The 144,179-nt window shown below is 36.9% G+C and overlaps 1 protein-coding gene and 1 pseudogene across 5 annotated transcripts in view; both read left to right on the top strand.

The window, feature by feature from the left end:
* Positions 1 to 21,580, top strand: part of LOC306854777 (histone deacetylase 11-like) — a 25,705-nt pseudogene extending 4,125 nt beyond the window's left edge. The window contains exons 2-10 of the transcript in view: positions 39 to 189; positions 587 to 638; positions 2,118 to 2,144; positions 2,497 to 2,613; positions 7,677 to 7,715; positions 9,897 to 9,959; positions 17,341 to 17,437; positions 19,828 to 20,001; positions 21,344 to 21,580. The product of the transcript in view is annotated as a histone deacetylase 11-like (transcript). The remainder of the gene's footprint in view (positions 1 to 38; positions 190 to 586; positions 639 to 2,117; positions 2,145 to 2,496; positions 2,614 to 7,676; positions 7,716 to 9,896; positions 9,960 to 17,340; positions 17,438 to 19,827; positions 20,002 to 21,343) is intronic.
* Positions 21,581 to 39,456: 17,876 nt separating this feature from the next.
* Positions 39,457 to 106,212, top strand: LOC306855365 (fibulin-2-like). 4 transcript variants are annotated; one of them, XM_079394021.1, is made up of 18 exons: positions 39,457 to 39,580; positions 54,268 to 56,188; positions 71,282 to 71,384; positions 72,626 to 72,752; positions 73,326 to 73,515; positions 79,319 to 79,525; positions 81,187 to 81,297; positions 84,937 to 85,038; positions 88,304 to 88,444; positions 91,204 to 91,338; positions 93,813 to 93,950; positions 94,123 to 94,266; positions 95,992 to 96,120; positions 96,616 to 96,741; positions 97,581 to 97,697; positions 98,016 to 98,144; positions 99,756 to 99,879; positions 104,759 to 106,212. In XM_079394021.1, the coding sequence occupies exons 2-18, from the start codon at positions 54,370 to 54,372 to the stop codon at positions 105,114 to 105,116; spliced, it is 4,200 nt and encodes a 1,399-aa protein (XP_079250147.1). In that variant the 5' UTR covers positions 39,457 to 39,580; positions 54,268 to 54,369; the 3' UTR covers positions 105,117 to 106,212. The 4 variants fall into 4 exon arrangements, with proteins under 4 accessions (XP_079250147.1, XP_079250146.1, XP_079250149.1 ...); XM_079394020.1 differs by lacking the exon at positions 39,457 to 39,580 and adding an exon at positions 51,979 to 52,139; XM_079394023.1 differs by lacking the exons at positions 39,457 to 39,580; positions 88,304 to 88,444 and adding an exon at positions 51,979 to 52,139 and having other exon boundaries at positions 104,759 to 106,107.
* The last annotated feature ends 37,967 nt before the right edge of the window (positions 106,213 to 144,179 follow it).

The following is a 144,179-nucleotide window of genomic DNA, read 5'->3' as shown; positions in this document are numbered from 1 at the left end:
ATTTACATACATTATTTGCATTACATATTCATCCACAGTTCTCACCAAACTGAACTTTACGCAGAGGCCCCTTCCTACGACATGCCTGCCTATTGTCTATTCCCCAGAGTACAACATTCGCTTCTTAAAAGGTGTGCAGCACAACTCCAGGTGGAGTTTGCCAGGCAGGCACTCTGACCAGTGTGTAAGGTGATCTATAAAATATACAAAAGAATTGGGGAATCAAAGAGCTGCAAGTCAGCTGCAAGTGGAGGGTGGTAGGGAAGTATAGGTGGAGGGATGTAGGGAAGTATAGAGAGAGGAGCAATCAGTGAGGCAGAGATAATCAGGCAAGCTGAACTCCCCTCGGGAACAGAAGCAAGAGGATGTTGGCTTCTCAGCTGCTGCTGCAAGGTCAGGGGCAAAGTGTAACTCTGGCAGCTCTTCAGATAAACTAGTCAGCAGCACAAGCTCTTTTTCCTCATTAGTTCACTTAACAGTTGAAAATGTGCTGAGCTTCCACAGCTCACCATGTATTTTTATTCGACTGTCAGATATTCGTGTTCACATTCGTTGTTGCTTTCATATGATACATTGATTTGGCCAGCGAGGCGGATCTTCTTGTGGTTCACACCGCACGTTACCTGAACAGACTCAAGGTAGAGATGCAGTGTCTGCTGTACCCATGCCCTGTGTTATCACTTCTTTTCCTGGCACCCATAACTCCATATACTGATGGCAAAAGATTACTATAAGCAATACAAATATCCAATTATAAAAGCAACATGATTTTCTAATTGGTTTGTCCTTTGCCTCAAACCGGCTTGCAATAAATTGCAAATGTACTTATTGTGACCTTCTATGAGATCAGTGCCAAAAGAAGAATCAATTTAATCTATTATAGCCCCATTATGACTGTGTGGACATTCCCTACTTTATCAAAAAGACATCTAGACTTCTAATTTCATCTCACCAGTAATGAGCCAGTGATGCACAGAGGAAGTGTACAATAGCAAATTGCACTGGATTACTCAGAGCAGGCCTTTATTTCAGTCCAAATCAATGAGTTCGCAGTGAAAAGATTCCAGTCTGCCAAGAGGCTCTAAAGCACACAAGTCAGCTGCCCCATCATGCAGTCTGCACAGTGAGGAAAATTTAAAGGAGCAGTTCACACATAAATGAAAATTCTGTAATTATTTACTCATTCTTGTGGTGTTCCAGAACTTTGAGCTTTTTAAAATATTAACTCTTCAGTTATAGACTTCCGATGAAAGAGAATCAAAAAGTTGTTCTATTGAATGATTGATTAAAGGCATTGGCTCACTGAGTCATTTGTTCATGAATCGAACTACACTAGTTATGGTGTATGTTTGTAAATCACTAAAAAGGACAGACTCATTTGTTTGTGAATCAGATTATGATGGTTGTGTTGTTTGTTTTATTCACTAAAAAGAACCTCTTTAAAAGAGTCATTTGTTCCTGAATTGAGCTGTATTTTGTTGCTCAATAAAAAGAACCAACTCAGAAGAGTCATGGGGTCGTGAATCGGACTACACAGTTGTGCTGTGTTCACTAAATTCACTAAAAAGAAGAGTCATTTGTTCTTGCTGTTTTACAGCATATGGCCCTTTTTATCTTATCAAATTCAATTGTGTTTGCCTTGGTATGTGGATTCAGTACAGACACGTTGCTGCTGAAAAGCGATATGGGAATGCTGCCATAGAATCGAACTTGCTTTAACGAAGATCACAATTAATCAGAAAATCAATATTTTTACCCATATTTAGCTAGAATGGATGGCGTAAAGCATTGTGGCATTTTAACACATTCGTTGTGTAAGAGAACTGTGAAGATTCTTCAGAGTTTCTCATTTTGTGTTCATGGAAATGCACGTAGAATCACATGAGGGTGAGTAAATAAATGACTGTTTTAATTTGGGGGTGAACTTATTCCTTTAAATTAGGCGTTCGATTTCCTGAATCTATATTTGGTGATGCATGTGTTGCTTCAGTTGTCACCTGTACTGTAGCTGAGTCCTACTGCTCTTTGCTCACTTATGAAGGCTTATCGTTCAGCTACTTGGTCACACTTTAAATTGGCTCTGTGTATGTATTTTCTCTTCCCCTTAATGCATGCAGAACGCTATCTTGGAGGGCTGCAGAGAGGTATCTGAGTTCTACTGTGACCGAATCTTTTGTACTTGCTTCACACTTTTTCACTCTGTAATATGTATTAGTACAGTCTATTTATCCTGCTTTAACATTTCGCCACCAGTTTGCATTTCCACTAAATTACCCCCTGCATCAACTATTTTTCACTCCCAGAGCAAGATTGGAAACCTGATGCATTGTACAATCCACCATCATCCCCCTAGAGCTTTCTGTTTTGATTTCTTTACAGCAACCAATTTTATTTTCACAATATCCAATATCCGAAATAATGTCACAATATTTGTTCATTATAATTTAGAAGGCATAGTAATAGTAATTTATGTGCATGTGATTTCTTCCCACTCAGTGGTCGCTGGTGGTTGTCACCATCACAGAAATCCCACCTGTCCTGTTCCTGCCCAACTTCCTGGTACAGCGCAAAGTTCTAAAACCTTTGCGAACACAAACAGAAGGAACCATTATGGTAGGTTCTGAATATCCATTTTACCCAGAAATGTATATGTGGAGATTAGAACATGCACAATACAGTGAATTTATGAATTCATACTGAACTTTTTTGCACGTCTGGGTGGTCAAAGGCAAGTGCGTAAGACATCGTCAATACAGTTCCTGTAGACTTTTGTGGCAAATTTTTATTAGCCTTTGATCTTTAGTGAATTCGGGCATATGTCTGAAAAAGGTCTTTGGGAAAAAAAACTGCAGCTTTATAATAAAGACTTTCTCAGCTGTGAGACCTTTTCTATTTTAATAGAAAACATAGTTCCCATTTGGACTATTATGATCAGCAAAAGCATACAATTCACTTGCAAGAATCAAAAAGAAATAAAAATCAAAAAGGATTTTAAAGTTTTATAGCTGCCCAAGTAATTTCCTTTTATTGTCCAGCAGACCTATTTGTATCATATTAAGACTTTGTATTAATGCGATACAAATAGGGTTCTGATAGATTACACATCTTTACATATCAAATAGAAAGTCAAAAGAAATTCCTTCAGTTTATCCATCTCATGTGTTTCTGTAGGTCTTAAGATTCTACAAGCTCTAACGGGGTTTTATTCCTAATGCTCTGTTTATGCTGCAAGCAAATACAGAGAAATTTTAAAAGAAATGGTGTACACGTTGCTTTAGGATTTTTTCAGTAGGTTTTGTACAACACCAGGTGTTATACTACTCGGAGAATGTAATACAGTGAGTCATCATCTTACTCAGGCTCCAGCTCCATGGAGTATTGTTCAAAGTTTTGCTAGGAAGCAGGAACATTTGATGACAGAAAGTTGTTTGTGAGGGCCTAGTTTGGGCCGCTCATTGGCATAAGTTGAAATAACCTGGGGAGGAACAGCCGGTAGGAAAGGCTCTGAACATCTGTGATAGAGACGCTCGGAGGAGTTTCTCACAGGTAACAGCCTCTTGAAGCAGACACATTACTTGCTGTTTTTCTGCTTGGGAGTTAAGCAGAGAAACAAAAAATAAAGGCTGAGAGTGCTACTTCAATTCCTAATGAGTTTTCAGTTTTTTATTTCTCAAAGGAGGTTTCTGTTTTTGGATCTTAATAACCTGCTTGGATGTTTGCGCACTTCAGCCCATGACAGTTTTCTCTGTAGGAAATGTAGCTTTCTGATGGTTAAATTGTTGTATTTAAATATTTTATTTGCTTAAACTTAAGCAATTAGCACACAATGAGAACACAACTGAGAATTGCTATACTACTTTCAAGACCATTTGGTATTTCTACCAAGAAGAGTGTATCACAGTATTTATCTATAATAATAGTAGTAATTGAGATTTACATTTTCTTGGGAAAATCTGAGAGGTGCTTGCTTGTGGAAAATCGCTTTTGCGATGCTAATGTAATGGCAGGGTGAGTCTTTTTGAAACTTCAGAATAAGTAAACCAATTCCTTTAAAAATGATTCACTGATTCGAACAGAATCTAAAATTGTTGAAGCAATAGATACTGTGTAAATGCATCACATATTTAATGGCATGTTTTGCGCTTGGGCATTATGTGGACTATATTACCACCTAAATAATTTTTTACTTGTCAAAAAAACAACAATTTTGCTTTAAAAAAGCAAACATAGACAGTGTAGCGCTTACAAGGATTTAAAAGCAGAAATATGAAGCTTATAATTTTATATAAGCAAATAACATGATTTTTTTTTTGTTAAAACTTGACTAAAGTTGTACAATTAAATGCGATTTATTTTTTCATAATAAATCATGTTCACACCCATATTGTTTATGCCTCGTGGCTAAAGCAGTGTTTTAATGTTTACAGATTGGCCTCATTCACCTTTATTGTAAGTGCCTCACTGTGACAGTAACCCAGATTTTTTGCTTTTTAAAGAGAAGGGTGGACAAGTCGAAATTAATTTTTATGGTAATCAACATTATTCCAAAAAGGCTGTTGATTGAGCTGAACCCAGGAAATTCCTTTAAGGCATGTTGGTGTCAATCTTCTAGCAGCAGTACCATCTTGAGGACGTCCTTCCCTACTTTCTATCCTCCCTGTTATTCCAGTGATGTAAAAGACTTCAGTAAATTACTTTGCGCTATGCCAGGTGTTCTCCACAGTGCATCTGCGCTCTGACAGACTGCACTGCGCAGCAGACGAACTCGCAATGAGTGTGCTCCACACGTCCCTCTCAGCCCGAGAACATAATTATACCTCCCATTGAGCCCTTCTCACGGCCTGCTAATTGACTGCCATTTCAGTCAGCAGTCGATGGAGCTGTAGTTCTGGTTCGGGGAACATGGGAGTATGTGCGGGCCGTCCCCGTCTTAAGTAGTGAGCAAGAAAGTTCAAGGTTAGACAACATCCGCTGTGTAATTGTGGGCGTTTGGGAGGAATTGTCATAATGGGCAGACTCGTATCATTAATCTCTGTTCTGTTGTTGTGGATTTGTTTATTATCAGAGTCTTAATATGATGATTAAGAATGAGATCAGATGTGCACACTTGTCTTTGCTTTAATAGCACTACTTCAGTTACAGATAGGGCGGTCGTGCTTGAGTTTAGAGATGCCGAACGTGGCGGTGGATGTTTTTATAAATTGATGCTTTTCACACAGAGCGGTCGTGATGTCATTTGGGTAGTTCGACTAGAAAGGGCACTGATATGAGCCCTGTTTAGACTCTGAAGAGGATACATTTAAAAATAAGCATGGCCCAGAGCCACTGTGAATGAGCGAATTCTAATCGTGTCCCAGGAAACTGAGTCATCATTGTCGCAATGTTTCATAGATCTGTGTTTACTATATACTTATACTCTGCTTAGGGGTGTAGGGAGTGAAATTAAACACAGGTGGGGATTTGTCAAAATGTGCAAGTGACTTGTGATAGTCTTTGCATCAGTTGGAAAGTGTTGGTATAAATAAATCAATAATATTTGGCAATGTATTTCATCATATTGAAGCAAAAGTCTAAACAACAGGGATACATTATAGCTGGCACTTTAAAAAAAAAAATGCATTTATAACGGCTGCTGAAAATTAGTTTTTGCCATTACAGGAATAATGGACATTTTAAAATGGTGTGGATTTAAATCTAAAACAGTTTTTAAATTGTAATAATATTACACAATATTGCTGTATTTAGTGTGTTTTGCATCCTTGGTGCACTTTTTTCCATTTCTGTGTGCATTTATATATATCAGGCTGAACTGAATGTGAACTACTGTGGAAAAAAAACATATTTTGTTGAGGCCTTTATAGACTTTTTCCATGTTATCTTTTCTGTTTCATTGAAGAGCACTGAATGATTTGAATAAAATATTAATCATGAGTAAATTTATATGCACTCTGGTCCTTGAATTGATTGAAATGATTGCAGACTCAAACTTTTTGATGCAGTTTTACTGATGGATCCTCTATCAGTAGAAACCCTGAGGAGAGGGAGAGCAGGAGAAAGTTAAAAAGGAAAGATAGAACTGAGTTGAGCTGAGCTGTGCCTCCTAGGAGCAGCTCAGGGCTCTAGGCTCACTGATAACCTTCTCCTTATGCAAAGCCATGCACTGGCTGCAGCCAAGGGATTGAGCTCAAGAGCACTGTGTGTGTGTGTGTGTGTGTTTGTACATGTGTGGAGCTTTCCTCTCAGTTTAGCACTCTACTTCATGAGTGACTGAAAGTAGCTTTAAATGCACTCTGAGGAGAGTGTCCTGAGTGTACTGGCTATATCAATTCTAGATACAGTTAAACTGGTCTAAAATTATCATTAGTTGATAGCTCAGATTGTGTAATAATACAAATTCATAAGAGATAAGCAACACAAATCAGAAACAATAGTGTATAGTTTCTACTTTATATTGATTTTTTTGTTTTTTTGTAAAAGGCCTTTAATAGATGTTTGTAAAAAAATAAAAAAATAAAAATCTCACCAGGATGTTGATAATAAGAAATGTTTCTTGAACATCAAATCCGAGTATTAAAATGATTTATGTAGGATCATGTGTAATGGCTGCTAACATTTAGCTTTGCCATCACAGTAATAAATTACATTTTAAAACATTAAAATAGAAAATGGTTATTTTAAAATTTTAACAATATTTCACCAAGTTACTGTTTTTACTTGATTTTTATTAAATAAATGCATCCTTGGTAAACATAAGATGCTTCTTTTCTAAACATTAAACACCTTAATGACCTCAATGATAGTGTGTGTGCATATATATATATATATGAATAAAAAAGCAAAAAAGGAATAAAAAAGCAAAAAATACACTATTTATAAAAAATGTCCCTCAACATAACCTTATTTAAGGCTATACCACTGAATGGTACTGCAGAGCTTCCAAAGACTCAAGGAGGCAATTCGATTACTTTTGACAAGAAGAAATGATAAAAGAAAACACGACCTGGTCTCATTTTAAAAGACGAGTAAAAATCTGATTATTATTTCAACAAAGTAGCGTCAAGTTTTCTTTTTATTGCAAAACTCATTGGAATGCGCCACTCTTGGAAGATGGTCTTATCTGTGATAGACAAATGGATAACCCTTGCTGTGATAGAAATGCTATTTTAAAGACATTTCCTGTTATTCGTCTGCCATTAAATGTGTTCGATAGATTGGATTTCCCTTATGTTCATAATAACAGAAATGCTAAACTAAGATAGGAGACAGATAAGTGAATAAAGGAACGAATATATGAGGAAAGTATTAACAACTAAAATAAATGACTAAACTGAGTGTATTTAAATATTAGAAATGCACAGGCTCTGTAAAAAGCTGCACAAAACCCCCCCTAAACCGTTAAGAGACGATATATGCACAGAACTTCTGTGTGAAGTTAAAAGGATTTATAATCAGAGATGAAAGAAGTTCTTATAATGTTGTATCCTCCCTCAGCTTTAGCGCCAAGTTACTCTGCTTTTGATTTATCCGGCATATGAACAAATTTCTGTTTTTCTGTTCATTTATTGATGACTCGTTAGGGGAAAAATGCCAGCTGGAAAATGAAACCATGAAAGTAAAGTGTTCTCTCTCTCTGTCTCTCTCTTTCTCTCGTTTTTTTAATTTATTTTTTTACCTAGGCTGGAAAGCTGGCAATGGATCGAGGATGGGCAATAAATGTGGGTGAGTTCTCTCTCTAATGTTCCCAATCATTACTCGAAAAACAGTTGCCAAGTGAATAAGTGCATTTTACTGTGGCTTTTGGATTTTGCTGTGCTCCCCGCATATTTGATTCCATCTCAGACAAACTATTGATCATTTAAAGTAGTGATTCTCAACCATCCTAATATTACTTGCACAACCAATTCCCTCTAATTTTGTCTCCGTTCAACTGACATTGAGTGGCATTGAGTAAAGAATATGTAATAATTACATGAAATAATATTTTTATTATTATTATTTATAATATATTTTTAAAATAGTCATGTACCACTGGTGCGATGGCCCTTGACTCTTTAATATTAAGATGTAACAGGTATCTTGGTAACTTCATTCAAAATTCCCCAAAGATGGCTATGTATCAATGCATTCACTATTCTATTCTCCTCCTCGTTTCTGAAGAAACCGGGAGAAAAAGCGTGGCTCCTGCTAGCTCAGCCATTTCCTTCTTGCCCCTGAGCAACAGAGCCGCTCTTTGCCTCTGCATTGCTAAACATTAATAGACAACCGACGTCTATTCATTCAAATGCGCGCGTTGTTCTCTGGAGGGTGGTGCACAGTAATTGAAAGGTGTGAATCAGCAAGCGGGGTCGTGTGAATAAGCAATAAATGCTAATCAGCAACCGGCCCACTCCTGTAGAGGAGTTTCCGGAGTGCAAAGTCATTTAATGAGGCTAAATGTGGCAGGTCATGGGAGGACAGATTGGATCTGTTGCCTGAATGTATAAATACGATCCTAATTAAAAACTAGTCTTTCAATCACCCACATTTTGAGGGAACATTCAGATGGAAATCTTCTGGTGGCACTGGAAAACAGGCATCATTTTTATGCACTGAACTGTTTTTAAGGCTCTTTTCTGCTTTATGCAGGAGGAGGCTTCCACCACTGCTCCAGTGACAAAGGAGGAGGTTTATACATTAGAGATTGCAAAATGCACCCCTATAAGCCATTTATTAGTCATCTAAAACAGTTGTAAATAATATGAATGAATTATGAATAACATGGCAGTTAAACAGTTTAAATCTTTGACCAGTTGCTGACTGAAATTATGATGACCAATGTCAACATCTAATATTGCTGAGTGAATAGCTATTTTACTCAACTCTTTTTATCCAAATTCACTTAAAAATATATTTTTATTAATAAATATGAAAAATAATGCCATATATTTAATTGAATATATCTTGATTTTGAAAATAGTCTTTAAATGCATATGTATTAGTGTACTTTTTGAATTTCATGAGGAACTTAATCAAGTGATGTCAATCATCTCCAACTGATCAAATATGTGACACTGGACCACAAAACCGTCATAAGGGTCAATCTTTTGAAATTGAGATTTATACATCATCTGAAAGCAGGATAAATAAGCTTTCCATTGATGCATGGTTGTTAGGATATGACAATATTTGGCTGTGATACAACTATTGAAAATCTGGAATCTGAGGGTGCAAAAAAATCTAAATATTGAGAAAATCGCCTTTAAAGTTGTCCAAATGAAGTTCTTAGGAATCCGTATTACTAATCAAAAATTAAGTTTTGATATATTTATGGTAGGATATTTACAAAATATCTTCAGGGAACATGATCTTTACTTAATATCCTAAGGATTTTTGGCATAAAAGAAAAATCGATAATTTTGACCCATACAATGTATTGTTCGCTATTGCTACAAATATACCCGTGCTACTTCTGACTGGTTTTGTGGTCCAGGGTCACATATGGTGTTGTTTTACTACTGTAACTTTGCCACTCTTATTCATCTGCTCTTGTTATTGGCTAACATTTTACTTTGGAAACAAACATTTTTGGGTTTTGGATTTGCTTATGGTATTGTTAAGAAATAATATCATTTTATTCTATTTAAGAAATAAACAGACTAAAGATACGAGGATTACTTACATGTCATTAAACCTTTTACAATCCAGCCTCTGAGTTTCATTAAACCATCCTGCACAGACTCATCTTGTTCGGTATCTCTGTACCATCTTTTTACTGAAACTCATCCATTGATTTCTTTTTTTCGACATTCATTCCACTCTCAGATTGTTGCTATGTCGTGAGATCCACAAACCTCTCTGCAATTTGTTCCTCTGTCAGGCACATCCTAACTGCCTCCCTTGTGTGTTTCCCTCCGCAGTTTCTCTTTGAGAGGGTGGAAGGAGTTGCCAGGGCCACCATCATCGATCTAGATGCCCATCAGGTGAGCAGTCCTTTTCCAACTCCACTCTGTCAGTCAATGGAATTGACGCCGTGGACGAGATAATACCCCCTTTTTGGAGGCAAAATCAATAACTCTGCACTCTGATTACTTTTATGCAAAAGCTTTGACTCTTTTGCAGCTGAAACAGGCCCGGAGTGGCCATCGGGAGAACCGGGAGAATTCCCGGTGGGCCGCTCTACCCCACTCGTAAATTGGGCCGGCAGACTCGCCTGCTTTATTTATTTTTTTATTTTATTTTTTACATACACAGAATAACGTATATCTGTTTAAATTACTGTGTGACTGATAACTAAGCTAATTTGAATTTAACATTAAAATGTGTGACGTTTTCTCTTCCTCTACACAAGCGCGTGTCCCAGGTCGTTGCCATGGAGACAAACCGAAACCATTAATGCTGTGTTGTGAGTTAGCGAGAGTGCGCTAATCGCGGGAAGAATAAAATGGATAGTAAAAAAAGATGCCTGGAGGCGCTGAAAAAGCCAGGTAAAAAAAGAGAAAGGCATTGGAGGATGACGCGGCCAAATGTGCCAAACTGACAAATATTTTGTCAAGAAGACAAACCAGCACATGTGAACTGGCGACTCGAGGTACAGTGACTAGCGACATTTACAGTTATGAATTTGCCAAACGCTTTTATCCAAAGTGACTTACATTGAAGGATTTTTTTTTTATTCAGTTTAGTTTTTTTTCTTTTGATTATCTGTTTCAATTAAATGTAAGCTTCTCAATACTGAAATTTGTTAAGAACAGGCTAAGAAGCTCAATGTCTCAAGAGAAATTAGAGTCATTCATGCTAATGGGCACAGAAAAGGAAATCCTCATGTCTATAGACACTGAGACAGTAATAAACAAAGTTGCAGAAACCAGTGCATTGCTTAGGCGGTTGTTGATGCTGTAAGGCTTTGCCATTTTCAGTTCTGAGTGTAAACCAAAACTTGTGAAGAATGGTAGAAGGCTATACCAAGGTAGAATATTTCTTATTGCACTATATTTTTGTTTGAATGCAAACCATTTTTTCATAATGTAACAGTTGGACTCTTTGTTGCAGAAAACTCAGTATGTGATTTGTTATTGATATTTATGGCGATATTTACATTATTCATATTTTTTTGTTGAAACATGTCAAAAATAAATATAACAGGATAGTAAGAACAGATCTGTCACTTCATTTATCCAGATTCCACCACGGGGGGAGGGGGTTGGATGGGCATAGGTGGTGGGCTGGTCTTGAGCATTACACTCCCGGGCTGAAAATGGATCCCACTCCGGCCCTGAGCTGAAACGTGCTTTCTTCTGTTGTCATGACTCCGTTAGTGTTGGCTGTTGAGTGTGTCATTTGGATGATTGCCATGGCAATCACTACTCAATGATAGCAATGCTACTTTTTTGGGCGGTCAAGTGTGTTTTGATATTGTACATGCTCTTATAATGTGTAATGAGGTAATGGCTTATTTTATAGTTTAGTTTACAAGAAACTGGCTTATCCCTCCAAATGTTTTACATAACCATATTGTTATACAATTTTTTTTTATTTTATTTATATATTTCTTTTTGACCCTTAAAATTAAATACACTTAAAATTGTTTGTGTGTGTGTGGGGGGGGGGGTACTTTTTGCTATGTTTTTAAGACATCTATGCAGACATCCTAACATCTTCATTCATGGCTTCTGTGGCCAAATATGTTTCAATACTGTTTAGATTTATTAATAAATGGTAATTTATTTACCATGTATTTTAATTTGAAATATTTATATTTAAATCTTACTTTAACTATCTACGTGTTTTGTACTCCAAATAGATGTTGTTGATGTACTTCCATTCAAACGTTTGGGCTTATAAATATTTCACATAATTGTGATTTTTTTTTTCTTTCTTTCTATTCATAAAAGAATCCTAAAAAATAAATCTCAGTCTTATTTCTTTAGCACAAAATCAGCATATTAGAAGACTGCTTCAGACAGCTTTGCATCACATGAATAAATTACATTTTTAAATATATTAAAATAATAAAGAGTTTCATTTGTAATAATATTTCACAGAGTTTTTTGCATGATATGACCCCTTTAGAGACCTGATATGATTATTGTAAGAAGCCATTCTGTTGGTCTTAGCAGCAGTAGAATCTGTCATATCCAATGCAGTGCTGAGAAGGTAAATTATCCCACTCATTAATAAAATGACTCCTCTTTAATCATTCCCACTAAATTACAGGTTTTATGATCCTTAACCAAGAGTGTAGACTTCACATGGATATCAGCCATATGTCAGTCATTGTTTTATAATTATCTTGATATTTGCTTGGTCACAAGTGTGTTTATAGGCTGACTTACAAACTAATTAACACCAAAGCAGCTAAGCACTTGTGAGAATGCATGTTCATTGTGATCTAGCTTCTCTCTGTGAACATTGGGACAGTGAAGGTGAGCAGAAAATATTTGGTTTGATGTCATGCTCACCCGAGCAAGAGGAGAGCTGGATGAAGTGAAAGAGACAAGGAAGTGCTTGATGAAATAACAGAATGAAAAAGAGAGCTGTCTCACAACCAAGGACTCTGAGGTAGAGAGCTGAATTAAGAAGTAGAGCTCTAAATGGGCAATCAGCTACAAAGAGTTTCAGATGACAGCTGTCACACTCATCACTTCTGAGACATCCGTAATTCTTTATGTTGTCAGGTTTTCAGTGAGTTAATATTGTTGCTTTATAGTTTTTCAAGATAATTTGAATCAAGAAAGCAAAATGTCACCTTGTGAAAGATCTTTGCTGGAAAAATTTAATGAACTGAAATTTCTCCATCAATTTTCATATAAGATATGTTATGGTGAACCATGGCTGTTTCATTTTATTTTACCTCATTATTTTTTTTTAATTAAAATGTCAAAACATGATCTTCTAGTAAAATGACTTCTCTCTGGTACGGTGTCCAGTAATCCTGTCCCTTTCTATTTAGTCCGCTTGAACCCTGTCCCTTTCTCACAATCGAGAAATATTCATATTCAACCGCAATTGAGTAATTTTTTTAAATTATAATGATAATTAAACTTATATCTGCTATAAATCAGATACTATTTGGATGTTGTAAGACTGTCACCCTCTTGCCGATAAGCAAAAGTTTGTTAGTTGCAGATCTGTCAATTAATAATTCACAATGTGTTTTTTATTTATTTATATTTTATATATATAATATATATATATATATATATATATATATATATATATACACACTGAAAAAAATTATAAACGCAACACTTTTGTTTTTGCCCCCATTTTTCAGGCATATCAAGATGCTGATTAGACAGCATGATTATTGCACAGGTGTGCCTTAGGCTGGCCACAATAAAAGGCCACTCTAAAATGTGCAGTTTTACTGTATTGGGGGGGTCCGGCGGGTTCCGAAAACCAGGCAGTATCTAGTGTGACCACCATTTTCCTCACGCAGTGCAACACATCTCCTTCGCATAGAGTTGATCAGGTTGTCCACTCTTCTTCAATGGCTGTGCGAAGTTGCTGGATATTGGCAGGAACTGGAACACGCTGTCATATACGCCGATCCAGAGCATCCCAAACATGCTCAATGGGTGACATATCCGGTGAGTATGTTGGCCATGCAAGAACTAGGATGTTTTCAGCTTCCAGGAATTGTGTACAGATCCTTGCAACATGGGGCCGTGCATTATCATGCTACAACATGAGGTGATGGTCGTGGATGAATGGCACAACAATGGGCCTCAGGATCTCGTCACGGTATCTCTGTGCATTCAAAATGCCATCAATAAAATGAACCTGTGTTCGTTGTCCATAACATACGCCTGCCCATACCATAACCCCACCGCCACCATGGGCCGTAATGCACATTAGCTCTATTGTTTATAATACATTAGGTATTTTAGGTTTTGTTCAATAAAACCATATGATTTCTTGCTTTTGATACTATATTTGAAATAATTATTATTGCATCAATACTATAATATATGTATTTTAAGTCATTTTAAAAGCTATTGTTCACTTACATCTATTTTTATTACCACAAAAAATGTATTACAATTATAGGGCCCTATGAAATCCATTTTATTTCCAAATTCAGTTTTTTCCATTTGAATTTTTCTGTAATAAAATAATAATTAATTGAGTTTTACAGTTTTATCTTTACCAAATTCTGTTTTCTATTATTTTCGGGATTCCATTTTAATGGTTCCATTAAATTTGAATAATCAAAAACATCTCCAATTAATTGATTTTATATTTTTAAAAAAGTATGTTTTTTTTATTTTTATGAAATACTGCACATTTACATTTTTCACCTAAATAAATTCTGGTAATATTTCTGGTAAATACTCCTTTTAAAAAGTGTTTTTTGATTATAATTGTATTATTAGTAGACTAGAACACGTGGCTATGTTGTCATTCTTACACTATAATACTGAACTTTGACTATGAGATGGACACTTGCTTCTTGCACTCTATGTTGCACTTTACTTTTGCTTTAAAGTATTTCATAGAAATTTGGATTCCATTTGGTTTAATGAATATTCTTAAGTAAAATTGTTGATTTTTTTTGTGGGAAATTAACAGATTAGATTAATCGATTAATCGATAAATTAGTTGATAGATTAATCGAAATAAAAATAGTCGTTAGTGGCAGCCTTAAAAGTATCAATTTCTTTAAAAAAACAAAAACTTAATGACCCCAAACTTTTAAACAATAGTCTTTATATCAGCCAGCCATTTCAGTCGAATACTATTCTTAACACATCATATCCTTCCTTTAATTATTGTAAATCAGCATGTTTCCCTTAAATTTGCAGTTTATTGCACTTTCCATCCTAATGAGTCGCCTCCTCTGATAATTACCTCAGCCTATTAATTAAGTTCTCATGGACCCAGGAGTTGTTGTTCCTGATAATTTTGGTGCTACAGTAGCACATAAAACTGGCATACGCATTTTTAAGGGTGGCTTGATTGTAATTATAGTCTTTTGCTCATCGACTAAGCTAACAAGATCAGATCAATACCATTGCCGGGTGAATAATTCATGGAGGGCCACAAGCAGAACAAAGGTGGGAATCTTGGCATATAAAAGTGCCTGAAAGCGCTGTCTCAGCTGGGTTTAACGGCTGTGAAAATATCGAGAGGGTAGACGTTGGCGTTAAAGCTCCAATTAAAGGCTTAAAGTTATGACATGCAATGGTCTCTGTTGGCGACAACACTTGCATATATGAATTCATAAGTGTTTGCTAAGGACCAGTATTATCTGCACAATGAGATAACATATTAAGAATCAAAGTACTAAAAGTAGTTGTTAGCACCCGTGGAATGTTACATACCCAACAATGACATACCCAACCATTTTGAGTGTTATAAGCTGTTTGTGTAGTAAAGTTGCAAAGGCTAAAGTCTCAAACCCAAAGAGAAATTCTTTATAAAAGTTAAGACTCGTCCATGCCTTCCTAAAATGCCTCATTTAAACACGCTCCCACATATCTACGTCGCTGTGTGGGAAGATTTGCATAACACCTCCCAAATGTTTCTGCAAAGAAAGAAGGCAAAACTTTTATTCTCGCTGTAGTATTGTTGCCACAGCCGCCATGTCCTGGAGACGCTGTGTGTTTCCAAATATAGCAAGGGGCGTAACATTTCTGTCACACGCTCAGGTATTTGGCCAATCACAATGCACTGGACAGCTGGCCAATCAAACTACCTATAGCAAACTAAAGAGGGTGAATCTACATGAAAACAATGAAATGGTCCATCTGACATTTCCAGCATGTCTTTATGTAAAAACAAGCCGTTGGGCGTTCCAGTTCTGAGGTGTTGGCTGACCTGATCTCTGATGCAGAAATACTGTACCTTCCGTCCTCTGGTCTTATAATAGCATTGACGCATTAGATGCAGTAATATTACCATTCTGTAACAGTTCACCTCTGCTAGAGACCATTAGTGCAACTTAAGGGCTGTTGCATGTTCAGTAATCACTCCTGTATATATTATTAATGTAAGCTGCCTGTTAGATTTCAGAGGACCAAACTCAAAATTGCTACATGGATATCTTTTTGCCAGCAGCAAGGTTTTGCTGCTTGAGTGCACAGATGGTGCAGACAGGAGAATGTGAATGTGTCCTTAACGCGTGGTTCATAGTCTCATAATTGGCTAATGGTTGCTGTGAGCAGAGAGACAGGGCTGTTTTGGAATAAGAGACTGGAGTCGTACACATGAGTTGTGGGCCTTGCAGCAGTTTTAAATTAAAAGTGACAATAGCCAGACGCTGTACGTGACAGATGAGGAGGATGGAATGAATAGAGATGGAAATGTTGTGTCTTCAGAACACAGAGCTCAACACTTAACAGAGAAGAGCTACGGAAAAGCTCATCTTCGCATCTCTTGCTGTCTGTCATGCTCTATTTCAGAAACAAAAGCAGTTGCACTCACATTGGACACATGTAATACACTGTATTACAGTAACTATTGTTGACAAGCTGTTTCGAGATTTTTGTGAGCTGAGTGAGTGAACAGTTTTGTAAAATACATGAAAAACAAGTTCTGAAATCTTTACCCAAAATGTCCTGCCGTCTGTCTCCATGGGATACACTGCAAAAAGATTTATTTTATGTTTGTTGTTTTCCTACAAAATTCCCCAAAAATCCCCCAAAAAGATGATTTACTTATCTTATACTTTTATTATATACAAAATCAAGTTTATTCATTTTACCTGAAGGGCTTTCTAATGAAATTTGTCTATTAGTGCCATATTATAATAATAATAATAATAATTATTATTATTATTATCATTATTATTATTATTAAGGGTGGAATGGACACTGGTTTTGGTCATTTTGATAATGTGTTGAAGGAAGATTATCATATTATTAACAAATTAATAATACAATTATTTTGTAATCATTCTTTAAATTTTTACACATTTTTACTTTCAAAGAAACACACTTCTTTAATGGTTTATTATTTGTTTTGAGGATTTTTTTTATTTTTTTTATGGAAAACAAGACTGCTTTTTTGCAGCATTTAAGATGGGATTTCACCCACCGAGCTCTGCAGATTTCCACAGATTTGAACCCTTATGATTCTTTGCAAGCTGACTTATTGAATATTCTAATTTAATATAGTAATTTCAGCTCATTGTAACACATTTGGCTGTGTTAAAATCCATTATGTAGAGTTGAGCAGATTTTCTCCTCAAATCACCAATAATATTGGTGTTAACCACTAGACCATATATTTATTATATATATTTAATGCACTGTAGTTTCTGAAACCAGCCGCAACATTAATCTTAGTTGTAGTTATTAGTCCAAAAAGCAGGAATCCACATAATTTGAATTTACATTTGCTCTTTGATGCATATTGCAGGGAAATGGTCACGAGCGGGATTTCCTGGAAGACAGACATGTTTACATAATGGATGTCTATAATCGCCACATCTATCCAGGAGATGGATATGCAAAGAGTGAGTTAATGTGCATTTGAGTGTGTAAATGGGGATTTGAAGTGATCCTGATTATGTAAAGATATCCTGTCCCACAGTGATATGAGAAGCCGAAGCGCTTTGGATCATGGTTATCTGACTAATTTAGCCTGGACTTGCTCTTTATTTGCATATCTATACAAATTCACACCTACACACACTCACAAATAATGGCATACTTAGGTGAAGGCAGATGAAAGGAAATGAAAGAATGCATGTCACCCTTCTTATGGTTAGAGCTTTTGCTCTCCTACAGGGGGCAGTGTCCTGCAACCCTTATGCTACTGTACTTGTACTGTATGCTTGTATCTTATTTTCATCATACGCATTTCTAGTGTTACTTTAACACCCTTCTTTATGTAAAATATAAAGAATAGTTTGCATGCAAACTAAAAGGGATGTCAAAATGTATGTGACCCTGGACCACAAAGCCAGTCTTCTTAAGTCGCTGGGGTATATTTGTAGCAATAGCCAAAAATACATTGTATGGGTCAAAATTATCAAAAAAATGTTTATGCCAAAATTCATTAGGATGTTAAGTAAAGATCATGTTCCATGAATATATTTAGTAAATTTCTAACCGTAAATATATCAACTTCATTTTTGATTAGTAATATGCATTGCTAAGAACTTCATTTGGACAACTTTAAAGGCGATTTTCTCAATATTTTGCACCCTCAGATTCCAGATTTTCAGATAGTTGTATCTTGGCCAAATATTGTCCGATCCTAGCAAACCATACATCAATGGAAAGCTGATTTATTCATGTATAAGTCTCAATTTTGAAAAATTGACACTTAAGACTGGTTTTGTGGTCCAGGGTCACATATCTGTTTTTCTCTTACATCTTCGTGTACTGCATTCTTAAACATTGCTTCAGATACAAATATTTTCACACATCTACATGCCAGCGTCTCTTACAGTAATCTGTTAAAAAAAAAGAAGAAAAAAAAATCTAATCAGTTTCCAGCCTCCAGTTTATTTTATTATTATTATTATTTTTACCTTTTAAAAAAATATATATTTATTAATTTGTATTCAAATTTGAATTGGCCGTTGATGTCATTGTCGTTTGCATACTGAATGGTGATTGGTCTTCTTTTTCTGCTTTGCATGCACTGATATTTCCTTCAGGAAATGTTTTGATTGATATGTTCGATATCAAAGAAACATCCCACAGTGGTTTGAAGGAATGACTGACAACACGCTTTAACTGGCACCGATTTGGTCACATTATAATCTTCGTCAATTAACGCATCCGTTATCTGCACCTCGCTCTGTCAAACATTTGAGTAGGAGTGACAGAAATATTGCTGTTCTGTTCAGCTTCAATGCACACTGTGCGACAACTTGTCAAACCTGAGATGATTTCATTAATGCGTTCACATACTGTAACCAGCTAAGCATAAGGTTTAATAAACATATAATATTCTGACTTAAACTTCCCCTCGCTCTATTGAAGGCACATTCTGGCTTCTCATGATAAGTTTTGCATGGCCTTACTTTCCTTAAAATTTTCATTCGTTTTTTTTTTTCTAAACCATTTTTCCCTCTGTGACTTCTCAGTAGGTTCAAAAGAAAACGTACCACCGTTTTCTGACTCTGTGTATTTGTAGTACTCTCATCCTCCTGGAAAGGCACAAGAGACTAATTAGGTCTTAAAAGCCTCAGAGAAAGCAAGGTATTGTGCTCTATTTGCCTTTAAAAAGGTAAAAACTAATGCAAGATGTTCTTTCGTTTATTTAAGCCTGGTTTAAAATAAATAGTTACTACTTTTCAGTTACATCCACAGCTAATTTGGTGAAAAAAAAAGAAAGCCAGAAAAATCTTTAGTGGCTTTCCCCCCCCCAGATTTTAGAAGGATGTATCTTTTTTTTTTTATTTACTTAAAAAAATCTGTAATTTACTTACCCTCATACCTGTATATTTTAAATAGTTTGTGGGTATTTCTTAATTTCTTTACTTTCTTAAAAGTAAATATTTATTGCTGACTGTCATGGCTGCTCTTTTACATACAGTTAAAGTGAATGGTGACCAATTATATCAAGCAGTTTTAATTGACTAATGACTTACATTTTAAAAAGCTATTATGATATTAGTATATAGCACAAAAGACATTTGGCCTACCCTGGTCCCCATAGAGCAGAGAGCAGAAAGTCATACAGGACAATAAAAAAGTCATATGACTTTTGGAACAGGATGTGCAGTTTTGGGTGAACTAACCCTTTTAATAGGTTATTTTAATTGGGTTCCTTGTCCAGTATTTGAGTGCAACTGCTCTGAAATGCTGTTATCGATTCTGTTTGCTGACATTTTAACTCCCTTTGTCTTCGTCTGCAGTTAAGGTGATGAAAGCCTAATTTGGTCTTCAGGGGCAATTAAACGAAAAGTGGAGCTGGAATGGGTCACAGAAGACATGGAGTATCTACAGAAAGTGGAGCTCCATTCAGGCACTGAATGAAATACAGCCTGACATCATCATATACAATGCAGGCATGGACATTCTTGATGGAGACCCTCTTGGAGGGCTAGCTATATCCCCACAGGTACAGCTGTCACTCATTCTTTCTTTCAGTCCACCATATCAGATCTGAGATGCACTGCTTCAGCTCGGCAGGTTTTTTTTTAAGCCTGGTCAATAAACTTCTGTATCAATTATTCAGGATGAATGGGCAGTAGTGCTGAAAAACGTCTTCATTTTGAAGATTTGGAGGGAGGTTAGAAGGAAGACTTTTTATTAAAATCATATATCACAGTGTATTATTGGTGACAGTGTTTGATATGCCTGCACATGAGGTTACCCTATGCCATTGTGACCTATTATGCCTAATAAATTAAATTGGCTAGTTTATGCAAGATTATGTACTTTTTGTATTTCACTTGCGCATTATTGAATTTTCATCATTAAATGTTCATGTAAAATTTTATACTCTGCAACAAGCATTTTATTAATCATAGTATCTTAAAAATGGGTCACACTTTATTTTAAAGTCCAGTTCTCGCTATTAACAAAGCATTAAAGGGATAGTTCACCCAAAAATTTTAATTCTGTCATTAATTACTCACTCTCATGTTGTTCCAAACCCATAAGACCTCCGTTCATCTTCGGAACACAAATTAAAATATTTTTGATGAAATCTGAGAGACAGCAAGGGTGCTTACACGATCAAGGTCCAGAAACGTAGCAAGGAGATTGGTAAAATATTCCATGTGACATCAGGGGTTCAACTGTAATTTTACGAAGCTACGAGAATACTTTTTGTGAGCAAAATGAAAAGAAATAAAAAAGACTTTAACATGATAGGCATGCTAATAAGCAACTAGTTAAGTGAGAATTGGTCCCTAAAAATTAAATAATCTATGAAACAATATATATTTACTTCAGAAAAAAGTGCATTACACTTTAAGATTGTTTTTAGACAAGTTTTTCGCTAACACTTTATTTTAGGGTCTCTTAACTAGTTGCTTATTAGCATGCATATTAATAGAATATTACTCATTTATTACTAGTAATTAAGCACATATTAATGCCTTATTACATGACCTTATTCTACATCACTAATCCAACCCAATACCTAAACTTAACAACTACCTAACTAACTATTAATAAGCAGCAAATTAGGAATTTGTTGAGGGAAAAGTCATAGTGAATAAGTGTTCCCCATTCTAAAGTGTTAGCATTTTTTCTCACCCCATTGACTTTTTTTCTTGTTTTAAGCAAAAACCTTTTTTATGCTCAAGTTGGAAAATAAGCCAGTAAACCTTAATTTACTTAACTCTGAAGAAAGAGACCAAACTAATTTCAGATTGATATTTTGCTAAAATTACTCATTACATATGAAGCCATGTTTAACCCGGAGTATTCAAATATTCTCACCTCTCTTTCAGGGTATCATACAGAGAGATGAGATCATCTTCAGGGCAGTGCGGCGACGAGGAATCCCCATCCTTATGGTGACGTCAGGGGGCTACCAGAAGAAAACCGCCCGCATCATTGCTGACTCCATCCTGAATCTCCACGGACAGGGTTTGATTGGTGAAGAGGCTTTAGAGGGTGCGGGACCCTCACATGTATCGCTCATGATGAGAAGATCTGTGTCATCAGTGCCATTTAAACTCTCCTGATCTTGGACCTTGTCAAGTGTGCCAAACACACTGTTCATTTACGTAATGCAAACATTTAGAACTAATATATAATGTTCTGGTCAGGGATCTAATGGTTTGGTGGTTTGGACCGAGATTGACTCAGGATAGTTTTCATAGTTCATTGATTTGAACTATTTAACTCGGATGTTGCATTTTTTGTGATAGTTTTGGAGTGAAATTTTGAAATTGGGAAATATTTTTAATTTTTCCGTCATTTCTTAAGGGTATTTTATGCAATGCTTGTTTGCACATTCAATTTTCAAAGGAATAGTTTACCCAAAAATAAATTCTGTCAGCATTTGATCACACTCATTCCAAATCCATTCAGTTTTATTATATGGGAAAGAACATTTTTCATTTCGTGTTGCGCAAAAGAAAGACAAGGGTTTGGAATGACAGAATTTTCATTGTTGGGTAAACCTTTTTAATTGGTGCCCACAAGTTGGGCATAGGAAGAGAACTGATTTCTTCTCAATTTCAAATTTAAACGACAAATCTAAGGGATACTGTACATTAATACATTCCTCTAGAGATCCCAGTTTGAGATCCACACAAGAAAAACAGACCATATGCCAAGAGTTGATTTTATTGAGCAATTTGAGTCAGCTGCAACACTAGATTTATTCAAAATTAAATTATGGCATTATGAATCAATTTTGGATGCATTACAGATTCCTTATTGTCGACCTGCTCTGCTATCACGCCTTAAATAATTTTTTTGACATTAAATGGAAGTTGCTCTTAAGATGTGCTTTTGTGACCAGTTGGTTTTAGCAGCATGCAGGAATTCTCATTTGTGTGGACCACTGTTAGGCTGAGTGCTTTCTGTCATATTACGCCTGGCAGGCTTTTGAAATGTCTTCAGGCTGAGGCCGGGGCTCTCTCTATTAGGAAATGAAACTCTTCATTGGAGAATCTGAGAGACACTGCAGTCGGTTACCAGTGACAGTTCTAAAGCTGTGATCTTGTCTGCCTCAATTTAACAAAATGGTTCCTGTCATCTAGAGAATAAATAGGAAATTATGACACTGTTTTCTTTTCTTGTTCAGATTCTAAATTCTAGTTTAAAATCTAGATTCTCAGTTTTTGATTTTGTTTTGTGATTTTATTTTTAGACATCAAGTGTAGAACAGTCTACTATTTTTACTCAAGGAGTTCATTACTCCACACAGATTTACCACTGAATTTGTCACTATTGCCATTATAAGCTTTGAGTTTATTTAAAGATATGATTCACCCTAAATGAAATTCTATAATTTATTCACCCGATTTCTTTTTCTGGTGGAACACAAGTGTTTAGGACATGATGGGAAGAAATATGAGATGGGAGGAAAAAATTACATATCAATGCTTTTGTGATCACTCACAAGACATGTATGATACTATGTGGAAATAATATGAAGTGGGAGGAAAAAACTATACTGTATTTCAGTACTAATGCAAGTAAATGTAAAGTTTCTTGGAGCAATGTTTTGCAAGTAAGTGCAAAGTTTTTCAAGGTGTCCAAAAGAAATGTAAAGTTACTGGACCTCCAGACCTTTCTGCACTAAATTGCTCTAAGAACACAGAATAAAGTAAAAACATTGCTCTATTCCTTTGTGCATCCCAACCACCCCTACATAGTAAAATTGCATGAGCCAATGGTGTGATTTTGGGACAAATCTATATTTCTGTGTGGCTCATGGCAGATAAGAACTGCATCCAAAATCGCATGCTCTCTAAATACTTGGTAACAATAAAAAAAACACAAAAAAAAAACTATGTTCTAGATGGTAAAAATGTGTGTAGTGTGAATGTAATCTGGACATCATCGGGCACTATTGGCATACTGTTTTATGAATACTGTGAATTCGGACACATTACTTTGTTTGCCTACTATACAGTTGGGAAGTTTGCGATTTCGGATGCAGCCGAAATATCTAGAAGGGCTAATGGTACAGAAACTACACACATCATGTTTAACTGTGAATTAACATGTAATTTTTAAAACCTAAATAGTACTGAAATTATTTATTTTGTCATTTATTTACAGTGATACCTCCCATTCCACTTATCATGGTATGAAACTTGTCAAATTATAAAAAGTAAAGAGAGAAGGGCAATAAATTAGTGAGGTGTTTACTCTTTTGGGAATGGCAAAATTTGAGCATTATTAATGTTTTTTAGGTCTTGGGTTGAGGTTATGAGTCTCATATTGCACTCGGTGCTGGAGGGATCTTGGTAATGGACACTAATGAGTGTAATAGGGCTCTTTTCGTTCCTTTCCTTTCTTTTTCTCTTTAATGAAAAGCGTCAAAAGGATGCGTATATGGAGGTCACTTGAAAGACGTGAACCCTTTAGCTCTAGCTAGCAGTTTAATGGATCCGTACATGAAAAGGACCACCGTGGTCCTGCTTGAACAAATGACTTTCTGATGAGTATTTCATGTGCATTGATATAAATGGGATTTCAAACTTGCCTACTTCATTGGTAACATTTTGTTTTGGTTGATAACCTTGTGTACACCTTGAACACTAAATGTCTTATGCACTTATTGTGGTGTGTGCCACTTTATGAAATGTGTGTGTTTAATTTATTCCTTTGTCTTGAATTATTTTTTATATAAAATTACTTCAAATTCAATTAGTAACTAATTAATCATATCTTGTCTATTAAAACCTGTTTTTATGCATCAAAATACTTCATTACTTGGGTAATATACATTTATACAAATCTATAGAGATGGTGCTTTGTTAACATCTAACAAATGTGCCAAATGTCTTCATGTTGGATTTGTCGTGTTGTTTTGTACCTGGCACTTTTTATTTAATGCCATTTCCATGTAAGAACTGGGAAAATAAATCAAGTCTAACAATGCAATTACCAAAGACCTCATGTTTATTGTAAACTATATCTGTTAACACTTCATATGATTTATATGACTTTGTTCAATCAGCATGACATCTTCACCTGCTGGTTTATTGTTCGAAAGCCTCGCCACAACTGGAGAAGATTAATGCTCAAAGCAAGTGCTGAGCGGCGGGACAAATGTGCTGTATGATTCACCATCTCTGCTTTCAGTCTCTTTTGTTAGTGTGTTTGTTTTGTAATGCAAAAGCAGATATCATTTATTTATACTGATGTTTCAGCATGTGTGTTCCCAGGGAATCAAACCCATGACCTTGGCGTTGCGAGTTGAGCTAAATGCTCATGACGTGGATATGCTTTCAACCATTTATTGTACTTGATACAACTTTTTCCAATCTAAAAGCCAAAAACTACACCCACTTCTGTGAGCTTTCCGGTATGCCAACCGTGTGTATGTCCCTCCCATACTCCACCCTCCAATGATATCATGAGTTATTTCAGGAGGTGTCTATGACTCAGCGATCAAACGTCCAGAGCCCACTGACGTCATGTGAGCTGTCTGTCTGAGAGCTACAAAAGCAGCTCAGATGTCTTTATTCAGACTCCCCATCACCACTGTTTTACAGGCTCTCATTAACCGCTGCTATGCCCTGTTTACATAGTCTGAGGTAATGAGTATGGGTCCCTTGCTCCTTACTCTTCAGCCTGATTAAGGTCTTTCTCGGTCGTTCTTTGAAGGAGAGATGCTAGAGTGGTCTTGACTCATTTAGGCATGCCTATGGGGAAGCTATGTATCCTTGAGATTACTTTTAAGTAGCATTGAACGAAAATGCAATGTTGTTGGATACTGAATATTTCATACTGAGTGCCTGGCGGGACTGTGCATTCGCATGTGTCTGCCTGCATTTATTGATTTATTTAAATACATTTCATTTATAAACAAAGTTTACAGTTTCACCGTTCAGTCACTCATGGCTTGAACTTGATTATATGTTGTTGAATTGATTTCAGCCTTGGAAACAATCTACAATCTCCGTTGAAGTCTCAGGGGGCTGTTTAGCTCCATGTGAAGTGGTTTAACCTTGTAAATGTACTCTCAGGAAGAATTTTCTGAAATTACTTTAAGCAGGAAGAGATGTTTGATCTCAAGAATGAGGACATTATCAAATTCCATGTGTTTGTAAATAAAGGATCTGTTCACCCAACAATGACCATTTTACCTTAATTGAGATATTTGGTGGAATGTCCAAATTGTTATTTCTCATACAATGGAAGCAGATGGTGTTTTTCACTGCCATGCCCCAGTAAGGACAAAAAATAAGATACTTAGTATCTAGAGATACTTTTACAAGTCTTTTGAAGCCATACAATAGCCTACTTGTTAAACTGATGTAGTCTTTAAACACATTTCACCAGGTTCAATGTCATTGACTGATTCTCTGTTGCGTGACCAGTCGCAAAGTGGCATGGTTGAAAAACGCAACTGCAAATGAAATTTGATAGCTACCACAGAGGGAAAAATTATTATTGAACCTAAGCGACTTAAATATTGGGCTGTTCCTCACATCTGTCATATTCAAAAGACTTGAAATTGTTATGGTACGTTTGTAGTGCTTTTTGTCAGTTTTAGAGTTTGGCATTGTAAATCACAATCCCCTTTCTTTGTATGGAAAACTCAGATCTTTTTTTTTTTTTTTTTTTCCCACACAAAGTAAAGGAAATGATAGTGGGATGGAATGACCCCTTGTGAAAAAGAAATGTGCTTAATTGCAGTAAAAGTGTACTTAGTGTGTACTTCAGTTATAAAAAGTATACTTTTTAAAAAGTACACTTGCAGATAAAATAATATAATTTAAATTAAAGGCTACTTAAAGAGAGTACACTTTAATGACAATAGGTCTTAACATACTTAAGTGCACTTTTTAAAAATGCACTTTATAATGTCTAATAAAGTATTACTTAAACATACATTTTACATAATTATGATTTTATTGTGTTTTAAATAAGTACACATTTAGATATGTTTATCAATATACTAAAGCATGTAAAATTATTTATTTTAATTTCAACTTAAGTGTGTTCTTCAAAATTACATTTGTTAATGTATTTTAAGTGTATTTAGTCTATAATATATACTATGTGCATTAATGCACTTGGAATTAATTTTTTTCTAAACTTAAATATACTTTCTTATACAGTATACTCCAATAAAACTTATTGTTGAAATTTTCATCACCAGCTCTTGTGCTATGAACTCTATGAAGTTTAATTTTCGACATAACATTTGATACAGTGTCATTTATGAGAGTACTGTATTTGTATGTAATAGTACGGTTACATCTGTGTACAGAATACTTTCAATTTCATTGTTATTCTCACTTAAACACACATTTAATTGCATTAATTGCAAGCAAAAGTTTAACAGATCTAAACAAAATTAATTTGTATTCAAATACCTTTCATTTTAGACTAGGCTACACTGCACTGTAAAAAATGACTGATTTTAGTTAGGTGAATGAGTCATGAATGAGTCTAACAATAGTCTTTGGTCTAACTACACAATGATTTTTTTTTTTTAAATGTTATCTATTTTTAAAGCCCAGTGTCAGTGAAGATGGTGTGATCAGGAAATCTGGTGTTTGTGGGAAATCTGAAGGAACATCTCCCAGCATTCTACTGCGATGTTGCCCTGATGATTGAGATAATTCGCCTCTTAGGTGATCCAGATGTGGTCAAAAGTTAACATACACCTTGTAGAATAAACTGCTTCATCTGAGCAGAAATTGCAATTGTTTAATTATTCTACCCCTCTACCCTCTTACTGATTAAATTATTAACATTTTGCAGATTGTATATTGTATATTGTATGCAAAGTGTATATAAACTTTGGACTCCAACGGTGTCTATTGCTTTCACTCAACTGAACGATTTATAATGACTGGATATGTTTTATAACAATTGTTGTTCTTTCTTTGCTCAAGGAATTTGGAACATTTCCGTTCACAGAGACTGTGGAGAGATGGTGTGCGGCTTCATGACAAGTTTACTGCTGATGGAGAGCTTCTGGGACACTGACAAACAGCAATTCCCAGCAAGTTCATTTGGAGTTCTTTTTTATTAATTAATTAATTTAATCAAACTTGCATTCACTAATGCTGGAGTAAGATTTTAAAAGAAACCTTTCAGTTCGGTTTAATGTTGGTGCTAGTAAAGGTTTGAGAATTTATGGCCTGGTTTCACAGACAGGACTTAGACTAAGCCAAGATTAGGCCATAGACATTTAAGTCATTTTCATTAACATGCCTTAGAAAAAAAAACATTACTGGTGTGCATCTTGAGACAAAACAAAGGAACTGATATTTTTAAAGATCAGTCAGTGCAAGTTTCTTTCAGCTGAAACGGCTCAGAATTACATTTTAGTCTGGGGCTGGTCTTAAGCCTTGTCTGTGAAACCGAGGCTACCATAACACAGTTTAGTAATGTTTTACAATAAGGTTGTACATGGAATGATAATTTTCTTTTAATTTTTTGTATTAAATGTGTGAGTTTGTGTGTTAGTAATCCTATACATTATGGAGACCAAATGACTCCACAAGGATAGTAATATCAGTAAATATTGACCTTGTGGACATTTTTAGGTCCCCAATGAGGAAACAGGCTTATACATCACACAGAATGATGTTTTCTATGATGGCGAGATTAGGTACTTTTGTAAGTATGTAAGTGATTTTGCATTCTAATAAGTGAGTTAAAGTGTTGCAACCGTGTATAGTGTTGGGTTTTTCTTGTGCATCAGCAAAAAGCTTTTTTTTTTTGTATTTTTTATAAATACTATACTAAATTACATCTTCATTTGCAGAGATATGAGTACATTGAAATGACATTTAAGTATAATTTATTAGTTAACATTAATTGCTTGTCAGTACATTAATTATGAGTGTCTTTGAAACACACACGCAATATACTATAAATGTATTATTTTTGAGTAAAAATATACTAATTTTCCCCTCAATGCTGAATCCACTTTTTAAGGTCATAACAATAAATACATAAATTTAATGACAGACAGAGACAGATTATTTACAATTCAAACAGTGTTTATTTAAACCTCAAATGGTTTTAGCATTGCAAAACATAAAATGCACCAACCATGTTTTTTAAATAAAAAAGAACGCTGAAAGAAACAAACATAAAAAAAAAAACATTTCAAACATGTGAAATAAATACAATAAAACAAAACAAAAACTATTTAAAATTATACATGTCCAAAAAATATTGTAATTCTATAAAGAATTGCTCTTTGTTACATTTGCGCCTGATGGCCGTTTAAGTGGTTTAAAAAAATCACTCAAAAGTTCTACTTATTGCATTTAATATCACTTTAAAATGTGATACATTTGAAGTTAATTACAAATACAATGTATTTAAATGTCGAAAATAAAATATTTAATTTGCACGTGTGTTCTTTTAAAGTATATTGTTTCTGCAATAAGTACACTTTATAAAAGTATACTTAAGTACACTTCTTTTTCACAAGGGACATCAGGGTGAGTCAATAAACAAAATATTAATTTTTTTGGGGTGAACTATTCTTTTAGTATTAGAAATCCACCCCTCTGTGGTTCAGAATCTTACTCTCTGGTTCACGATATCAAAGGCAAACATTGTAGTGACATGTTAACTCGGCCAAAAGTGCACAGCCCACTCTCCAGAGAAACTTAGGTGGGAGATCTTCACTCTTTGCCAATTTATCACCTGACCACCATCCATTTCCCACATAGAACGAGATGACACCGTTAAGGAAGGCCACTCTTTTTTCCATGTTACTCTCTGCAGGCTGGATCAGCTCATCCTCTGGTATAATGGCTAACAACCCATTGAGCTGTGCATATCGTAAAAGCAATTCAATATAGATGGAAATGAGATTAGACTGTGTTATTAGATCGCAGTTTTCCAGTTCGGCTAAGGCAGCGGGTGCTCTGTTACTATTCAAGGCTGCAGATTTGTCTGAGGGGAGCAGGTGCATAAGTTATTGTGTGCATTCAATCTCTTGTTTGAGGTAAACACATTCGTAGGGAAATATTTTTGAGACTAAATAAATTTTCAATTGCATTCTGAAATTCGCCTATTCATTAAAATGCTGTCAGTCATTTCTTGAGCTTTTTGCCCATGCTAAATTTAGTGTGGAGGACAAAGATTGCCACTTCAAAATAAAGAAATCAATTAGCCATGTATTTTAATATATTTTAAAATAGAATTTATTTCTGCAAAGGCAAAGCTGAGTTTTAAGCAGCGTTACCTCAATCTTCAGTGTCACATGATCCTTCAGAAATCATTCTAACATGCTGATTAACAGTTGTGCTGCTTTATATTTTTGTGGAAACCATGATGCATTTTTCAGGATTCTTTGATGAATGGAGGTTGAAAATAACAACATTTATTTGAAATAGAAATCTTTTTTAACATTATAAATGTCTTTACTGTCACTTGATCAATTTAATGCAAGGGTGGGGAACGTTGATCCTGGAGAGCCACTCTCCTGCAGACTTTAACTCCAACCCTGAAAAAACCTGGAAAATAATACCTAACTGCATCCTGAAGACCTTGATAAGCTGCTTCAGGTGTGTTTGATTAGGGTTGGAGCGAAACTCTGCAGGGACACCGACCCTCCAGGATCAACGTTCCCCACCCCTGATTTAATGCATCCTTGCTGAATACAAGTATTAATTTCCTAAAAAAAATCTTACTGACTGGAAACATTTGCACAGTAGTGTACTGTATACTGTGCCTATAAAGCATTTCAAAATGACTAAATATATAGATGCTTTTATAGTTATTTTTTGCTGAGCAAAATTCAATATTCAATAAATGTTCAGCAAATTTGACCAAATATTTAATAGTCTACAAATATTGGCAAATATTCAATTAATTCAATCATTTTTAACTAATTCAAATTTGAAGTTTCAAAAATATATATTTATGGGAAATTTGAGTGTTTTTTTTCTTTTAAATTTACATTTTTCAGTTAATAAATTGGGAATTGATTCCATAATCTACAACCCCTTCATCATTTAAAAAATTTATTTATTTGTGTTTATATTTATTTGTCTTGTTTGTTATAGTTAAATATATTGTAATCAAATACTGCAGTGACAGAAGTCTGTTTAGATTATATTTAGCCTTCTCTCCTGTGAACTGACATCTGTGTTTATAGGGTCTGATCCTGGGTTGGTCGTTGCAGATTGATGTCAAAGTGACTGGAACAGCTGGGCCTTCTAACTGGGCTTGACGCCAGATCTCACACATCAGCTTTCATAAGACAGTCCATCACACTTGATAAGTGGCACCTGGATGAGACCTGGAGTGCAGAGATTCAGTCTGTGAGAGCTATTATTAAAATCCTGTCAGGGAGACTTTCCTGTTGGCCAACAATGTGACGGTACCTTGTTTTCTCCTAAATGTCCACAAGTTTTTCTTGTTCTAGCGTCACCACACCCGCAGGATGCATCATAGTTTTTTGCCAATGCTACTGACATAACTCTGGTTCTTTGATAGTACATCATTTGGACTTGTTTGACGTGAAATGGAAACAGAGAAAGATCTAGTAAACCAGGATCCTGAATGCCTTTAAATGACTAATGGACGTAACCTTCCAAGTGCTGATTTGTTTTGAAGGTGTTGTAATTCTGACATCAGATCTGTTGTTGATATAAAGGTTGCTTCAGGGCCAGCTGAAATATCCTGCTTGCATTTGTACAGTGTAGTTTGTTTTGAGGAAGCTACTTCGAAACTAGCCTATCTAGCTACAACCTAAATAATTCACACACAGTAGAGCTACTCTTTTAAGAAAGCAGTTAGACAAAAATATCCATAGTTATCTGATCTGTCAAATAATTCATAATTTCCACATCCCAACTTGTAAATAAAAACTTCCCAGGCAGACTTGACCGCACCAAAGTGAACTACTATATTTTTGTGACCTCTTTTAGCGATGAACCTTTTCCAGCAAAGTCCCAACTCACAGATTCTACACATTGTGCTGCACAAAATCTAAAAAAGATGTGCAAGTTCTATCAAAGTGTTCCTGTCGCTCTCTCGGCTGGAAGAGCTCTCAACAGCTGCTCATTTTAGACTGTAATCAAATGCCTTTTAGTTAACATTTTCCCCCTCTCCTTACAATGTCTCATTGAAAGGCGAGTGAAGTACATTGAATGCTGGAGATTTCAAGTATGCTGCATAAATGATATTATCGTAGCATTTTCTGATGCAAGCATCCTCAATCTATGCACTCTTTTTTAATAAAGTGGTCATTATAAAGCACAAGAGAAATGTGATTCTAAAATGTGCAATCAAAAAAGATGTACATGATGTACCGACTTGAGGGTTAGCCAATCAAAAAAGATGTACATATACATGTTGGTGTCTTAAAGATACAGTACCCTTTTAGACACCTACTGTAAATGTAAAAAAGACTTTTGGAGTAGGAAATAATAGGTAACGACTCGATAATGACTGTTTTAAATCTTTAAATTTTATTTGGTGCCCATTACAGTCCAAAACATTCATGAAGCCAACTTATCTATGGACTAGTTATTAATGGCTAGGCATATTTTGATGTTTTCAAAAGAGTTTTGTACACATGGCTTATTAGAAACCAGTATAACACCAGTTTGGCCAGGCTGGGAGACCAAAAAACAAAACAAAAAAACACCCTAGGCTGGTTTGAACTAGTTACTCAGCAGGATATATTTGAATATTATGTCTCTTTTACCACTGTGCCTTATATATACAGTGTAAATGAATTTAAAGGAGGGTTACAAAAGAAGCGGATCAGAGAGATCCTCTTGAAAGGAAACCCTGGTCCATGTTTCTCAACACCACCACAGTGCTTTCCAGCAGTGACCATTTCCATTAGCGAGACAATGATGGTGAGATCTTGCTCTGATTCTGTCTTCATTCTGTCTCTTTCTCTCTCTTGAACTCTCTATGTATCCACTTAGCTCTCAAAACGTGTGGAGAAGAGAACTTAGGAAGGAGAAAAGCAGGATCAAATCATCATGTGACACATATACACTCTTTTTTTTTAAGCTTTAAGTCCCCGGCCTGCTCAGGATTGTAACGTGTTTTGCATTCATGAGGCAGAACCAGCTACTGGAAAATGCCAAGGACTCCTGATCCTTCAAAGCAAAAACTTTTTATAAAGTGAAGCACCAGAAATAATTGACCTTTTGTGTGAGTATGTAGATATACTCATAAACTACAGGTAGTTATTAAAAAATAGTCCACCTGTCCATGGAGGTCTACAGTTAGCATTCATCTCATCAGCAGTCGCTCTTCTGGCACAGGTTTGAAATCTGCCATCTTTGCTCAGAATGGAATGATGCAGCTGTATTTTTCTTTTTAGTTGTGAATGACAGTGTACAGTATCAGTTTACTTGTTTTGCCTGTTTTGTTATTGTAGATAGTTGTCTCCAGATGGACATGCATTATTCATCAGGACTGCAATATGAACAGCGGACCAGCAGGAGGCGAGTGTGTATGTGGACTGCAGTCCCACGCAGCACATGCTTCTGTGAGCAGTTACTCCATAAGAGCAGATTCAAGATCAGTTTATCTCCTTAGGCTAGTAATGCACTTGGTGGAGGACAGAGCCGAGAGATTTTTTTTTTGAGATCAGAAATCAGTTGTGTCATAGGCATGAGAGTGTTTATATGATGATGAACCGGTAATAGAGATGTGATGGAATTTCTGCAACACCATTTGTCTACTACTAAATCGACAGCGTAATCATTATAGTGCAATTTTTGAATGATTCCTATGAGCCGGTTCTTTTGTGAATCAAACTGAAACAAGTGCAACAAGTGTAGTCCGATTACATGGTGAAAGACTCAAATGACTCTGAGTAAGGATTTAGCAAATCAGAAACATACAGTGCAACCAAGTTCAATGCCGAAGGAATGACTCCTATGAACCTATGAAATTATGAAAATTAACCGTGGTTTTATTGTAGCAAAAATGTTTTAACCATGGTTTTCTGGCGTATTGATTACCATGTATATAACCACAGTTTTACTACAAATACCCTGGTAAAACTATGGTTAGTGTAGCAAAACGATGGTTAATTTGTGGTTACCATGGTTTAACTATAGTAACCATAGTTTTTGGTTTAATTTGTTGCAAAACCATGGTTAATTTTCTAGGATAATTCACCCAAACAAAAATTCTATCATTAATTACTTACCTTCATGCCGCTCCAAACCCGTAAGACCTTTGTTCTTCTTCAGAACACAGATTACGATATTTTTGATGAAATTCAAGAGCTTTTTGAACCTGCATAGACAGCAACGCAACTGACACGTTCAAGGCCCAGAAAGGTAGTAAGGACATCATTAAAATAGTCCACGTGACATCAGTGGCTCAACCTGAATTTTATGAAGCTACAAGGATACTTTTTGTGCACAAAAATAACTTTATTTAACAACTTCTTCTTTCCGTGTCAGCCGACACTCATTCACAAAAAATTAAGGTTGACACACTGACGTCACATGGACTATTTTAACGATGTCCTTACGACCTTTCTGGGTCTTGATCGTGATGGTTGTGGTGGTATCTATACAGGGTCAGAAAGCTCTCGGATTTCATCAAAAATACCTTAATTTGTGTTCTGAAGATGAACAAACGTCTTACAGGTTTGAAACGAAATGAAGATGCGTAAATAATGACAGAATTTTAATTTTTGGATGAACTATCTCTTTAAACTTAAGTGCAACAAGCGTTGTCTGATATCACAAAGATGACTCAGTTCTTTTTTTAGTGAATCAAAAGATACAAGCACTGATCTAATGATAGATTATTATAATACATTATTATGTATCAGTGACAACAAGTGTAGTCTGATTACACAGTGAATGATTCTAATGAGTCGGCTCTTTTTAGTGGATTAAAAACATTCAGCGCAAACTGTATTGTCAATGAATTTCTCTTAGGAGTTGATTCTTTTTAGTGAATCAAATATACATTACAAACAGTGATGCAAACACACAGTTTACAACTGGTTGTTTGTTTGAGTACTGATTGAATGATCACTGCTATTGTTACTTGTCTGTATGCTTAAATTGTCTTTGCCTGAATATTGATATTATGGATTAGTGATACACTGGTTATTTTGTTTGACTGTTGGATTATGTATGTGTTTGAGTGAGCTGGTATTGCTCTGTTGGCACTATAGTATAATTTTTAAACAGATGTAGATTTTTTAGGATTTGTATTTTGAAGTATGCATTTATTATGTTTAATTGTTTTAGATTTTAGGGTGACAATTTTACCATTAGTCCAGGGACTGCAGATGCAAAGTAGCCTTCTAGCTAAGTCTGGCACATTGTACATTTATGTATTATTGATGTGTCAAATAAACCTGAAAAAAAAAAACAAAAAAAAACAAACTAAACATAAAACTAATAAGGCAGTGTAATTACTGACTGGTTGTATGTGTTTACAAATTGCATTCATTTTTTAGATTTTTCAAACATTTATTTCCCTGAAGTACTTAAGCATTAATAGAATCTTAAAGAACCAGGATCATTAATTTCTTTACTGTTCCCACGCGGTTCCATTTCTGTTATTATACTGTCTACAGAACAGTATGTAGGCTATGAAGCAGCTCTCTAGGTTTTTAGAGCGTTATTATGTTGTTTGAATGATGAACTCACTCAAGGAAAACAACAATAAGGCTCTCTGTGTTCTGGACTGCAATCCAAGTTATGACAGCAGTTGTTGCAATTGCTCATGTATCGTTGCAGCCAATTTTTGCTTGCATCAGAAAGGGTTGTTCAGCTGTCAAATCACAGTGCATTGTTCTATTATCTCAACTCATACTAGGAAACAGTCACTGTTTCTAACCTCTCAATGTTTTTTTCCTGTATGGGGTCCGTTCACCGCATCCCTGAGGAGTACTACGGTAACATTGCCTCACAACTTATTCCTGTGTATTTCAGCGTGTCATTTCGCATCTGGAGCTCAAATGACTGTGTTCTGCTTTGCAGCTGCAAAAAAGGCGTTGGCTGTGGGATATTAGAGCGTGATTTCGCTGCAGAATTCCACAGAGAAATATCCAAACGTTCCATGATCTCTGATTGTGATGGTTGGCTCAGTTCGAGAGAGCCGCCTTTCTTTTTTGACAGACAAACATGCTCCACCATACAGTAACTATGAAAGGTGCCATTTGTAGTAAAGACATTCAGACAGTTTGAGCACATCTAAGTCTGACTGTACATTGTTTTTGTTGCAGTCTGCCCCATTGGGTGGAGACGGCTTCCAGCTTCCCTTTTTGTAGCTGAAAATATGATCCTTCCAAAATGAAGGCATGACTGCGATGGAAAAAGCAACAGAGACTGCGACGCTGCAGGCTCACAGACTCACAGACATTCAGACACAGCTTTCATCATTAAAGACCCATCAGAGCCCGTGAACGGCCCTTACCTCTGGATAAAACCCAAATAATAATCAATCACAAGGCTGACTGGCCAAGACGCACAAACACAAAGCCCCTGCTTTCCCACAGAGAGCGAAGAACTCATACCTTGAAGGTATACAGCATGAAATCTCTATGGAAATGATGAGTTTGTTTTATTGTTCTCTGGCCCATTTTTTTATGTCAGAAAGATATTTTAATTATATTCACCCTGTCTACCTTTCATCGATGTTTTAGGCCTTTGTAGTGCAACTGTTATGCGCAGCAACTGATTTTAATGAAAAGTTAATGAAAAGGTGAGAGAATGTGAGACTATTTGTGTGACCAGATGGATTATATTAAACTGTGAGGTGAGGGAGATTGAGGCTGGGGGTCTGGATGAAAGAAGCAGAGGTCAGTTACCCAATTCATTACGATTTCCACCTGTTAGCTACCACTGAAAAAAACATCTAGAACACAAAAAACAAATCTCAAGCTCTGTGAGGTACGCATATTGAGGTAGGCCTTAAATAGGGCTGGAGTGTCACAAACAGAGTCGGGAACAACAGGTGAGAGTCTCTTGTTGCAGGATCGAAGGAGAGCGGAAACCAGGAACAAAGGGATTTTTCGAAGGAGTGTCGCGGGAGGATCGTAGGAGGTCTGCAAGGTAAGTATACACAGGTAAGTGCACACTGGGTCTGGTGTCAGTTCGGGGTAGTGAACGGTAGACCGGACAATGAGGCTGTGTTCGAAATGCCATACTATCATACTACTCTTACTATTTCTGCAGCATGCAGTATGAAATGCACAGAATGCAAATATTCTGTATGCATGAAATTCCCGGATGGCCTACTATATTTGCCAGAATCTTCTAAATATAACTCAAGTACACTGAAATCAGTACAGAACCTGTGTTCCGAATGGCATACTATAATACAACTCCTACTATACTGCAGTATGCTGTGTGAATACTGTGAATAGTATGTGAATTACCTGCTACATTTGCTGAAATTTGATGCATGGATCTGAAGACACTGCATGGGATACGGTTTCCCAGAACGCAACGCGCTCCATGTGACCTTTCATCTTCAAACGCGTGAGTGAACTGGAGGTGGGGAATAGTAATTATAAATGTTACACTTGTATAAGTGCACATATACATATACATGTAAACTACAAACTTTCACTGTACATCTAAAAACAATATAATTTGTAGGACATTAATTGTACTTGAATCTCTACGGCACTTTTCCGATCAAATCAAATGACGTCACCTTTATCTCTATAGCACTTTATACATTGTTTCAAAGATATTACATAATAATATTAATATTGCAGTAATATAATATATAAATAAAATGTATAAATAAACTTAATTAAGCAAACAGAATTAAATTCCACTATCAAGCAGCTCTAAAAAGAAAGTGTATTTACTCTAAAGACAAATATACCAATTTGTTATCAGAGGCTATTTACATGAACTCCGCTCACCAATGCGAGTTCGATTCTGCCTTTTGTCAAACTCCTTTTCCCATCATATACCAGCTCAGAAAGGCATTTATTTTCAATAAAAAAAAATAAGTAAATAATTGAAAAGTGGAGATTAAACGCCTCAATAATAATACAGTGTGCTTAGCTCTAGGTAGATTTTCTTTATAGTCCCAATAAAGTGGCGTTCATCTAATAAAATGTATGATAATTTACACTCAATATGTTATTGCATACTGTTTTATAATGTACAACAGTACTGAAGTATAAATATCTGCCACCTAACTACTATTTACACGCCTGTTGCTAAAGAAAATGCTGCTATTTTATTTATCAAAAATATCATTGTTCATTTAAAGACAGCTCATTCAGTTCAGTCCAATAGCCTATGTAAAGTTCTTCAATTAGGAAATAAGTTCAATTGGGCAATATAGCATTGTTTGCTAATATGAAGCCTTTGTAAAAAGAATAGTTAGCACATTTGTTTGTAAGGTAACAACCTTGACAGCTGTGTTGAATTAATGTTTGTGTTTGTAAAATGCTATATTTTACGAACGCAGTTACATATCGTTACGAAACTTGGTATGGGTCATCAGCATGATGCCCTGAAAGAGCCTGAGAAGTTTCGAGGCAGCGCCACCTACTGGTAAAATCAAATATTCACATGCTTATAACTTTGAGTGGGGTTGTATCAAATTTGCCAGATTTTGGCTTATGGTTTGTGCTACGTTGCATTGTAGCGCTTAAAAAACATTTGCCAATATCTTAGAAACCGTTACTCTGATCGACACGAAACCACCGTAGGAAGCTCGGAAACTTAGCATCCCAGCAGAAGATTTCAGCCGAAATGCCAAAATTTTTATAGTAAGTGGCACAAAAACAAAGTCAACAGTCAGTAATTTTTCGTCTACTTACACACAAATATGTCTATAAGTCCAAAACAAAATGAGATATTTTCACCAAATTTGACACACATATGTATGGGCACACTCTAAGGACACGTAAAAAATTTTGCCACCTTGTGGTCAAAAGTTACAATGAAATGTCAAATAAATGCTAATAGCTTTCTGTGAATTTTGTCTATTGTAAAGAGACCGGTATTAATAGATTCCTTGGGTCATGCTAAAAACAGTGATGCCAATGTTACCGTAGTCAGCCAAACTTCCTCCCTGCCTCATTTTGCCGCTGATATGCTTGGCCCCGTCATTGCTGCTTGCAGCTATATTTCTTCTTATTATCAGTGTGCTGCATGTTTAATATTTTTGTGAATTCTTTGATGAACACAAAGTTTCTTTAAAACAAATCTTTTGTGATATTATAAATGTCTGTACTTGAATAAAAGTATTAATTTCTTTAAAAATAAAATCTTACTGACCTCAAACTTTGAATGGTCCTCACGCAAAAGTATTCCTTTCCCCTGAGATGCTTTGCATTCGCTTGCAAAAGCATTGATATATGTTTAGTTTCCCCTCCAACTGCATTTATTTCCATCACAAAAGTTTTGCGAATGAATGCAAAGTTTCTTGGGAAAACGCAATACTTTTGTCAGCATACACAAAAAAGCATTGAAATATAATTTTTCCTCCCATCAAATTTTTTCTATCATCATGTCCCTTCAGGGGTCTGTATAGTTTTGAGATATTTTGCAACAGAGAACCTTAAGGTGAATACTTTGTAATCCCTTTTGTTATCAAAAAGTTCTGACAACTTAATCACCACAAGCCCTAGATTTCAGGATCACAGTTTTTCAGTGGTTTTTCAGTGTTCATAAGATCTAATTGCTGCAGTGACTTATATTTCAGTTCTGGTGTTAATGTGACAGCGGCATTGTCACTAGCATACCATAATTTACAATGTTGTCCTTGTGGACTACAAAAGATACATCACATGACTTCCTGACTAACTGCAGCACACATTTATTTGGTTACTGATAATGTGCAGTTCATTATAGAAGGAGGAACAAATATCCTATATTAGTGTAACACGCATGTATATCCTTTGCCCCGATAATGGCAGGATATAAAAGCGAGCCAAATACATCCAGATGTTGATCACGGCAACATTTGCTCTGGGAGGAATCGGGGCTTCACCGGATTGTCTGAGTCGATTTGTCTTTCTGCTGCTCTTCCAGTCTGTGGAGGAATTCCTGGCAAGACAAGACAGAAATCAAAACCTGCCGCTCATTGAATTGGAGGTATGTAAGGAATTATAAATGGACTAAACAGGGCTTGTGTACATTGCAACAGTGTATAATATGTTTTGTGCTTATGAATAGCAACTATCAAGTTTGTGTGGAAATTTAGTCAAATGAATAATAATAATAAATAAAAACTATAATTTTAATAAACTGTTCTTGACTGAAATGCCGTCTTAAAGGAATACTTCAGCCAAAAATGAAAATTTACTGAAAAAGTATTCACCCTATGGCCATCTAAGATGCAGATGAGTTTTTTTTTATTCTTTAGAACAGATTTGGAGAAATTTAGCCTTACATCACTTGCTCACCAATGGATGCTCTGCAGTGAATGGATGCTGTCCAAATAGCAGATAAAAACATTCAGATTCATTAAGATTAATTCATTAAGACATGAATTCACTAAGATTTCCACCTGTTAGCTGCCACTAAAAACATCTAGAACACAAAAAAGCCAAATCTCAAGCTCTGTGAGGGATTGAGGTTGGTAAAAAAACATCACAATAGTCCACATTTTTGGGTGAACTATTCATTTAAATGTTCTGTTCTGTTCCACAGAAGAAAGTTATAGTCTTGTATGAAAGTTATTAAAAAGTGTAGCATAGAATTTTTTTTATTAGAAGTTATAATATTTATTAATTGTTGAATGGATTGCTGTGGACTGTAGTAAGCTTTTGTTCATTGATGTAAAAATATATTTATTTTCTAAAGCCATATTTTATAATATACATTCAATGCATTATGTTTATTTTTATAATGCAATTAACTTGATTAATTAAACAGCATATCATCTAATTAATTAGATAAAAGATGCACACACATAAAACTCCATGTCCTTGTGCTTCCTTGCGTAAAAATGTGCAAATATGTATACAACATAAAAAATATGTTTTTCATTGTCTCTCTGATTGATGACCTCGCTCAACCTGTTAAAGTATATACACCGGAAATTATAACAAGAAAAATATCAAGCTTCAAATTTACATTTCTTTCTCATAAAACCTACTGGTAGGAGAAATATATTGCATTGTTGTAGTGTAATCAAAATGAAAAATATGTTTACCTGCAACCCTTAAATTATAACTTGTTTTGTGCACACACAGTTGTGAGATCATGTAAAGCTGTTTTTATTAACTGAAAATACAGAGGAAGATAATCCCTCCAGACACACAGCTCCCACTCGCACAATATCTGGCAAAAGCAGGCGCAGCGAACAGATAGTCCTCCCATCTAATGAAGGCAAGAGAGAAAAACAGACACCTTCAGTGTCCAGATGGGAGTCCGACATATTTTTCAAGACATTCATAATAGTTAATAGTTAAACACTGAAAATGTCTCCACAACAGTTTGATTACCTTTCACAGATGCTGGATATTTCGGGGGGGGGGGGGGGGGGGGGGTTTAATGAGATCATATCAAATTGCCCTTCATTGCCTTTGAATAAAAGACTATTCCAGGCCATGGGTTGTTTAAAGGGAATTTAATGTGAGCGTTTAGAGAAGTGCTTGAGCTAAATGTAAAATCCATCTTCTGGACGAGGTTGAAATGAGATCAAGTATAATAAAGGGTTTTCCACAGATTTGATTGTCTAATGATGACTGGCCTTCTGCCCTGGACTCACTCAAGCAAGTGAGTCATGTTAGGGGTCAAATCTGCCCTCTAACTGTACAAAACATCTGTTAAATTTTACAGCAAAAACTGTCTGATGCGGTTGCTTGAATTTCACATTCAGAATTAGCGTTCATAAAGTATTTACTGTATCAACTTTAACTATTTGTTTTTGTTTTGAAGAAGACAGAATACAGGTTTGGAAGGACATGAGGCTTAGTAAAAGAAAGAAATGTGGGTGGACTATCATTTTAGTGAAGGAAAAATCCTCATAAATTAAAAATGACGCACATCCTATATGTGATATGTTCTATATTTAAACTCTAGTTTGTCTGCTCACGTCAAATGGAACATTTTTATGTGGAAATTTTGGCCCAAAGACAACATCTCAGTATCACATTAATGGAGTTGACCATTAGCCTCCTAGTGGCAGGCCTGATAACAGTATTAAGGTCAGAAAGTACCAGGGCTTGGGGCACAAATGCCACAAAAATGCCCCAGATGTTTCAGATGTGGTTGTAAAAAGTGCCTCATGTTTTGATAAATTTCTCGCCATGGGTTAAGCAACCATAATGACAGTTTGAATGAACTGATTCAACTGAAGTATTTGATATGCACCACTGTTCAAAAGTTTGGGGTCAGAAAGATTTTTTATTTTAAAAGAAATTAATACTTTTATTCCACAAGATTATTAATCAAACATAAAGACATTTATAATGTTACTTTTGAACTTTCTATTTATCAGAAAATCCTGCATAAAAGTATCAGTTTCCACAAAAATATTAAGCAGCACAATTGTTTTCACCTTGATAATAATAAGTGTTTCTTGAGCATCAAGTCAGCATATTAGAATGATTTCTGAAGGATCATGTGACACAGACAAGAATGGTGAAAAGGCTGCTGAAAATTCAACTTTGCCATAGGAGGAATAAATGACTTTTTTAAAAAACATATTAAAAGAGAAAAGTAAAAAAAAAAAAAAAACTTTTTTTCTAACAAACCTTCGAAAGGTAGTGTATATAGATGATGTGTCACAAAGTAAAAAAAAGATACCCTTAAAAATCAATTCCAGCACCCTAATCTGCAAACTGGTTGACATCATTGCCACAAATAAACCCTAATAAAGTTTTGGAGTCAGATTTGGTAAACCTTTGATAGTACACTGTCTTTGCACACAATGAAATGATTCATGTCTACAACTCTGAGCTTTCTGAAGCTCATCCAACTCCTTGATTTCATTTCCATTCTTTTCTCTGAAGCAAGATATATTGAAATAAACAAGAAGCCTTAATGGTTTGCCATCTAAAATGATTCAAAAACTGCCCTAGCACAGAGGAGTGTCAACATTAGGAGGGGGAGAATGAAAGAGGCAGGCAGAGCAACAGCCTCAAGCTATGTTTGCTCCCTCTGCCGCCCATATGGCCAGAGATCTGCTTGTTCCTTTCTTAGCAAACATAACTTCCCTTCTGTGTTTTAGATGAATACTTATCCTAAGCTTTTCCTGAGGCCGTTTATGGCTTTATAAGTGATTTCAAGCACAAATACCTTTTTTAACTACTAGTTTCAGTGTGTTGCCACATTTAAAGGTCTTTCTGAACCATACCTTCTAAGCTATACCTCTCACAGCAGATTTTGGGAAATGGAAGGAACTTTTTGCACATGGATCTTTTCACTCACAGTTTAGACTGAAAGTATCCATGCGTGAGATATAGAGCAGCTGGAAAGAGAATTACCTCGTGCAGAGTGAGTGGCCTATAGATGAAGCATCACAGCAGATAATGCATCGCTGTAAGAGATGAAAGCAGCTGTTGTCAAAGAGAGAAGAGTGAGAAAAGGTAATCATATAGGTGCTTTATAAGGTTTCATAATTCAACTATTAAAAAAAAACTGGAATCTGAACCTGAAATCTGGAAGCAAACATGTAACTACTTATCTTTTATTTTACAAATAGAATAGAATTCAGTAAAATGCATGTTGATCATTAGCTCTGAAGTTCAGACACATCACACTGGATTTTTTTTTTTTTTTTAACTCTGACAAAGTCAGGGAGGCATATTCTTTTTGTATTTTGAATGAATTTTAAAGTTAAAACTCAAGCAGCTGGGGTTTGCCAGCCAGTGGGTAGTGATGGTAGGTTATCCTGATAATGAATCAGCTTTTTTCAATTTTTTATAATAGGTATAAGTGATTTTGTAGCAAGCCGCAATGACAAAGTTTTCCCAAGAAATCTCAGTGTACAGAGTCAGCTGGATCACAGATCTGCATTAGAAAGTCAGTGGGATGTTGGCTGTCACCAGCTAACTGACAAAAAAATCGCATGGTCCTCTTTGACACCTCACGCATGCTAGAAGCTTCCTTTTGGGAGAACTGGATGTCACTGGTTTCTATCAGTTATTTGCTAAAAGGCTTGTTCTCTTAAAGGGCACCTATTATGCAAAATTCACTTTTACATGTTGTTTGGACATAAATGTGTGCACAACCACCCTATAATGATAAAAAAAATCCACCTGCTCTTTTTAAAAAAATCACCATAAACCATAAGCAGTGTATCAGAACACACCGTTTGAAGAGTCTGCACCGCACACAGTCCAACATGTTTATCTCCACGCTAGAGCATTTAAAAGCAGCATTCAAATAAGAAACATCTTCTTATTAGAGATAAATTATTCAAGAGCAGTGAGTGATTTTCAGTTTTTATATTATTGTTTGGGTCATATTATCAGGATAGACAGCAGTATAGATAGCATTACTGTGCTGTCACTTAATACACCGATCTAATATGCAATTTCTTTTCCAGCTGTTTACCTTCACAGACATAACCAACTGTTTTTGTAACTTATGTGTGTTTTTAACATAAACCTCTGTCTGTGTATTTGACCATTTAAGCACAATCAGACATGAAAGAGAACTTAGTTTAGAACTCACATGCCTCGTGACAGCCGCTTTCTCTGTGCGTGTTTGTAAGTCGCTTTGGATAAAAGCGTCTGCTAAATGAATAAATGTAAATCTGTTTCGGATTTGTGCGCTCAGAAAACCGTATATCAGAAATTTAAACTAATATGGTTAAAAATGCATGATTTCAGCGCGATAGAGATGATAATCAAAAGCAAACAAATGATTTTTAGCAGAGTATCTGAGGTAAGAGCTGTAAAGGCTCAGCCCTATTCTGAAAAAAGGGGCAGGGAGCAGCAGCTCATTTGCATTTAAAGAGACATCCATGAAAACAGCATGTTTCTGCTTCCACTCAAAATGGGCATTTTCAAAATGATATAATAAATAATGGGGTATTTTAAGCTGAAACTTAAAAGACACATTCTGGGGACACCTTAGACCTATATTGCATCTTGTAAAAAGGGTCATAATAGGTGCCCTTAAAAGCTGTGTTTTTTTCAATTAACGTTTCTCCTACTCCTTTAATACACAAGGGTTTTATTCATGTCATGATCCTAAATCACAGCACTAATAAACAATATAACATCAGATTTAGCAGTAGCTAATAAGCTGGCACTACAGTTTTTAGACTACAAGTCTAACACACCTAATAACATGCAATATTACAGCAAAATGTATGCAACCACCTATGAATACGCCCCTAAAACCACTTTTATAACTTTTATGACACTGCATTGATTCATGGACAACAGACATTCCAAAATGTCATCTGACATCATTGTCTACCTCTTCTGAAGCACAAGAGATGCTGATTTCAAGTCTTGCACGATTTATACATGCTATCTGCATCTCACACTGCATTCCGACACACATATATCCAAAACAAAACAATTCGCATGCTGAGAGCCCACAGGTAGAACATGAATATTTCATGAAATCAGGAGTTGATTAAGTAGGGGCCACAACATTCCTACTCAGCGAACCATCCCTCACAAGCACAAGAGGAATCTCTCCACAGGCATTAGTCAAAACTCAAGACTTGACATTTGCTTCAGGCCTTCAGCTTGATGATCCTTCTGTGGCTTGCTAGTGTTAAAAACTGCACTTATTTTAATCATGAGTCTTAAACCACCTCTGACTGTCATTGCGACATAATGAAAGAACACGTTTCATAGATACTCACATTACAGAAGCTGCAGTGATAAGGTGATTTTATCAGGTAGAAATTAATGAGCTGTCATCTTAGCCTAAATGCAACAAACATCAAGATTTGTTAAATTGTATCCGAATCTGATCGTATACCTTAGATCAATGTAGCTGCTTTTTGTCACTTAATTATTCAACCTCGTTTGTCTTGTGAGCTGGAAAAAAAAATAACACACCCATGTGCTAATGTTAAAAACAAAGGTAAAGTAGTTTCTTTGTCAGATAAAATAAGAAACTCTTGCTTGTTGCAGAATTTCGCCTCAAACCGGCTGGAGGCAACAGTGTTTACGTTTTATATTTTGAACACATTCCTGTCACTCGAGGTCAATGTTAGCGGGAACGTTCTTATGAAGACATCAAGACCCTGAAACATTTTGTGCACTCAAGTGTTGTCACTGCTGTTACATCAGAAGCTTTTTGAAACATCTCTGACCCTCAGCTTGTAATGCCATTAACAAATATTAGAACATGTAGTTTCATGATGTTCCAGTGGTGAGTTGGACATGCTAGATAACTAATCTTACCCTACATAATTATACACAGATGAGTTTCTTGACTCTTACATGAAATAAACATGAAATCAAAGTTAGGGTCAAATTAGAATCTTAATACATGGGTCGAATTATGCATAATTCATCATTTTGAGTTATTTCAAAGTTTGTAACGACTTTGGCTGTCTCTCATTTCAAAATCTGCGTCCTCCAGAGGTCACATTTATTGGTCATACAGTGTATGTCATCAAGGATGCCTCATTTCAGAAAAGTAATTATTATAAAATTGACTGCTATTCCCCAAATTACTGTAATTTAATTCTTAGTTTGAAATGTAATGGATACTTTTCTGAATTGAGGCAGCCTCAATGGCATATGTGGCTGATAAATGTGACCTTCATGGCACAGCCTTTGAAAAGAGACACAGCTTTTTTCTGCGTAAATGTTTGGCTGATAGTAATTGCTCAAGGTTTGGCCCATTAGCCCCGGTGGGTAGATGCTGTAACTACACCATCTGGGATCAAAAAAACAATTTCAATTGACAACCAAAATTAGCAGTGTTTTCAGATCTGTCACTTCTGAACAATTTAATGCATATTAATAAAAGTATTCATTTAACAAAACGAGATCCTGCGGACCCTAAAAGTTTGAATGCTCCCCATCTCGCTTAGTGTATAGAACAATCAGATTTTTGTCCCGTGCTTTCTGTGTTTCTGAAAGACATCCAAGGCTTATTAGCTCATTTGTTCAAATCATCATAATTGGCAAATAGGAGTGAGAAGATCAGATGTCTGGCTGGAGTCCACTCGACCCCATGAACATACTGTACACTCAACTCTGCAAACCAGTGTAGGCAAGACAGGCGAGTGTTCTACATTTTTCCTTTTTTCTTTAGGTCTCTTTCTCCCTCTTTCATCATGTTTTGTCAAGCTGTGCTGCCCACCCAGGTCTCCCCCACCACTGTGTTGACAGATGCCTGGCTGGAACAAGAAACTGGCTTCAAACATCCTCAGAAGTAGGATAATAATTTACTGCTTATTAGTCATGTGCTGCTTATGAAGTTATTCAATTCTGTGGTATTGTGTTCGAATCACTCAGCACTCCGATTCAGAAAAACATTCTGTGTTTTCTGGGGGTGGGGGGGGGCAATACTTCTACAGACTTTATTAAGCTTAATGTCAGTTTCAAAGTTGTGCATATCTGTTAACATTAGTCAACAATTTCATTAAGTTAAATGTAAATGACATACACCTGGATTGCAGTGCTATTGAATTTGTTTAATATTTCACGAAATGGGAACTTTCCACACTTGCTAATGTGTGGTTTCACAGGATGTCACTAGAGCCTACGGAATATCTTCCAAAGTTATAATCGGCAAAGCATGTGCATTAACAGAGTGGGGAAAAAAGTTATGGTTATCTGAGAGGTTCCTGTCAATGTGTGTGCTTCAAACACAGGATATGTTTTTATGTTATTTTTACCCTTCCCCCCTGCTGTTGCAATACATTCGGTTCCTTTTGTCAGGATCATGGTTACCTGTCACATTGCTAAGGGAAGCACTCCAAAAAAACAGTGCTCTATACAGATGGAGTGTGGCGCTGATGAAGATTCCAGAACCTCCTGCTACACCCACTTCCTTTCTCTCTCCCTTTCCATTTCTCTCTGGGCGTTCTTGGTTTTTCCAATAATTTACAAGCCCTTTAACAGCACTGCATCACCAAGATAACCCACTTATCGCTAGGCCACACCAACATGCTCATCACTGCACTGGGTGGTCCCCCTGTATTATGGGACCTTTGGGTGACACCTTGTTTTTCCTGCAGGTTTTCATTGGAAAGAGATAAAGGGGTCAAAAAGAGATCAGATTTTCAAGGGAGGCAACAGAAAACAGAACATTTATCATACATGTACAATATTTCATCTCTCTGCATTGAGTACAGGGATTATGTACAAAGAATTCATCAAGGTCACCTTTAACCACTGGTTATATCCTTTATAATGTGCATATTATATTAGAAATGCAGAGAAGATCTGCATGAAAAAATCTGTGATTTCACTGAGATATAGAGAATTTAATGATTTGTTTAGGTTTATGCAGCTTGAATACGGTACATATTTTCGTAAAGCAAAAGGGGGACCTTGCAAATACACTCTGTATGTTTATTTTCAATTAAAGCTTTCACTAATTTTATGCTAATAATGTAATTTCCAGTGGAAGCATTTGTGTAAATTACTGTAGAAAAATGCAAAATATATATATTTTTTTGTATTCCACAACTTGTAAATGCAGATTAATAATGATAATAGCAAAATTTGCTTAATTTCTATGCAGACATCTCTGAAAAATGACAACTTTAATTTTAGTCTGTGCGTCAAATGCTGATCCAGTAACTGCTTCGATGGATCTTTTTGACCTGCGGTCCGCGGCTCGTACAGTATAAGTCGACTTAATAGTGTATATTATTCGTGAATCAAACTAGTCACGCTGTACCTTTTTTGATTCTCTATAAATAAACTCAGATTCATTAGTTTGAGAGTCAGATTACATTAGTTACAGTGTATATTTTTGATTACTAAATAACCGGCTCATTTGTTCTTGATTCGGACTACATTATGTTTTTTTTTTCATGTTCCGTCTGTGAGGACAACTCAAAAGCAAGACATAGCTTATCATTATATTTAGGTACAGGGATTTTTTATATCACATTAAATATAGACGGCAAACTTTCACCAAATTCAGCAGCGTGGGAACACCACTGTTAAAAAGCATGTGGGAAATGGATAACCCATGTCTTTATGGACTAGGTTTCACAATCAATAAATTGAGGGTAACTTTGAAAGTTATACCAATACATGTTTTTCTTAACACAGTAAATCAGACCCGTCATAGCAGAGACCTCAACCTTATTTTAACTTTTATTATAAACATACAGAAATTAATTTCTATCACAGTGGCTGCAAAATTGATTTGAAAACACTATTTTATTCATTCTCTTCTCTTCCAGAGTTTTATGATCTGTAGAATATTGCACAAGTGGATTAATCCAGTCTCAGCAGGAGAAGTTTACAGCAGCTCTAATAGCAGTCCCAGATGCTCTCCACCATGCTGAACAATTGGCTTTTATGCGCATAATACACACGGGAATGACCCATCATATTTTCAGCAGTTTGCATTGCTGAAAGGTATTTTATTTTTAAAATCAGCCTAAAAGTCAAGGAGACAGCATGATTCAGATACATCTCTTCTAAACCAACTTCTAATGAAAGTGCCATGTGCCTCAGATTTACAGAATCTCTTCATTTTCCAGGGGAGTGAGTGTGTATGTATTGTATTTATATAAATCCGTTTCAACACCCATCCACCCCAACCCCCCGGGCTCCAGGTCATGCTATCGCTTCTTGTTGACTTTTTGAAACTGTGTCTGATAAATCTCTTCTTGAGATCAAACAGGGAATCCACAAATCTCACTAGTATGCCTGTAAGCACGGCTGTCAGAGTAATACAGTCAGTTCCCACAAGCACCTTGTTGATTGTTGCCCAAGTCAGTATCACCGTAACTGTCTCTATAGGCCTTCTTTGACCATTTTCTAAACCGATTCTGAGTTCAGTTTTATTCGCCAACAAAACAAACTTGCACAATTTCTTGGTAAATGTCATTGCACTGAATGCCCTGAATTAACTGGCACACATAGGCTTTGTAGATGTTCATTACAGCTTTGCATTTCAGCACATTTGCTTCAAGAATTAATCTTGCGTTAATGCGCATTTAACGGTGGACCTTTTTTGCTCCAGTTGAGCAAATCAAAACAGAGCATCTAAATGCATTTGAAAGTGTGCTGATTTCACTCTCTCATCTGCCTGCTCGAGGAGTGTAGACCTGGAAAGAGAAGTATCAATTACAAGGATCAGAGTAAAACTCATTTATCTTTGCAGCAGACAGCCTGCACGGCTCTCCTAAAGCCTGGTCATTAGAGGGGCCTCATTGGAGCCCTGGGTCAGAATCCTGATCAGGTCAATGCCTGAGCAACATCATTTAGATCTATTCAAAGACAAAATTCCACCGCTAAAATTCCTACCAAGTGACATATTTATGATACCCTGCAGATAAAAGACATGGCTGTTTGAGTAAAATGTTGAAGGAAGTGCTTTGCTTGGCCTCGATGGTGGAAATAATGATTTAAAAAAGTGTTTCCCAGACTTCCTATGCCTTTTTTTTTTAAATTGCATAAATTGCAATAACTTACATAAAAACCGATTCCTTTGTTTATTCTTTAAAAAAAGGAGCTGGAAAAAATGTGATATTTATCATGATTAGTTACTTAAATTTATTAACATGCCTAATATTTTTTGTGGCAATTTCTGTTTTATAGTTTTAATGAAACTGAAAAACAAAAAATGAACACTAGATGACCCCATGTTAGAAATCACAATTATTTCAGTTTATCAATTTTTTTTTGTTGTTGTTGTTTAGCTTTTTTGCATGTAAATCCATAACTTTGAAATGACATTTATGCAGGTAAATATATCAGTTGTTTTGATACCAGACTTTTCCATATAGAAAAGTAATACTCACTTTGTGTTAAATGATCTCATTGAAATGATTTCTGGATGTCTTGAAATAGTCAGGACATTAAGTTTGTATACAGTTTCCATGGTGTCAAATGTTTCACTGCATTGTGTACTGGCCTGTAAACACTTGAAATTGGAAATATGGAGTCATATGTGCCATATTTGCTTGGAACAGTTTCTTCTTTCTTCCTGAATTTCATGGCAAAGCTGAGAATTAAATTAGAATTTTGTTGGATTTCTAAGAGGACTTTATCGAGACTCTAAACACACATTGGATCACAAAGTTCTCCTGAGGAATTTTGAATCAATATGAATAATTTCACATTATTCCTTTGATGATGTCATGTAGTCTGATTGTTTTGGACGGTTCTCATATGAGTTAAACACAATAATACTTCTGAAGCCAGTTGAGTGACTAATGGGCGTATGCTGTATAGAATATATCATCGGAGGTTGTGTTGTTGGCTTCTTCATAACTGTTTCAGGTGGCCAATAACAGTCTTCACTTCCATTGGTTGTTTTCACAGTGCATCACTGCTCATCTGCATAAGATCTCCTTAAGTATGTTACATTACTGTCACTCATATCATTGGAAATCCCAATTCTCGTTGATAATGAATGACTTCAGATCGATTTGTTGCTGCAACTTGCTGACAGCGTGAATACTCATAAAAAGCTGTGCTGCTCACCGCTGATCAAACACACTGAACAGAGAAGTACTGTAGGACGCGCATGGTGAGGGAATAATGCATGGTGACATGCACATGTGTGTTTTAAACGTAAATGAATCAAATTATCAGTAAAGGCCGATAAACTTGAGTGCCAATGTAGGCGTAAGGTCTTAGTTTGAATTAAACTAACCGCTGCTCTTAAGTAGTACATTGTAAGGTCCCTTAAAACAGCATCTTGGACAGAAGACAGGCTTGTCATGGTGTTGATTTCCAAAAGCCCAAAGCAGGCTTGGCTTTGAAGTGAAAACTTGAGTGCAAAAGCAACAATTTAACAAGGCAAACAAAACCAACTCCTATGTATGTAGTGAGGAACTTTCCTGAGTTTGGTTTGTTTGCGGTGTAAAGAATTTCACACAAGTGTTTGAGAAACTCAACTGAGCTTTACAGACATGAGCTGAATGTCTTTTATCTAAAATGATCAAGAGCTACAGTCTGTATTAAATAATAATTGTGGCTGCTACTATTTACTTGTTAATACAATAAAACAAAGTCTTATATTAAAAAGAATGAAATGACAAGGGGTATTTTAATTGATTTATTATGCAATGAATTTGTTTGTGTTTACATCATAATCATCATCATTTATATTTTTGTATTTATTTGTTTATTGCATTTCGGGAGTCCATCATGTAAAGCACATTTTCTTTCCTGTGCATTCACGACTACATTAGTTTATTGTGCAATTATTTCAATAAAATTACGGAAGCAATGCAAAATGTATTTTTGCTGTAGGAACATTAATTCTAAATATATATTAACATAGCCTAATTAACATTAAATGAATGCATTTTCATGTTTTCAGTAAATAACGTGTTTTTTTTTTTTTTTTTATAATAGGCTACTATCAATAGATTAATCGTTAATGGTCGTATGGTTGAGGTTGAATGAATGGGCTGCTTCAGAAATTAGGTAGGCTACCGAACGTATGGAGGTCTCCAACTTTGTCCCTCCCTTTTACAATTCTCAGCGCTCTCTAAGCTGCACAGTGTAGGCTTGATAAGGCAGTTAGTTGGCTGCAACTTCTAACCTATGGACGCACGGAAGAACATGACTACAGCGAGGTAAAACCTCAGTTTTTAACGCTTTTTATTTAGTAACATCAGCAAAAGAGCTGCTCACGTGTATTATAAGACATATGCTCTGCAAAACAAGTTTAATGTTGCAGTGGCAGATTTGTAAAGTTAGACGACCGACAACATTGACTGCACATTGTTTTTTATGTTTATTAAGCTGGTTTTACCTTTGTGCAAAAAAGTTGAACTAAAATAGAGGTGGTGCTACTTTTGGTAGGCTACTTGAGCGCGCGCTTGAGGTGTCTTCCATTAGTTATTCTCTGACAGCACTTACCATAGTTTACCATGATAACCGCGGATTTCGCCAACATGTCCTTTATTTTGTTATTGCTACTACTGTAAAACAACAATAATTTATTCAGAATTGTAATTTATTTTCTTTTGATTAATGTTGTGAAGTTACCACTTTTTCACCGGGTTTTGGCGGAAACTGTGGTTATAGGCTACTTTTTATAAAGAGGCATCTGCTGTGTTTGTGAGGCACATGGCATCTTCTTTGTAGTTAGTTTTTAGTTAATTTGCCTCTTAACATTTTATATGCTTAAAATACACAAACGCAATAATAATAATAATAATAATAAGTTTTGGTCTCATTTCTATAGACTGATAATAGTTCAACCTAAACATAAAAATTATTTCATTATTTACTCACCCTCATGTCATTCCAAACCGGACTGTGTTTCTTCTGTATAGAAATAAAAATATACAAATTTTGAAGACTAAAAGATTCACCATAACAATTTAACTAGAGTGTGTCTAATGCACTATTTTTTGAGGTCATGTGGTGCTTGTATTAGAAACAGAGCCTAAATTAATGTTGTCGTTCAATAATGTTTCCAAACAGTAAGCTGTTTACCACAACACTGCACTGTCATAGAGTTGAACTTGAGAACAGATCAATCTGATTCATGAACAAATCATTTTTTTTTTTTTTTTAATTGGATTTATTTAGAACAATCAGACTCTTATTACTCATTTATGAATCAGATATTGCTACTTTAATGAAAGAGATGAAGAGCTAGGTGAGATACCAAATTTTGTAGTGCATAACAACTATACTGTATCATGCAGACCAATTTTACTGTACTGTAGCTTTATGGTGAATTATCTTTTTAGAAGCTTGACATCTCTAGTCATCATTCATTAACATCCTTTAGATTTAACATTTTGTGTCCCGCAGAACAAAAAACATCAAACAGGTTTTAAAACAACTCTCTCTTTAACTCTTCATATAGGTCATAGAATCAGCCAGACCTATTTTTATAAATCAAAGGTAGACTAGATCTTGCAAATGACATGTTGGCATGTAGTAGAGACAAATACTTTGCCCAGACTTATATTAAGGTTAATGGTGTTTTTTTGGAAACAATTAAAGCAGTTCCTTTCATCTGCCATGAAATCTAAACGTTCAGGGCCTCGGGACTCCAATGGTTTTTCCAAAGTAAACAGAACGTGTTTCTCAGCTGCTGAATGGAAAGCAATTCAATTCAAATGGCTTACAATGCTAGAAACAAGTCTTGTACTGCTGTAGTCTTCTGTAGTCATCGCTACTACAGAAAAACACAGCTTTGCGAAATTATTTTAAATCCACTCTGTTTAACCCACAAAACACCTCATCAACTACAAAAATGGCTTTGTGTCTGCACTGAATGCCTCAATTTGAGTCCTTTCAGTTGGCTTTGCTATTTGCAAATGAGAGTTCAGTATGACTTCCTTCATTACAGACATGCACTAACTGAGGCAAATCACAGTTGTCCCATAAATGTCAAACAAATCAGAAAAAGCAATCAAAAATAATAGAGAAATTGTATGGTGTGGTAAGGCTTTTAAGACCCATCAAATGGAATATTACAAATTGAATGTCGCTGAATACACTGTTCGTGTGGCGGTCACCTAATGGTAATGAGCTTGAATGCTGGTGCTTCATGATTAAGGGGAAACTTGCTCATGAGATCAGGCTTGGACAACCCTGTGATTTTAAAATGTGGGATGGTCTTAGAAGGGTGAGCTCAACTGTGAAGCCAGATGTTGGCTTTTACTCACTGACTTTGGGCTGGCTGGAAGAACTCCACAGGAAATTTTCAGAGTGCTCTCTAACTTGCATCTCTCTCTCTAGGTTTCACTGACTGCTTGCAGTTCACAAGAGGAGAGCTGACTGTTTGGGATCTGGAGAGGTTGGACTGTACTGGAGACATTTATCAGCAGGTACCAAGTCAAAATGGCCCGTGGCCTCTTGAACTTTGTGTTTTTGCTAAGTATAACCGGCTGCCTTTGTCAAAGGGATTGCACTGGCGTGAATTGCCCTGAATTGCGCAATTGCATCGAAGAGGTTTTGGACACGGGAGCATGTTGTGCTACCTGCATGCAAACAGGCTGCAAGTGTGAGGGTTACCAGTATTACGACTGCGTCAGTGCTGGCTTCAAAACCGGCAAGGTTCCAGAAGGTGAGTCGTACTTTGTGGACTTTGGAAGTACTGAATGCTCCTGTCCTCAAGGAGGTGGACGGATCAGCTGCCATTTTATACCATGCCCTGAGCTTCCGGCCAACTGCATAGCATTGTCAGAACCGTCGGACGGGTGCATTCAATGCGAGCGAGTTGGATGCGTTAATGAGGGGCAGAAGTATGAAGCCGGACACTCATTCCAAATGGACCCTTGCCAAGTATGCCACTGCCCAAATGAAGGTGGAGACCTAATGTGTTATCCGGTTCCAAACTGCGACCCAAATCACACTTCAAAACCCATGCTAACCACAACAGCTGATGACAGCACATCAGCGAGACGATACAGAGACCCGATACAACACATTTTTAACCCTCAAGGCTCCAGAGGTCCCTTTAACAAACATTTTTCCTTACCCAGCGATAGCAATCGTCCTTTTAAGCTACGGATGAGAAACGTAGATGAGAAGGAAGAAGACTATGATTATTCACCCACTGATTCCTTAGCTCCTTCTCTGCATGAATTTGCTGCTCCCACAGAGTCATCCATCATCTCTGTATCTCGTTCAGATAATTTTACCCCCCACCAGGGTGTGCACAGGGGAGCCAAGCAAGAGCTGAGGGAGATGTTTGGTATTCGTAAGTCCACAACAGACAGGCCGCAGTTTCCTTTCCATAAGGACATTACTGACGGGATGAGAATCGGCATTCGTAACGACAAACCAAAAAACGAGCTATTCAGCCCTCTGAAATATAAAACAGACCGGGAACAATTCATTCTTCCTGTGGAAACTACAAACAGAGCGGGATTCGTCACTCATAAAGATACCTCAGAGATCCAGAGCTTTAGTCTTTATAAAGACGACTCCAATCAAGAGGCCTTAACAGATGATGAACAGCTTGAATTTCCTTCGGAAACTACTGATGGGGATACATATACCTTACAGGAATACACCACGTATAGTGAAATGGTTACTGACTCTCCGATGGCTGTTGAGCAAACTGCATCTCTGCTTCGGGAGACCACAACTTCATCACAGACCGTTTTGGACAGTGTATCCGAGAGTCAAATTCATTCAATTCACTTTAACCCTGATACTTTGGAAACAGATGGCTCCAAACAAGAAGAAACCATATCAAGAGGGTCTAGTAAGGAGAAAGCAGCTGTTTGGAATGAAACTACTAGCTCTGATGCCATTCAGAATGAACATATCCTAAGCAGTCCAAGTCCTGTTAAGCAAAGTGTGACCATCCCTACCAAAACTTTAACAGAACATGGAAAATCAGAAGCAGAACTTGAAGAGAAACACAAAAGGCTCTCAGTGGACCACAGAGAACCCTCTGTAGACCACAAACAATATCTTGTAGAACACATAAAACCCCTTGAGCGCCAAGAACCTGAAGCAGAACATGTGCAGACCCTAGAAGAACACAACACAGAGCTTGAGGGGAAACATCAGTGGCAGTTGTTCTCTCCAGTTGAGTTCAGTCCAACCAGCCCACCTTCAAACAAACAGTCCCACAGTGTGTTTAACTTCAGAGAGGAGGAGGAAGAGGCAGACAACACCCTCAGAACTCATTCAAGGTTGGAGGAGGGTGAGTTAACAAGCAATGCATGTCATGTATTCAGTATTTCAAGTGTTGAACTGTTATGCTGAAGCGTTTTAGTGCATAATTAATGCTAATGTGATTTATAGTTGATATTCACCTGGTACCATAAACTCTTATTTTGAGTGCTTGGCAACGTGCCATTGACAATCACAGCTGTGTAAAGATGACTGTAATACATTGCCTGGGAACACACCGGGCCTTGCACCCTGCGGTGTGACAAGACAAAACAAACAGGCCCCTCTTGAGATGTCTACGGTGGCTTGTTTTCACAGATCACATGGCAGGGTACCAATTAAAGCATTTCTGGTATCGCCCAGCGCTTAGGAAAGCTGTTTGCTGTCATGTTTGATTTCAACATGTAAATGGTAAGGACTCTTGCTAGTCCCTGGAATTGTGAGCTGGAGCATAAATATTCAACTCAGGGGGGCCGTCTGGATCGTGAAGCCAAACACCGCACCCGCTGGGAACATCCTCCTGGCTCAATCATCATATTCACTCAAACACCACCTAACACCCTTGTGTCGTTTAGCACGCTCAAAGCTTCAATTAGCAGAAAACATTGCTAGCTATAAACACACCATTGACTGGAAAATGGCTTGTGACTTTGAACCAAAAGGTGTTTATAGGTATTGTCTGCATAATTCGTCTTGACTTGTACTGGAACAGAAATATTTAATTGGGCATTTGAATGAGGAACCAAGGTAACTCAATATGCTCCCAGTGCCTTCTAAATATCGCGTGACAAAATCACTGGCTTCAGATTTTTGTATAGGTCCAGATGGTGGTGAGGCCAGACTATAATAGTGAACATTTTTTGCTGTTATAATAATATATTGGACTATGACAGTAAATCCAATACAGTGGGTGAAAATGACAAGAACATGCCAAGGTCATATTTCATTGCAAAATTACAAGGAAGAAATAATTTAGTCTTTATATTTTTACATACTATAATATATATTACATATAAATGATTTAAATTGTAAAGTATTTAAAAATTGTTATCATAGTGGTATTTCTTTTAGTACCTTTACTGCAAGACAGTAAAAAAAATCATTGTATTATAATAATGAGAATGTGAAGAGAATCTCTATTGAAATAAACTCAACTGTAAACAATCTGGAAGCATTACAGTAATGAGAATTTGGAATATGAGTATGTTTATTTGTCATGAAAATAATGTCACAATGCAAACATTCTTGATAATAGGCTTTATTTTCTTTTGGTACAGTAATTTATTTGATATGATTTTGGAGTGAAATATGACTTGGACATGTTTTAATCACATTCACCCGTGTAGGATTATATTCCAGAAGTTTTATGAAATTATGCATTTTTCTGTTTCTTGTTTTTCTAGAACTGTTTTTTGCATAACATTGATAGATGTAACCTTTTGAATAGCATCAAATTACTCCTCGTTTCTTATTGTTTGTTACTGTTTGGCTGCCAAGATCAGACCGATTTGTCTAGCTTTCATTGTTTAGGCACGGTCACAGCTTGTCTCTGTAAGATTAGTGAACTGCTATTTTTGTTGTGACCAAGACAAGAAGCTCTAAAGTAATGCTTGTAAAGCTTCCCCTCTCAGTCAAATGGATTCCCTGATAATAGTAAAGAGTTAAATCTTAGACTGGAAGGGTCAGTCCAGATCTCTGTGACAAGTCTGCTTCAACCAAAAGGCAACATTGCTCAATTAGTTAGATAAGGAGAGGAATTAGTTATCTTGCAGGATGCCAGTTGGCCATTGCTCAAAATAAACAGCTCTCACCGGATAGAAACACTTGGAGCTATCAACAGTTTGCCTTTCTGCAATGCATGAGTATGATAATCAGGGAAAGTGGAGGCATACTGTACTGATAATATGTTTGGCAGGAAAGCGGTTTATCGTTTTGTGCATACCAGCATTACCAACATGTGCACTGAATTTAAAGTCAGAGGTTCAGAGGCAGCAGCCTAGACTGTTTGTGTTGCATGATGCATCTCACCCTCCAATCATGAATCTATGCAGTGGAGATAAGCATCACCCAATGGGAAACTGTTTATTAGGAACCATGTTTTTGTGACTAAAAAGATGGGAAAAACTGCTTTAGCCCCGTTAAGCCATGGCAAAATCCAAAGCATGAATATATAGAAGTTTTTAAAGTTAAAACATAGGACAGGGGAGTTAAACGTGCATTTAAGGGCTTATGGACTGTCTGCCGTGAAGTTTTATTGATCAATTTCTCCTTGAACCAAGGCAGTTATTAAAGGAGAGTATTTGATGTAATTCCAGCTGGAATATGTGAACCATTTTTATTTTGGAAGTCGGAGCATCTGTGTTCTCTCACTCTAAGATTGAGCTCCACTATAAGCATAATATGCTAATCACACGAATGCACCATTTTAAACAGACTATAAGCATGATCAGAATGGTCGAAAATGGAATTTGTGGAGGAAATCAAGAATATGAATCAAAATCAAACTACAAGACCAAACACTGGTCTCCTATTTGGTTGGGATGAAAAGATGCTAGTGCTAATATGTGTGAATGTGCACACATGTTGTCTTGCTATACCAAAGAGCCTTAGCACTTTGTTGCTATCCTCTTTTACATCTGAATGTTTACTGCCAGCAGTAATGCAGTGATTTGTGATCCTGTCTTCTCCTCATTCAAATGCATCTAGGCTCGGTTCACATTTAAGAATTAAAGAGACTCAGAGCCATACAGAGATAATGATAAAGACGGGGCCCTGGATATTTATTTTTCCCCTCAAGGCTGACACTTACTGAGTCTACATTTAAGTTTGTACTCAGATTTGTTACACACCCTCATAAGGAAACATAACTTTAGTGGCTTTCATCCTGTACCACCAAAACATCATGCTTGTACTGCATTAAAATATCACTATGGTAGAGTATTCAATGTGTTTCCATTACTTTAACCAAGGTTTAACTTCAATTTCAATAAGATGTCAACAGGAATAATAACTAAATTAACCACAATCTTTTTTTTTTTTTTTTTAATTACTGTTCATATACATATATCTTCCATTTACATATTTATAATGCTCTGAGAATGTCATTACATAACATTTTGGTGGTGCAGGACAGAAGTCACATTTCTAGCTTCAAAATCCCATCTTTGAGACTCACTTCTAACTCAGTTTATATCTGAAAAGATATATTGCTGAATCCATACTTATTTCATCATTTGAAGTGTTTAATAAAATCAAAATTTACAAATATAATGTACATAGACAAACTACTAAAGTTGTGTGATGCATCAAATGCTCATATGGCAACACAATGCAACTCGTCACCAATAATGTATTACTTGAATATTAAAATTCCTGTTATTCCCTCTTAACAAATCAGCCATGTTTAAACTAGAAAGATGGATACTTCCTTTTAATAATGTTGGCTGCTTTTCCCAAGAGCTGATGCCAGAAAGATTGTGAATGGCCTCTGTGTTTTAGCCAGAGTCCCAAACATATGGAATCAAACCAACAGATCATTGTGGCTAATGAATGCTTTCTGCATCCTTGAAAATATGAGTTTGAGCTTAGATAAATGGCAGCGATCCTCATGCATAGTGGATTTTATGGTGTTGAAATGCACATTAATTTGAATCTTGCCTGTCAGCCTCAAAGCCTGTATTCTGCCCAATGTAAATTGCTGATGATTGGCTCTTACACTCGTCCATGAATAAGATATCTACTGAGTTCTTTCTGTCCATAATGCATGCAGATCCAGATTCAGAATATGACGTCTTTATATTTTAGAGATAATAGTTTTGTGTTTTGCAGCCAAAGGTTTCTGAATACAAGAAGACACTCAAAGTAAAATAAGCAAGATACGCTTCATTATTATGTATTTTGTTTATCATATTTTTTATTCTTTGGTCAATGTTTTCCATCTTTTTATAACATTTTATTATTTTCCCCTGAAGTATGCTTATAATGTCAGCCAAGGTTATGGTTTCCATATATGGCTTCTACAAAAATTTTAAGCAGCAATAATTTTTTTTCTTGTGCACTAAATTAGCATATTAGTACAATTTCTGAAGGATCATGTTACACTGAAGATGATGATGAAAGAACTGTAATAATATAACACAATATTACTGTAATTTTACTGCAGGTTGCTGAATACAGAGTAACCATTCATATTTAAATGATATGTTAATATGGGGGTGGTCGTATGCTAATATGGTGACATCATACGTGCGACACCTTGTGAATGACTCATGTTTGCAGCCTAGTTTCCATGGAAAAAAACCATAGAAATTCACGTTTTTATTATGCTTATTGCTCAACTACTGCTGAATAATGTAGATGAGGTAAATAATATGTCCACAGACACGAATGATCAATCATCTGACATCAAGGACACACACAAGGCCATATAGTGTTGTCTGATGGAGGAGAGCTTGGAGATTAAATGTCCAACAGAGACTCCAACAGCATAATCTGAAACATCAGAATAGCCCAGAATCACACAAAAGAAATCACTGTGAGAGTCAGTGGATGTCAATCACATTTCTCCTTTGTGATAAATATTACAACAGTGTCAGAGTCTATTGTGGAGTATGTTTTTCTCTCCAGTGTTTTTGGCCTGTATATGAAAGATTGAGCTGAATGTGAGCTTGCTTCTTGGTGTTTTTTTGTTCATATTGGACAGGAGTGGGACCAGATTGTCTTGTTTGCTACAGCTGAAAGAGCTGAAAAATACAATTAAATCAAGGGTGTGTCACGTCCCCTGACAAAGTCTGTGTTCTTGACACAGTGTATCTAGACCATAAGAAAGAGTTGGATTGGCACGTGCTTTATGATTTTGAATTTTCACATCCTATATTGTATGGATTTGTTTTGTGCATTCACACATTACAAAGTCATTTACTGGTCTTTCAGAAAAATATACTGTTTAAAACATCAAAAACAGAGAAATATAAAAACATCATGACATGCAAAGCTCCTGCCAATAGTTGTTAAAGTCAGTCATGATCCATTGCTACTTGTATTGCTAGTCAAGGTCAGGTGGTATCAGTGGGAGGAACATCACTTTTTTTATTTTATACAGTACTGTTCAAACATTTTGGGTTGGTAAGATTTTTCAGTGTTTTTGAAAGAAGTTGTTTATGCGTAAAGCAGCATTAATCTAATCAAAAATACAATTTAAAATAGCTTTCCTAAGTTAAAATGTAATGTATTCCTGTGATGGCAAAGCTGAATTTTCAGCAGCAATTACTTCTGTCTTCAATGTTACATGATCCTTCAGAAATTCTATAACCCGAGTTGTAGAATTCTCTACCATCAGAGATGCTGGCTTTTGAACTGAACGCTGATGACACGCTGGAGGGTCTCCCTCCTCTTTAGCCCAGAGGACACGGCGTCCGTGATTTCCAACAAGAATGCCAAATTTGGACTCGTCTGACCATAGAACACTTTTCCAATTTGAAAAAGTCCATTTTAAATGAGCCTTGGCCCACAATACACGACGGTGCTTCTGGACCATGTTCACATATGGCTTCCTTTTTGCAAGATAGAGATTTAGTTGGCATCTGCAGATGGCACGGCAGATTGTGTTTACCAACAGTGGTTTCTGGAAATATTCCTGGGCCCATTTAGTAATGCCAATGACAGAATCATGGCGATGAGTGATGCAGTGTCGTCTGAGGGCCCGAAGACCACGGGCATCCAACAAAGGTCTTCGGCCTTGTCCCATACGCACAGAGATTTCTACAGTTTCTCTGAATCTTTTGATGATGTTATGCACTGTAGATGATGAGATTTGCAAAGCCTTTGCAATGTGACATTGAGGAACGTTGTTTTTAAAGTATTCCACAATCTTTTTACACACACTGGAGACACACACTTTTTATCACAGATTGGAGAGCCTCTGCCCATCTTTACTTCTGAGAGACTCTGCCTCTCTAAATTTGAAATGAGCTCATTTAGTGGATAAAAGTGTAACATTTCTCTGTTTAAACATTTGTTACGTTCTCTATTTTCTATTGTGAATACAATATTGGCTCATGTGATTTGAAAGTCTTTTAGTTTACATTTTATTCAAATGAAAAAAAAACATCCCAACATTTCTGGAATTCGGTTTGTAACATGCTGATTTGGTACTTAAAAACATTTCTTATTATTATCAACTTTGAAAACAGCTGTGCTGCTTAATAGTTTTGTGGAGACATTTTTGTCAGGGTTTTTGAAAAAATTCAAAAGAACAGTATTTATTTGAAATACAAATCTTTTGTAACATTATAAATGTCTTTAATGTCACTTTTGATCAATTTCATGAATCCTTGCTGTTTTTGGGTGGTATATCTGCTAAAAGTTCATTTAGTCAAGTACACAACTGCATAGCCTCAAAGTGAACAGAAATAAAATAACTAAAAGCCATAGAACTCCACTTTAAGCCAATGAAAAACTTTCTGGCAAGCAGCAATCAGCCTATGACATTACAGCACAGAGATTTTATCATACCAGAAAATTACAGGCTGCAGTCTTTGTAATTGGCATGAATTTTCTATATCAGTATGGTATGAAATGAAGAAAAACCAAAAGTTCAGGGCCTTTTGAGTTGGGAGAAATATGAGATGCTCTATTAAACCCTGTCCTTATGCCTAGCGTGACAGGATGATTTGAAGTCACCGTGAGAATACATCATTTCACAGAACGGTTGAAAAGGTCCAGTTATTGCTTCTAGAAGCCAGGCGACTGGGTGCTGCTCTCAGCAGAAGTGATTTCTCAAATCCCATGGGCCCACAATGCCTCAGAAAACACTGCAATTACCAAAAATCGTCCATAAATTCACAACCCGTTCTTTCCTAACAGAAGGTCTCCATCCCGTATTTTTTTTTCAAGTGCACTCTTTTGTACCAGCACAAGAAAACTGACCAATCATGTGTTTCTGTTCAAGTAGCACTTGCTATAGGAAATATGAGTAGGTTTGTGTGTTTGGGTTTTTGCCAGTGTGTCTTAAAGGGATAGTTCACCCAAAAATGAAAATTCTGTCATTTACTCACTCTCAAATAGTTCCAAACCTGTATGAATTTCTTTGTTCTGCCGAACACAAAGCAAGATATTTTGAAGAAAGTTTGTAACCAGGCTGTTTTGGGGCACCATTGACTTCCATAGTAGGAAAAAAAAATACTATGGAAGTCAATGGTGCCCCAGAACTGCTCTGTTTCCCACATTCTTCAGAATATCTTCCTTTGTGTTTAGCAGAACAAAGACATTCATACAGGTTTGGAACTACTTGAGGGTGAGTAAATGATGACATGATTTCATTTTTGTGTAAACTATCCCTTTAATGTTTTACTGTCCTTGAGAAATTGCCCTTTATTCTCTCTGCACCTTTGGTTCTTTTGGTTCCCCCTGAAATATGTGAGTAATTCTCTATTCTGAGCTGACAGACAGAGTAGAAAAGCTGCCATGACTCTTTCTGAAAGAAAAATATTCAAGAAAGCCTCTGAAGCAGGGCATTTAAAATACAAACCCCATATGAGATTTTTTGGGGGGAGTGAATAATGCCACATTTTCTGATGCCAATTTCACGCACATTCACACCAAAGTTTGACTTGTTGGTCAGTTCTGCCTTTGCTTTATTTAAGTTTTTTGTAGTTTATCTGGGAATACAGTTGGACAAGCAGGCATGCTTGGGGCTTTCCTCCTTTTTTGTTTCTTTATTCTGCATTATGTTTTCCATTTCACCTTATTATGCCCGTTCTGCATATTGCTTGCAAAACTCAGGCTCTCATGGATACTTGCAACCATTTTGAGTTTGATGTTAGTAAGTGAAAGGTCTGTTTTGGAAAATCACTTATCAGCTGCATGCCATGAGAAATCAACATAGGGAGTTGATTGTATTTTGAACAGCAATTAAGATAGGGATCTCTTGCAACAATGTGGAACAATGGCGCTCTTAGCAAGGATTTATCTTCTACAATCAATAACCTAACAAAGGGTTTGTTTGTCATGCGTATAAGAGGTCAGACAAAAGTGGCTGACATTATAGTCTCAACTTCTGAAAATAATGATGGAATATAATCGTGTTAGAAGTAGCTCACTCAAGCCTCTCATTATAAAAAAACTAAGAGTCTGGCTAACCTTGGTCTTTAGATCTCCTCTGCAGTTGTGGCTCAATGAGAAACAAAATGGTGTAATTTATAATGTGTGTCGCTAGTTCTTTACAAGTAGCAGGTCAGCCCAATAAAAACAGATCACTCTCTCCTGTTGAACACAATAGAAGATATTCTGAAGAATACTGGTAACCATACAGTTGCTGGTAGCCATTGACTTCTACAGCATTTTCATCCATACCAGCAACTTGGTTACCAACATTCTTCAAAATATATCTTTTGTGTTTGGCGGAAGAAAGAACCTCATATTGCTATGTCTTTCCAGAAATGTCTACAAACTATGGTAGCGCATATTTTTGGAGGAGGATTCATAGTTCTGAAATTATTTAGGCTGTTGATTTGTCCAGATCCAATCATTTTACTGGATGTTGCATTTATGGCAGGTGCAGCACTGCGCCACACAGTAATAGTTCCCAGGAAATTAAAAGATTATTGGTTAAAGATTCAGATTATGACAGTAATGTAATTCCATCTGCTGAGTCATTGTGCTGGTGTTGATGACTTTGTCTGCTTTTATTATAGAACTGATTTTGTGTGTTTGGTATTAGTATATGCTTACTTTTATATTATTTATATTTTAAGTATTATCTATTATATGTGTTATTTTATTATATGTAACAATGGGCATATTTTGTTGTAAAATTATACATATGCTTTTTATATTATATATTAAATATTGTTTATATTTTAAATATGTTTTGACTTTGCCTATTGATAATATGTCTATTGACTTTGACCAGTAAGACTTTGACCACCTACTGTATCACCGACAACACTAGCCATTCTGTTTAAGGGTTTTATATCTCAAATTTTGTCCATTCTTTAAATCATTCAGTTTATTACTGCGTAGTATGCAGAAACCATTTGTGTGACATTAGCAGTGATATCGCTTAAGGGAAAGTCGTGGCCTAATGGTTAGAGAGTTGGAGTCGTGATCCAAAGGTTGCGAGTTCGAGTCTCGGGCCGGCAGGGATTGTAGGTGGGGGGAGTGAATGTCCAGCGCTCTCTCCACCCTCAATACCACGACTGAGGTGCCCTTGAGCAAGGCACCGAACCCCCAACTGCTCCCTGGGCGCCGCAGCATAAATGGCTGCCCACTGCTCCGGGTGTGTGTTCACGGTGTGTGTGTGTTCACTGCTGTGTGTGTGCACGTTGGATGGGTTAAATGCAGAGCACGAATTCCGAGTATGGGTCACCATACTTGGCTGAATGTCACTTCACTTCACTTCACTTCACTTAGCAGAATAGGAAATTACTTGACCTGGAATTCAAGTGCTGGAATGCAGGACTCCAGATTAATTCCTTTTTGTGCTCTTTTATATTAGCAGAAATGCACAATTCTCTGACACATGCCAGCTACGCCTCAGCCTATTTCCTGGATGTTCCTTTGTACACAAAATCGTGTTGACGTGTTCCTGAGAGTGATAGATTACCCAACGCGAACAACTCGATGGAGTGCAGAGAACCGGATGGGGATACAGGTCACTGCAAGAGATTAGACTTGTTAAACAAAGAGACTTTATGTAGAATTTAACCAACAAAGCCCGGGAGTTCTTTGTCCCGGGAAATGCATTATGCATCTGAAGGCTTTTAGTGCAACTATCAAAGGATGTCTTGAGTATTGTGTCATTTACAGAAGAATGACGGGAGGAGATGCTGAATTTAATAAAGCTGGTTGTTGTTATATACATAAGTTTACACATTTTAAAAGAGTTAACATAAGCAAAGAGCTTTCTAATGACTCAAATAATGAGGCCTACTCAAATTCTTTTGAATGCAAAAAAAAATATTTTATTATTTATATACATAAATGTGGTGTTTTTTTCTTTTCTATTTGTTTTTTCTATGATTTTTTTAATCAAATAATTTATTAATTTTTGCTTAAAGGGGAACTTAGAAAGAGGATATTGCTTTTCATAGGCAAGAGTAACAAAAATAATAAGGAATTCATATGCGGCTCAGAGTTATAAGATAAAGTATGAAGCACCATTTGCCATTACAAGTGCGCCAATTATTATAATGACAGAATAGAAAGGGATGTCCAGAAGATATCATGGTATTGATTTTGCATTATGTCGATGTCTAATTTCCATGGCAAGCCACTGTTATTTTTTCTCAAACCTATTTGTGCAGTGCTTTTCCATTAGTTGATTTAGAAAAACAAAAAAATGGAGACCACTCAACAGGGGTAATGTGAGAATAAGTCTACTAATTTAGAAGAAATCAATTTTCATTCATAAGCGGAGAGCAGCTTGGCATGCTCGCTTAAAATTGAAACGCTTCAGGCACTTGTTCAAAGCGCTTAGTTCATAGATATTGTTTATTAAACAAAAAAAACAGCTATGAGTATGCTGCACATTTAGTAGTACATGGAAAAATTTACGTTTGGGGCCCTGTGCTGAAATGCAGCCAGAAATAAAGCCAGTGTTCAATGCCCCTCTAGTGCTTAATGTCAAAGTGATGTACTTTGCAAGCTAGTGGCCCTGCATTAGTGTTTGGGAGTGTATTTGTCACTGTTAAAACTGTCTGAGATGTCACAACCAAGCAGAGTGCTCAGATTTTAAATCGTGTCCCCTGTGAAGTGGCATTTGTCATTAGCCTCAGAGTATGCAGTGAGGTTTTGAATCATTTTGAATAGTCGTCATGTTTAATGTTAGGAAGTCCTGGAGATTTTATATGCGTCTCCTATACTATGTTGGTTTGTTTATTCTATATATTGGAAAATATACTTATTTTACCATATTTAAATTCATTCCACAGAGCTCCACCGCAAGTGTCTGGGTCTTGTTAGAAGTGTATAGTTCCTCAGTGTTGTGTTTGAAGTCCAAACAACAGGAAAAATGTCAGTTTTCTTAAAACACCGGCTTGCTGATGATGTACAGTCTTTGTTTGTATATGGAATACATCATAATGATGCATGCACAATGTTGATGTTTCTTCATATTTTGTCTTTTCTAACTAACATAGAGGTTCTCAAACAGGAAAGGAAAGATTTGATTGGTGCCATTTGATGAAACAGTTTGAAACAAAACAGAATAAATATTTTGGTTGTTTAACATCTGTTTTTCTGTGGGAATGAACAATGGATCTCTCCTTGTCTGCTTTGGGAGTAAATAACCAAAGTCAAGAGCTCTTCAACGTAGTGTCCCAGAAAGATCTGACAATTTCCACTAAGAGGTCAAAATGTGACTCTATGACTAGTCAAAGAGGCATACGGTTAACTGAAGTTCAACTTATGACCTCAAGTTCGTCATCACAGATATGTCATTGAATGCCAGTGGGCCATGAACGCTTTTGAGAAGATTAAAAATGAGATCATTAGGGTGACTGAATCTGCATTTTGTGGCTGATTATGGCATTTGTGAAACCCAAAAGAGCTGTTCAGCCTTGACGTCAATTTGTAGGTCGACCTAAGCTAATTTGCCATGAGTACTTTTGGGAATCACTAATGGATTTTTTTTTTTAGAATGGTGGTTTTGAATTTATGACTAACAAGGTTTGTGGTTGACGTGTCTTGAAGAGCTGCTGTTGAACAAATGTGAACAAAACATTAAAGGCATTTTAAATGTTAACCAGATTTTCTTTTACTTAAATAAATAAAACATATTATCTACAATTTTTTTTTCTAATTAAATGCTGGTTATTTATTTATATGTACATAAAAAAAAAATATATATATTTTAAAATAATAAATTCAAAGCTTGATTTACAAACTGAACTGCTGTATTTCAAAAATGTTGATTAATCAATGATATTTTAAGGAATACTGAAATTATGAAACTTTTCTGGCAATTTACTAAACTGCCAACCTACTGTTCACTGATTCGATCCAAGGCTTTCACAAATCTGCCTTGTTTTGATCCTGCAGATGTTCTGTGACCATCTCCGAAAGAAAAAGCTAAATCTGTCGAGCTCAGAGAGGACCTGTTTTGAAGAGCGCTTTGTATTGTAACCATCTGCTTTACAGATGACCTAATGATGATCTAACAGAGCAATGGCAACTGCTCTCATTTTAGCGCTCACCCCTTCAAGTGAACATTTATCACCATGTGTTATCTGTGGGATGCGTTACAGGCAAGCTTCAAGATCAATACCAAGAATCAGCAACCTCTTAGGCTTTTGAAAACATACTTGAAGAAAATCCTTCAGATGGATGTTTTAATGAAGTCAAAGTCTAAACATTAACTTTGTTTAACTCACTGCACAAGGCCTTCATGCGAAATAAGTCTGGGCTTAATGAGAGACACGTGTTACATTTTCTGAGCCTTTATTGAAAAGCGCATTTACAGATTTCACCATTCATTTGGAGCTGCATATTCCACTGTTAAGAATCATCATTTAAAGGGATAGTCAACCCATAATTAAAAAGTTTGTCATCATTTACTCACCCTCATATCTTTCCAAAACTTAATGACTTTCTTTCTTCTGAACACAAAATAAGATAGTTTAAATACAAAAAAATACAATGGATGTCAATGGGAGCCGAAACTGTTTAGCTTGTGGGTGAGTAAATGATGACCGAGTTTTCATTTTTGTGTTTACTATCCCTTTAAGCCCACCCGCTTTTATGGTGTCAAGGTGCCCATTGCCAAGAAGGAACATAACAATGCCCTTGTACAAATAAACAAACCCCAATACAACACACTCACGTTTTATGGCTGTGAAAGTTAAACAGGAAAGAAGAATTTTTTTTAGCTGATTGCTGTGAGACTTGAGTTGTTTTGTCAGTTTTTGTTTTCTTTAATGCTCTGTGGGCTTATTTCAAGTCACTCTTTGACTCTGGAGAACCTACAGTTTCCTCTGCTGTATTTAATATATACAGCAGGTATGAGGAAGATTCCTGTGCCACACAATTTTTTATTCACACAGAAAGTGAAAATGCCACAAGACTTACTGCACTCACAATGCAAAGAAAACTAAGAACATATGGTGCTTCTCCATTCTTTTTATGGTTTTGCTTGTGGAACTTGAGGGATTTGTCATAGTATGGGGGGGGGGGGGGGCACAATGCAGCAAAAATGTATTCTGTTGGGCTTTGGGAACTGAGTTAGATTTTACATAGTGACCTTTTTGTTGATGATTACTTGTCTGATTTAATCAGAACAATCAGTTTTTCAGATGTTTTATCTATGCCAGAATTTCTACTGCTCCATGCAAATCAAATGTGCTGTAGTTGACTATTTTAAAATGGCAAAGCAGAGCTGACAGAATTATGTGGTTGTTGGCACGTGCGAACATTAGCCAAAATATTTTAAAAACAAACCGACAAGGGGTGTGAAGAACTGTGAATGACAAGCGTTTCAGTTGTTCAAGCTTTTTTTCGGTGACTTCTGCAGACACAGATTTGCATTTGATGTGCATTTGACTGAATTCGTATGTTTTAGTTGTACATGAAAGCCAATCAGACCTTCCACTCTGTTTACTTCTATGTCTGTCCACTGATTAACTATAAATAGCTTAGGGGCCCTATTGTTTCCAAGACATTTAGTACAGATGGAAGTTTATCACAAAGTTCAAAAAGTCACCTGGAACAGCAGCTTGTGACCCGTCAAGCATTCCAGGAATCCCAGAGAGCTCTGGGCCTCATGTCACCGCTCAAGCGATTTTACAATCAGATCTTCTCCAAGTAAATTCATAGATTATGAATGTGTCTGTTATAGAGGAGATAGGGGCTAGTTGTCGCAATTTTCTCTTCACTGAATATTTCTCAGGGTGTATTTGTTTAAATTAAAACTTGGTAAAAAGTCAGTTTCTATATAAACACATAACTTAAAGCAGGAGGGTCGAGACACCAAAATGGGGGACATGTCCGTTTTAATTGGGTTGTAGACAGCAGGGGAAAATTAACATAAAAGTATTCATTATTAATAATTATTTATAATAAAACAGAATAATTATATATAGATATATTTTTATAATCTTATAATATATAATAACATGTATGTTCTGTAACTATTTGAGAGCCTTTTTTTTTGTCAACAAAAAGATATTCAACAACATTTTCACTGTTTTTACCCAGGATAAATATACCGTTTATTTAAATATACTATATATTTCACTGAACACAGCATGCCCCACTATATGCATTACAATTAAATATATAATTATGACACACAAAGCAATTCATGAAATAGCAATGATAAGCTTTACAAAATAAAGTCCTTGTGTCAACTTTTATTTCTTTTGCAGGTGATGGTTCACTCATGTAGTGAATAACTCCATGGGAATCCATTGTTTCTATTCACACCAAACATTTGCCCTGAATATTAGCGTTTGCTGGGGCCTTAAGACTCACACCTGAGCAAGCTTTTTTATTATCCTCTTATGGTCTGATAGGAAATAACCCGTGTCAGACTTGTACTTAAGGTTATCAAGCCCCGTCTACATTTATATACTCTCTGCACTCATAGAAGTAATGAGATTTAATCATATAAAATTCATTTAGCCGATTCACAGTATGTCTGACAAGAAAAGTATTTTTGAGTACATTTATATGGTTTTCATCCATCACCCTAGCGAGCTGATTTTATACACGTAATTTAATTCAGACCTTCATTCACAAAGAGGGATGAATAATTCAAAATGTCAAGTGTTGAAATGAGTCATTACTAAATTCTTGTTTCTTTGTATCACAATTTATTGAAAAGATCAGGCGGATATGCTCCTCGAACTCACTTTCAATAGCTGGCTTATTGAAATTGGTGCTTTTTAAAGTCAAATATTTGAAGGCTGAGTTAATGACGCCTATGATGATATGACGCCTATGATGATGCACATACCATGACTGTGTCCCATCAGCTTCGAGTCGGTCTCTGTTTTCCTTTATACAAAGGCTCTATCATTGCTGAATTTGTCTACCCTTTTCTTGTCAGAACATTCTATTCATTTGGCTGGTTTATGTAATATAAAAGTGATGTGTGAGATGTGTGTCCTCTTGGTGCTTTGACCTCCAGGACTGGTGGAGAGCTGTTGTGTGGACGGGCAGAAATGGGCAGAGGAGAACCAGCACTGTAACCATATGCCTGTCAAAACAGAAGACCTCAACTCTGTGTGTGGGTAAGTTGGCTGACCATTTCTATGCCTTGGTTATGCTCTTCCGTACACCACAGAATCAATTTTATTTGCCGTTATATGTCCTCTGACCAGTAAAGTATATGTTAGTGACCCAAAAACCACTGACCACAAAAATTAAAGGGATAATTCACTCAAAAATGAAAATACTGTCATCATTTACTCACCCTCCACTTGTTCCAAGCCTGTATATGCGGTTCGTTCCTTTGTTGAGCACAAAAGAAAATATTTTGAAGAATGTTGGTAACCAAACAGTTGCTGGTGACCGCTGATGTCCATAGTGGGTTTTTTTTTCACATTATGTGAGTGAATGGCTACAGTAAACTCTTTGGTTACCAACATTCTTCAAAATATCTTCTTTTGTGCTCAACAGAAGAAAGAAACTCATGTAGTTTTGGAACATCTTGCAGGTGAGTAAATGATAAAAGAATTAGCAATTTGGGTGAACTATCCCTTTAATAAAGTTATAGGATACAGGACCAGTTGTGTGTGGCTCATGAGCTTCTTTAAGTAGTCAGTCAAACAATAAGCAGGGCGACTGAGAATAGTCCATATTAATCTTCTCTGCATGCAAATGTATGAAGACTACTGCTGATTGAATTCTAAATTCTCAGTATTTTCTAAATCTGTGGTATCTTTAAACCAGGGGTATTAAAACCTTTGGTGACATGGACACCTAAATATGTGTGTGTATGAGCAAGCCCCCATCTTAAAATATAAAAGGCTGATATTTACTTTTTAAACACCCAGTTTTTTACTATAAAAAATAAATTAGTTGTGTATAATATAATATAATATATACACTACTGTAAAAAATTGGGGTTGGTAAGATTTTGAAATGGTGAGCATAACAAAATTATTTCAAAAACTAAGGCAGAAAATACAGTAATATCAAAAATAAAATCAGGAATATTGTGAAATATAATTACAACTGTTCTTTTAGCCATCACTCTTCAGTGTCACATGATTCTTCAGAAATCATTCTATTATGATGATTTGGTGCTTTCTTAATTAAAAAACAAACAAACTCTGAACTGTAATTTTGTTTATGCTATTTTTATTAAAAACTTTACACCTTTCCCTAGCACTCTTTTTTGCTGCCCCCTGGGGTCCTCTGCTCTAAATAACATTAAATATATCTGATGGGTCAGCCTTGGTTTGACATCCTTAGTTTTAGAATCAGGTATTAAATTCTGTTAAAATGTCTTTTGTCTGCTTTGTTCAAGTGTTGTCCAGAAGCAGTGCTGTTCAGGTGCTCTGAGAGACAGCAGGTGTCAGGCTGGCATGAATGCAGCAAGGGCCGGACATGCCTGTGAGGGAAACAGCCCATTCTGTGGAGAAGATTCCCTAACGGTAAGATCTTAAATAGTGACATCAAACAGACTGCAAAATAATGACTGTTTTTAACAGTCCACAGAGACCACAAAAAATGACAGAAAAATTCTAATGATGCATAATCTCTGTGGGATTCATCTGGTTTAGAAACAGACATTATTTTGGCAATTTAAAATTATTTACTGAATACTATATCTGGTCATGTGAATGGCTGAATATTACATGTCCAGGCAAAAATCTAAACATTTTTGTGTCTAAACAAGCAAGACATTTTGTCTTTATATTTTATATTTCTACTTTTACCTCCCACAGTGAAATTCCATTAACCCTTATAATTACTTACTAACTATTAAGTAGCAATTTAGGAGTTTATTGAGGCAAAAGTTATAGTTAATGGTTTGTTAATGGCGAAAATAGCACCTTAAAATAAAGTGACAAAAAAAAAATTCTGATTGGCATGACATCACATGACATCAATTTTCACTTTTAGTGTGGAAAGCACTTGTTGCTAAGCAAATGACTTTTTGCTCAGCAGTCACATCATGACTGGTTAGGACAATTTTCAATTCTCTTTTATGCTGTTTCATGTAGGATTGCTGTAACTGCTGTGCGCTGGGACTGCGTCTGCGAAGGGAAGGTAAAGGTTGTGAAGTGCATCAGCACCTGAGCTACCCTTGCGGACACGTCTTCCTCACCTGCTGCGAGGAGGAAGAGGAGGGTCTTGCTCCGCCTACGATCAAGAAAAAACAGAGGCCTCAACTGACCATTCTTCCTAAGAGAGGTGAAATACTTGTCTTTTTCTTACAGCTGAATGCATGGTTTTCAATGTGTAACCTGTAGTTTATGGCTGATTTCCAGTGGTTGGAGTCTGGGGTGAGTGAGAGGTCATATATTTTATTTTGACAAATCGATCTAGACGGGCTGGCATGCCAAGAAAGCGTTGTGATGGAGATTTCATATGTGATATGAAACCACACGAGAACCTGGAATGTCTCGGTTTTGAGCTGCCTTTTTCAACACAATGTCCCAGTTATCTCTTCATCCCAGTGACTTTTGAGTCTATGTCTTCATATTAACATCAGAGCCTCAGTTGTGATTGTGCTTGTTTGTTTTTGAAGCCTGAATCATATTTGGAAGCGTCTGAAGTCTGGCTGTGTCTTGGCATTCAGTTTCACATTCAGGTTCGTCACACTGCTGGCCGAGAGGTTGACATTGATGGATCAGAGGAAAGAAAGATGCCCAGAGCTGATCGGTCAGGTGTCAGGTTACCATTCAGTATAACGCTCAAAGATGCTGGCAAGCTGGGCTGAATCAGAAGCAGATGGCAAAGCAGGCTGTTGCCTCTTTCCCCGTGCCAGCAAACTTTCCTTCTGTCTCAAATGTTTCAGCTGACTACTTTCTCTAATTTTGGCAGGATTTGCGTGGAAACATTGTTCTCTTTTTGGATTTCTATTCATCCTGTGAATTGTGCTATATGTTTACACTAGGAAAAGACCTGATATTAGCTTTAGGAATAGACTGTGTACTTTTTAAATTTCATTTATTAAAATGAGGTAATGAAACGCAATTCGTTTGTCTTAACCTGATCTCATTGCATGAAATCAATTTAAATTTGGAAAATGGCTGTTCACGTGATCCTTTTGTATTGGGAATACGTTAATAAAATTCAGATCCAGACCCACACAAACAAAGAACTGAGTCAAGCTTTTATTTGTTTATTTGTTCGTTCGTTCATTCTAACATTACCTGCCTGTATAGTTTATTTAACTTGGTACTCTAAATTAAAATATATTTTTTATTTTTAAAATATATATTTTTTTCTTAACTTGTTAAACGGCCTCTAATATAAAATATATAAAATATATAAAGAGATATCCCAAAGCCATGTTTAATGAAAAAGGCAAAAATAAAAAAATCATTAAAATGTATAATGTAAGTTGTAATGCTTGCAATACTTTTTTGATTTTTTAAATCTAAAATTACCTCCTTGTGTCAACACTGATAGCCTTGTTGGCAGTACACTGTTGCACTAGTTTGAGTCTTGGCATGTGGACCTCTCTCTTCTACTTTACTTTCTTCTTTTTTTTGTTTTAAGTCAAAACATCTTTATGAAAATAAATCTTTAAAATTACCTGCCTGTGTAGTTATAAATATTTTATATTACTTATATTTAAAATATGTATTTTTTAATTATTAATTAATGTGTTATTATTAACTTATGGCCTCTAATATAAAAATATAAAATTCATATAAAATATATATATTAAAAATATATATACAGTGCCCTCCAAAAGTATTGGAACAGTAAAGACAAAATTGCTCTGTTGGCTGTGGAGTTAAGACATATACAAATATGATTAAAAGATGAATATGAGACAAAACTACAGAATGTCACATTTTATTATTGGGTGATTCAACACATAGATGTTTTACCAGCTAGTTCAGCACTTTTAGAGTTTCATCCCTCTATCTGATGTGAGCGTAAGTATTGGAACAGTTGCCTCGCAGGTCTTTCTAAGTGATCAGCTGTGTCCTGTTGCATTAATTCTTCAGATATTAAAAGCAGGGAATGTGTCGTATCAGTTATATCCATTACTTCTGCATTCTGAATCTTGCATTCGATGATGACACACACAAACCAGGATGAAGACGAGGGAGCTGACTTTGAGAGAAAAGCAAGCAATTTGGATGCTAAAAGAAAAGAGGAAGTCAGTTAGAGCTCTAGCAAAAACAAAGGGCATGGAGAAATCAAGAGTTTGGAAACCACCAGCGACACCAGCAACCAACAACGACCTGATTGGCTGAGAAAACAACAGTAGTTGATGACCGACAAACCATAAAAGCTGTAAAAATGAATCTTAAAAGACGTGTCTGTAAAATCACCAACAACTTCCAGAAAGCTGGGGTGATGCTCTGACAATCTACTGTCCTCAGGAGACTTTTACACAGAATTACAGATGCTACACAGCAAGATGCAAACCTCTGACCAGCACCAAAAATAGAAAGGCAAGATTAGAGTTTGCAAAAAAGCACAAAGGTTATGGAACTGTGTTTATGGACCGATGAGACAAAGATGGACCTTTATCTAAGTGATGGGAAAGCAAAAATGTGGAGAAAAAAAGGGAACTGCAATGATCCCAAGCATATAGTCTCATCTGTAAAGCATGGTGGAGGTGGTGTCGTGGCATGGGCATGCATGGCTGTCTCTGAAACAGGCCCTCTCAACTTTACTGATGACTTAATGTACGATGACAGTAGCAGAATGAATTTGGAAGGGTACAAAACCATCTTTCCTACCAATATTCAAGAAAATGCCACCAGATTCATTGGGAAGTGCTTCATATTGCATCAGGACAATGACCCAAAACACCCTGCCAGTTCAGTCAAGGAATTTATAAGGGCAAAGAAATGGAAAGTCTTAGATTGCCCAAGTCAATCTCCAGATTTAAATCCGATTGAACATGAATTTCACCAGCTGGAGAGGAGAGTAAAGGCAGAAACTCACCAAAACAAGCAACAATTGGAATTGGCTGCATTAAAGGCTGGGGAAAGCATTTCAAAGGATGAGACCAAGAGTCTGGTGATGTTTATGGGTCACAAACTCACTGCTGTGATTGTGTGCAAGGGATCTGCAACTAAATAATAGCTTTTAATCTTTTATATCCACCTTATGGTCAACTGTCCCAATACTTATGCTCACATCAATGAGTGTAGATGAACTCTAAAAGTGCTGTTCTTTTCAGTTGGCAAAACATATGTGTTGAAACGGCTAATAATAAATGTGATTCTGTAGTTTTGTCTCATATTCATCTTTGAATCATATTTGCAAATGTCTTGACTCCACAGCCAACAGAGCAATTTTACTGTTTTTCTTTACTGTTCCAATACTTATGGAGGGCACTGTATATAACCCCAAGCCATGCTTAGTAAAAAGCCAAGAATTTAAAATTAAACGCATAATAATGTTTAATACAATTAAATTGTAATATTTTTAATACTGTTTTGAAACTTTATCAGAGAAACATAAGCAGTGCTGGAAAAATTCTCTGGAAATTTCCCTCGGTTTAATTAAGTGCGTTAAACCTGTTTGTGGCTTACAGCTGAATAAAGTTTTCCAACACTGTCCTGGCTTTTATTCTATCACCCTGAGAGCCATAGTGCCATATCAGTGTAATGGCAGACGCTCATTGCTCAACTAGCACTCCCGCAGTTATCAGCAAAGCCCCAGTCAATAGACCCATGTCACTATTCCTTTGAATGAGACATAAAACCCAGACTTTACCTCTTGCTTTGTCTCAAGTGGCACATTCCTTTGGCCCAGTGCCTTGCTTCCTCTAAGGAGCCTCCCTGATGTCCTGAGGCAAGGTGAGATTAGCTGTGGCCGAGTCAGTACACTAGGGCTGACTTATTTCCTTTTCGTGGTGCACACACAGATGATAGAACGCTAAAATAGGTCCAATTAAATTACCTCCATAGAGGGACCCGCAGAGATGCCTTTTCTTTCTCTTTTTAAGGAGACTATTGCTAACTATGTAAGCCCTCTTGGTTGCATCAAAGGTTTAGGCGATACAAAAACGGTTGAGAGGTAATTATTTCCATGAGGGTTGCTTTCTCAGGCCCCCTGCCACCTCACACCCGTAACGTGATTAATTATAACGGAAATGTTTAATCTCTTTCTCCCTTCATTGCATTTACGTTCAGTTAATGACTGTGAGAAATATTTACTTTACACCAGCATGTTGTGTAAGGTGAAGCCGAGCCTGTTTATTATGTTTAGCTGCAGACGTTAATTGCCAAGTCAGTCGAACGCCTTGCCAAATTGCTGTGCGATGTTGGAAAGCCTGTTCATTAACTCTGTCCGTTGTTATGTAGAATTCAGTGAATGTGGATTTGGGATTGATAGGAGGTGATTGGCAGATGGAGGACATAGAGGGTGTGGTAGGAACAGCTGGCGGCAGTGAAATGACAGATGCTGACTGGCGTATTGCTTTAATATGTATTTTGTTTATGTACAAGTAGTCCTTCATTGCCATGTCATTCTGGTTGACATCTGGTTTATCCTTCACCAGAGACACTAGTGGAATCACATTATGTGTTATTAAATGACGAATGTATTATTTAAAAAAGTTCAGTTGAAAAACAGTATCGATTAATCAGCATAGCAGAAAGTCTCATCTCGATGCATATATCATTGATAAAAATAATGCATGAGGTGATGCTTTTTTATGTTGAAATCTATTGAACACAAAACTATTCTAAGATTACTTACTGAGAATAGTATTACAAACAGTTTACACAGAAATTAATTCTTCGTAATGTTTTTGTTTCATGAATAAGACCCAATGTCTTGAATACATCTTTTGTATTTTATGGGGCATTAAGTAAAAATATAGGAGTCATGATCCTTGGATTGTATTGGAGGAAAAAATGCAAAAATGCTTGATTTAAAAAATATATTATAAATAATGTAAATAAAAAATGAAGAGTTTGGCTGTAAAATATTACTGATATTTAAAGAAACTTTCCTGCAAATCACTTTCCCAAAAGTACCCCCCCCCCCCAAAAAAAAAACACTAAATATCACAGAGAGGACCCCTGTAGATGCTAATGAGTGTCATGCCATTTCAGATGGTATAAATGATAACTATTCAGGGCTTTTTGAAGGGAAAACAATCATAGCAGCTGTTGTTGTAGTGTCTTTCCAGACAGAAGTGCTCAAAAATAACTGCTTCAAAGGGCCCTTCAAATCAAACGCTTTTTGTGAGTCAAAGCCTGTAAGTCTCTCAAAATAACAGTCAATTTATGCTTTTTATGATATGAGAAGGTTAGTTCAGGTTCACATCAAATGGTAGCACTCCAATGAAAAATGTAAAAATACTTTTTTACTTTAAAATGTTAGGTTAAGAATTAATTATTGAGGTGTGTACATGTATTTTTGTTAGTTTATTAAATAAAACCTAAACCATTATTAAATACACATGAAACCATGTAAAATTAACATTGCATTTCTAATTTTTTTTAAATCACGCTTTTAAAAAATGTTTTTCATTAAATCCTCATTTTAAAATTAAGCCAGTAGTAGAGATCTTCTTATTTATTTGTGTTGGCTAATATAAATATTTAATTAATTTACTTCCATTTTTTTCAGACAAAGTTTAAAGGATTAGTTGTAATTTGCTGAATTTGTTCTCATCCTCAGGCAATCCAAGAAGAAGATGAGTTTGTTTCTTCATCAAAACAGATTTGGAGAAAGTTAGCATCACATCACTTGCTCACCAGTGAATCCTCTGCGGTGAATGGGTGCCATCAGAATGAGAGTTCAAAAAGCTGATAAAAACATCACAGTAATCCACATGTAATCCAAAAACAGCTTTTCACTTCACAAGACGTTAAGTCCTGGACTGAATGTGTGTCGATTGCTTGTGGATTACTGTGATGTTTCTATCAGTAGCTTGAACTCTCATTCTGACGGCACCCATTCACTGCAGAGGATTCACTGGTAAGCAAGTAATGTAAATAGATTCACATGCAAGAGATATACAACCATATCAGCCTTTAAACCTACTATCTCTCCTCTTCCTCAGTATCAGACAGTCAGTTTCCGAAGCAAGCGTTGTCTGTTGGGGATGTGGATCCTGCAACTAATTCACTGGACGATTTGGAGCATGATGACAGGTGCCAGAGATTCGCACCGCTCTGCCATCACACCTGCATCAACACTCGTGACTCCTACCTGTGCGCCTGCCACCCTGGATACACACTCCTGCTGGACGGCCACACCTGTGAGCCAGGTAAGATTAGCTCAGTATACAACAAAAACCCATGTATTTGTTTCTTACTGTATATAGATACAGTTTTGTATGTGTTAACCATTTTTAAATTAAGCAGGTGTAGTTCAATGAAATATCTTATTTGGATATCCATAAAAGTTGTCGAGAACCTGCAGGGTTTATGTTATTCATAGATTTTCACAGCAGAGATCTGCTTCTGTATACAACATAGCAAATGCAAGCCTCATCTTTATGCACTCAAAACACACTATCAGTCCTGCATTAAATAGGGGAATTAATCTTAATACCTGCTCAACATCCTGTCTGCACTGTATGTGTGTGTGTGTGTGTTACTTAGATCTGATCTGGATTCAAAATGACCTCAGATAACTCTTTGTGTGCTGTGAGTGCCTTTAGATGCGTGCCTGTACATACAGCAATCGAGTGAAGATTTTTATGATGAGTCAGTGAATTAGACGTCCTGATATATTATTTTTCAAACCTTTGAACTCTAAGGAACCACATGAATAATATCCATTCATTAAATACTGTAACATACATGATTGTACATAAAGCTGAAATGAAGTAAAACTGCCATCATACATTATCCAAAAGTGAAAATATTTACTCACACCTCATGTTATCAGTATTACAACAGTATTATATACTATTATAGTCCTTCTTAATGTTTAGATTTATTTTTTATTTTTATAGTTTCATTTTAATTTTAAAAGTTTAGTAATTGTGGTATGCACTTTTGTCATTTGTTAGTTTTTTGATATTTTTATTTAGATTTTATTTTTAATTTCAATTGTACTTTTAGCCATTTTAGTACTTTAAAATTATAGTTTTGTTTAGTGTATTTTATTTTATTTTATTTTAGTTAGTTGCCAAGTCAGCATTTCTAACTTTATTAAAGTTTTAAATTTTCATCAAATATTTTATATTTTATATTTCAGCTTTATTTAAATGAACAAAAATGAGTTTTAGTAACAATAACAACAATGCATGTTATTTTAAACCTCTATGAGATTCATTTTAAACACAAAACAAGAATATCCTGCAGTCTTTTTAATATTATAAAACCAAGGAGAACTGGGGGTGTAAAATGTTGAAAAAGTATCATAAAAGTATCCTAAAATATCTTTATATTCCAAGCCCATATGTAAATAATGACAAGAGTTCATTTTTGGATGAACTATCCCTAGATAGTAGTGATAGGGTGATAGAGCAGTCTACCATTGTTTTGCCCGATTCACTGCAGTTTGTAATTATTTGTCTCGTTTCCCTGGTTATACGGCCAACCCCTAACAACGCCAAGGCATGATAGGATTGTCATCAAGTGTCAATATTGTTTTAGTGTCTCTGGTGACATGGAAGTGTTGATAGAGATAGTGTTGTGCTGCTCCAATGTGATCTCATGTCAGGAATGAACTAATGATACAACCACAAGTAACTTCTCTCCAGCAACCTTCAGCTGACTTTAGGAATGAATTCTGATGACAAGATATATGTTGGCAAACGTCACAAATCAAAGCACTTTCCATAATTTCTCATCTGGTCATGATTAAATGTTGGAGAGAAACTCTCCATCATATGCAGTTTCTCTACCAAAAATACCATTTGACAGGATACAGAATGAAAAAGAATGACTCACTGCTTTCTCTCACTTTTTTTCACAGAGAGCAAGGAGGAAGACAACAGAGTTAGTGAGGAAGACAGGCTGATAACTGTACCTCCAGCAAGACAAGAAACTACTACTCAAACCCTGGTCTTAAGTAACCCATGTGCTGGTATGTGGTATACAATTTATCAGTGCATTATCCACTCTCTTCAGGAAATAAAAAAAGACTTTTAGGCCCTGTTTATGCCTGGTATTTGGCTGATCACTAGTGGACGATGCTAAATACAGTTGTGAATGGGGTATAAAACACACACACACACACACATACACACACACTCACTGGCCACTTTATTAGATACACCTTGCTAGTACCGGGTTGGACCCCCTTTTGCCTTCAGAACTGCTTTAATTCTTCGTGGCATAGATTCAACAAGGTGTTGGAAACATTCCTCAGAGATTTTGGTCCATATTGACATGATAGCATCACGCAGTTGCTGCAGATTTGTCGGCTGCACATCCATGATGCGAATCTCCCGTTCCACCACATCCCAAAGGTGCTGTATTGGATTGAGATCTGGTGACTGTGGAGGCCATTTGAGTAAAGTGAACTCATTGTCATGTTCAAGAAACCAGTCTGAGATGATCTGAGCTTTGTGACATGGTGCATTATACTGCTGGAAGTAGCCATCAGAAGATGGGTACACTGTAGTCATAAAGGGATGGACATGGTCAGCAACAATCCTCAGGTTGGCTGTGGCGTTTAAACGATGCTCAGTTGGTACTAAGGGGCCCAAAGTGTGCCAAGAAAATATCCCCCACACCATTACACCACTACCACCAGCTTGAACTGTTGAGACAAGGCAGGATGGATCCATGCTTTCATGTTCTTTACACCAAATTCTGACCCTACCATCTGAATGTCGCAGCAGAAATTGAGACTCGTCAGACCAGGCAACGTTTTCCAATCTTCTATTGTCCAATTTTGGTGAGTCTGTGCGAATTGTAGCCTCCGTTTCCTGTTCTAAGCTGACTGGAGCGGCACCCGGTGTGGTCTTCTGCTGCTGTAGCCCATCTGCTTCAGGGTTCGACGTGTTGTGCGTTCAGAGATGGTATTCTGCATACCTTGGTTGTAACGAGTGGTTATTTGAGTTACTGTTGCCTTTCTATCATCTCTAACCAGTTTGCCCATTCTCCTCTGACCTCTGACATCAACAAGGCATTTTCGTCCACACAACTGCCGCTCACTGGATATTTATCTTTTTCGAACCATTCTCTGTAAACCCTGGAGATAGTTGTGCGTGAAACTCCCAGTAGATAAGCAGTTTTTTAAATACTCAGACCAGCCCGTCTGGCACCAACAACCATTCCACGTTCAAAGTCACTTAAATCCCCTTTCTTCCCCATTCTGATGCTCGGTTTGAACTTCAGCAAGTCATCTTCACCACATATAGATGCCTAAATGCATTGAGGTGCTGCCATGTGATTGGCTGAATAGCAATTTGTGTTACCAAGCAATTGAACAGGTGTACCTAATAAAGTGGCCGGTGAATGATATATATATATGTTCATCAAGGTTGCATTTAACACCATTTATAACACCATCCCCTGCTGATTTTGTACGTTTGCCCGCTGACAAAGAAATGATCAGTCTATAATTATAATGGTTGGTTTATTTGAACAGTGAGAGACAGAATAACAACAAAAAAAAATCCAGAAAAATGCTTTTCAAAAAAGTTATATATTAATTTGCATTTTAATGAGTGAAATAAGTATTTGACCCCTTCGCAAAACATGGAAATCACAGAGGTCCGACGATTCTTGTAGTTGGCCACCAGGTTTGCACACATCTCACTCCTTTTTACAGATCCTCTCCAAGTCATTAAGGTTTCGAGGCTGACGTTTGGCCACTCGAACCTTCAGCTCCTTCCACACATTTTCTATAAGATTAAGGTCTGGAGACTAGCTAGACAACTCCAGGACCTTAATGTGCTTCTTCTTGAGCCACTCCTTTGTGGCCTTGGCCATGTGTTTTGGGTCATTGTCCAATGCCCTGGCCCTGACGGTACATGGCCCCATCCATCGTCCTTTTAATGCAGTGCAGTTGTCCTGTCCCCTTAGCAGAAAAACACCCCAAAGCATAATGTTTTCACCTCCATGTTTGACGGTGGGGATGGTGTTCTTGGGGTCATAGGCAACATTCCTCCTCCTCCAAACACGGCGAGTTGAGTTGATGCCAAAGAGCTCGATGGTCTCATCTGACCACAACACTTTCACCAGTTCTCTGAATCATTCAGATGTTGGGAGCCAGAAATCTTGCTGATTGATAGGGGATCAAATACTTATTTCAGTCATTAAAATGCTAATCAATTTACAACGTTTTGAAATGCGTTTTTCTGGATTTTTTGTTATTCTGTCTCTCACTGTTCAAATAAACCTACCAATAAAATGATATTTTTTCATTTTCATTGTTTTTTACCATAAAGTATTGATGTAACACAGTATAACAATATGTATAAAAATACAGATTTATTTTTCTTAGCTTCATTCATGATGGAAAAAAATTATGCAAATGTTTTGTGGTTGGCAGAACTCAGAATCCTCTATTTGAAATGAAGCGGTTTTTGATCAGCAGCCAGTCTATTAGTCACGTCTTGGCATAATAGGCTGTTTTGATGTGCGCATAACATTATTCTTTCAATTTTCATGAGACTGACACAATATTTTAATGATCTGTAAAATTCTGGCACCATGACAGAGAACTAAATTCCAGATCATGAACTGTAGCCTCACAGGTACTGTATGGTTGATCTGATGTTCTGCACTACATATGTTATCTTAATTGAAACATGCTTAACAGAGGAGAAAAAAAATCTTCACTGACTGACTCCTTTCCTCCTCATTCAGCAGGCCATACAGAAGATATAGCGCTTTACAAGATAAGTCCGTACGCCACAAGGTTTAATGTATATCTGGTTTGGGATTGATGGTAGACATTTGATGACTTAAGCATTTACTGGAAGTCTGTGTCTTGTCTGGGCCACTGTCGTGTTTCTGGAGTATTAATCAGTGCGATGATCTGAATGTATCTGGGTGACTCATTAAGTCATGCTGGTTACAGTTTAATTTTTAACTAAATCTGTTAGGGCCATACAGAAGGAACACACTCAGCCTGATATCTGGGCTCTTGCTTCTATAATTAAAACTAAAACTAAAACCATAAAAAGATTCACTGCATGAAAAAAATAATGTAAACTGAAATAAAAAGTATTTCAGCTAGTTGCCAAAGCATCATTGCTCATTTTCTTTTAGTTTAACTTGATATACTAAAACAACTAAAACTGAAATAAAATATTAGGAACTATATAGAAATATTGAGGAAAAAATAAGAAAAATGAGAGAAACACAACAAAATGACTAAAATTTAAAGAACAAAATATAAAACTAAAAATACTAACTATAATCATATATATTTATTATTTTATGTTTTTTATAATCATATATATTTATTTATTATTTTGTGTTTTTTTTTCATGACAATTGACCAGTCTCTCACACATCCTGGAAAAGTCAGAAAAATTAACTAAATCGCATTGCCACCCATTTCTTTTCAGATTTGAGGTATCAGTCATTTCTGTAGCACAAATTATGCAACTTTTAATAATTAGGCTTAGGGGGTTGTTGGAAAAAAAACGTATAATTTTAAGTTTGAACAATAATAATAGTGATCCTTGATGTAGTACGTATCATGTAATGTATAAAAAAAAGAAGTGTGACTGATGCATTAACTGAATTTTGCTACGGTCTGCAGGTAATGGGCCTTGCTTTCAGCAGTGTTCTGTGGTTAGAGGATTGGCCCAATGTTCCTGTTTCCCAGGATTCTCTCTGATGGCTGACGGACACACTTGTGAAGGTAAAGTGCTCTAAATTGGTCCAAAACTACACATACACAACCTCTTCTCAATGCAGCTGTCAGAAAACACTGTTAACAATGTCATACCACACTAACCAATCCCTTATTGGACTGAATCACTCATGTATAGCAGTTATACCCAAAGGATTATGACAAGAGATTTTTCATGACCCGAACATCACAGTCTAACCTGAGGATCTGCTTCCTTCAGCTTCACTGATCCACGACCAATTACTCTCCTTCAGCCCTGTCTACAATAATAAACAGTGACCTCAGCCCTGGGTTCGACAGCTCTGCTCTCTCACAATACGTCTTTCTGTCTGACACTTTTACCACATGTTTATTTACAGTACTGATAGTGTTGCAGACGATATATTTCAAGGTCTTTCTATTCCATATCCTAAACTTGTCATGGAGGGTGCTAATAAAATTGCCGTGTACAGCTGTTGCTATAAACCGGATCAGAAACCCAATATTTTGTTGGTGGAAAATGATTTATTTAATTTACAGTATATAGTACACATATACATATATATATATATATATATATATATATATATACATTAGTTAATGTATTGTATGTACATGTGTATGTATAATGAACAAAGAACAATGCATTTATTAAACTATTTGTTAATGTTAGTTAATGAAAATACAGTTGTTCATTGTTTATTCATGTTAGTTCACAGTGCGTTAACTAATGTTAAACACAACTTGTGATTTTAATAATGCATTAGTAAATGCTGAAATTAACATTAACTAAGATTAATAAATGCTGTAGAAGTATTGTTCATCCTTAGTTCATGTAATGTTGTTAACTAATGTTACCGTGTTTTCTTTACCAAGAAAGTGGCAAGATGAAAACCACTATTTTCTGTTTCAAACTTTCTCATAGCATCTTTAGGTTATAATAACATTAAAAATTCAAATCCAGATTTATTATAAAAACTGATATTTTTTCCCCCAAAATGCAATATATCCACGACACGTTTTTTTTTCTTCAAAGTGCAATAAATCCATTGAATTAATATTAAAGTTATTTTTCATATTGAAACTGTTGAAAATACACAACAAAGTAAGTTGATCCACATATGACAGCCTCTGAACTTGGTCAATACTAATCTTATATACAGGCACTGGACTAAAAATGCATTCAATCAGTCATCGCTCCCAAAATGAATTCAACAGGTCATCTTGTTAATGCTAGAAATTAATTACAACAATAAAAGAAAATTTCATCATGAACAACATCACATTAGACCACAGAAATTCCAAAATGACATTTCCCTTACATTCAACTTCCAAAAGTGCATCATCTTTGCCATGTTACATTTGTTTAGTTGACTAGTGCTATATTATGCTGTATTAACAAAAACATTAATGGCATTAATAAAAACACTTACACTGACAAGCTACGCAACTTGTCTATGCAACACAATTCATAATCGAATGAGATTCATCTGCGATTATGAACGCGATATTGCGTTGCTTGTCAGTGATCTGCGGCTCTGTGTATTAAATGTGTATAAAATCTGAAAGCACGTGATTGAGATTTTCTACTGATCACACAACCGGCTTTACTGACGAGATGCGCATGACAATCACATGCGATTTATCGTGCATCCCTAATGATTTTTGTTTGTTTGATGATCACAAAGTAGATGAGGAAAACTAGGGTGTATTCAAAGCGCCGCCATTACTGTATACAAAGCGTGGAATGGTGCGCTGTGATTGGTTGAGCGGACGTATCGCATTCTGCAGAGAAGGGAGACTGGCGTTTGTCGCAGTTTGGAAAGATGGCAGAATAACACCGCGGATATCGCATTTTGCGTAAAAAAAAAAAAAAAAAAAAAGGAGTTTATCACGCATCGGAACCAAACTCTTCATATGGTACAGTAAAAAACTGTTAATGTAACATGTAATTAATTAATTAAATATAATAAAATACATAATTAAATGCAATTTAGAAACATTCACTAAAAATAAGTCGTAATCAAAAACATTTTTATTCTCTTTTCCAGTTTATCAAAGAAATGTTTCTTGTTTTAATGGTTTAGATTAAAAAATTTTTTTTACAATTTTTTTACTGTAAAATGTGAAATATAGTGTTTATGATAAAAGATAAATAAATTAAGTACTTTTTATGGATTAATTACATTTTCTATTAATTTTCTATGACCCCCCTCCCCCCCGACTTTTATATTGTGCCATTATAAATTCCAGTGAGGATATCAAAATGTGACATGGGTTAATACCGTTAAATGGGCTGTCAGTTGTGACCAATATTAGCTGTATATCATGCAGTCTGGCATAAAATACTGTTTATGTTGCACTGTCTGCTTGGCCTTTACCCAAGATCTCACTAGGATCATATTCCACAATCTGACAAGCAGCAGTCTTAAAGGACAGAAAAACAATTTGCACAGTGTACAAGCTTTTAACTTCTACAGCATATGTAGAAGTAACAACTAACCATTTTCAGCTAATATTGAATTACAACAATTAAAACTGTTTATTGGACTAAAACGTGAAGTGCCTAAAGGCACAACATGAATGTCAAATTTTACTTTATGTTCACCTTGATTCGGGAGACATTAACTGTAAATCAGGGCAATTTTTGCACGCGAGAACAGTTTAAGGGATGATATAATCGAAATGGCTTCAGCTGAGAGGGCAGTTTTCACTGCTGAATTATCTCTGTATTTCAAGAGTTTATTTCTCTCTCTCTCTTTCCGTGTCTCTCCGTCAAAGCGTTCCCATATGCTGAATGCGGGTGGGCAGAGACCTTGATTTCATTTTGGCAGTAACAAAATCAAGCTTGACTGGCTTAACTGGAGCCAAAGACTTAAGTCACACTCTACAGGAAACTGGATGGATTTTTTAATTAAATGTATTAGTGTTAACTTTCATTCAATTTTTGTTCGACATTTACACTTCCAAATGCACGCTCAAATTATGAGACTGCCTATATCCTCCCCGGAGTTTCTCTAGCATCTGTTTCTCTTCATAAGCCATATTCACATGGTAAACATTAAGCGTTATAGAATCATAAAGCCAGACATGCATGCGATTTCGCCACAAAGAAAACCAACTTCTAACAACAATAAAATGGTTGATTAATTGAGAGCAAACCTCACTATTAGAAACAAAACCTGATCTGATCTCACACCTTATAAATTGCTAGTACAATTTTATGATGGTGGAGGTGGCGTTTATGTATTACGTGTGTGTTCTTTCTTCAACTAAACTCTTATGTGTATCATAGATGTGAATGAGTGCACGAGCGGCAGACACAATTGCTCTCGGGACGAGGTGTGTGTGAACCAGGAGGGCTCCTACCAGTGTGTGCGGCTGAATGAGATGTGCGATGAGGGCTTTATTTACAACCAGAATAGAGATTGTGTGGGTAAGAGGTTTCAACTGGCACAGTGGGACTGTTTCAGCTCACTGTTGGGGCATGTTTGTCCAGCGCTTGCCCAGATAAACACTTACTAACACACAAGGAGGAAATACAGAAGTTCATCGGCATGCTCTTACAACTAGCTCACATACATATGGTTGCATTATGGGTATTATATTTGCTCAGATTTCTCGCCAGAAGCTGTGGGGCCTCGCTGAATTTGTGTTGCCTTCCTCCAGACATAACCAAAACAAAGCAGGCATTAGTGGTTAGAATACACAAATATCTCAATCTATTACAAAACAGTTGGATTCTTGAGGTGGTTAATGGGCGTCTTGGATCAGCCCCTAAATCAAATAGGGAGCAGCTAGACAGAGAAGTGTGGGTGACAGTTTTTTAATGGTGTTGTTAGGTTCAAAATGATTGATAATAATACTAATGAGCATGCATGTTAAACATAAGCTCTTAAAGGAACAGTGCTCCAAAAATTAAAGTGCTGTCACTATTTAGTCATTGTTTACTGATAAATCCTTCCTGCCTTTTATTTGTTTGTTTATTTCTATATTAATATTAGTGTTATAATTTAATATATAATCTATTGATTAATACTTGAATGCATTTGAATTAATTAATTAATATTTTATGTATAATATAATTATTGATATATTACTTCTCAGTACTCCCATAATAAAATATGCAAATGTCTGTACATATCCATAATGTTATTTTAGTATTATTTATATCCTATTGTAATATTTATTAGCATTAGCTTTATCAGCAACATTAGTATTTATTATAATTAAATAATTTTTAAATAATTATAATTTAATTTTACAAACTTTTGTTTTCCTTTTAGGTTTTTAATTACTTCTATTTAGCTTTTATTTTTGCTTAGACTTAATCTTATTTATTTCAGTTAATTAGAAAAGGCAACATTTTGGACTCATAAATAAAGACACGAATTTAGACAAACGTTGAGCTTGCAACAATCTTGGGCGGTCATCATCACCCTCTCATCTTAACCCCTATCAATCATGCCAGCACCACTGATGTAGAAATAATGTTGACCGACCATAATCCTGATAGCTTGTTCTGCAGTCACATCCCTTTGCAATAGCACTAACCTACTCTCCTTTGCCTCCAGTCTACAAAAATGCATTATTCGTCCCATACATATCCTCTAATGCATTTCAGAGCACCGCATTTTGAAGGCAATTCACCATATTGTTATGATAAAGCAAATTTTTTGAATAAGTGCCACTGCTCGTGTATGTTGATGAGGCAGCTTGTTGACACTTCTGTGCTGGATCTGCAACAGAGTGCAAGAGGGCGTCAGAGATGCTTTCTGTGTGACTTTTGGGGCTAAATATCATGCACATGAAATCAGGAACCTTTAAAAAGACTCACAAGTGATCTCACTTGCCTGGCTAACTAAAGTGTGGACCTTTAAAGTGATTGTCAACTCAAAAATGAAAATTGTCATCATTTACTTCTATTCATGTCATTCCAAACCTGTATGACCTTTTTTCCTGTATAACATAAAATAGATTAAAAAAAAGATATATATCAAAATATCATCTTTAAGTTAAGGGTGAGTAAACGATGAGATCATTTTTAATTTACTGAACTATGAACTATGTCCTCTTGTCATGTAAACTGTAATAAATGGTTGTAATTTTACTGAAAAAAATGCTACAGTAAAAACCTGTTGACTCCAAAAACTGTAAAAACACTATATGATTAAAAATTATGAATGGTTGAATACTGCATTGTAATGTTACTGTAACTTAAAAAAATAAAATGTATAAATTACTACATAATTTACAGTTTAGACATGTAATAATGAACAAGAACATACATTTACAGAAAATCATTTATTTGTAAAAAATATGTGCAACCCAATAAATACATTCCCAGAAATCATTATGTAAATATATTTGATCAAAACATTTTTATCGTTTTATTTTTATTTCTGGCAATGCAGCTGCCATTTACTGTAAATTGAACTGTGACTCTATAAAAATGCCCAGAATAAGAGGAAATACTGTAAATGCAAAATTAAATAAAGGACTTTAAGTAGTCCCAATTGGCCTCGGAAACCTGTTTTGAAAATTGTAGCTGCATTTAAACTTCACAGTGACTATTATGTCCAAATTTGGGTGTCCAAAAAATGTTCAAAATTCTAATTCAGTGTTCTCTCTATGGTGTTACCAGCTGTTGTGTGGAACAGATAAGGTAGCATGTGCTCTTTTTTTCTCTTCTGTCCTAATGTGGCCAGGAGAAAGCACAAACATTTCCAGCCAGTCCCCTGAAATTATTTACTCTGGCAATAACATGACAGATTGAATCCTTTTCTTGGCCTACAAATCAGCCATTGTCTAAGCTTCAAGTAATTATTTTCTCCTCTCTCTGGGCCACGCTCGCATTCCAATCTTATTTAGACTTTTTTTCAACTTAGTCCAGAGTTATTGCCTTTAATAAATCTGGCCAACCGAAGATCTTGACAGTTTGCCACAGAGCCAGAACTAAAGAATGTGAAGCAAAATGCCTTGTGTGTGCCACAACTAATGGAAACACACAACGGGCTCTTCCGGTCTCTGTTTTTTTCACAATGCTGTCTCACCTGCTTGCTTCTCCATCAGCTTTAGCTTCTTCATTCCAGGTTTTTGTGGATGTACTGTAACTCTCCATTTGTGTCCATGGCTCTGTGTGAGGATGTTACACTTTGGAGCTCAGGAAAATAATGTTGTGCTTTTGCTTTGCAGATGTGAACGAGTGTGTGACGAACACGCACACCTGCCAGGCCAACGAGCGCTGCGTGAACATGGTAGGAGGGTTTATGTGTGAGAAGCAGATCTTATGTTCGAGCGGTTACCAGCTGAGGAATGGAGTGTGTGAAGGTAGGTACAATATCAACAAATGCTCACATGTACACACACACGCAACATCATAACCTAAAACATTACCTAAAATGTTCCTAATTTGATTTAATGACTCTTTTACTATTTTAAGGAATAGATAATAGATTAAAAAGTGTTCCTTTAATTTTTTGAGCAGTGTATGTTCAGCAATATAATATATGTTATATGTGCAATATTGTGACTTTGGGGTGGGACTGTCGCCTATGACAAACAGAGAAGTGGACAGGAAAGCTGTTTGAAAACAGACATTATTTGTATGTTCAGTTAGTGGTGTAAAAATGACACACTTAAGCTTTAATTTCACTAAAAGTCCACAGAGCATTGTTTTATTAATTAAAATGTGCAGAGAGTTACATCTTTGTGAACTGTTTTTTACATGAGATCAAATCAGCCGAAACATGGCAGCGGTCCAACTCTCCCCCAGCTATCGGAGCTATCCGGTGATGCATATGGACAAAATCAATAACAAATGGTCTTCCATCTTTGTCAGGGTCCTCTAGCCCACACTACTTCAGAGATCTCAGACCAGTGTCTTCATCATCTAAACACACCACAGTTACCGCTGTAGAGAAGAACCAGAAACCATGCGTCAATCTGTGCAGTAAAATGCTAATTTTGCAGGCCTTCGCAGTTCGAAAGAGGCCACAGCTGACTGCCTCAGGTTCTCGCGAGCGAGCATCTAAAACATCCCGCACTCTGTTTTTACACAAAGCAGATGCCTAGACACATCTAACCATTGCCTTTGAACAGGGAAAACTTTGCAAGAGTCTCTGATTCTTGTCAGGACTTGGCCTGGTGCATGCTAATAAATGTGGAGGGATTATATTATAATCATAAAAAGTGACAGAATGGGAATAGTGGATTTTAACTAATTGCAGACTTTGGAGTGTTGAAAATTCATGCTCTGTTGCTATAGTGCAGATGTAGGATTTGAAAAGGCCACCCTAAACCTGAGATTAAGGGCCCACTGATAGCCATAAGGGGGTTTCGTGTTGCTTAGGTAATGGTGCTAAGAAATCATATTTTACCTGAGTTCTGAATATTTAGTATAATGCAAGGAAAAATGGTGTGCCGTACAATATCAAGAAACATTTTTGTAGACTTGTCCTTGGGCTGTATGCTAAAGCAACATACAACATGAGCAGTGCAGTCTAAACAAAAAAAAAACAATGAGCTGGTTTAGTGTAGTCTGATTCACGAACAAATGACTCATTCAAATCACTTGTTTTTAGTGAATCAGAAAAATCAGATTTCTGGACGAATCACTCTTATGTGCTTGCTTCTTTTAGTAAATCAAAAATAAACAGTGTGACCAGTACAGTCGATTCATGTACAAACGACTCATGTAAGCCAGTTTTTTAAAGTAAATCAAGAACATACAGCATGGTCAGTGCATGATCAAATGACTCATTATGAGCTGATTCATTTTTGAGAATCAAAAATCATCCATAACCATGGTAATCTAACTCCCGAATGAATCACTCTTATGAACTGGTTCTTTTTAGTGAATCAAAAACATACAGCATGACCAGTGCAATTTGATTTATGAACATTTGACTCCTTATGAGCTGACTCTTTTTTGTGAATCAAAACATTCAGCACGACCATGCTCTGATTCCCGAACAAATCACTCTTATGAGCTGGTTCTTCATAGTGAATCAAAAACATACAGTGTGACTAGTGCAGTCCGATTCAAACAAATGAATCATTATAAGCCGCTTCTTTATAGTGAATCAAAAACACACAGCATGACCAGTGCAATGTGATTCATGAACAAATGAGTCTTATAAGCCGATTCTTTTTTATGAATCATGATGAATGTATCAGACAATGTTAATTCCCGAATGAATCACTCTTATGATTCTTATGGTTATTTTAATGGATATGAGTTCAAAAAGACAAGATACCAGTTTGAAACCTTCTTTGAATTTATTCCATCATTTGACTCATTTATTGAACTGCAGGTTATTATTGCTTTCATTCATGTCTATATCAAAATGAAGAAAGTTTTATGTCAGTACCATTTAACAAGTTGCAAAATACAAAATCATTTAATTTTTACTTTAAATAGCATGCAATTGTGGATGACTGATCCTGTGAGATCATCTGCCTTGAAGCGTGAGCATGCTTTCCCGGCCTGTTTATTGAGCCACAGTGCCACCTACTGTGAAGTTCTAACTTGTAATTGAGTACTGTTGTGATCTCTGTCCAAACCCATCTCCTCGATCAGATTAGCTTTGTCTATTCATTATGCTGCTACGCTTGCCAAATTTGGTGAGATTTACAGATTTTCCTGAAGGTTTTAAGAGAGGAAACTTCATTTGTTTGGACCTTGTAACAGCATCAGTCTCAAATGCTAAACAAATCTATCAGAGCAGGAACCCGACTGGGTGGTGTCTTGCTGTACGGTCCACTGGCCTGTTTTGACATCTGGTGCACTATTTCTCTTCTAGACATCGATGAGTGTGTTATGCGAACCCATAACTGTGGGATGGGCTTCCAGTGCCAGAATACTGATGGCTCGTTCACGTGTAACTTGAAGCAACGCTGCCTCACAGGCTTCACTCAGGACTCACACGGCAACTGCATTGGTAAGACAGGGAAGGGCCAGCTTCAGAGTCACTCAGTGCCCCCTAGTGGACAGATGCATGAAGAATGCCAAATCAGCAAAGACACTTTTATGAACATTTTTACAAGAAAGTTGCTTTTTTTTTATTTCCTTCCATTTTTACGACTTTCATGCTGTCTCTCACTTTATTTTAGACATTGATGAATGCAGCAGTGTGAGTGAACCATGTACGACCGGCTTTAACTGCATTAATACTGTGGGCTCTTACACCTGTCAGCGCAAGATTATCATGTGCAGTCAGGGTTACCATTCTAGTGCTGATGGAGCAAGATGTGTTGGTGAGGATGCACATAAATATACACAACTATACCTTAAACCTACAACTTCCTAAACTTAACCCTTTCAGACATCTTTTTATTTTTTAATTAACCATTATGATATAAATTCAAATGTTTGGCGTCAGTAAGATTTTTTTAAAGAAACTAATACCGTTACTTTGCAAGAATTCATGAAAGACTTTTTAATATTACAACGGTTTTTTTTTGTGGTTTTTTTCAAACAAATGCTGTTATTTTGAACATTCTATTCATTAAAGAATCCTGAATCCATGTATCACAGTTTCCACAAAAATATAAGCAGCACAACTGTTTTCAACATTGATAATAAGACATGTTTATTGAGCACCAAATTAGCATATTAGAATTATTTCTGAAGGATCATGTGACACTGAAGACTGAAGTAATGATGCTGAAAATTCAGCTTTGCCATCGCAGAAATGACACTTTAAAGGTGGGGTAAGCAATTTCTGGAAGCCAATGTTGATATTTGAAATCGCCAAAACAAACACGCCCCTACCCCAAAAGGGTCTCGCCCCTATTTTGATAGCTCCGCCCCACACATACGTAGCCTACTCAACCCAGGCAATGATTAGTTCTGTGAAACAATGTTACAACGGGTCTACTACTGACGTGAGCGGCGTGACAAAATACTATAGAAGTCATTATAATCAGTGATGCTGTCTACACTGGATGCTGTGCTGCGTGACAAATCTCTGACAGAGAACTGCTGCCGCGTTCTATTTATGACATGCTGACACAAATTTCAAATTATTTTCAATGGTCGCTTTATCGCATCCAGTTTAGGCAGACTTTAGCTGTTGCGGCGGGCCGCGTCCGGTGTAGACTGTGTTACTCACCTATTGGGAAGAAACAAAGCAACCTTGGCGCTGTTCTCTCCAGCGCTGGAAAGCCGATCCGATATTTACACGGGTCCTACTTCTTGCCTTATCGTTCCGCAGACAATTTCCACTTTAGTTTTTTATCCGCCATCTTTATCTTTCTGGCACTCGGCTCTCTGTTCACTGAACGCTCTCTCCTCCACATCATGAGTAGACACGCCCCTTACTGCTGATTGGCAACAAGTTTGTTTTGGTACTTGGCCCCGACTTGTTTTTGAAAAATTACATACCCCACCTTTAAAATGTATTAAAGAGACAAATTGGATTTTTTTATTTTAATAATTGATTTAAATAAAACTAATTGTAATAATATTTTACATTATTGCTGTTTTTACTGTATCTTTGAATAAAATAAATGGTGACCATTAGAGACTTCTTTCAAAAACATTCAAAAATCTTATTGACCCCAAACGTTTGAATAGTAGTGTACAGTATTATATAAAATATTATTTCTAGATATATTATATAACGTCTGTTATACATGTTACGTATAGAACTTTATATTATACTATTTTGCTGTATTTGAATGGTTCCCACAAGCTTTTTACCTAACATTTCTTCTGAAATTTGACAAAAGACAGTTCTACTTGTTTAAACAAAATACCTTGGAAATACTGTGGTAATACTATGGTAAATGATGATAATACCATGCTCAAAAAATACCAAGCTACTATGATACATGTCCAGTAAACTGTTTGAACCATGTGCAACCAATTATGAATTGTGAAAACCACATTAGTAGCATGTTACGGTTTGTTACCATTTCTGTTAGCATATGCTAACAGAGTCTGAAAGAACTATTAAGACTGTTGAATATGTACTACAGATGTAGATGAATGTCAGATGGGCACCCACCGCTGTGGAGAGGGCCAAATCTGTCACAACCTGCCCGGCAGCTACCGCTGTGACTGCCAAACCGGCTACCAGTACGACACCATTCGCCAGCTCTGTGTGGGTGTGTATCAACAGACACACAACAAACACACAGCCAAAACACACATCTTTATTCAGAATAGACCTTAAAAAAAAAATGACCTTACAAAATACTATGCAATACAGGAGGACGTTTTTCACCATTAGCATTAGCATCTGTGACACAGGAAAACTGACTTCTGACCTCAAACACGTTCAAGTTTCAGACATTTTTTTGAAGTATCTTAAACCACAGTAGCAAAATAAAGCACTTGAAGGGTTTAAAAAGTTTGGATACCGTGACTGAATTACCTAAAGGATGTCGTCTTCTCTGTGGTTAGCCAGACTAACAGCATGCATATAGATGAAGCTGACAGCAGCTCATGCTCAATAGAGCGTGCAGATAATCCTAATCTCTTATCTCTTCTGCTCCTATAGCAGAGTGAAAGAAGAAAGCAAGACAGGGGAAAAGAGAAGCTCCCCAGACTACAGTATGTTTGTAAACTAATGCAGTTCTCTGCATCTTTTCTGCTGGCAGATGTAAATGAGTGTTGGCGGTACCCGGGCCGCCTGTGCGCCCAAACCTGTGATAACACGCCGGGCTCCTACCAGTGCTCCTGTACCACTGGCTTTTCCCTGGCCTTTGATGGCAAGAACTGTGAAGGTACATCCATTTGCACTAGCAGAATTGAACACATATCAGTTCTGCCTGCGAAGAATGTGTTGTGCTCTGACAGTATGAATGTTCCTTCTTTCCAATTAAAGTGAGACACGAATAGAGTGAAAAACAAAAATAGACGAGTGAGCTGTCAGCTGAAGGGTTTTCTAGGGGACTGAAGTGCAGTTTATTTTCTAGTTTCATCATGGCCAGATCCATTCATTTATTCAGAGTTTATTTCAAGGACTTGGTGGCTGGCATAGCCCGAGGAACTTTTCATGAGGTGACTTTTAGTTTGGTTTCAGAGGGACAACAGTATGTGCCATTTTGCAGAATTAGTAGTTTAATATGATAATTTAATAATAAAAACAAATTCTCATGAACATGACAACCAAATTGAAAAATGAAAACCAAATTGAATATGAAAACCTGATTTTCATGTTCTCCAGCATGATCTTAAAATGATCCAATAAGCGTCTTGTGCTTCAGTGGAGGAAGAACATCTGACCATTAGTTTACATACGTAGTGTGTCAAAGTAATTTGATTAATGACCTAGAAATAGTGCAGAGTTATAAATATTTCCTTTTTATAATTTTTTTTTTATTAATTTAATCTAATATTAATATTTAATTGAATTATTTTTTTCTGTACATCTGCCTCACTACTTTTCTCAGATTTTAAATAGATTTTGAATCCCAGATTTTCAGTGTGGTTTCAGACTTTTAGACCCCACTGTATATTTGCACTGATATGACACACCGCCAATGTGCACAACACTGTAATGATTTATGCAAATATGTACAAACAAACAGTTTAAACCTGATGTTTACTGTTTCTCTCATAGATGTTAATGAATGTGACAACAATCCCTGCAGTCAGGAGTGTGCAAACATTTATGGCTCTTACCAGTGTTATTGCCGAATGGGCTACTACCTGAAAGAGGACGGGCACACGTGTGAAGGTGAAGTGTTCTCAATGTCCTCAAGATGGGAAATGGATTAAAATTAGTTTCCATCATTCCATTCGTAGTCATTAAGGATTAAAACACAAGGACACATTTACATTATACAGTATGTTGATTAAAGAGATAATGGTGATCCTCTGATGGGGATATGTGATCGATAATGTCTTGAATATTTTAATAAGGATGGATTTTTTTTTCAGCACAGTGTGGCAGTTAGTGTGTTGTTGCCACATTTTCTTAAACATGTATCTTTCTGGTTAATGGACAAATCCATCTCTCAGTGATAAAGATGAAATGCTCTTATTTGTTCTCTAGATATCGACGAGTGCTCACAAAGCATTGGAAACCTCTGTGCATTCCAGTGTGTGAATGTCCCAGGTAGCTACAAATGTGCCTGTCCTCCACATGGTTACTCTATGTCACCTAATGGACGCACCTGTCAAGGTAACGCAAAAGTGATGTATTACTTTTCATATTACATATAAATCTTTCCTTAATCTTCTGTATAAATAAAAGCGCATAGCATGAGACTAAATGTTTAGGATTTAGTTCTGGATAGTCCTCCCCAAAATGAAAATTCTGTCATCATTTACTTGCCCTCATATGGTTTCAAACAGATATGGTTTTCAAAAGATACTCTAAAGAAACAGTTTTGGTTCCATTGACTTCCATTGTATTTTTTATGTAATGATGTTGTTATTTTGTGTTTTGTTGTTATATGTTGTCTTATGTTACAGTATATTATCTTATTGTTTGGTTTTATGTTATTATTATTGTCATTTTACATTCTTAGCAGTGACCTAAGTATGTAAACAGGTATTTTATAGCAGTGTTGCAGGCAGTAGGAAAAATACAATACAAAATGTTAATTAACCATACAATCATGCATAGTTATTATACTATAATTGCTGGGGACAAAGGAAATGTATCTGAGGCGAGGGTCTCTATGCTAGCAATAAGACAAGACCAGACTTGGAAGTGCTAAAAATGAAGAAATGAGGAGCTAAACAAATTCCAACCACAGAAACGAGACCTGAAGAGACAAACTAAAGCTCCACATTAAACAAAGACTCAAGCACAGGATGAACATGACTATAATATAATATAATATAATTAGAGCTGGGGTAGTAACTGATTACATATAATCTGGATTATGTAATCAGATTTTTATTTGAATTATCACTCAGTAGGTTATTTTACCATGCATTACATTGGAAGGCATTTGTCTTTCAAACACAGAATTCATAAATTCACAAATTTTGTCTTGTAATTTGGAATCAGTAAGAGATGACAATTTGTAAGTAATCTACCCAGATCTGAATATAATATAATATAATATAATATAATATTTTCCCCATTATTAACTGTGGTTAATATTCTATCCAACACCTCTCTAAAGCCAAATGCTACAAACTCAATTCGGAGCCTTAATTTCTCTAATTGGCACATTGTGTTGCAAGGAGCTAACCTCAGGTTCAACACAGTGTTGCTCAGTGTCCTCCATCACTTTCTTGAAAGATCATGAAATTGACGAAACTCCCTCAGGCTCTCAAGATAGGAAAGTCGATGAGAGATGAAGAAGAGCCTGTACTTGCTCCCGGAGGTTAGCGCTAGCCTGCACCAAATGAATTGGTCTGTGGATTGGAGCCGGCGAGCTGTAACGAGGACTTTGCTTTTGTAAAATGATATGCATGATTAATTACTTCTGGAGGGGCCAAAATTGACTCCTACCAGAATGAAGCCTGGCAGTTAGTCACCGCAGACATCAGTCGCCCCTGTCAACCCTGCTAGCATTGACTGGGACTGGGTAAAATTTAACATGCGCTGCCATTTAGATATTTATATATGTAATAAAGCCTCACAAAAGTCTAATAGTTTACTTGTGATTCACTATTGAATTTCCATTTACTCTTTTATGTAAGAAGTGAGAACTAAAAAGAGTACTTAGGGAAGGAATAATGAAATTAAAGTTTTAAGCAGTTTCAGACATCTCAGTTTTGGATCGAATGGTTGTATAACTCTCCATTTAGCTATTGTCTTCACTTTTGTTCTCAGATATTGACGAATGTGCCATTGGATCGCACAATTGCTCTGCTTCCCAGACCTGCTTCAACATCCAAGGAGGCTTTCGTTGCTTGTCATTTGCATGTCCAGACAACTACAGGAGAGTATCGGACACGTAAGTGTGGCCTGCTGATTTTCTTCCCAATCATTTATCACGGAGAACACATGTGGGCTCCAACAGTGAACCTGCTAACGTTGCTAGACCCTGTCCAACCTTACCACACTAATCAGAAGTTTCATAACACTTAAAGGGAAAGTTCACCCCCAAAAAATGAAAATTATTTGATCATTTAAGACCTTTTCAATCCAAGAACAACTAGATGAGTAAAGTAAAAAAAAAAAGCATGTTGCTAGCATGCCTCTAGCATGATCAGCATGTTAACATGTTTTTTAGCATGATTAACATGTTAGCATGTTTTTAACATGATTAGCATGTGCTAATATGTTTTAGCATGATTCGCATGTTATTAACGGGTTACTAGCATGTTTTAGCATGATTAACATGTTATTAGCATATTTCTAGCATCTTGCTAGCATGTTTTTAGCATGATTAGTATGTTTTCAATTAATTATGTCCCTCCATTGAAAGTCCAGGTAACCAAAACACAAAACTGTCAAAAAGATCATAAATGCGACATAAAATCAATCCATATTAATCGAATCATGGTTTAATTCCAGTCTTGTAAAGAAAAATGATAGCTTTATGAACAGATATAATTTAGGCTTTTATGCACATATACATAGAGAATATCACTTATGGTCAGTGTTGGGCTAGTTACTCAAAGAATGCAATATATTACTTATTACTAGTTACTCCTTTCAAAAGTAATATTGTTACTTTACTTATTACTCTCTGGCAACAGTAATTAGTTACACTACTAGTTAAATTACTTTCTTCACACCCCACAGAACTGTGTATCTTCCACATAAAATTCTTCTAGAATGTTACTAAAAACATATTTCTGCCTCATCATTTGACCAAAATCCACATTGTATGGCAGTCAGAAGTTATTACAAACACTCAATAGTGATTGATAGTGATATTCAAGCAGAAGTGTTGTATTCATCTCATAGATTGTCATGTGTAGCTTGAAGCTAATTGTAATTTCTCCGTTACCCATATATGATTATACACTCACTGGCCACTTTATTAGGTACACCTTGCTAGTACCGGGTTGGACCCCCTTTTGCCTTCAGAACTGCCTTAATTCTTTGTGGCATAGATTCAACAAGGTGTTGGAAACATTCCTCAGAGATTTTGGTCCATATTGACATGATAGCATCACGCAGTTGCTGCAGATTTGTCGGCTGCACATCCATGATGCAAATCTCCCGTTCCACCACATCCCAAAGGTGCTCTATTGGATTGAGATCTGGTGACTGTCGAGGCCATTTGAGTAAAGTGAACTCATTGTCATGTTCAAGAAACCTGTCTGAGATGATTTGAGCTTTGTGACATGGTGCATTATACTGCTGGAAGTAGCCATCAGAAGATGGGTACACTGTAGTCGTAAAGGGATGGACATGATCAGCAACAATACTCAGGTGGGCTGTGGCGTTTAAACAATGCTCAGTTGGTACTAAGGGGCCCAAAGTGTGCCAAGAAAATATCCCCCACACCATTACACCACCACCACCAGCCTGAACTGTTGAGACAAGACAGGATGGATCCATGCTTTCATGTTCTTTACACCAAATTCTGACCCTACCATCTGAATGTCGCAAGAGAAATCGAGACTCATCAGACCAGGCAACATTTTCCAATCTTCTATTGTCCAATTTTGGTGCGCTTGTGCGAATTGTAGCCTCCTGTTCTTAGCTGACAGGAGGAGCACCCGGTGTGGTCTTCTGCTGCTGTAGCCCATCTGCTTCAGGGTTCGACGTGTTGTGCGTTCAGAGATGGTATTCTGCATACCTTGGTTGTAACGAGTGGTTATTTGAGTTACTGTTGCCTTTCTATCATCTCTAACCAGTCTGCCCATTCTCCTCTGACCTCTGACATCAACAAGGCATTAAATCCTCTTTCTTCCCCATTCTGATGCTCGTCTTCACCACATCTAGATGCCTAAATGCATTGAGTTGCTGCCATGTGATTGGCTGATTAGCAATTTGTGTTACCAAGCAATTGAACAGGTATACCTAATAAAGTGGCCGGTGAGTGCATTTCATTATGTATTTTATCAAATCACATAAGTTTGTAAGAAACTGTTTAATTTTCCAAAAAGATGTTTATTATAGTAATATAATGTACCACATGCTGATCAGAGGGATGTGGGTGGGATGTAATGCCAGGGTAAAGTACAGGAACTTACACAACAGTGTTCAGATCATCTTTTTTTCTGACAAAATCAATATAATGCAATATTTCCATCTGCTGAATGTAAGCTTTTCCATATTCAAAGCTTTTCTTCTGCACTAGGGACATCACATGCATGTGTGAGTCGTGAAAATTATGAAAATAAATCTAGGAATTATTTGATTGTTGGATTTTAAATCAGCGGGGCAAAAAGTATTATTATTACAGTAACTAAGTTACTAGTAACTAGTTACTGCCCAACACTGTTTATGGTTAACACAGAAGCTTGTGTGTGTTACACAATAGAACAAACCACATTGGTTCACACAGATGTTTACTATATATGATGTGTTCTATATGTGCCGATTATTTTTTAGATGTTAATAAGAGCCTTAATTAAATCTACAGTGATCGTATCTCTTCATAAGACTTGGATTACCTTTCTGTAGCTTTTAAGTTTTGGTTAACTTGACTTCTAATGGGAGTACAGAAACCTCTCAGATTTCATAAAAAATATCTGATTAACCAAAGTCTGGAACAACATAAGGATGAGTTACTGATAAAATAATTGTTATGTTTGGGTGCCCCTTAATGCAAGAAATTAATGATCTTTCAGATTTCATCAAGAAATAAACTTTTATTGCAAAATTGTGAAACTGGAAACCATACAGATGCACATGCACACCTTCTGTACTGGCTCTGTACATCTGCACTGAGCATTAGAGCATAAATGCATTCAATATAGCATCCTTGTGCCATCTGTATTAACGCTGGCTCCTTACAGAGCATGGTTTCTGCTAAGAAAAGGGAATGGAGGCAGATTGTAGTAGTTCAAACACGCACATCTGGCCAGTGTCAGCATGGACTCTGATTGGTGGGAACTCCCACTCACCATCAGCCCTCCTGAGATTTGCAGCTATATAAGAGATTTAACAGCACCTAGCAGTCAGCAGGTCCAAAAACATCTACATTGACTATGATGTGGTCGTTTTAGGAGACAGTATCACCGTATTACTGCTATGTTGCCTATGTTCTGTATATCGTGCTGTACAGCATATTTAGTTAATCTGTGGAACAAGACAATCAAGTGAGGGTGATTCAGGTTGGTTATCCTTATTGATCTAAATCAAAAAAGCCTCCCCATAAGTGTCTGTATGGCTCTTTCAATGTAAGTTGCTTGTTTTATCACCAAGCAGGTAAAAATCACAAATCTGATAATTTAGAAAATTTGTACAATTAGAGGGATCATTCAGCACAAATGTTGTGGGATCAGTTACAGGCTGAAGTTTTATATATCAAATTAGTTTTTTTAAATTCTGCCATATTCTTCCATTCTATCCCATTCTTCCAATGACTTTATTTCTTCTGTTTTATGATGTTTATGTTTAATATTGTGTTATTATTGTTTTATGCTCTATATTTTTAGTTTTGCTTTGTTGCAGTTACCCAAATGTGTTGTACTGACTTTTTCTGTGGAACAGAGATGCTATTTTGAAGAATGTTTAATTTTGTTTAATTTTTTTGAATAAAAGTCAATAAAGTCTACAAATTAAGGTTAGTGCTTCATTGGACCCCACTGACTTTGATTTTATGGAAAAAACAACAGTGAGACATTTTTTTTAATTATCATCTTTTATGTTCCACAGCAGAAAGTCAAACAAATTTGGAACTATGTGATATTTTGGGTTGCACTAGCTCTTTAAGAGAGTCTGTTAATGTCCTAAGATCCATTTTAGATGTTTGACTTTAAAAAGATTTGTTCACTTCCTGAATAAAAATTTCCTGATAATATGCTCACCCCCTCGACCTCACGCATTAGTAGTCACATTGGAAAGGTCACGCGTGACGTATGCCCAGTGTTTACAAAGTGACCGTACAAAGAATGTCAAACGCCCTTTACAAAAAAAAAAGTAAAACAACGATATCGGACGATTAAGAAGTTGCAGGCAAAAGTGAGATGGAGTTTTACACCCCACCCTACCTTTTTGAACCGGAGTAATCAGACGAAGAACTAATCGCCTGTGACCTTTACAGCGTGATTACTTAATGTGCTTCACATCACAGACGCGCATCGCAGAGCTAGTGCAAGATGAGCATTTGTGGTTAAAAAGTATATAAATTAGTATTTTTCTTAGAAAATGACCAATTGTTTTGCTAGATAAAACCCTTATTCCTTGGCTGGGTTCATGTAGAGCCCTTTGAAGCTGCATTGAACCTGCAGTTTGGACCTTCAACCCATTGAAGTCCACTATATGGAGAAAAATCTTTGAATGTTTTCCTCAGAAATCTTAATTTATTTTCGACTAATGAAAGAAAGACATAAACATCTTGGATGACACGGGGGTGAATAAATCAACAGGGAATTTTTATTCTGGAAGTGAACTAATCCTTTAAAGCATGAATTCAGCCAGGGTCCTTGCAGAACAAACTCTTAGGCTGATGATACACACCAACTTTTTGAGCAATGTTGCTGGGCAACTTTGGGAAATGTTACCGTCAACAGGCAACCAGGTGAGACACAGGGTCCATGACCGATCTAAAATATTCAGATGGAAATATGTTTCCCATTTTCAATGGGAAAGTGCCCAAGCAACATTGCTCAAAAAAGTTGCCCAGCAAAATTGCTCAAAAAGTTGGTGTGTATCATCAGCCTTACACGTTCAATTGACCAAAACTCTGACCTCTCCCATGCTTTTAGACGCTGCGAGCGAGGAAGTTGCCCCAACATCCAGCAATGCCAGACCATGCCATTACGGATCACGTACTACCAGCTAAGCTTCCAGACCAACATCGTCATCCCAGCTCAGATCTTCCGCATCGGACCCTCGCCTGCCTACTCGGGCGACAACATCATCATCAGCATCCCGCGCGGAAACGAGGAAGGCTACTTCAGCACACGGAAGCTCAACAGCTTCATGGGTGCTGTGTACCTGCACCGGCAGGTACGGGAGCCGCGGGACTTCCTCATCGACGTAGAGATGAAGCTGCTGCGTCAAGGAACTTTCACAACTTTCCTGGCCCGCATCTACGTGTTCATCACAGCAAACTCCATGTGATATTACTCTCATCTAACGACGCCTTTGATTCCGCATGGTGCTAAACTCTTCAAGCTTTTGCCTTGAAGTTGTTTGTCATCTGGCAGATATTTGACGGATTTTGCTCTGAGAGACTTTGGGACTCTCCCACTGGGATCCAACTGCTTGTTTTTAGTAGAGTGAGAACAAACAGGATGGAGTACAGAGACTAACAGAAACATTTGGCTTTTAAAAGTCCTAGTTTTTTCCTCTTCAAAGTATTGAAAGTACTCTACACCAGATGCTATTTATACTGTACCAATTTATCTTGATTGCCTAAAACGACTTTTTATAGCACTTCATTACTTTTCTAACAACACTATGTTTCTCCTCGGGGGTTGGAATAGCAGAGCTGAGGTAGAGTTACACATTTGTAATGGCTGTCACAATAGGCCAAACGTCTAATCATTTCACAGCTCATTTGAAACAACTAATAACTGTATTTGAAAATGTATCCACGATAATTCACATGAGTACCTCAGACCACACCAGCCTGCGAAAGAGAACATTGTACGATAATGTCTGTAATCATTGCGTTAAATAATTGCAATTTAAAAGGTGTATGACTGTTATGTTTGTTGTATGTTCCCATTGTAGCTCTTGGTGCTAATATACCATTTTGGAAATGATACATGAAGAGTGTGTGAGCTCCAAAGCAGCACTAAAAACGTTTCATTGTTATACGTCTTTTCGTATGTCTGTACTTAGTAATACTGGACCTATTTTGATGTATTACTGTCTTGAAAATCCATCTCAGGGTAAAAGCATAAAAATCATCTCGATATACTCTCACGCACAGCATATTTGAAATCCTAACACAATTCTACTCATTACTGAGAAACATATTGGGTATCAACATAAGTGTTTCAGAGTCATTAAATTCATGGAAGAACCAAACGCATCAGTATAATAATGCAGTACATATTATCTGCCTTACTGGATTCAATTATTCAATAAAGAACCATTAATCCTTATATTAGTATCTTAGTGATTACTTGAGATACTTGTCACTTCGTTTGTTTGTTCTGTTTGATTATTTTATTAAAAGTAAAAGATCCCCTCCTAGTGGTGAGAAGAGGATCTGTTGCTTGTGTCCTGAGGCTCACTTTGCTTTCGGCATGTTGCATTAGCTATAAACGACCATAAAATTGTATGATACAATTTCACTAGTAACAAAGCATTTTATTGTACTATCAAATGCATTTAAAGTCAATTTCAGTGCATGTTATTAAAAAGAAAAAAAAAAAGCTTGAAAGCCTTTTAATCAAAAAGCAGTAACTTGCTCTTCCTCTGAAAGGACTTTTCTTTGTGGACTTTTGGGAATGTTAGTCAATAACCTATGGAAGCTCTGTTTCTGCCACAGAATATAAAAAAGGATAAAAATTTAAATTCTGTATCTCTCACAATGTTGACTTTTTATCTCACAACTCTTTTTTTTTTTTCTCACAATTGCAAATTTATATTTCACAATTTATATTTCACACTTCAGACATTTCTTCTCAGAATTGAGATACAAACTCAACTGAAAAAAAGTCAATTGTGAGATATTACTTTTATCGCAATTACTTTTATAAAGTTGCAATTACCCTTATTGTTTTTATTTTATGGCTAAAACTAAATTGTGAGATGTAAACTTGGAATTCTGTGAAAAAAAGTGATAAACATGCAATTTTTATATCTCGCAAGCTGAGAAAAATAATATCTTGCTGAGAAAAGAGTCAGATGGTCAATGCGACTGCAATAAAATAATAGCCAATTGCTTTAGCAAATTCTCATTCAGTTTGATTCCATTCTGGTAAAAGCCACTTTGCACAATCTAATTAAATATCAGTGGATAAAAACTGTCAACACCATATTTTCTCATTAAATGTCCTGTTTCTCTCAGAAATACATTATAATACACATGTAAAATGAGTTGCAAACAGCATTTCACATTCAAGAAATGGCTTAAAGACCAAAAGCAACTCTGTCTTATGTGTTGGTATTTATATTGGAAAGGTGGGCTGCTTTCAGCTTTTGGAACAGCCTGGAGAGTCGAGGTGCTTTGCTCTTTACTCCTCTCATTGTGCTTTCCATCGCAATTCTCATCAGACCTCAGCGCTATCATTTTCTGTCGCACCCTGGAGGCCGCTCAACCCTGCCTTTCATTGTGTAGGTATCGGAAAAGGGTGTGCATTGTTCAAAGCTGGCAGCATGGTCGTGTATGTAGTACATCCCTACAGATAACCTCTGGCTGCTATCGGCTAAGTGGGATGAATGATACGATTCGTCAGCACACCGTAAATCACACCTAAACTAGCCTGTTTTTTATTTTTATTTTTAAACACCAGTCAGGAAGTATGTGTGTAATTGCTGTCGAGAGCATATTTATACCTAATAATGGCTTTAATAAAAATTACTAAATATCAAAACAATTTAAAAAAGATTCATATATCACTCTGACAGTAATATGGCCATAGATCACTTAGTTGCAACAAGTTCTATTTGATGGTGTCGCACGGATGGCCCCTGTCTTCCCTTTCGACAGTTGAGCCTCAAACACTTCCGCCCATTGAGATGCCATCCTACACACACTTAGGAGTGTGCTGCTTCTTACAGATTATCGTCTTCCCTCTTCATGTTTATCAGTGAGGCTAAATATACATTATTGTGTTTTTGGGAAACAGAAGTTCAGCCCAAGGAGGGGAAGCCACTGAGAGACACATTGGCTATTTCTATGATAAAGATGCTCACAGGAAGTTATGAACTTTGTAATAATATTCACACCAAGTCTTAATGATTCATTTACATTGTCACCAATATAATTTTGGGCGTTAAACAGGCTTTATACAGTGGAAAAAAAAAATTTATTATTATTTTTTTTTTTAAATGTATGAATGTCATTGTAAACCATTTTTATTTTTGCATTACAGTATGTTAAAGCCCTTCTCAGAGCCACCATCTCTTTCCGAGCCTTTTTTCCATTTTTTTCCTTAAGTGCACAGGTGTAGTTTGTCAGTCTTAAGTTTGAACAAAGTATCTATTGTTTTATATTTTAAAACTCATAAAATGTATTTTTAGTGAAATGTTTAGATTGGAAAGAGCATACTGCCATTACTTACTATTTCTGCCATATATTTATTTTAACAGTAGTATACTAGTGTGTTCAGTGAATCAGATTAAGTGAATGATTAATTGACTCTTAAGACTCATAAAGTCATTTGTCGCCACTTACTGGTAAATGATGCAAAATGGCAAAAAGGCAAACTGACCGTCTGTCCTTTGTCTCTTTTATATTACATGTTCATACTGATATAGATTTTTTTTAAATGTTATGTAAAATGCATATCTGAGATCTGCAAGTGCTTGTGCCAAAAATACAAGTTAATTACTGAAGTGTATAATTTACTGTGCTATCCGAATGCCCTTCAGCAGCATCTGCTTGATTCTTTGATGCAAATCAACCAAAATTTACATCTTTAATCTGTGGGCCTTCAGCTTCACAATTTAATTAAATTCAAGTTTATTTGTATAGCGCTTTTTACGATACTAATCGTTGCAAAACAGCTCTACAGGAATTTAAGTTTCCACAATATATTTATATATTGCAGAACCTTAATATGTTTGATTTATGGCAAAATTTGGTAATTCTGTATGTTGTATGAGCATTGGCATCCTCTGAAGAAGAATTTAGTTCTTTTCACCCTTGAAGCTTACTTGTTCTTCATCCTTGCCTCCAATCAATGAAACTAGTAAACCATTTGAGTTCAGTCAATATGAACTTAAAAAGGTAGTAATTAAATGAAATTGAATTGCACAAAGGCGGTTTCTGTGTGAGTGTGTGTAGGAAGCTGGTACTCACACCGAGCTACCCTTTAATCCCAAACGGCAATCTGAAGATAAAAGGCGGGATCATTACCTGTGCATGGTCAGCTGGGTCAAATCGAAGGCTTTCATCAGTGCCTGGTCACAAGTGTTATACTTCAAACACCTTGGAGTTAGACATCGGTTCCCCTCAGATGACCTTCCCATGCTCCTCAGGTCAGCATTAAAGCATGATTCTTAATTGCTTTGGCTGTTGGCACTGTCATTGATGGGCCGTCTGGCTGACTAACATCAGAACAAGAGCGTCACTATCTGTTTATGTCCGCTTTCATCAATCAGTCTGCATGGTAGTGATGACAGAAACATGCAGGATGTTGGAATCCATCCAAACTAATTTACAAATTCAACAAATACAATTTATTTTGTTGTTGTTTTGAGTAAATGCCATATTATCTAGACGTTTCTTATTTATTTAATCAGTTGAGTAAATGAATGAATGACTCGGACAGTCAGTTGTTTTGTTTCAAAATTAATATACAGTTTTGAACAAATTTGGTGATGAGTTTTCGGCTCAAGGTCTGCATTTAAAGTCACACCAGAGGTGTTCAACTGAGATTAGGACTTTGCTTTATGCAGACCAGTCAAGTTCTTCCACACTGACTCAATCAATCATTTCTTTTTGAACCTTGCCTTATACACAGAGGCACTGTCATGTTAGAATAGAAAAGGGTTCTGTCCAAACTGTTGAAATAACATTAGAAGCACACAATTCCCTAGAATATCATTATATGCTTAAACATTAAGATTTGTTCTCATGGAAATTACTAAAGTAGTCAAACCTGTTCATTAGAAGGGGGTGACCCAATACTTTTGGCAATATAGTGTATATATAAAAGGTTTAAACGTTTTAGATGTATCTGAATCCATCAGTGTCCATATACAGTACATCCATAACTAAACGATTTAAACACATTTTGTCTTTGTTTTGAAGGAAAGTTTTAAAATGGCAAGATATATTACATTTATCTTGGAAGTTGTTTTCTCTAAATCCACTGAGACAGAATTATAATAATGCTCAGATTATAAAGAGAGAGGGATTTGCTTTAAAGGGCAGTATGTTCATTTAATTACTATCCTGTGGCTGGTGAAGGAATGCTCACTTGCACAACACACTTGCGTAACCTGTTTTAGTGTCAGCCCATCAAATATTATATGCTCACATTTTCCATTCCAGCATGAGCAAAAAACACAGTGTCGGTATAAAAACATCAGAGAGCACAGAGTTCAAACCTTTGACTCACTGTAGGGTATCAATATCTTCTAGGATCAAAAATTGTAATAAAAACAAAGATATAGAGTCAGCTTTTGGTATAATGACTAGTCATTTTGGCTGTTTTGTCCATCTAGAGAGCTTTGTTATATGGTTTTTATCTGTGTTTAACATAGCAACACCAGTAAACCCTATGCGTGAGAATAATCCATTTGTTTGTTATGTTTTAATTAAACAGGGATACTCCGTTTTATCTTCCTCACAAAGCATTCATTTGTTACATAATATTTCTTTCAAGCATACCTTTGTGTTTTACAATAATCCATAATAATTAATCTAAAACACAGCTACAGTAAAGTCATGTTGTGTCAGATACAAGCAGTAAGTCAGGGCTCCCATTTGATTTGTATCTCTTTGTAATAGGTATAATTACACCAATTTCAGTGGAGGTAGTGAAATATTATTCTTGGAGAGGGCCATAGTGGAGCCAAAAAAAAAAGAAAATCCCCTAATTTACACAAGTCTGTATTTTTTTTTTTTAAGGATACAAGATGGTATTCTGAATAGAAAAGCGTATTACACAATGAGAACAGTTTATCTGTTATCAAAAGCATTTGCAACATGCCATATTAAATAAAGAAGAGACTCTCTCAAGTCACTACATGAAGAACATCCCAAAGATGAAATCAGAGAACTGGAAAGCAGACTGTGCATTTATTCACATTTTATACACTTAGATGTAAGAGATGGCTAGCAAAAAATGTAAAATAATAATTGCATTTGTTATTATTATTAATCATAATTTAATAAACAATATGTATTATTAATTGTTATTTAATATAAAAATATATAATAATATAATTAACATAATTTATATGATATCGCAAGTATCTCATTGTATTTCTAAACATTAAAAAAAAAAAAAAAAAAAAAAACTTACCTAATTGTCTTTCCCGCCATACTCTAACAGAAACATGTGGGACACTAAATATTACATTTTTTGGTCATTAAAATTTGATTAACACTTGTGTAGACCAAAAGTGTACAATATTGCGCTGTTGTGGTGAGGGTGTGCATGAGAGTGTGGTCTGCAGAAGTCGTGGTATTGAGAGCGCTGTACATTCACTCCCCCCACCTACAATTCCTACCAGCCTGAGACTAGAACTTGCAACCTTTGGATTATGAGTCCGCCTCTCTAACCATTAGGCCACGACTTCCCCGTGTGTGTATTTATTTGTGTGTGTGTGTGCGCGCATGCGTGCGTGTGTGTGCAATTGCCATCATCTCAGATGCAATTCTGGAATCAAATCTCAGCTTGGTTTTCACTTGTGTTTGCTGGTCGGTGTTTCATGATTCCCTGTATTGTTCGTGGTAGGCCGATAAAGCCACCACGTAAACCTTCAGAGTGGAGTGAGTAACCCCTGCGGAGAAACGGGCCTGCAGGGACTCAAGCACTGTCTTATGTAAACATCACGGTGCAATTTAGATCGTTAATCTTGAGGCATTTATAGGTACGCGTGCAAACAAGCATATGATACACATAACGGTTCTGATAAGCATGTAAACAGCTGTCAAAACAATCGTAATCACATTAATTCACACAAGAAGCAGCAATTGCTGAATTGCGATCATTGTACGCAAGCATACAGTATTGCCGTTAATACCTGAAGTCCGTGATCAACTTAAACTGCAACAATACCCAAAGGTATTAACAATAAAGATAAGAACATTTAAACTTACTTCTAGCTGCATGCACAAACTGAAAATAAACTTGTGGAGAATACTCATTAACTCCGCACTAAACTTTCTGATGCAACGCATCAGAACTACTTACAGATGACGCTAAACCTGTAGTGATTCGTAGTTCCAGCTGTCAATTGAAAACCCACCAATGGCATTCCCTTTCCATTTTTAGTTATCACAGTCCTTCACAACACGAAGCCTCGCCATCTGTACCATAGCGTCCAGTCCAGAGGAGCTGGAGGAACTAGAGGGGCATAGCGCTGACTCTTGTATCGCAAAGCCAAAAACCTCCATATCTGTTTCACCACCACGGGTGAAGCATCCATTCCCTGGGCCTCGGCCCGTCTCGACAGGATGTCTGCTCCCTGAAATACCCAGGGATATAGTACGGCTCTCAGCGAGCGAAGTTAGCCTGGGACCACACGAGGATCTGATGCGCCAGCCATATAAGGGGCGCGAACGCAGACCTCCCCGGTGGTTGATGTAAGAGACCACCGCTGTGCTGTCGGTGCGCACCAACACATGGTGATCTCTTAGGTCTGGGAGAAAGTGCTTGAGTGCACGAAACGCGGCCAATATTCCCAAACAATTGATATGCCACATTAGGTGGCGACTGCTCCACAGACCGCGGGCAGGGTGGCCACTCATGACCGCTCCCCAACCGGTGAGGGATGCGTCCGTCGCTAGCATTATGCTGCGACAAGGAGCTCCCAGCACCGGGCCCTCAGACAAGAACCAAGCTTGGCTCCACATGTCTAAGGCACGTAGGCATCGCCGCGTGACCTTGATCATGCGAAGCGGGTTTCCCCTCGGGGAGAACCCCTTGGTCTTGAGCCACCACTGTAGGGGCCTCATGTACAGCAGGCCAAAAGGTATCACTCTGGACGCAGCTGCCATGAGCCCCAGCAATTCTGAAACTGCTTGACAGTGAGTGACTGGCCCTCTTTCACTCTCTTGACTGAGGTGAGGATCGACTCGATCCGAGCAGGAGACATACGTGCCTGCATCGTGGTCGAATCCCACACCACGCCTAGATAAGTGGTTTTCTATACTGGAGAAAGCACACTTTCTTGGCGTGCAGTCTCAACCCCTTCATGTGCGCGAGAACGACATCTCGATGCCGAATCGCCACCTGCTCTGATCGAGCTAGAATCAACCAATCGTTGATGTAAAAGTGCGGGGTGAGAGTGCAAGGCCAATGAGAAGAACCCGATATTGGTAAGCTTTGCCCCCAAAAGCAAACCTCAGGAACCTCCCGTGAAAGGGAGGGATGGAGATGTGAAATATGCGTCCTTAGATCTATCGTGACAAACCAGTCTTCAGACTTGGCCTGAGACACGACTGAAGAGTGTAAGCACCCTGAACTTCGGTCACATGACTGAGCGGTTCAACTGACGCAGATCTACCTGTAGAACCCGGGCTCTCTTCCGTGAGGAGGGACCACCTCGATGGCCTCCTCAAGAGAGTGTCTACTTCCTGTTCCGTGATCAGAGCCTGCTGGGGGCCCACGCATGTGGGAATCACCCCAGTGAAAGGCGTTGGCGGAGCGCCGAACTGAATACAAAAGCCTTTCTCTACAGTACGCAGGACCCAATGAGATCCATTTGGCAGTAGTTTCCACGCTGCCTAAATGGTCTACTAAGGGAACCAGTCTCTCGAGACTGGCCTCTGATGTACTCAGAGCTGCTGGCACCAGGCGCTCTAAAGACCCCCGCAGGGGTGGCGAGCTTCTCAGCTCCGCTACACTTCGGGGCGGAAGAAACTGAGAACATCGCTTGCTGGAGCCAGCTGTGCCCTGGAACTCTGGCAGGGTTAGCAGACTGGTCTCCCGAGGGCACTGGGGGGGAGACGGACACCGTATAATGAGGTGTAACCCGCTCTGCCCCAGAGGGGTCTGTCCTTGTAAGTCCTGGCCATAGCATCAGGACTGCCTCAGCCTCAGCCCCCTAATGAACGACGATCCTCAGACCCGCGTCATTCCTAGGAAGATCAGGCTGATAGAACCCAGACCCTGCAAGGCAGGACCCAAAGAGACACATTGGCAGTAGTTTCCACGCTGCCTAAATGGTCTACTAAGGGAACCAGTCTCTCGAGACTGGCCTCTGGTGTACTCAGAGCTGCTGGCACCAGGAGCTCTAGAGACCCCCGCAGGGGAGGCGATCTTCTCAGCTCCGCTACACTTCGGGGCGGAAGAGATTGAGAACATTGCTTGCTGGAGCCAGCTGCGCCCTGGAACCCTGGCAGGGTTGGCAGACTGGTCTCCCGAGGGCACTGGGGGGAGACGGACGCCCGTAGGGCTTCTTGGCCGAGGACCCCTTAGACTTAAGAACGGTCCGCAGAGCCGGCTTAGCCTTAGAGGTCCCCAACCCGGAGCGTTTGCCACCACGGCCCCACCTCGGTGGGGTACGAGTAGCCACGCTCTGTTTTGTGCCTCTCTGAAGAGGGGCTGGCACGCGGCGAGGGCTGCTCCCGCCCAGCAACCCCCTGAGCTAGAGATAAGCGAGGGAGAAACCGCTGAAACGCTGCCGCCTGTGCGCGACACTGATATGAATGAGAATACATAATGCATGGGTCGCCTCAGCAACGCGCGCAGCAACAGCGAGCTCTCACTCAAAGGGGGAAGAACAACACACGCGGGCTTCCACGAGCGAGAGCGCTAGATCTGGGGAATGCAGGAGGAGATAGGGCGAACCCGTCTCCAACCCGTTCGCCAGGCCCAGATCCATGTTGCGATCCCCGCAATCTCACTCGCCGCCGTGCCTCAGCAGCGGCGGGAATGCGAGATGTACAGCTGGGAGAAGCACAATCAGCCCCTTTTCTTTTTCTTTTTTTCTTTTTTTAGAGCTGATTGCGCGCCGTTCTCATTTATAATATGCTTGTGCAAACACTGTTTCATCGATGCGCTCGGAGGAAGACAGGTCTAGGGAAGGGAAGAAGATAGGGGCTCGCCCGTCTTCATTCAACGCTAGTGAAAACTCACTCCTCTCTTTTTCTTTTTCAAAGAGAGCCTTCAGAGAGCAGGCATACACAATGAAAAAAGCTCACAAAACGGGCAGTCAGCTCCCTCGAGAGCTGAATCTGCGTGCTCTGCTCTCAAGCAGACCACACACAGACTGCGTGTATCCCAAGCAGTGATATAAAGTGTGCAGGGAGGAACACACAGCCCGTAATGCGATCTGCTATCGCTCCAGTGCTTGCACATATTGCTGGAGCCTATTTCAAGTGATTGTGCCAGGACAAACAACACTAAATAAGACTCACAACACAAATCGACAGACACACAGACTGAGTAGCGGTTGCTGAATGACAATAAGCAAACGCCGGCACCACCGCACGTGCTTTTATGCTTCCCGGTCGGTGACGTCACCCGCCTATGACGTCTCGCCCATCCATTGGACAGATTACACTCTAGTTCAGAGCGCGGTCACGCTGAAGGCGTTCCCTAGCGTCATCGACGCAGTTCGAGTTCTTGGAAGGGAACCACAGTTACCGTGGTAAAAGCATGGCAAAGTGTGTCAAGTTTGTGTTTTAACTTCAAATATGACAGTAAAACCACAGTTACCCAGCACGGCCACGGCCCTAGCCTATTAGAATTACCGGCCGGAGTCCGACCCGAGCCCGTCTTTTTTTCCCTCTTCTCCTAAAACAGTTTATACTACTGTTTCGGCTATTAAAATAGTTCAGTTTTGTGTGTAATGGCAAAATTATTATATTTCGTTTTGTTTTTTTATTAAGTTAATTTAGAAAAACGTTTGGAGCATTTTCGTTCGTTAAATAGCCTATAAGTTTTTGTTTTTTAAAGTAACGACCAAGCGGCCAGCAGCATTAGCTGATCATAGCCTATGTTTGATCAATTTAGCCTTCTCATATCATCACGACTTGCCTAAAATAAAATCTATAGATATACTAAAACAGTTCAAGCATATTGTTTAAACGTTAAACCTGCGCTATAATAATAATATGCGCTAGCCTATATGTAAGTTTGTGCGGAGAGTGGAAGCTAAAGCGCGCTCTGCAGGACATGGAGGCACCAGCTTTGGATTTTTTTCAGTGAAAACAAATTAAAATAGCCTACGCCGTCATTTTTTTATTTTTTGATAAAGGTAAGAGTAATACATCATTCGGCCCTGTAAAAGGTCTACTTGTATTCGTGTGCACTCGCAATACCAACAAAATGTAGCCTAGTTCTTTGATAAAACAAAGAAAACAAACATGATGCGTTTTCTGCCGTCTTGAACAGAAGCGCTTCACAAAAATGAACCGAAGCTTAGCGAATACATGCCTCACAGACATGATAAATATATCTATAGAAAGCTTTAAATTATCACTTAACGAAATAAAAAAATTGAAAACAAAAACTCTTATATTATAATCTTAATCATAATCAATAAAGATGCCTTTCTCTCTAAAGGTGCATCTAATGAGGAGACGGCGAGGATCAGCAACTTCATCCTTGCAGGGACTCAGAAAACATTAGTTTATTAGTAAATAATTCAAATATCTCCTTACTATTTCCCACAGACACATTCATGGTTATGTTTGCTGGGGTTTTGCAGCAAGCTTTAGCCTATTGCATGCATTTGAACTGCACTGAAGTCACTTGCGCACGCTGCTGCTGCGGGACACTAAACACCATCGAGCTGCTCTCAGTCGTGGTATGGTCTCGTGTTGTTTCCACCAGCACAGCAATTTTTTTCATCACTAATCGATATGTCTATAAAATAAGGAGAAACCCAAAACAGGCCCGATGCCGGCCCGCCTCTGAACTGACATGGAAATTGGCCCGAAGCCCGGCCCTCGAGGCGTAAAAAAGTCGGGGCCCGTCGGGCCCGGGCCGAAATGCAGGGCTCTAGTGGTTACCATGATTTTAGTACAAATACAATTTACGCCTTTGAACCTAATATTAATAATTAACTGATCAAAGATCACGTCACGTGACAGAATTTAATCACCCTAGTTAGCAGGTGCTCATTTAGTTAAATGCAGTGAAACGCACAATCAGCCCCGGATGGCAGATACAGCGATAATAAGGCGCTAATGTGATTAATCAAAAGACAGAATAGATTTTATAACAAACACTTAGGACTACTCACCCAACATCTTGTGCTGAATGAGACTTCTTGAACGTGATTTCATAGCGATAAACATCTCATGCCCTTCGAGTCTGCGTGTTGAAGCTGAAAGTTTCCAATTGAAAGCAATGCACATCCGAGTTCGTCGATATAGCGACGCCGAGAGGCACCTTTGGCGTCTTCACAGTGAAGCTAAAGGCTCTTGGCCATGCTTCGGTTTTTGACCCCCTATAGGGAGTGAGAATGGGTTGTGACACATTACAGAACATTTCACACCAGGAATAAAAACTGACAAGAATGATACCATAAATCATTTATATATATATTTTTTTTTTTTTTTTTTTTTTTTTTTTTTTTAAGGCCGGTCCAGCTTATGCACATTCTAGAGTAAACAAACAGATGATGCATCTATGAAAAATGTGATTGAAACGTTTAACTGTAAAGCCAAGCATGCATAAGCTTAAATTCTAAATCGTTCTTTAAATAGTTTTGGATAAATGTCTTCCTGGAGGTCTGAATCCCTGCTTTAGGTAATAAAACTAGCAACATCTTGGTGGTCTGCAGCAGTTCCTCACCTGACTGTGATCCCACAGGTCAGTGCATCAGTTCACAGAAATATGGTACAGAGATGAGGCCTCGGTGCAGCCTAATTTATATTAACATTCTGCTGGTGTACTGAAGGCTTGTCATTTAATCAGGCATTGGGTGGGCTTTGATTCATCATCTCTGGATCTGTGAAGTCAAACATTTATTGTAGCTTTGTTTTTTTTTTTTTTTGTCTTTTATCATCTCATCTTTTAATATAACTGCTGATGGTCAGGTTGCTTTGCATGCACATGTACACTCTTATCCTTTCTGTCTTTTTATTTATTTTCTATGAATAATTGTATACATTTTTAGAATTAAAATAAAGGAAAAATAATAACATCACAATTGTCTCTCTATAGTTCTAAAATGACACTGGACCTCATATTTTTTATTTGAATGATTCCCATAAGTTAACATGCATGCAATAAAAATAATATAAATAACTGACTTCTGAATGAATTTTACCATCAGGTCAATTATTTAAACATGTTTGTTTTTTTTTCTTTGTTTTTTTGGGTATAAGTAGGCACCATGAGAGAGGAAAAATAACAATAACAGAGGAACATTACTGCTTTCATAGTATTTAATAAATGATAAGAGCTTTATGGAATGCATCTCAAAAAGTTTTCCAACAGCAAATCATCTCAACAATTTTCCTTTCATATCTAATGTTTTTTCTATGCACAAAGACTCTTGTGAATAATGATTATCTTTTTCCATGTTTCATGGATCTTCATTATACCCACATTCCATTCCCGTTCTCTCAACTATTCCATCTTTAATTAAGTGAGAAAAATAGACATTCACTCATATCTTAACGCTGAAAGCATCCTTGAGTAAATGCATCACTGCCTATAATTATAGCACATAGAAATGTAATTTATTTAGTCTGTATTGTTGGGGTGAAATAATAGTAAATTGCAGTGAAATGCGCAGAAACTGCTCCCATATTACACTAAATGGTCCTATTCAAACAACTTTGTAACAACTGTGTTCCCTCATTAGTGTCAGAATACAACCGAATAATAATAATAGAGAGCACTTAATTGGTTTCAAAGATCTCTTTTTATGGCCTAATGCAAGGAGTATCACTTAACTTATATAACATTAGATACTTCATTAGACAAATAAAAATATCCTTTGTTGAGTTCAATAATTGCAATTTAGTTATGCGCAATTCATAATACAGGGCATTGTGCTACTGGCTCAACTTAAAAACATGCTCAGGTATTGGAACCGATTTCTTTATCTGAGGTAGACAGTATGGAAAAGTCAAACAAAGCATGAATTATAAAGGTTGTTTTGGACACTGTCCAAGCTAAATAAATTCAAGGGCTTATTTATATCATCACAGACTCATCTGTTTGAATCTGTCACACAAATATTAATGTAAACAATGTGTCAGCACTCTTCATTCCATAATAGATGGTTGGTGCTTTCAACTAGTGGCATGAAACAAAAAGAATGATACTGCAGTTTACAAAGTTTTATATTTGTAATGTCAAGAAGTGAGGAGAAGTGTCTTATCAGCTTTGTTTTGAAATCTTTATTTGCACTCGCATAGCTCTGAAATTGATTTGCTTTGTCTATGAGCATCCCTCACAGTCAAATCCATGAATAACAAACATGTAACCCCTGATCCCTACACATGCAATTGCTTATTATCGTGTCTGTAAGCAGTGCATCCATGCATCAGCATATCTATATGTGAATCAGGCATTGATTAATGGACAAATACAGCCGTGGCAGAACTCGTAGACAAACAGTGCTTGCTTGTGTTCTCCATGCTATAATGAAAATGTTTTCAACCATAAAGTGTCAGATTGATTGATGGGTGGGTGTATATTCATGTCATGTGCTGTCCCCCCATCTGCGCGATAAGATGTGTTTGTTAGACTGTTTTTAGATGTGTTTGTTAGAAACGTTTGAGAAGGCAGAACCATAGTAAATGCCTGTCACGCTGTTAATGTTCCAGGTGACTTCTTACTATCCAGTAATTACTCTTTGCTTTGGTTCTCTAAAATAAAGAAATAAAATAAAATAAAAAGGGGGATAATTATAAATACTGTAGGCCTTATAGAAAACTGATTTAAAATATCTTTAATAAAATCAGCATAAAAAAAGCGGTCTATAGTAAAACAGTAAATTCCTGGATAGGCCTATTCGACAGAGCTACTGTACTCTTGGCCACTAGAGGGACCTCCGCCAATACCAAGAGCACCAAGAGAGGAGGCCAAAGCCAAATACATCCCTGTGTGAACTTCAAGTTAGAGAGATGCAAGACCAGTGCAAGACCAACTTAAAAAAAAAAAAGCATCTTACAATAATAGTTCATTCAAAGGTTATCTTATATCAGTTTATTGTGAATGTTTACACCAACCTTTTTTAACACTAGTAAACAAGGGAAAACCTTTTTGAGCATGCATTTAACAAAAGTGCGCCAATATTTCGCGCCTGTGTTTCTTTAAATACGGTCAGTTTTGACGTTGTGGTCGTTTAGAAAATAAAACACACTTTAATTTACCCCTCACTAGTTTATTTTTTTAACAATGCTCAAGAGTGGATATGTGTTTTATGAAATTTCCACCACATCTCAAATTATGTGTTTACTATTATTCTATGGTAAAAAATAAATAAATTTAAAAAAAAATTTGTTGAAATATAATTTTAAAACATTGAATATACATCAATTAAAAACATGTTCACACCTTTAGCATAATTAGGCAAAATTAATGATTAATGATTAATGATCAAACAATTTTGATACAACTTTTTGTACTTTTAGAGGCTAAATTGTTTGACTGTGGAAAATTCATATAATCTTCACACAGTAAATACTGACAATGAAAAGAAAATAAGATGATATTTATTTTAATAATAATAAGAAATAAAAAAACAGGGACATAAAAGTGTCAAAAGTCAAAGAAACACTGACTCCTCCTTTTCTTGTAAATGCATGAGCAAAGTTGTCCGTGATGCTTGGACTCATCTTTTCAGATCTCTGGGAAAGGTCGGAAGTTGGAGGACGTCCCCTGAGAGCAGTGGTTTTGTTATTTTCCGTAAATTGGGTTGTTCCCAGGAAGTGGTGTTCCAAAGCAGGCCATGGAAAATACACCACCTGTTAGGAGTGGTACCGCTGAAAGCACACAGGACGATGTCCAGGCACTGCCTGCCAATGTGCTATTTTTGTATATCAGGCACTATACATATACATATATATATATACATATATATATATATATATATATATATATATATATATATATATATATATATATATATACACATACACATACTATATATACATATATATATATATATATATATATATATATATATATATATATATACACACATACTATATATACATATACATATACATATACATATATATGCATATATATATATATATATATATATATACGGCAAATTCAAGATCACCCCTGTGAGAGTAATGGACTTTTTCTGTCTTCCTACTCTGAGAAATTCTGTTAATTGTTTAAGCATAACTGAATCACACCACCTAAATGACTGGAGTTGCATTGTTTCAGCTGCGCCGCTGTCTCACCTCAGAAAACACAGGGAATGTGGCTACATGAGACTGTGCCTCTTGCATTTGGTCTTTGCAACTGCCCTTATGTCTTGTGCAATCTCTGGCATTGTGGAGCTGTGTACCCTTCCTATCAGCCTGATCTGTTCGCTTTGAGGGCTCTGATAAGGGGAAGGGTGATTCTCATCTCGCCCAGTCAATGGCCTGCACTGCCTGAGTACAAACACTTTCATTCATACTCTCTTATCTCCACTTAAAGGCCTGAGATGTTGTGAGACACAGGGACTGTGTTCTTTGTCGGATGTGTGGGACAGTTTTGTTTTGTGTCTTTGAGTTATCATTGTACTCGCTTGTATAGAACTGATGCAATGTGTTGATGTCATTTGCCAGCACACTATATTATGAGGCAAATGTCACTACATAAGAAAGGGAAGACGTGACCTGCATTAGAACTGGCATTTTAGTTTAGTTGAGAAATTTCCTTGTTGAAATGTGCTGAATTGTATTAATTAGCAATGAGCTCTTGATTAACCCCTGTTGTCTTTGCTGTTCCCCAGAGGCTGGAGAAAAAATGCTGTTCTGTGATGTTTAGAGAAGAGGCAACCTGTGGATTAAAATGCGAGCCGACAGAATTCTGGCTTACGCAGTCTGTCAGTCTACAAGCTCATTCATCCACCACACCTTAAGAGTTGCTTTTGTCAGGTGAGCAATACCAAAACAAGAAATTCTCTCCTGGGCATTTTTGAAAAAGATGGCAAAACTTCTCTGATGCATTACAGTAGCAAGGCACACGTTCATGCTGTGACGTGTACATGAGGTGTGGAGATTGCAAACTATTGAGAAGGCAAGGGATTTAAAAATTAAATAAAATAGAAAATTAACATCCGGGTTTTTCATCAAATTTTATCTTTTTTTTTATACCAGCTCGAAAAGTTTAAAGATGAAATCTTGGTTTGCTACCAAACTGCGCTGTGTGTTTTGACATGCAATGTCAAAAGCATTCCTAACATAGTCGCATCAAAGCATAGCATACATTACATTCTATAGGGCTTTATCTTATGTACTGTATATTGTGTGTGTGTGTGTGTGTGTGTGTGTGTGTGTTTAATTTATGTATATAGTAATTAACTGGAGCTCATCCAAAAAGTGGAGCATAAATTTTGCAAGTCACAGAAGAACATGTTTCATCCTGATACTAATCATCTAAAGTTAAAATAAAAACTTCAAACAGACACCATGTTGATCTAAGCATGTATGACTGATTTTTTCCTGCAGAATATAAAAGAAAATAATATAAAACATTACTCCCACACATAATTGACAGAAACACATTGAGTCAGTTTTCAAAATATCTTATTTTTTGTTCCAAAAGAACAATGCAACAAAATGAATTTTTTTTTTTTTTTTTTTTTTAGGTATAAAAACTAACCCTATAATTAACCCTTGATTTTGTTTTCAAGCCAAGGATTGTAAGATTGTAACATCTTGAATTTTCCTTAATGATGATGACTGATGAAAGTGGTTTGGTGCAATGTCTTTGTTCATCTTTGTGTGAAAACCCCTAAGACGTTTTTATTTTTTAAATACCCTGATTAGTGTGTCTTCATTTGCAGGTGATACGTTAACAAGAGTTCACCAAACCACTAGGGGAATTTCCATCAGCAAAACCACACAGATACACTCATATACAACTGTGTTTCACGTTTTCAACTCTGTCTGATCCGGCGTCTTGTTTATTGTTCCGCAAAGGTTTTTGCGAAATGCTTGCCCAAGGCATATTATGTGCTCTGAAGACAAACTTCACCCTTCGTGTTAAAAAACTCTGCATAACAGCGTATAATGTTTACTTAACCAATTAATTGTGAGATCATAACACACAATTATGTGCAAAGAGGATATGGAACAACATGTTATATAATTAGGAAAATGAGTGCGACCATGAAAGATTTAAAAGACTTCAAGTTGAAGTTTCATGGCCTTGTCAGTCTTAAAACATCATAGTCCATTTCCCTGCTTACATAAACGAATTCAACAAGAAAGTTTGCGACTACAGAGCAGACAAATGTTCTTTGTAAAGTGAACCTGCCAGACGTTCATCAAATTGATCCTTGAGATAAATATTGAGTGGAAGTTAATGGTTGTGTTACACAATTCCTGTTTTCTCCGAGATTGTTGTTTGGCTAATTTCATATATCTCTTGTTGTGCATGGCTTACTCCGCTCAGATCTGTATCTCCTCAAAGACAGTGTGGTTATTCAATCATTCAGTGAAATCCTTACATGAGTTTATTCAACATCACATTCAGACACATTTACACCCTGCACACAAACCATTGAGGTTGATCATTCAGCTTGTGTGAGCTCAAGTAACACAGCCAATTGCATGCAAATTGTTTAATGAAACCTCAAAGATGTGAATGTATCGCAGTGTTACGCGCTCATTGTGCATGGATCGGAATGTATTTTGAAAGACTTTCACTCAGGCTAATGGTTCAGATTGGGTTTCTCTCTCTCTCTCCAATACAAGCCTGGCCCAGAAACCACTAATGGTAGCAGTTTAAACCTTAGACTACTCCGTTGCTGCCCACCTCGAAATAACTAAGTTGGCTGTGCCTTAAAGACAGCATTGTGTGTGTAAAAACTACCATGGTGACAGACAATAGGACAGGCCTCCAGTGGACTTGTTTGAGGTAGTTTTAACATAGATATTGCGTGTTAGTGTTCATTTTTTATGCAATGTTTAACATTATTATTATTATTTTGTGCAAAATTGTCAGAATGTAGCCTTTTAAATTTAATTTAAGTAAGCAATAATAATATTTAAAATGTCATTTATTTCTGTGATTTCATCAGCTATTATATCTTTAGTGTCACATGATTTCTCAGAAATCATTCTAATATACTGATTTGGCGCTCGAGAATCATTATTATTTTGTTATTATTAATATTGAAAACAGTGGCACTGCTTAATATTTTTATGGAAATCATGTTACTTTTTAAGGATTCTTGGATGAATAGAAAGCTCAAAAGAACAATACAATACTTTTGTAACAATACAGATGTCTTTAATGTGACTTTGATTAAGTTTAATGGATCCTTTCTAAATAAAATTATTAATTTCTTTTTTAAAAAGTTACTAACCCCAAGCTTTTGACTGGTAGTGCATATTAATATATTGTTATCTATTAGTGCATATTATTATTATTATTATAAAAAAATGCAATATTGGTTGTTTTGTTGTTAAAAAGCGGTAATATAAAAACACTATGACAATACTTTATTATGACAATATATTATTAGCCTCTTATTTATACACATAGTCAGAGGTATTCTTTCAGTATTCTTCTAAGAAATGCTGAATGTTTTGATTGGGGTCCATCTTGCCTCCCAGGATGTAACTCCTCAGTCTGTTTACTATGCGTGAAGCACTGTACCATCCACGTACTGCACAGCCGGTGTGTTCGAAACCAACATGCGGATCATTGAGCCAGCAGTTTCCATGGTTATTTGTGCTTTTGAACCTCAGCCAAATGTGGGAGATGATTTTCAGCTGGGGTCATCAATCCTCCAATTTCTCCTCTCATAAAACAGTGCTTTGTGCAGAGGAAAGAGATTTCTCTCAGTGCATGCTTCACACTTTGACACGGAATTCCACCAGTGTTTCATTGTAGTTGCATAGTCATCCAACATTTCTAGGAATCTGTCTAATTACTAGAAATTATTTTAATCTACAGCTTTGTGCAATTTGTCAAATTATACAGTAAGTGGCCCAATAGTGTATCTTGACACAAGCCACATTTAAAATGTATAAATGTCATTGCATTAGATAACATAGATGGCATAAGCATGCTTTACAAGCGCAAAAAATAAGTTTATTAGGTTTTAAAAGATAAAGTAATAGATATACTTTTAAAAATTTGATTTACTGTAGCTGCACTATTCAACCAAAATGTTTTGGCTGTCAGACATTAGGCATTTCACACTTAGTTAATCAGAATCAGAATCAGAATCAGAATTAGCTTTATTGCCAGGTGTGTTTGCACATACCAGGAATTTGTTTTAGTGACAGTAGCTCCACAGTGCGACAGAATGACAGCAACAGGACATGACACAGAAAGTAAAAATTAAAATTAAAAATAAAAATAAAATAAATAATGTAAAAATATACAAAAATGGACAATGTGCCAAATAGCACAAACACAATATACAAAAGAGACAATTAAGTATGTACAGGTATGTTAGGTGCAAATTTGAAATGTAATATGTATGTATGTAAAGTAAACATAAAAAGTATGATAGTGTTGTGTGTTTCATGTTTATTGTTTATTGTATTGAGTTCAAGTGTTCATGAGATGGATTGCCTGAGGGAAGAAACTGTTCCTGTGTCTGGTCGTTCTGGTGCTCAGAGCTCTGTAGCGTCGACCAGACGGTAACAGTTCAAAGAGGGAGTGTGCTGGATGTGAGGGGTCCAGAGTGATTTTACCAGCCCTTTTGCTCACTCTGGATAAGTACAGTTCTTGGAGAGTGGGGAGGGTTGTACCAATGATTCGCTCAGCAGTCTGGACTAGCCTCTGTAGTCTTCTGAGGTCAGATTTGGTAGCTGAGCTGAACCAGACAGTTATTGAGGTGCAGAGGACGGATTCAATGATGGCAGAGTAGAACTGTTTCAGCATCTCCTGTGGCAGATTGAACTTCCTCAGCTGGCGAAGAAAGTACAACCTCTGCTGGCCCTTTTTCACAATGTGATGTGATGAACTGCACTTGTGACTACTCTGCTAAAACATCTCTGTGAACATGACTTAATATTTCTACTAAAATGACCCAGTTTGTTCATAAAACATAAAAACATCAGTTCTGAGAAAAGCCCATATATTGACTGATACCTCTTTATTTTTTTTTTATTTTTTTATCTAATGCACTAACATTCATACAGTTTAAGCACCAAAATACTTTTTGCATATAGTGACTCTCATGCGTCGAAACCAGACTAAAAAATCTAGCAGTCCAAGTCTAAGTCAAGGTTATTTCGTTAGGGGTCATTGCAGAGTGGAATGATGGGGTGCCACCTGACCAGCCAACAAAGCCTGCCAATGCTTCCGTTCCATCAGATGTCTTTCGACACGGCCCAAAGACACTCCGCCTCTGCTCCCCTTGAAAAGAAGCTTGAGGATTTGTCCCTCTTTTAACCTGAGTGGCAGGCATTTGCGCTCTTCTGTTTACTAAATAAGCCACGGGAGCTCAAGAATCCATTTCATGTAATAGTCATCATCACATCAGGGGAAGATACTGTTTGTCTGGTGTGAGATGACTCATCTTTCACAGAGGGAAACCGAGAGCTAGTCAGTGCAGGTATAATTAGGGAGGTTTGAATGATGAAGGGATTTTAGGTAGAACTAATAAAGCTTCAGTTTTTTGATGTGACCTTTGATAATGAAATTACAAGTGCTAAATCAAAACATTCCTAGGAGCTGAATCTAACAGATCATAAAACTCTCAGTGAATGAAAGGTCACGGACCTCCCTCAGCTTGCTGGACAGGTAACAAATCTATCTTCAGCATGATTTAAAGACCAAAAAAGTTAGGATGCAATCTATAAGGTACCCCTATAAATATTATCATTGTCCTTGTGGAATGTGGTTGGAAAATATAGTTCTGTGTATTCACAGCATCAGTTTTGTTCACCATCAAATGACTACATATTTGACTTTACCATTATTAGTTACAACCAGATTTAAGTTACAAGCAGAATATCAGAGACAAAATGTTGACCAACTGCTTTGCGCACACTAGCACTATTTACTCTCGAGTTCTTGGGCAGGTGGAAAAGTGTGTTCGTATTTACTTTGGCTCTGAGCTTATCAGCAAAGATGGGAACTGTGTTATGAAAGACATTTGTGGGTGGCCTTTTGCATGTTTGTGGTTTATGTGGTTTGTGGTTTATGTGCTTGCAGACAACTTAAGGCTTTATGTTCAGCAAACTGTCTGTTTACAAAGAATAAATGTATTTCAAATGTTTTTCAATGATGTGCCATAACATTTTGTGTTTGTTATCATTGTGAATATTATGCACCAGTGTTGGAAAGTTTGATTCATTGAAGTGAATTGTTCATTCAGATGGTTCTTTCAAATGGCTTCAGCTTTTTTCCTCGCAATTTTACTCATAGGCCCTGTTTACACTAGTGCATTTTCGTTTTAAAACGCTAAACTTTTGCTATGGATACGCCTATCGTTTAGGTCGAAAGGTCGAAAACAGAGACTTTTGAAAACGCTGCAGACCCCGTTTTAGTTTGAAAACTCCGGGGTTGCATTTCAGTGTAAACGGACCAAAACTGAGACTTTTGAAAATGATGGCGTGGCTGCCCACATTCGCTCTGAGTATCCTTGATGACCGTGTAAACAATAACATCATGTGCATTATCGTACCCATAGATATGTATAGGTAGATTCCCCATTCGACCGCTCCAAGCACGTAGACGCATCCGCCATCTAAATAATAGGGAATCTACCTATACATATCTATGGTTGTACCTGCATGAATGGTCATGTGACGTGTTTTCGGTTGTGTAGTGTAAACGGAGATCGTTTCTGAAATGCAGCGGAAACGCCAGTGTAAACGTTGATCGTTTTCATTCCAAAACGCCGTTTTAAAGCGAAAATGCACTGTAAACGAGGCCTCAAACAAAATCTTCTTTAGTTCCTTTAGTTGAAAGATCTGCATGTGCAATTCAGATTAAAAGAATTCGTTTGTTAGCAAGTCGGAGCATCATTGTTCTTTACAGTAGTGTTCAAAAGTTGGGTGATTAGCTGTGTTTCCATCCACCCATTTTTATACGTATTTTGGAATATCGCCTAAAAAACGCTGGATTGAAATGCCAAGATGCGCATATATTCTAAAAATGTGCATAAAAAACTTATGAGCACAACTGAGTTGGATAAACGTTTTTATCCGATTAGAAAAAAATGCGCATAAGCTACGATGGAAACACATTTACTGAATAAATTCCACCATCAAAAAAGTCATGCGACTTTGCACAATGGGACGGAGTAACTTGTCTAACGTACGGACCAGTCTCGTTGCACAGCATCTGAAATGTTGTTTTGGTCATTCTGAAAGTCTGTCATCAAAGTAGGCCTATATTTCTGTATAATTGTCTTACACGACTGCATTCCCAAACAGCAGCATCCATCTCTGAATGCGATGACAGCGTTTATTATGTTTCGTCTGCCTGCTCTGAGGCGCAAGTAATTTATCATATATGAATATTATTACATTTAGTGGCTTCTCCTACTTTTCTTAGTGATAGGCCTATGTAGTGTCAGTTTATCAGGAAGTGATGATTTTGTTCTCTTTGACTCGTTGGATGGATGGTGCTTTATTCGCAAATATTTTATGCAATATTCCAGTTTTACACATAAATTAAATTCGAAAATTTGGATGGAAACATAGCTATTGATATTTTTAAAGAAAATAATACTATGGTAATACTATAGTAATATTGATAAAACGTGACGGTAAAGATGTATGCATTGTTCTATTTCAAATAAAAGCTGTTGTTTTGAACATGTTATTCATCAAAGAATCCTGGAAAATGAAGCATCTGACACTAAAGACCGGAATAATGGCTGCTGAAAATTCATCTTTGCCATCACAAAATAAATGATACATTTTAAAATATAGAAAGCAATTATTTTAAATTGAACCAATATTGCACAACGTGACTGTATTTCTGATCAAATAAATGCAGTCTTGATGAACATAAGAGACTTCTTTCCAAAACATCTTACCGACCCGAACTTTTGAACAGTAGTGTAAATATTGTAAAGTTGTGCTGTTCACCGATAGCTGCGACTATATAGAGTGCCTGCCATTTGATAGCAAAACTGTTGAAAAAAAAAGCTCTTGATGGTTGCCACATTTTACCATTAAAAAGTATAAGTCGTCATACTCCCCAACACTAATCTGTTCATGATTCTTTAGACCCCTTTAGAAGCTCAGAGTATTTAGCACGTTTTGGAATAAAGAAACTCACATTGAATCTTTCATGAAATCCATTTCCCTGCAGGCTGACTTTGTCTAGAAGTTGCTTCCATCTCAAGGTCAGTGCTCTGAGATTAAGTAAAACAGACTGCTTTGTAATTGATACAAAAATATCCTTCACTTTACAGAGTGTCTATAAAAAGGAATTAATTTGGGGATTAAGGAAATCGGAGAAGGGAAGAGAACTACCTCTGGTGAATGCTCTTTAACCCAGACTTTCAGCACCTGACTGGCTACAACAAAGGGTAATGGTGGTGATGACGGATGCTGCTGCTGTCTCTCTGTGTGGCGCACAGTCTGCGCCTGCTTTAGTGTCACGGTTCTCAGAGGCTCAGACTGGCTGCTACATTACCCCCAAATCTCAATCAAAGCCCACTGTCAGACCCCGGGCTAACACAGGAGTGATTCTTGTGTTTGTTGTGGTCTGAAAAATGAGTCGGTCATTCCAGTGGATACATAGAGTTATGATTACAGGTGTCAGACTGATGTTTTTCTGTGACACTTCAAAGTGCAAATTATATTTGAATTGAAATTTCACGCACAAATTCATCAGACAGTAAAATGATAATTATCATATAATGCATTAAGCTCAATTGATGGGCACATATTATCAATGTTACAATAGTAAAGAATGTGATTAAAAATGTTCCACACATCCTTCATAATTGTTTACTAAATATGAATTTAATAAAGTAGAAATAAAAATATTTATAGAAAATCTAATTTAATTTATAAAATCTAAAGTATAATAAAATATATACTATTATATATTTTACATATGTATACTGTATATTTTATGTTTTATTATTACTACCACTTTTAATAATAATAATGAATTTATTTGATATATTTTAGATTTATACTTTACATACTATATTTTATACACACTTTGATAATTCAAAAAGTTGAGGTCTGTACAGTTTTTTTAATGTTTTAGAAAAGTCTCTTATGCTTGCCAAGGCTACACTTATTTGATGAAAAATACAGTAAATACTGTAATATTTTAAAATATTTTGATTTGTATATATGAATTTCTTTACTGTTTATATACAAAAATGCATATAAAATAATATAAATTCTAAAAAGTAAAACAATATATATTTAAAGATTGGAAAAATTAAGTAAGAGACAAAGATATGAATTAAAACTGACAAAAAAGATATCATGAACAAAATAGAAAGGTTATTTTGTGATTACAAGTTTAAATTCCCAAACAATGTAACTTATATACTGAGCTAATTCCAAGCATTTGCAGTTTTCTCCTTTAAGATGGAATCTTCCTCAGGTTACAGCCTGTGCTGCAACACGTCCCGTCGGATAGGCACAACTGCTGCCAATTACAGAAGGAAGCTGTTTCTTCTGCTGGGTGATTTACGCCATGTGCCCCAACCGGGAAAAATGTAGAATATTGCTCAGTTAAATCAACACTGCAGAGTATTGCGGCCCAGGTGATGAATGTTAAAGCAATTTATTGAGCATAAAGACCACTACTTATGGTAATGATGAGACTGCAGTATGTGTTTGCAGGTGTAAACAAAGAGTTTTCCGTGCAGAGAGTACCTGTAAGAAATCATGCCTGTCTGTGTGGCTGCAGGGCGGAACACAAAGCGCAGTGGTGGTAGCCATCATCGACTGAGCAAGACTCTAAGCAGCTGGTGACAGATCTGTCGGGATGCATGACCACTTTACACCATGCACTGTGTGTGTATGCATGTGTGGGTCACACGCACACACACAGTGTTTTTACTGGAGACTTCTGCACAATGCACTTGAGGAATTCCACCAGTGTCCAGTGGTAAAAAGCAGCCTCCAAATGTTCGCTCTAAATAACATGCCCTACTTCATCCGTTAACATGAGCTGCGGCGCGTTCTCTTCACCCATGTTTGCGATTCATACCTCATTAATAAGCACAACGTGTGTTATTTGATCATATAGAGGTGGCTTGATATTACTTTGGATCAGTATGGTCTTCAGGAGTGAGATATCAAATAGGAATGCCCATATTTAGAGTTAAGGGTTAGGAATTGCTTTGAGGTGAAATAATTTGTTTTCACATTAGCTCATCTCCAGGCTGCATTCCGATCCTCTGACCAATAAAGTGTGCTCAGGTGCATTCTTTCATCTTGTGCAGAGGCAGAGAATGTAAAGGTGTTCAGATATCAAAAACTATTAGCCTTTTCATGCTTCACATCAGGTTGGCTCCCAGGTAATGACGCTTTGTGTGATCATCATTTTGAGATGTCTGACTGGAGACTAATTTGATGTGGCTGATGTGTGTTCACAATGATTGCAAATATCCTTTGATGTGCCTTGCTTTGGCAGAGTGAATAAAAGAAATATGACTTCTCTAGCCTGATGAAAGGTATGGATCCGGTTTGTGGTACATACTGACCTGTTTACCCATTTGCTTAGGCCATGTTCTCAAACTAGTATTTCACCTGCCTGCTTAAATAAGAATGACTGCTGTTGCTGTTTTGTTAAAGAGGTAGTTCACCAACAATGAAAATTCTGTTATCATTTACTCACACTCATGTTACTTAAAACCTGTATGACTTTCTTTCTTGTGTGGAATGTAAAATAAGATATTTTTGAAGAATGTTGGTAGCCAAACAGTTTTGACTTACCTTGTATAGACAAGTAATACAGTGAAAGTAAATAGGAAGAGAAACTGTTTGGTTACCACCATAATTCTAAATATTTGTGTGTGTGTGTGTGTGTGTGTCTGTGTGTTCCACAGAAAGAAGAGGCAACACTTTACTTAAAGCCTTTGTGTATAATGCATTATAAAAGTAGTTTTAATGCATTAATTATGCCTGGTAATGTACCTTTAAAAGCGTTGTACAATCTCATGAATAATTTTTAACACATTATAACACTTAGCAATTCATTGTTACACACTATGTATGACAATGTGCATTATGAATAATTATAATGCAGTTTACGCAAGAATAATAATCCTTTACTGTATAATGCATTATACAGTACATAAAGGCTTTAAGTAAAGTGTTACCATACAAATGTATACATTTTGGAATGACATGAATGTGTCATAGACAATGCTTCTGTTCGTTTATTTATTTAATTATACATTTGTACTTTTTTAAAAAGCGGTGCTTTGTTCTAGCACAGTTTAACACATTTTAATTTAGCACAGTTTGTACTGTAAAACCCACATAGAAATAAAAATTCATAACAATCATTTTAAAATTACAGGTTTAGATTTAAATTTAAAATCCAATAATATGTGCACATTTTTGAAAGTATGCAGTTATGTTATTAAAAATGTGCAGTTTTGCACATCCATATTTAGTAGGCCATACGTAGTACCTGAATGTTAGTTTATCATGAGATTATTCTGTAAACATAATACAATCGCAGTAGAAAGGGCGATAAAGAGAAAAACAGGTCAGAATATTTGAATAATAATATGTTGTCCTTGTTCACGGGGGGTTTTCCATTGATTAATCCACATCAAAGCTGATTGAGAGAGGCAGAAGTCACGGTTCATCACCCCAAGGCAAATCCAAAGCCTGAGTCAGAGCATGTCTGAGAAATGGCAGTCATCAAATGAAATAGTTTCATAGCGATAAACGTGACTGGTTGAAGTTTTTGACATACTACCAAAACGGCATGTACATATTTCTGGTCTAAAGAGTCTACTGGCATGAAACTGATGAATCCATTACGGATCGTGATTTACCCATCCAATACCACCACTACTCCAGAGATAAGTCTCTTTATATAGCACGTGGGCAGAACAATCTTCCACCTTGATTAAAAGCTTCATGTAAAAACATATTAGGCAGTGGAAGTATGACTGCCTGAGGGTGGAGAGGTAGAATTCACAGTTTGCTTTGTGAAGACAGGGAGAAAAAGAGAAGGAGAGGGAGAGGTAATGGAAAGTTCAGTAACAGGTGAGACTCACCTGAGAAAGCGAGTGACCTGTAGGCCTGTCTGCCTGCAGTTGGGGGTGGGGAAGGGAATCTGTTGACAGACACTCAGATATCCCAGGCACTATGGAAAAGATAAAGGCAACATTGTTGTACGGAAGGGGCTGGTCTTAATCTGGGTGAGCTGAAGATCAGTATCATAGCTAGTAGGAGTATTAGTACTTGGTGTTGGCTGTACAGTGCTGGAGAAAGGAAAATCCCTTTGGTGTGTGAGAGATGGAAACATTTGGCTGTTTTTTCCTCTCCAGGAACGTTTTTGTAATCATGTGCAATGATGAGGACACTGCTCTTTTATACATCTTTGTTCACACATCCGGTTTTGGCTTCTATATTTGAACTTTAAGAATGACTGTCTTTGTCAATTTGCAAGTGATGAAATCTGATCCTTTTGTTCAGACAGTGTAGTCGAGATCAGGTGTATCACTGTTTGCTCTAATAATGATGCAAGTGACAGTATGATGCCAAGAGAAAACAGAAATCTAGAAAATTTAGCCTGTGTCCAAAACCGCCAACTTGTTCACTCATTGACTGTACACTACATAGTGAATGTAACGTAACATAATGAAAGAGTATTTGAAAAACGATGTGTAAAGTATGTGAAAGAGCATATCTAGACAATATTGTGCACGTAGTAAATTTGTCACTTCTGAAATGTGTTACGGTTCGTGGGTGTAGTAAAGGCGCAAGACAAAGGATTAGACGTAGAGATACTTTTAATAAACATCAACACACTTAGACCATTATAATAACATTAATATGAGACAAAGACTGAACAGAAACAGAAGGCTTATAAAGACAGGCAAATTAATGGGCAAACGAGACGGATAATACAAGACAGGTGATATGCATGAACGAAGATTAACTAATGAAAACAGGAACTGCCAAATAAGGGCAAAACGAAAGTAAACAGAAACATACACATAACAAAATGAAATTTATACTGATATTTATACTTAAATGTTTACCAAAAAAAATCAAAAGTTTGATTATGTTTTATGCAATATATTGGTGTGGTTTTGCCTTTTGTTTCTTTTCAGGTGTTTTTAACGAAAAGGATTTAAGTTGGATTTGATTTTTAAAAAAAACTGCCTATCTGAACAAGGCACTAATTAGCTGATTAACTAATTAATCAGTTAGTTCTGTTTAAGATGTGATGCTGACAAAGCCAACATGCCTGTCTAAAAATGCCTTAAAATTATTGTTTATGCTGCTTTTCCCCAGCATATAATTACATAGCTGTAGATGCACACTGATTTTGCACTAAGAGTAATTACTAAAGCCAGGATGTAAATGGGAAGATGACCTGATAAGAGTGATAAGAGTGAATGAATGAACGTGGTCTAGCAGTGCATCCCTAAGGCCAGGGCATATAGACATTATCCATCCATCAGGTGATAGTGATCTCAGTTCAAAGAGACGCAGACTGCTCTGTCATTAGGTAAGAGGTTACGATCTATAATTAGGAAATGAAATCAATTAGAATCTCTCTGAAAAGATTGAAAGTTGATGGTGTAATGGCATGCCGATGTGAGATTAGTCACAAGAACCTGTGAGATGAAGACATGGTAATTGCACACATAATAATATGCACACAAACGCACACATACACAGAGCCAATGTGGACAGCATGCTGAAAATGAATGACATAAACCAGGTGTTGAACTTCCTGAATATAGATATTAAGCAGGCCTGTCAAACACTGTCATTCCCCCCTCTAATTACACTCAAATACCTGCCGCCCTCACACATTCAAAAACATTTACTATCTGAGTCTTGTTAGACAACATTAAACTACAACTGCAATGCGTTTCAAGTCCATATGGGATGTAGTTCCGATACTCAGTGGGAAATCAAGCACTGTTAAAAGGAACTTGATAGCTTTAAATATTAAATAAGCTTAATAAACTCCTAATTTGCTGCTTATTAATAGTTAATAAGGTTGTTGTTAATTTAGGTATTGGGTAGGATTAGGGATGTAGAACATGGTCATGCAGAATGTGTGCTTTATAAGTACTAATAAACAGCCAATATGTTAATAATAGGCATGCTAATAAGAAACAAGTTAATAGTGAGAATTGGTCTCTATACTAAAGTGTTACCGCTTTAACTGAAACATTAACATTTATATATTATGCCTGTTAGGTCATTATATATATTTTGGTCCTGTATCTATTTTGCATAATTTCACCTGCTTCTTTTATGGTGCTCTTATCCTCCATGATCAGAGGCTTCAGAGAGTGATAGTTCTTTCATCACTACCTGCAGGAAATGAGTGCTGTCCTGCTCCTAACAGCTGTGTGATGAGCTACTGAGCCAGCGTAGCGCTCACCCATGATGGGTTTAGACTGCTCAGTAATTTTCCTGTTGTCTGGCCCCATCACGCTTGTGAAGGCATAATTAGCCTCACAGTGAGATTACCTGCAGTTTCCACTGAGAAAACCACAAGCTTGAAATTTCTCCCCTCGGCTCAATATTTGTGATTGAGGTACCTGTTTGCCGGACTCACTTGTCTCTTCAAATTCCCTTTGAATTCCCCCAAATTCCTATGAGAAATTCCATATGAGAAAACAGAGCATGATGTGGCCTGAGCAGATATGGAAATCAAAGGAACCCTGGTGGGGTTTTTCTTCATCAGAAACCATTCTACACTTCATGAGTGGAACGACTGTTAGCCAGATATACTGTCAAGAATGATCTTTGATCACAACCTTTGATACTGGAGAACCGCATGCAATTTTCTAATATTCATGGGTGGTACTGTTCACAGCACTCTTAAATCTGATAAATGGCCTGAAATGTATGACTTGTGTCAGTGCAAATGCTTGACTTATCTGTGTTGAGGGTGGAAAATAAAAATAAAGCGACTATTCATATGCAGCCAACAAAATCCTGGTGGAAAATTGAGAGGCTAAATATTTTGCTTCAAGGTGTGTTAAGCTAACATCACAACAACACCTAACCTCCCATTTTCCCCCATGCCTTTTTTCGAAGGGCGCATAGAGATAATTGTTCATTCCATGACTTCACACGTCTTTTTTTGGTAGTACGTATGTTTTGATTGAGACCTTTGATATTTAAAGAGATCACACATCTATCGAGAAATTTAGTTGGGTGATTAATCAGCCTTAATATAATGACAAAAAACTTTTGATATATGATATAATGACATATTAAAACTCCATGTTCCAGCAGGTTTGCAACAGCCTTAGGTACCTCATAAAAAATACAGCCAGACTGAAAGTGTGAATCATCTAGTCACATGGATAATTCACACTTGATGCAGAAACCGAGTTTTGCCACCACTATTATCCCCACTGAACCCAGACACCCAGATCTTTAATGTCTTGCTGCAGTTGTAGATTGAGTGTAGCTCTCAGGTATCCAGTTTTCAGGCTTTTACCTCTGCTGTTGATGGACAAACTGTACCTGCTGGGAAGTTCAAGCTAGTGCCATTAGTCTTTCAGCATTTAGGACTATGGCTTCGGCCTATAGCTGAATGCTGCTCCTGTAGTGCTTCATGTTGACTGCCATGCTTAATTAAGATATCCTTGTCTGTTAGCAAACATTCCATTGTCTGGGGAATCTTCCTCTCACTCTTTATACAACACTGTCAACATCCATGCACCTCCTTGATGTTATCTTCGGCCATAGATCTGGGTGACTGATTACAGGATGTAAAGAATAGATATTATTGATGTCTAGTTTCAGGCCTGTAATTCATACTTCTTGGGATTCAGGCTTTCCACATCTAGTTATAACACAAAATGTCAAAACTAACTGAAGAGCAAGCTCAAGTCACATACATGTCCTCAAGGCAGAAATATTTTCACTGTCAGCGCAAACATATGTCAGCCATCAGACCAATATAACTGTAGTCTGCTCACAAATGTCTGCTGTATACCTGATAAAGAATTGCCCTCAGGTGAGAGCGCTTTTCCTTGTAAACTTCAGAAGCATTTTGAAGTCTTAAAATCAGAAGAATTATCCTAGAGATTTTCAGATGTTACAGTTATTTTTTATTCATTGGAATTAACAAAATTGATAGGGAAAATAAAAATAACATTTTATTATAGATTCCTATGTTCCAGGTCCTTTTATTAGGGAATGTAAAAAATGAAACTTTAAATTCAAAAGACATTTAAAAACTTTCAAAAACTTGGATATGGTCATTTATGCTGCTGTTGAACTGTACCTTTAACGCTCATAATATAATGTTTATGTAAGTGCTAAATAACCTTTCATGCACTCCAAAGGGATATAATTGCTCCTCTGAGGAGCATAGTCGTGTTGCAGCAATCGGCGGTGTGTGTGTGTGTGTACGTACAGAGCAGCCAGGTGACAGTGGAGTGATGACAGGTGTATACACAGCTGTGACAGGTGAGCGTTGAACACTGTACCAGGCGGCAAGCTTTGATTTGGATTCAGTAAACAACAACCACAGATCACCAAGTTTAACACTTCAAAGACTTCAAAGTCTTTGTGTTGTGTTGTAAACTCGAACTGTGACGATGTGACAGGCTGCTTTACTTGATATACACTATCATTCAAAAGTTTAGGGTCAGTAAGAAACTTTTTATTAATCAAAAATCCTGAATAATGCATCATGGCTTCCACAAAAAATTTAAGCATTACCGTTTGCTAACTGTTTACAAACTAATTTACCTAGTTTACTAATGAACTGTTTTCTAAATTAATAAAAAAAATAAGCACCAAATCAGCATAATAGAATAATTTCTGAAGGATCATTTGACACTGAAGACTGGAGTAATAGTTGCTGAAAATTCCGCTTTGCCATTACAGGGAAAAAAAATAAATAAATAATTTTAATTTAAATTAAAATAGAAAACAATTGTTTTTAATTGTAATAATATTTCACAATGCTACTGTTTATACTATTTTGATCAAATAAAGCCTTGGTTCAGGCTTTAAAAAAAAAAAAAAAAAAAACTTTTCGCTTTTCTCCCAAACGTTTCGACCTGTAGTGTATTATTTAAAATAAAATTGCAACTTTCTATAAATATTTTATTAAATGCAAAAATCATTTGCACAAATTCAGATGAAACAAAAACGTTAATGGGGAAAACTAAATCTTTGACTGAGAATGGACATGACACTGAAAATCTGTGTCAGATGGTTTCATGGTCTATTTTTTATTTTTCTAAGCAGATTAACTTGACATGACCAATGGCAAATTCAAACAAGCCATCACATTTATTCTGTCAGTCTGTAGGAAGCGACTGGGAAGCGGTACAATAGGAACCAGAGAAAGCATAATAAATTTGGAAGTATGTCTGGGTGTCTGCCAAAACCTGTAATTGTATCAGCAGAGTCATGAGATAATTAGTTAATGCACACTTCTTAGTTACAGATGTGAAAGTCCAGTAGTTGAATCGGTCGGTCATGTTACACGTGTACTCCCTGTGGAAAGCAAACACATTGCAGATTTACAGACTTGTTCATTATGGAAGGGATGCAATGAAACATGTTACATGTGCTTTTAGATGTTTCATTTTAGCAGATTATTCTGTGATTTATGCCTTTGTATATGCTAGTGCTTTTTATATCAGTTTTAAAAAGTGACATTAGTTGTATGCTAAATGCTGTAAAAAGACCACTACAATCAGTTTACAAAAAAAAAAAAAAAAAAGAGTGCCTTAATTCAGGAATAGTACGAACACCAACTTTACATGACCTTTTATTTTGTTCTGTCAGGTGCGTGCCAAATAATAATTAAGGGCGCATACCCTCTGAAGGACACTATATCTGTCAGCACCACTGACGGAGGCATGCCATGTACATTAATTATCATGTTTACACCTCCAAAGATCTTCCTATATGGTGCGTATTAAACTTTAGCTGATATCTTTTGATGTCCCAACATGTCTTTCAGTTCCTGTCTTGATTGCCTGTCTGACAGCGTGCTTCCACCTGTTGAAAACAACAGCACCAATTTAAAGTTCAGTTTTTAACACATCAAAAGTTAATTCATAATTTATTTATAACCGTTCAGATCATTTGAGATTCACACATCAAAAAGTTAATTCATAATTTATTTATGACTATTCAGATTTAATGAATTTAACAGATTCTCACGGATGCGCATTGAGTTTCAGAAAAAGCCTTATGGTGTCTGGGGAGACACAGCCTGCAGATGGCACTCTTATACCTGGACCTTGGATGTTGGGGACATGGGAAAGCAGATCATTAGAACATTAAGACATTTAGAAGTGACAGCCTAATTTTCTAGCCGACGCAGAAAGCTGGGTGCACTAATATTGATCTGTTACACTTGAAATGTTCCTCCGCTCTCCACATCACAATGCCTGACTGACTTCCCCACAATCAAATCATTGGCAGAACTAGCAAATCATTTTCAAAGTAAGTACAGTGGTTTACGTTTAAAGTCATATATATCCAGGTCAGATTAGACCAATGGAAGATTTGGGAAGAGGTTCACCAAGTACACCACAAGCGCTTTACTTCAAGACCATATAGCAGTTTATGAAAACACATCCTTTTTTGCCTTATAAAAACTCCGTGAATGGTGGAACATGCCGTCAGCCAATTACCTTCAAGTGCCTTGTTTAAACCAAGATCTGGTTATTTTCCCAAAAACAAGCCTGGAGATAGTTTTAGAGCCGGTCCTTACAATTAGTTTATTCACAAAGTGCAAATGATATTTAAAACATTTAAGCCATCATGTGAACTGTGAAAAGGAACGAGGGTAAGTGAGTAGGATTGGATAAATAGGATCAACTTCATTATAGATTCTGGACTGACTACGAGCCTTTAGACAGCAGGTCACCATCATTGGCCTCCTGCCTTTGGGAACGATGGGAGTCTGACAAATGCAGCAAGCCTTTGCTGTTTGGCTGCAAACATGTTTCTTTTCTCTCTCTCCCTCTTTCTTTTTGTCTCTCTGACTCACTCTCTCTCTCCCACACCCACATAGACCGACGGACACACACTCTCACTCTCACACGCCTCCTCTCACCCATCTCAGTGTCAGGATTCAGGGGAACTCTGTCGCTTTGACCTAATCTTCTTTTCTGTCCAGCTGTGAGGGAAAGTCACCTTTTGATTTGATCACATTTGAATGCAGAGAAGGCCGGAAAGAGGTGACTGTGTGGCACTCCTGGAGATGCTTGACGCAGGCCTGAATGGGAGCTGTTGTAGTTAGGGACAAAAATGTGACAGGCTTTATCATGCTTAGCAAGACTGACCGTCTGAAAATTATTGCCTCCTTTACATGCATTTAAAGGGGCCTAACCCAACAGAAACACACGGATAGACATTCAGCAGACACTGCTTTGTTGTTCAGCACCTTGATGGTGTTGGGACTTGGTTGGACCATAATGTTGCTTTTGGGAAGATGATGAGCTCAACGTGGCTAGTGACAAATTTAAGCAAGGTTTCAAATTGATTATGTCAGTGTTTTGGATTGGATCAGTCATCCCATAGGACTAGACCAATTATTTTGCAATTATTAAATTATTATATAAATGTGAAATTTGTAATTGCATCCATAAACATAGTCACAAATTGTTCCATAGACATACATACAAACAATAAAGGGTAGCTGTATAATAGTTACCAAGGAAAGCATTGCTTAATTTGGAAATATGTTGATGCGACTGCCAAAAGGCGTAATTGTATCAGCAGAGTGATGAGATCATGAGTTCATTTACACTTTGTTGAGTTGCAGATGTGAACGTTCAGTAGTTGAATTGGTCAGACAGACAATACCATGTCCCTTTTGGAACACACATTCTGGTCTTGGAGACAGTATCTACTCTGTTATGAAAGGGGTGCTGTGTACTATATTACATGTACTTTCTTTATTTCCTTCTGAATTCTGGTACTTTCCATATGCTTGTATTAAAGGATTAGTTCACCCAAAAATGAAAATTAGTCCATGTTTTACTCACACTCGAGGGATCCTAGATGTATACAATAGGGATGTGCACGAGTACTCGATTAATCGATTACTCGAACGCATCAGCGACGATCGAGCATGAAAACGATGATCGATTGGCTCTAAAAATGCATTTAAATTTTTTTTTAACTACTTTCATTCTTTCTGATTGGTTATGCTGGTATTTGGGCGGTAGTCTGATATTTGATTGGTTATGGCTGCGAGAAGTTGCGGTCTAGAGACAAGACCGGCACACAGAGCGAATATGGCTTCTAAAGCGCGCAGCGATGTCTGGCAACACTTTGAAAAACTTGACGAAAAAACAGTCAAGTGTAAGATGTGCAGCGCCACACTCGTCTACAACTCCACAACAAGTTCGATGCGTTACCTTGCACATAAACGCAAAAAAGCAGATGATGCCGATGCCACTACCAGCAGTCAGACGAGCATAAGAGATTTCACCATCAGACAGAAATGCGACACATGCAGGGCAGAGAAGATGACGCAGCTAATAGAAATGACAGCAGAAGACGTGCTGCCTATTAGTTTTGTTGAAGGTGAAGATTTTAAACGTTTAATGAATTACGTTGAGCCCCACTATACTGTCCCATCACGCAAAACGGTCACTGCAGCGCGGGTGGCTATAACCACGGACTCGTGGACCTCGCTAACCACTGAATCGAATATGACACTAACCTGTCATTACATAAATGAATGGAAAATTCACACAAGGTTTTGAGGAAAGACAACTTCTGTGCCTGCTGAGCGCGTTTTTTCCACCGCCGGTCTAATTGTAAATAGACTCCGCACTCGCTTTCATCTGAGCACGTAGACCGACTGGTCTTTTTGAATAAAAATATGTAGTCCTTATGTTAAGTTTTATTAGCCATGCATGGTAAAATATTCAGGCTGTTTTTGTTTTAAGTTTAAGCAGCATAGTTAAATTATGCCGGCTTTATTTTATTTCCCTTTACCAACTGATCATTTTGAAAGAAATGTTATGTTACCTAATCTTTAAGTTTTATAGCTGTGGTAAAAATATTCAGGCTATTTTTACTTTAAGTTTACGCAGCCAAATTATGCTGGCTTCTAATTTTCGTTAGGCTATGGGCTTCTTAACAGTCGTTTGGTGAAGTTGTATTAAACTTTATTTTTGCAAACCTTTTACAAAAAAACTTTTTTGATCCACAGCTGTTGTGATGCTGCTGAAGTAAAATATTGTTTTGTTAAAAATAACAGTTGAATAAAATAACTGAAAAGCAGTATCATGTGTGTTTTATTTGTTTTATAAAACATAGAAAAAGGTAGGTTCTCTTTTTAAAAACTGATCCAAAATATTTATACAAATAATAAGACACACACAGGGATGGGGATAATACTGTAAAATAACTTTGTTTTTTTTTTTTGCGGTTGCAAAGTTGCCGTTGTTTTAAAGCGCCTGTAACGGGAGAAGCGCATCCACTACTTTCTGGTTGGCACGTAGTTCAAGCTCACATGTATTTTGTGTAGATAAATACAATTTGTAATATAACATTTACATATTGTGTATCTAGGCTATGTGATTAATTTTATATACAATGCGTCATGTAGAAAAAGCGCTTCAGCTTCACCTCACGCTGTTATTTCTTTTAAATGTTTACTGTATTAACCAGTATTGATGGTGATTTTTAATAATCTGTGTTAATTTAATTATTTTCTGAATCCTGTCATAGTTTTATCAACAACGTTTTTAACAGGGCTTTAATTAAAATATCAATTTCAATTCAATGTCGCTATGACGCACACGCCCCGCCCCTTGCTTAAGCTCCACCCCCGATTAATCGAGTACTCGTTTCTCAAACCTGTGGATTACTCGAAATGAAATATGACCAGAAATGCCCATCCCTAGTATACAACTTTCTTCTTTCAGATGAATCCAATCAGAGTTATATTCAAAATTGTCCTTGCTCTTTCAAGGTTTATAATAATATGGGCGGGTGGTAGTGTTCAACAGGTCAAAAGTAGTCAAATAAAGCTTGCACATCCATATTAAAACGCGCATCACATGGCTCCGGGGGGGGGGGGGGAATAAAGGCCTCCTGTAGCAAATCGATGAATTTTTGTAAGACAAATATCCATATTTAAAACGATATAAACACCTTTTTCTCACTTCTGCTAACTGCCGTCGGCGGAAGCGTTACGGTGGATTATGTAGGATGTATGTGTTGCGTAAGCGCTGGAGATTCGTGATGAACACAGAAACGTGACGGAGAGAGAACGTCTCAGTTACATATGTAACCCTCGTTCCCTAAAGTAGGGTACGGAGACGTCATGTCGGTGACCGAAAAAATTGAGATCTCACTTCGAGAGACCAATCTACTTCGAGTGTAAACTAAATGAGCCAATGCACATTGGCATGTGATAATTGCATGCAGCTGCTGCTTGTCACAGCACGAGCATAAGTAGGCAGCAGGTGCAAGGCATATTCAGGTTTTTCGCTGAGGAGCTGAGCTGGGGATCTGGCCGCACAGCGGTGGTACAGTGGCCGTGGTGACGGGACGGGACGTGACGTCTCCGTTCCCTCCTTCAGGGAACGAGGGTTACATATGTAACCGATATGTCCCCTTTCAGTCGGTCACTGCCAGTCACGTCAGTGTCTGACGAAATGGGATCCCTACCAACGCTCCATGACTGCTGCCCCTTCCAGAGCCTCTAGTAAGCCACCTGATCCCCCCCCCGTACTACTGGGGCGGAAGATAGGACAGGGCTTACGCGGAGAGAGTCTATACTGTTGTTCCTCTTTACCCACACAGTAAGACTGTTGGATAACACTGGGAAAGCGTGATCTTTCCAGGAATGCTGCGGAATCCACATCCTGCCTGTAGGGAGGTATCATGTGGAGATCACACATATGGACTGGCGTCAAGGGCAGTACAACATATGGAATGTCTCTAAGGTGGCTCCGGCCCGGCTAGGAGGGAGTAAGCAACGGCAGGGGCGGCAGAATAGAATCTGCCCAGGGAAAGACACTGGCTCACCAAAAGGGGAACCATACCGTGGAAGAATACACACATGGGATCACCGTGGGGATCACAACATATGGCACCTAGGCTAGAAACAAAAGCACATGCAAAGT

Source organism: Barbus barbus, assembly GCF_936440315.1.
Source record: "Barbus barbus genome assembly, chromosome: 35".
In the NCBI taxonomy this organism is placed as follows: domain Eukaryota; kingdom Metazoa; phylum Chordata; class Actinopteri; order Cypriniformes; family Cyprinidae; genus Barbus; species Barbus barbus.
The sequence above is the reverse complement of the archived record's forward strand: the minus strand, read 5'-3'. Positions and strand labels throughout refer to the sequence as shown.

Bases quoted from the DNA above. Each gene is read 5' to 3' on its own strand.
- LOC306855365 (XM_079394021.1), top strand. From the start codon at position 54,370: ATGGCCCGTGGCCTCTTGAACTTTGTGTTTTTGCTAAGTATAACCGGC. The intron at 71,385-72,625 runs GTAAGTTGGCTG...GCTTTGTTCAAG, and splicing joins GACCTCAACTCTGTGTGTGG to TGTTGTCCAGAAGCAGTGCT. The intron at 81,298-84,936 runs GTATGTGGTATA...TACGGTCTGCAG, and splicing joins CTTAAGTAACCCATGTGCTG to GTAATGGGCCTTGCTTTCAG.